General features: G+C 39.6%; 1 protein-coding gene across 11 annotated transcripts; it reads right to left on the bottom strand.

The window, feature by feature from the left end:
* Positions 1-9,090: 9,090 nt before the first annotated feature.
* On the bottom strand, positions 9,091-90,739 carry NETO1 (neuropilin and tolloid like 1). Of its 11 annotated transcripts, none has more exons than XR_006577470.1 (11): positions 90,410-90,739; positions 81,954-82,007; positions 79,386-79,523; positions 70,476-70,724; positions 36,433-36,474; positions 36,197-36,324; positions 28,762-28,990; positions 15,009-15,122; positions 12,043-12,601; positions 10,793-10,881; positions 9,091-9,995 (listed from the first exon to the last, which is right to left on the bottom strand). XR_006577470.1 is itself a non-coding variant. In XM_045007872.1 (11 exons), exons 1-10 carry the CDS (start codon positions 90,468-90,470, stop codon positions 10,807-10,809), a joined length of 1,611 nt encoding a protein of 536 aa, XP_044863807.1. In that variant the 5' UTR covers positions 90,471-90,739; the 3' UTR covers positions 9,092-9,995; positions 10,793-10,806. The 11 variants fall into 11 exon arrangements, 9 of the variants coding, with proteins under 9 accessions (XP_044863807.1, XP_044863804.1, XP_044863801.1 ...); XM_045007872.1 differs by having other exon boundaries at positions 9,092-9,995; positions 10,793-10,843; XM_045007869.1 differs by having other exon boundaries at positions 9,094-10,028; positions 10,793-10,867.
* Positions 90,740-144,179: the final 53,440 nt, after the last annotated feature.

Here is a 144,179-nt window from a genome sequence, read left to right on the forward strand (position 1 = left end):
TCGACCAGCAACCTTCCACATGCCACAGATCCCACTCATTCCTGGCCCTCCAGCCACAAAGGGTATGTCTACACAGCAGAGAAAAACCCACAACTGGCCCATGCCAGCCAACAAGGGCTCACAGGGCTCAGGCTGTGGGGCTGTTTCATTCTTGTGTAGATGCTCTGGAACTCTCCCACCCTGCAGGGTCCTATAGACTGATACAAAGACTGACTGCCAGCATCTGTTCTTAACTCCTCCTCTCCAAGCAAGAGGAGCCACCTCTATGATACCTTCATTTTCCCTTCCCCAATAGTCTCATGACCCAGTGATTTAAGTTTAATGGAGATGTGCTGCCTACACCTACTGTTACAGGTCAGTGCTCTGTTACCACCCCACTACCAGCCTTCTTAGCTAAGGGGCTCTTCTATCTGGAGCTGATGAAGGGTTTGTAGTTCTTAGGAATGGCATAGCTGACACAACTGATGCAGTGTTTGGAGCTACCTTAAATGGGGAATATGGCTTTACAGGAGTAGTGAGGGTTGGAAAATATTGCCACCTGAGAACTCATTTTTTTCCCAGTATTGCTTTGGGCATCCAGCACTTGGAGCAAATTTTCAGCACTGATCATCGCCCATATTTGGCTTTGAAAATTACCTTTTGGGTCTGAGCACCCAATACGTATGATGCCTCTGATTTTCAAAAGTGCTGAACAGTCACAGAGCCTATGAGCTTCAACTGGTGCTCACTCCGCACACCCAAACAAGAAAATCCCCCTTCACTTAAATGCTTCTTGAAGCCATTCTCAATTGGCATCTGCTACGCAGCTTTGCTTGACAGCTTTTAGAATTAAGTGGGACTGGGTTAGAAAAACCAAACCCAATGACAAAGGAAAATCAGCGCTGATTGTATTTAATCTCAGTTTTGTATAGCAAATGTTTTCTGAATATTATTGCATTGTAATTGGGGAAGTTTTTGTCTGAGTGGAATGTGAACAATATCCTCAGCAAATGGACTGGTAAATCCTTTTAAGTGATGGTCTTTATCCAGCAGATGAAATACATTTTGTAATGCCTAGTGTGAAATACCTGGAAACAGATGAAAGCCTTCTTTTGCATCTCTCTGTTCCAACTTCTGCAGATAGTACCAATGCAATCACTTGCAGCACTGGCTTGGGAGCACTTGAGGTTTTCAGTGAGTGGATGACAGTTTATTGCTTTCTAGTGAATGCAAATTCATATTAAGGAACCCATGTGTCCTGGAGGCATGCATAGTGAGTGACAGAATTTCAGGCTCCAATACTGGAATGTCTCTGTAAAATCCCACTGGATAATACGTTCGCTGATTGTAAACAGTATGTAACAGAACATGTGCCATGATAGAAAGCTGACAAGTTCCACAGCACTAATATATGCCACAGAATTTTTAAAGAGATTTCTACAGATTGAAGTGCATTAGCATCCACAATATTTCCAGGACATGAATGGTCTATCTGGAGATCTTTGCTCAAACTTTAGTTTTGAACACAAAATCTTATTTTTAAAAATAAAAATTATTCTCTGCCTCACAATGGCACGTGCAAAATGGCTCAGCACACTGTGCACTCAGTGCAGGGCCCAGGTGTCAGCTGCAGTGTGCATCTAGCCGTGACATGCAAGCCTACTAATTACAAGATCATTGTATGCACAGTCCATGTGTACCTGCTGAAACATGGTCAGGCCATGACCAGTGTGCCTTGCCCTCCACCAGCCCAGCTTCACAGACTATGTGTTTGGGGATGCCAAAGATAGAAAGGTGGTAGAACCAACTTTCCCACTTCTGAAATTATAATACTTATTGTGGGCATTGTGGTAACACCCAAGAGCCCCAGTGATGGCCTATGACCCTGTTGTGCTAGGCACCGTGCAAACACAGAACAAATGGATGGTCCCTGCCCTAAACCACTTACAATCTAAACTAAGTTTATAGGAATCTGTTTGCTATATAGGTGTAAGGGAGCTGATTCTGTGAGGTGCTGAGAACACGTTAGAATGCTCAGCACCTTTCAGAAGGTGTTGTCCATCTCACAGGATTGGGTTTAACAAATCTAACTAGAGGGATTAGAAGCCAACTCACCATCTGGGCCCAAAATTTCTCCCAATTCAATAGGAGTTTTGAAATGATTTCAACAGGCTCAGAAGCAGTTCCTTTGTGTGAACATATTGTAGAGTATCAGAGGGGTAGCCATGTTAGTCTGGATATTGCAGAGTGTGTTCATTACTTACCACACTTTAGTTTTTTTCTTGTTCCAAGCCAATACATTGCCTTTCTTCTTCATTCTTCTCTTAGGCTGTGCTACTCTCTCTTCCTGCTCCGTTCCTGTAGCCTGGAATGATGGGGTTGTTTTCACACAGGAGAAATACATCTACAGAATAAGGCTGGCAGGTTGAAACGTCAGTATTTGTAGCTGTGTTGCTAAGATTGTGAATGCTCTGGCTGGGCCATTTTCCATATTAAGAAGGAGCTTATTAATATATTAATATTCAACATGAAGGTTTATACCTTCCAGCCACATCCAGCATTTGTCACTGTCAGAGGCAGGGCACAAACTAGGTGGGTTAATTAACCCACCTAATTAACTATTTGCCATTTTGGCCACTGTAATATGAGGTACTGTGTATTCTTAAAAGTAAATAAAAATTCTATGAGGTGACTTTAAAGATGTTAAACTGTGTCTACATTAGATAGTAGGAGGTGTTCCAACTGGGTTAGCTATTTCAAGATACCCAATTTGATTTTTAATATCTTAGGAAGACCAGGCCTGATCAGGTCTGATTCTCCATTACCCTAGTATCCATTGTGCAGTCACCCACACATGTGCAAATTGGCTTTGAGTTACTAGTGAATGGAAGTGGGTCTGGTCCTGAAGATGCCAAGCACTTTCTGAGGGCCTTCAACTCCACTGATATCAGTGGGAGTTTAGGGTGCTGAGAAGCTCATTGCATTAGGACAGAAGAGCTTGATCTTGTGCCTGCTGAAGTCAGCTGAAGTCAATGGAAAGTCTCCTGTTGACTTCAGTGGGCACTGGATTCTTTTTTAATAAGCAACAGCTTAAGTTGGGTACTTCAATTTAGGGGAAATAAGTGGGGATATTAATCTTTGCATTTTGTCATTATGGTCTTTTACATTTTATTAGTGTCCACCTGCTAGTGAATGCTATAGTTAACGCTGCTAAAAAATTTCTGGTATGACCCTCTGTTTTCAATTGCTCATAAAAGTTTTTTAAAACATATTTGAAGGCTGAAATTTAACATGCTTTTTTCTCAACTGGAAAGTGTTGGCAGGGCAGGTTCCACTGAATGGTGACTACACAAAGTCCATCTGGCCATTTTTGAGAGACTGAAAGACTATGGATCTCCCAAATTCATTAAAAAAAATTCCTAGACATTCCTGCTCACTACTCCCTCAAGTCACTCCAAACAGTCAAATATTTAAAACTTGAAATAAGATTTATAAGAAGCGCCTGTTGAGGTTTCTGTCAATTTTTTCATCAAAGCTGATTAGATAAAAATGTTGTAAGTAACTGAAAAATTATTTGGCATTTTCACAGTTCTATTCTATTCTGCATAGGTTCCATACTATCTAAGGCCAGATCCACATACAGACTTATATTGATATAACTATGTCACTGAAAGGTGTGAAAAATGCACACCCCTGAGCAATGTAGTTACACTGTCCTAACCCCCAGGATAGACAGCACTATGTTGGCAAGAGCACTTCTCCTATCGGTGTAGAAGCATCTTCACTTAAGTGCTACAGCGGAACAGCTGCATCAGTACAGCTGCACTGATTCAGCATTTTAAGTGTAGACCTGCCCTGAGTAGCACCATAACAAAACATTTTAATTTCCCTCCTGAGCCTAAGGGACATAGGCTGCTAGAATAATTTGCAAAAAGGATATTTATCTTATAGAAATATACACAGCAGAAGTCTTCCTTAAAATAAAATACAATTTAAAAGTGATGGCTGAACACAGGGAACAAAATCACAATTTTTAATTTTAGCACCTATCATTTTAAGGTCTCCACAATTATTGCTTCATTCTGCTATGTGATGAAATTTCTTCACTTCCATCTTTCTCAACTGTCAAGATGCATCCATTGTAGGGCTTGTCTCTAGTAGAGTTGTTTTTAAGCTGATTGCCAATTAACTCAAATTAACTAATAGTTGTATTTGCTAGTCTGGATACTGCAACATCTCTAAAGCTAATAAGACTATTTCTGTGAGTAAAACATGGACTGCTTATAGAATCAGGGCCTAGACCAATGTTGTACATACCTATATGAAAGCAATCAGATTAGGCTTTGGGTACAAATCTATCGTGCAGACAAGTCTTCAATATATGAATTGTTTCATTACTGCCTAGATGCCAAATATCCCAAGAAATATCAGATAAAACACACCACCAGTGTGTTCCATTGAGTTTTTAGTGGAACATTAGAACAAAGGAACGGAAAAACAAAAATGCGGGAGAGCAAGTAATAATGTCTCCCTTGGCATGTGAAACACACAATGCAGTGTTCTTAGCCCTAAGAGTAAAGAAATTAAATTAATCCAATCAGCCAAGGAGAACTTCATTTGAGCTCAAATACATAAACAGTAAGGGTAACCTCTTGTTCTGTGTAGCATCCCATTTCATTTTTAAGTGTGTGTGTGTGTGTGTGTGTGTGTGTGTAAGTAAATGTAGGACTGCATACTTTCCTCAATCCACAGCAGAACTCCCTCTAATGTCTATAGGATATTTAAACAAAGATCCAGGGTACAATATGGCTTTTATGCACTAACTAAAACTTTCCATTGTTATCAATATTTGTCCAGTATCTTACTGCTGCATTCAGCATCACTCAATGAGAAAATATGCTCACCTTAAGATTACTACTACCTCTGGTATTGGTCTCTTCCTTCCCCATTCTCAGGGGACTAGCTAAGCCGGGGCTATGCCAGTACACCACTGAATGGCGAGAGTAGCTCAGTGATACCTTCTGTGACCGTTCAAAGTCCTTCAGTATGGAGCAAGGAAATGAAAAGAACAATGATGTTTCCTCACTCCCCAATATAAAACTATATTCTGCACCGCACAAAGAGAAGCAAAACAAAGTCATTAACTTGTTTAATTTCTTTATGTCCAAACTCAGACATTCTTTTCATTATAAATATCATTGAACTCAAAGCCACAGGATCCAGAGGCCAGAGCTGGGTTTTTGTGGTACTCTTGTGCCAGGGTGTGTCATGGTTTGGAAGTGTTTTGGAAGTTTTTTTTATGTACAAGTTCAGCTGTTAGATTTGTTCTTCATTTACACAGTAGAATTTAGGGGCTGGAGGAAAAATTGGGAGGAACAGACAGGGTGCAGTTTTTTACCCAGATTCTTGTGTTAAGGAAACAAAAAGTTTCCCCTGCAACAATAATGGCAGCAACAATACTGCTGCTTTACATTCACATCACAAAAGTAAATCTAAACATTGATTTATAGCAGAGGAAGCTTCCCCCGCCCCCACAAACAGTATGCACTGTCCCTTGGATGGGAGCTTAATAGGTCTGACAAACAATATATTTGAGCAAGTGTTGCAGACATGGACATTGCCAGACTGCATGGTAGTGTTGACACATCTTCAATTCCATCTGAGCCTTGAGCTGTCTGTGCACACACAGACCAGGTCTTTTAACTCAGCTGAGTGATTTTCCTAGTAACTTAAGTGTAGCATAGACAGCATACATAGTTGTGATGTCCCAGTCTCTGGAGCAGAACAGGTTCTTGGGTGGTTTAAACCCTGAAATGATTAACTTCTGGTGCAAGGGAGGACTACTGGGTGAGGCTGGCAGTTAGGGCTCTTCCCCAAAACTGGAGTCTGAGGACTCCTTTCCCGCTCTCTTTTGCCCAGATTTGGGCAAGCTGGCTTTCCTCTGCAGCTGCTGGTTCCAGTTTGTTGGTGATGATTGCTGGGACATGAGAGGGAAGAGAGTTGGCTTCGCTATGACTTTGGTAGCTGAGGTTTTGAGGGCCAGCTAACTAAGTGGGTTCACTCCTAATGAAGCTGAGTGCTTCATGTTAACTGGGCTCCTCTTGCTGAGAAGCAAAATGGTGGGGTTTCCTCCCCTTTTCCTACCCCTGCAGAGAGACCTGGGGGGAGAGGCTGCATCTCTCCTGCTGCTGTTAGAAGCTGACTCCCTTGCTTCCCCCTCTCCCCTCCCAAGCACTGTGCTGATTTGGGCTAGCTGCCCCTGTTTGGATGTTCTTTACCTCGTGTAGGCTATTCTGGGTGTTAGGCTGATTGTTTAGGCATGTCCATCAGGCTCCTATCCCAGCAGCAACTTCTTCCTTTCTCTGCTTCAACTCCCACTCAGACCCTGGGTCTCAATCACACAGGCTAGTTAGTTTCAGCTTCCCCAACCACTGACCCAGTGCCTCTGATATGGGAACCGCTTTTCTCAAGAATCTCCAATGGAAAGTGGGTTAACAAATGGGTTTACATTTATTATTATATATTGGGGTTGCCTCTATGGGCCCCAGTTATGAATTGGTAGATGCAGTAACACCTGTAATTAAAAAGACACAATCTGTGCCTCAAAGAACTTACTGTCTTAGAATATAATAGAGAAACAAGAGGTGGAAACAGAAACAGGGCAAAATTAGCCATAATATTGTGATGTTTAGTACAATAAACAGCAGTCACAGGATCTCGATTCCCTAGTCATTCTCAATTGCTCTGTAGGCTTCCCATTAGAGGTGAGTTTTAAGAAAGGGTGTGGAGGAGGTTAAGGTGGTTGCTTTACAGACTTTTATGGGGAGGTACTGCCAAGCGCAAGGTGCAGTATGGGAGAAAGCATGAAGGCACTTGTGGAAATATTGGTCTAAAGGATGATGAAGACTGGCATCACGGGCCGAATGAAGATAAAGCCAGGGCAACAGCTTGATAATGAATTGCAGTTTATACACATGGTAAGGTGAAGCAGTAGAATTTTGAAGTGACTCGAGAGGGTCAAAATTGCATTTGCTGAGTCAAGAAAGGAGGAGGTAGCGGTAGTCAAGATGCAAGATGGGAAAGTCATGAAGGCCTGGATAGCAAGGGAAGAAAGAGTGGGCATGAGAGCAATGCTGAAGGAGACAAGGTAATGGTCAGAAAGGGAATTCTATAGCAGGAGTGGAGAGCGGGCCAGAGAGCTTATCGCAGTTTGTAGGTTGTATGAGGAGGTGAGGGTGAGGAGATAGGCTTAGGGGTCAGATGGGAAACTTCTTTGTACAAAGCTCGGAATTGCACAATGTTATAAGAGCCATGATAACTCAGAAAACTCTTTATTTTTGCTACCTTAACTGGAATGTTCTTGGGTGTCAACAGGGACCTACGATGTAAAGAGGGACAGAGGCCAAGCAAACACAAAACTAAGGCCTGATCCTCGTTTGCAAGACAATGATTCTGCAAAGCACAACAAAAGCAGATCTATACACTATTCTGAAATGTTCAGTATTTTGTTTTGTTTCCTTCATGCTGTAGGGTTAGACAGCATCTTAACACAGTCACTGGTGTGTTAACCAACTTATTACAGGAAGTGAGTGACACTTACATGTCTTCCCAACACCCTCCAGTAGTTACCCAGCCTATCCTCCCTTCATTGTTACTCTGCATGTTCCCCATATCTCTACCTTTCTTCCCTCTACATTTCCTTTTCTCCAGCAACTCTCACTCCTACCCCATTTCTGTTCCACCCACTAAAATAGTCAGCACTGAAATAATTATTTTTGACATTTAACACATCACTGTTAGGCTTTAGAGATAACACCCCAAGGATATTCATGGAGGATGGGATAGTCACACTTGTCAGAGCAATTGTTTAAGTTATCTGAAGAATCAGGGAATCAGATGGAATCCATTTATACCTTGCTCCTATTTGGATGGCTTACATTGCAACCATGAGTCCTAGAAACTTGCTTCTTTCATAGTGACTTATTTTATTTTAATGAAAGCTGAGATTCTGTGGACTTGGAACATGTTGTTTGGGCCAGGGAAATACACTGAAAGGAGTGATTGGTTGACACTATCACCTAAAAGGAAAAGGAAGTACAAAGCACTACAGCCAACAAAACCAAAACCAAAACACCCCTCAATACTATTGTAATTCCACTTGGTTCAAAAAACCCACCATGAGAAATAAGCAAGTTGGGCTGAAATCTTGTCTATATTAGAAAAATTGCACTGAGTTAACTAAATTGATTTAATTAAACTAGTGCAAACCTAAAATGTAAACACACACAAATCACTTTAACCCTTGCTTATATCAGTATAACTTACATCAGTAAACTACAGAGTTAAGTAAACTGATTTACCCAGAAGTTAAATCAGCTTAAGTGCATCTACATTAGGGTTTTACACCACTTTAACTAGATCAGTTTGAAATCAATTTAGTCAAACAGATGAAAATTTATTGATATAATTCAGCCCTCAGTCTAGTTCTGAGAGGACAAGCTTCAAGTTCATAAATATCTCCAATGCCACACTTAGCACCCCTTGTAAGTATTAGCAGAGAAGCATAGGCAAATCTTTCACTGCTGTTTGTGTTATACTTGTATTGTGGATGTTCTATATACAGCTGGTTGAAATGTTGTAGACAGAAGTTTCTGTCAAAAATAGGCAGTTTTGTCAAACATCAAAGGTTTTTGTGGGAATATACTGATTTTGATGAAACTTTTGAAGGGAAAAAAGTGAAACTTTGTTTTGGCAATGTCAAAATGTTTCATTAAATTTGTACTTTTAAATAATATGAAAATATTTCAATATACTATATCATATTTATATATTATATTTAATATTCCATGTATATAATATAACCTTTTAATATATTATAACGAGTGAAATGTTGGAGGGCAGAGGTGATTCTAAAGTATTTGTTTGGTTTGAATTTTACTTCCTGAAAGCTGAATATTGATTATAACCTTGTAGAAACAGGTTGGTAAATTTCTGTGTAAAATTGTTTTGCTTCAGTAAATGAAAACATTATCTTAAAACTCAAGGTAAGAAATTATTATACATTGTTTTATGTATCTTTATATAAAAAGTTACAAGTAGCAAGCATATGACACAAAGAAATGGAACAGTAACAACAGTAATTGTGAATGCATGCTTTTTACAATGTATCTAATAAAAGGGATTTTTTTGCCAACTCAAATATTCAGTAACATACATGCAGATTATTTTCTCAGTGGTCAAATTCAGTCATTTTGCTAGATGCATATCCAACAAACATTTCTATTGAACTGATTATGAATGGCTAAATACCTGATTTCAATAAACTGTTCCTGAAATTGGGTATCTTACTTCATAACCAAATTGAAAAAGAGGAAAAAAAGAAAAAGAAAAATGACTAATAATGATGATAATTAGAGTCTTATTGCCATCTAGTAATTTTACTCAATACAGTTTGCTGAACTTTATCATGATATGAGAAAAGGTGGTCAGAGAGTCCATAAAACCTCTAGCTGGTGTTTCCATGGTCCATAGTTTCACATTTCATTGTAGCATGTTCAAAATCGCTCAGGAGCGCACTATTCTCAAGCAGTCTATATAATGAAAACAATGTACATATAACAAAAGTTCAATTTATAATAATCTTCTTTCACATATTACACAATAGACAAGCTGATAAAGACATAAAATGTATTAACTGAAATAATACTAACATAAAAAATAAAACTAGGATAGTTTCAGCCAGGAACTAATTTCTTCTTCAAGTTTCCAGTAAATCTCAAAATGTATTTAAAAACTAAGGAGCACTTTGTGGCCAGCAACCAAATTACAAAAGAAACATGTTATTGTGCAATGGAAATATCTTGCTGAGGAAGTAAGCAACGTCTATAACTCTTAGGTTTGGATAAAGGCAGTGGAATGAAATTTAGAAATGTATCCACTTTTTTTCCAGACAGTTGAAATAATTCACTATAGATTTTTCTTTTCACAGTCCCCATGTTTGTGTAAATATTTCTTCTCTGAAAACAAAACACAGTTAAAATGTTTTCTCCCTATAAAGGAAAATATAGGTAGACAAATATATTTATCTATGTAAAAAACATTAAAGCATTTACACTTTCTCCCTACAAAATAGATATATACACTTATAAACATCTGTACAATAATTGTATATATAACATATGTGTATAGCCTATGATCTAGCTGTAACATTTATTCAAATAAATAGTGGTGGTAATAAATTAATTTCAAATGAACAGCCTAGTAAATGACAAGTAAAATGATTTGTAAATGGTAAATATTAAAATGACACTACTGACTCCCCAAACTAACAAAACTCTGCCTCACCGCACTTGACTCTGTTAAATTATTCAAATGAATTGACAACAGGTAGCTTCATATCTTCATAACTAAAATAAACTAGGCTGCCAGATTTTACATACTTTATCACATGATAGGACTTTTAAAATGTAATTTTAATAAATGAAACATGAAACACCACATCCATGCAAAGCATCTGTCTTTATAATGTGCTTAAACTGCAGATCATATTTAGCAGTGGGATGTTACAAAGCTATCAAGTATAAGAATTTTAATAGATGTAATGTTTAGTTTATATCGTTAAAGCAGTCATCTGCAATTTTAAATTCTCTCTCTCTCTCTCTCTATATATATATATATTCAAAACTGACTCTCTAGAGACAAAGATTTTAGCTTGCTAGCATATATCTTAAAAACTATCAAACTTTTTCAAATAAAACAATATATAATGGCATGCAACAGATGGTGCACGTGGCATTCATGTATGTTTACTTACCTTGAATTTGTCTTTTAGACCCTAGTTGTGTTGTACTCAGACTCATGTTTGCTTAGAGACCCAATGAGGCAGAACCTGGAATGTTATGGCTATTTCATTCAACATAATAATGTTTGCATAGAAAAAAAGAAATATATGCATATATACACTTAATAAAAAGTATATATCTTGATAATTTGATCAATTTGTACCAATAGCATCAAGCCATTTACACTGGCATGCAACTAGATTAAAATAACTGATGAGTTTTTAAGAGATTTAGATAGCTTAAATGTACACGCGCAAACACACACACACACACACACACACACAAACCATGTAGGGCATATAAAACACAAAAGCACAACAATAATGTATGCAAGGCAAAACACAAATACATATAAAAAGTTTCTGAGTACTCTTTTCCAAATAAGTCATTCATAAGTGTTTCTGTTTTCCTTTTTCTTTACTTGTAAACTTTTAATCATTCTTATTTACAGGCATTCAAGATGCAATACACAGTAAAAATAGCTTCTGTATTTAAATAATGCCAGACTTTGCTTTTTTTCATTGATTAGAAAGACTCTTCTCAACAACATTTTTATATGTAAATATATAAGAATATTCTATAAGCACTGAAATGTCTCATTTTAAGTGAGAGAAAGAGATATTAATATGACAAGCAGTGATCTCATGGTTAATAACAGAACAAGTTTTGTAATATTTTGAAAATATTGTCATTCAATTTGTAGAAAACAGTGTTTCATAAGGAAGTGGGTTTCCTTCTCTCTGAAGAATGTTTTGCATTGGTCTGTCATGCACCAAAATAGGTCAATACTCCCCTTTTTTACTCATTTGGACTTTACTCTTGTCATGGATTATGGACAGTACTCAAGGCCACCTCTTAGCTATAAGGAAACCACATGCATGTAGTTCTTTCAAAAAATTAGATTTTATCAAAAAATTCTTTGGTTTAGTAAACATTGTACCCACTCTTAGTTGAGAGGTTGTGTGTGTGTGTGTGTGTGTGTGTGTGTGTGTGACAGAGAGAGAGAGAGAGAGAGAGAGAGAGAGAGAGAGAGAGAGAGAAAGAAAGAAAGAGAACAGGGGTGAGTGGGAGGGGAGGTGAAAAAGAGAGAGAAAGACAGGAGAAAATATAATGGCCTAACCTACAAATAAAAAGAAACATAAAAAATGAGGAAAACGGGACTATTTTAGGGGCAATTAAGTCCTTATGCAATAGTCTTCATCAAAAATCTATTGATACTGACCGCTGGACAGATTTATCATGCCTTGACAGCCTGTGACTTGTAGTTGGTACCTCTTCAATTTCATCTATCTCAGACGCATCTGCAGCATCTTGTGAGTAGCTATGCTTCATGACAAGGATATTTCTCCTGTTCATGGGCTGGATGAGGGGCTTTACAGGCTGGGGTTGTATTTCTGTCAAGATAGGAGCATCTCTTGTGCTGAGGTTACTACGGCTGCCCTTAGTGCTAGACAGTTGTGATCCACAGTGATGGTCATGAATGCATTTTGAAGATGATCTCCGCAGTTTATGATAATTTTCAAAGTCATCTGCAACATCTGCAAGGTCAGCTGCAGCCCCTGTCCCTCTAAGAGTACATAACTCATAATGAGGAGGCTCAAACACCTCCTGGAATACTGTTTGATCAAAGTCTGTTTTCCTTTGGACAAATTTTTTACGAGGTTGTTTGATCTGTACTATAACAGAGATAATAAGGAGGATGATCACAATGCAAGAGGTCACCCCAATTATAGTCCCACTGGTATTGGTAAGTTGGTCCAAAATGTTAGCCTTTCTTTTTTCTGTGTAAAGAAGAAAAGCACAGCATTAATATCCAATTTAAAAAGAAACACCACCATCATGGTTTTGATGCTTAGCATAACGTTGTTTCTATGCTGTGTTTGAGTTTACAGAAGCAATTTTGTAAAAACAATTAAAAAGCGGTATTAATAAAAGATAGATCAATCATATACAGATACCACAACCTTTCCCCTTTGCCAAGTGATAATCAGGATGTAACCAAACTCAAAGATATGAAAGGCTAGTTTAGTTTTTAAATGCTGTCTTCAGTTTCATCCCCAAATCCCCATTGTATTCCAAAACAAATCACAAATCTGCTACACAACACTTCTGTTTTGCTTCCATCACCCCTCACTAGATATAGGAGATTGGGAAATGAGATCAATGAAAGCAGGAACAGTTTATGGGGATTTAAAAATACATACTTATTTGCATTTGGAACTCATCTGAACTCCTAATATTAATGAGCTGAGCTGATGGTATTCAAAGATTGAGCTGAATCAGGACAAAATGGAGGAGTTGTTCAAAATAAAGTTTCCAGGAAAAATCCTCTATCAGCCATTATTTATTTTATTTCCTAGAACCAGTTTAATGAGTATAATCCTGCAGAACACCACTGGGCTCAACTCAAAAGGTTGATCCTACACACTACCTGTACCTTACTATGGGCTGCCAAGTGCCAATCTCTCCCTGCCTGCTAAAATACCTGTCCCAGCATTAAAAAGGTTCAGTGGACTCTCAGAAAGAGAATTTCATTTCATCTCCCATTTCTATGTATTTCTCTGTGGTTTGCTTCCTAATTTACAGGTCCCTGGGTGGGCTGATGATGGAGTTCAATGGGAGTTGAAAGAGTTCAGCACCTCTCAGTACAGGAACTTTAGGTACATGACTTTCAGTGGGAAATTGTGAATAAGGTTTAACTTTTAATTCGGCCTCATTTCTACTGTCATACTAATGCATAACAGATTGGTGTTACTTCAAAATCAAAGGCATTCACAACAAATCGGTAACACCCACTGCTTGGCCTGCAGGCACCTTATCTTGTGGCCTTTGTGGTATTTAATGTGATGGTTCACTCCCCATTGGTCTGCTACTGTAGATTGGTTCCAGGGTCTTCCCAACCAAGTGAAGAAGACCTGGCAGCTGCACCAGATTCAAAAAACAGAAGCACCACAATCAGCCTATTTGTTTGCTGGAGCCAGCATATCTACTTCTCTAGTAAGAAATATAATGGGGAATAAATAAAAACATGCCTTAGTGGTAACGGTACTGCTTCAGCATGACACTTAGACAATGGGAGATGAGATTCATTCTAGAAATTAAAGGGAGGAGTGGGTCTCCCCCACTTTTTTTAATTTATGAAGAAAAAAGAAAAGCTTTTCCTCAACTGTAAGCCTAGCTTCTGCAAGGAATATTACTCCTTTTAAGTGCCTCATTGTGTTCATTGCCGGTATGAGTTCATTTACATTTTATTTTCTTTCCCTGCTTGTCAGAGGATTTTACAGACTTCAGTGCACTTATAAGCTGACTGTTAAGCCACCCTCATTTTTTCCCCCTTGATTGGTTCCTAAATTTGGCTTATCCCATGTTTCCAAGATCAAATCTGCAGTGACAGAATAAGCAAATGGTGTCCACAGCCTCAAAGGAGAGTTAGTTAAATAATTTTTTCTGAAGAAAACAAATGCTGAATTTTTCAAAAGTAAAGGGAATCTGACATAGGCCACCTGGAAACCAATGCCACCACCTGATCAGGAGTGCCAATATCTCTCCATGACACAGACATCCTGCCTGCTTTCCTGCATCTATTCTTTAGATTTCAACTTGACTGTGAGATTATACATGGATTTGGCTGCTTGATACAGAATTACTCCTTTTGTGCCTGGGGTTTCAGTGCTGCTGTTATTAGCAACAGGCATCACAACTGGAAAAACTGATTTCCAACATCAGAAGGGATGCTTTTTCTCTACTTCCCCTGCCATCCACATTGATGTCAAAGTAGCTAGTGATAGCCTAACCCTTTCTTTCTCCTCCTAGCCCACTTCATAAAAGAACAAACACACTTTTATGCCCCACCTCCTGCCCCACTACTGTAAAGGTATCTATGACATGGACTCCAAAGTTGAACAACAGACTAAACCTCACATATACATGAGAGACAGCCAATAGGTCACAACCTATACAACTAAGTTAAAAGCAAAGCAAAATGGCAACATTTTATCCGGGTTCACCAGTGTTTTCATCACTTTTCTTTTCTTGGTTGCCTGCTGTATACTACCCCCTATTTGCCCTTGCTTGAAGCCTTAACCCATAGGTCTGGCACATAGGTTAATAAGTCACTGAGTATAATCATGCTGTTCCCTACATAGTTAAATATCTTGACAATTCCAGCTCTATATACCTATAAATTACCTTTACAGTGGTTCTCATCCCAAGGATACACACAGTTCTGGAGTCCATTGCAGACCAATGTATTATTAATACACATATTACTATGGCAAAAAAACGAGTTGGCTTCACAGGGGGCTAAAAACAAAAAGAAGGAAAACCAATATTAAGCAGTAAATCACTCACCTTTCAATACTAAGAACACCTAGGAATGACGTAATCTTAAACAGCAATTAACTATATGACAGAGGTTCCTCAGAAGCAGTAATTCTTTATTATACTAGTTGCACCACTCAACTCTCAAATCGCTCACAGCACACTAATCTGGGGCACAGGATTTCTCTCCTGTTTAAGATGGATGGGACTACTGCCCAATTTTTTTTTATTCTAAGAAATATTTCAGTTTAGAATGTGTAGAAACTCAGTTCTAGATAAAATATTGGTGTCAGTGAATTAAGAGATTGATCTACCTATGTACTTAGACTCATATTACCAGCATCTGAACATAGCCATTCCACAGGAGATAAAATACTCTAAATGATAAGAAAGGAGAACTACAATGCAAATTTGTCCTTCTGCTAACACATGTACAAAGATTATAAAGCACTATGAGCCAGGGATAGTGCATAGTTCCCCTAAGGTGCATAGGCTGGTGGAATCAAGGCAATAATACTACTAAAGCCTCAGGATGAAAGTTCTTCTGAAGGCCATATATTATCAGTCTGCACATGCAAAATCAGTGCCATCAACAGGAATTGGTCATGCTTATAAATGAACTATGCTGTTCAACTGCTGAAAGTCCTCATGTATTAGGCTGGTAAGAATTCTCCTTCACAATGCTTTAAAAGGGTAAAATTAAAATATTTAATGCTACATATATAAAGTGTCATTTCAGTAACATTCCTTTTATTAAAAGAAGAAATTCAAAGGACTTTTTTAGCATTTTTAATGGCAACTGTTTAGTTATATCAGAGTAAAACCAATATAAACACATTGGTTTAAGCAAATGTTTGTGCTCATATAACACTGAAAGCATTTGCTTAAAAAAACTGAAAGTTGTTAAATGTTCTAATCACGTTGATTAATCTGAAAGGATTGTGGTGGTCACAAAAATGACTTTAGAAGCCAACTGTTGTTCTCATGAGAGCATGTGTCCTATGCTTTTTTTAAGTAGGACTTACGGTCGCACACATGCTTGGCATTGAGACAGATGTATTTTAGAGCAGTTGCAGATTAACAAACTAAGAACAGTACAAAGGATTTATACTGTGGAATTTCATGACTTCCTATGTCACATAAAAAGAAATCCACTTTTTAAAAAGTGCCTAACTGCAGATTTCCATAATTGACTGTAACGGCTTCTTCAGAGCTGTTACAGTCCGTTAAGCAAATAATAAATGTTATCAAAACTTGTACATTTCCCAAAAAATACAGTCACCCAATAGAACATAACAGATATAATCTGTATTTTCAATTTTAGCACATACACCAAAAGCCACTTAATTAGCCAAGCAGATTATGACGACTCCAATAGAGCAGGTATGCTCCTTCCGCTAAATAATATGCCTTTTAAAAAAGCATAAATATGTATCTGTCTGATCATAAACATGTATTTCTGTGATAGTACCTTAATGTTCTTAAAAGGTCTTTTCATGTTTACTCTCATACTTTCCACACTCCCCACCTGTTTTCATCATCGTGTTGCTCTTAAAAAACGCCAACCCTATAAATTGGTAGAGTAAAATGTACAATACTTGTCAAAGTACAGCTGGGTGAAAACTTGCCCTGTTTGGCTTACATGGACTCCAGGGGTTGGGATTTCTATTCTTCTGTTTGAATCTTTGAAGGTTCCACACCCACGACCATTTGAGTTTGGAATTTAAACACCGCATTTCAAAACCAAAGTTCAGCTAAGCTGAAATGGCTGGATTTCACCTGGCTTCCACAGAAAACCAACAGACCAGAGCAGCTTTGCTAAAATCTCAGCCCAGTTTGTTCAAAAGGCTGGGAAAAACTTCCCCAACCTTGCCATGGCCCCAGACTGCAGTCTCTCTCTCTCTCTGCTGCTACTGTTGTGTGGAGCCACTTGGTGGTGAGGGCTGGTGGAGACACCATGTTATGTCGAACAGTTGCCTCCATCTGAGATATTATTGCATTTGTACATTATAGCAATAGTCAGAGATCCCAATCAAAATAAGAAGCCCTATTGTACTGGGAGCTATACACTATATATCCACAAACACAGCCCCTGATTCTAAGAGCTTATGTTCCAAGGAAAAAAATTCACACAGCCAGTCATGCTGAGCAGCCAGTCATGCTGAGGTATGTGGATATATGGCAAGGAGGAAGTAGAACACAGGGGAAGGAGACCAAAAAAGAGTAGATTGGGAGAGAAGAAAACAGGAAGGGAAAGGAGAGACAGTAAGAAGTTTGAAACAACAACTTAGAATAATCAAAACCTGTGGTGAGAAAAGAACAGCCAAGCTAGTCTCAGAGCATGGAGAGAAAGGCATTCTGCCCCTGAGGGTTTAGAGACACTTAGATGCCTATGTCTTGTTCTGGCCTTAGTAAAATCCTAGCTGTTGTGGTCCTAAGCACCAGAGAAGAGACTAATGATGGAAAATCAACTCCAATAAGGGGAATTTGAGGAGCGGTTTGAAGGAAGAATAGGATATCACAATGCACAGAAATAGAGGCAGATCCAAGTGTGAGACTGGAGTGGGGGATAAAGAGTGCAAGGAGGAGATAAAAGCAGCATTAAGGAGAGAGAGGGGAGCATGGGGTACCCCAGAAAAAAAGCTAGGCAGAAGTGACAGCTGAGATGTAGGCAGGGCTGGGAAGACAAGAATTTTATATAGAATTAAACAGGAAATCATTGAACAAATTCAAGGATGGGAGACAATATAGTGAGAGAAGCAGCAGAAGACAATTTCTAGCAGCAGAATTTTAAATAAACTGGAGTGAAAAGAGGTGAGAAACATGGAGGCTAGAAATTAATAGGTTACAGTTGTCAAGGGAGAGACAAGACAAGCCACCATATAAGTGTGGTTTAGAGAAGTGGCAGCAGATTTTAGAAAAAGAAGCAGAGCCTGGACATGTGCGGGGAAGGATAGTGAGGGATCAGAGGACATCAGCATTGGAAACTTGTGACAGGGAGGGTGGAGGAATTCTCAATTTTGAGAAAGATGGTAGAAGACAGTTTTAGAGGAAAGAAAAGTTCACTTTTTAATATATTTAAGGTTGAGATAGTGGGGCACTCGGACATTTAGGGTACTTCATTGGAGATATGGAAGTGGATGAGATCACCAAGGGAAAAAGTGGAAAAGAAATAGACTATGGACAGAATCCTGAGGGACATCAACTGAAATGAGGATGGAAGAAATGAGGAACCACTAAAGCAGTAGTAGGACAAAGTTTCAGAACAGGGGTTAGTCTATGGTGTTGAAGGTAGCAGACAGATCTAGGAGGAGTATGTAGAAGAGACCTTTAAACTAGACAGGAAGGACATCATTAGTGATGCCCCTACTGAGGGCAGTTTCAGAAAAGCGGCAAGGGTGAGAAACAGGTTAGAGGTTTTCAAGGTGAGGTTGGGACTTTAGTGTATTAAGAATCGATATGTTAAGAAGCTTAAAAGTGAAATGGAGGAGGAGCTGAGCAAGGTTTTTTTAAAGGCAAAGGAAACAAGAACAAATAAAGGAAAAGAGAAAGGAGTAAGAGGTTGAGAATAAAAGAAAGAAAAGCTGAGTGATAGAACTATGGAGAAAGGAGGAAGCAGGTGGAGGATAGGTCATGGCATTAAATGTACAGAGAAGGTGGACAGCCTCAGAGCCAGTCTGGGTGAAGATGAACACAGTAATAGCAATCAGAAATCCAGATGTTTAAAATAGTCAGCTCCTCAATATGATGCCCTGAACCTTGGGAAAGGTGTAAAACAGTCAATTAACCTTTGGGATTTTTTGATTAGTGGTTCTTCTGGGACCAAAGGATGAGATCTAGCAGCAACATTGAAGGCTTCTCAGTCCCCAGTACACAGGGGAATTTGCTCCAGAGTGACTTCTGTATTTTGAAGAGACAGAGCAGTGAGACGCAGCAGAGGAGTTTCTGAGCCTCACTACTCCAGAACGTGGGCATCTCAGTCACTCCAGAAAGTAACAGAGAGGACTAGGGATGACTGGGTCTGATATGGCATCCCCTGAATATAATGAAGAGATTTAGCTGGTCATTAGGGTCCCCTGAAGAAGATGGCATGGAAGACAAAATGAAGATGGCATCAGGTAGAGTGGGATGGTTGAGGTGAGGGTTTGGTGAGATGCCTGAAAGTTTCAGAAAGTGACGATGAAAAAGATCAGAGTTCAGGTTGTGTGTCACTAATGTTAGGGGAGATTTTAAATTTGGGGGTAGAGTTCTATTGCTCACAAAATTTAGCTTTTTATATCACTAGCTACAGCTAAGTGCAATGTGAGAAAACATAGCATACGCTTCTCCACACAACTCTGCAAATGCTCCTGCAAAATGCTTGCTATTCCATATGGAGCCTCTCACAGCAGACTTCCAAGTTAGGTGTGATTTCATTAGTTCCCAAATGAAACTTGAATAGTAGACTGACATACCCACACTCATTTTTCCCCTGCATCCCAGAGCAGACTTAGATAAAGATCCCAGAAGGAGATTAGACTAGAAATTCGTAATGTACACTCATTCAGCACAATGACCAAATTATAACACAACCCATCATATTAGCTAACTTGCTCTATTTTTCTTTTACAACTTTAAAACTTTACAATTTTAACTCAAAACATAAGAAAATTCTAGTTTTAAATAGTCCATATCAAACTAATGCACCAGTTAAAGGCAGTTTTAAAACCATCTAATACTTTTCCCAACTGCCATTTGAATTGCTGCCCAGTCATTAAAGCATTATTTCACTGCAGTGCTACAGTATATGCCATGTTACAAATACAGAGAATCTCTGCTTTCTGCTTGATTCACATTCTCTCAGCTATTTAAAATGTTGGACACAAGATGGTGCACTAGCACCAGAGGATCTAAAACCACGTTCAATGCTCAGAATATGAAGTAAATGGATGACCTCGCAGAAAGAAGAAAAAAAATAAACTGTTTCTTCTTACAGCACTTATTAGGGACAATGACTAAAACCCCAATATATAAAAGGTACAAAATGGCCTCTCCCCTGAAGGCCTAGTGTTTGGAGGGCACTGATCTGCAAAGTTGGACTCCCAAGTTCAAATCTCTGCTCCAAATCAGGCACAACCTCCTTCTGTTTTGTAATGGAGCCTAAGTCCCTTTGTGAATCTTCTCTGATGTTTTCCCCAAAACACTATTCAGTAAATTTGTGTCAAATTCTTAAATGACTTTGGTCAACATCAAACTACACTTTTCAGCAAATAAACCAATCATCCAAAATTTTTTGCACAGCCCTAATTGAGAGTCATTCCATATGCCCAATTTATATAATAGAAGACAAATGAAAGCAGTATTTTTTATTTGTTCAAAATCTAATTTGCTTCTTTTACCTATAGATAAGGTAAAGTAAAGCTAACAGTCCTCTCAGCAAGAAATGTTTTATACATAATTCAAGCAACTATGATTCAGGAATAGCCCAAACCTCTGCTACAACCCCCAAAAGACTGTATGATACACACACATTTATATGCAGTATATTTGATTTCTGTGTATAATGTGAGTGAAATACTATTATCTACCTTCACCAAATTTCTGTAAGCTTACATGGCTATTCTAAAAAACAGTGTCAAAATACAGCAGTGTCAAAATATTTGTATAAGGTCAAATCCTGACCTGTCATTGAACAAGTGAGGCCAGAGCTTCACAACCCAGCTGAGCTCAGTTACCATGGAATGGGTAGTGAATTCTCAAGGCATGCCCTCTTCAGGAACAGCAATGAAGCAGCTCTTCCCCATCCTCCCCCTGCCAGCTCTCTTCTCCTAGGATATTTCTTCACTGCACAGTTAACCCAGACTTTTGCCTGTGTTCTAGCCCAAACCTCCCTCCTAACCATCCACACAGAAAAACCTCTGACTCAGGTTTGGAGGTGCTTTAATACTGGTCCAGCTGGGGGTATGGCTTAGAATCTGTGCTCTGCTTTACACTCAGGCTGGAACCCCCCACTTGGTGGTGAGGATGCAGGCTAAATCACTCAAGAGCCAACTGTCCTCCAGTGCCTTTACATAATTCTCCTGAAGGACAGTTCTCTTGCAACTGATAGTTGACTGGAAAAGAATCAAAGAGTCTTAACACAAAGAACCATAGGATATTCCCTGAGACACAGCTGAATGTAGAAATAGTGAGGACACAGCAATAATGGTAGGGTTTTGCAATGGGGATGCCCATACACAGGTGTTCAGACCAAGGTGTTGATCACCAGGATGATCTCTGCAGTGAAGATGAAACCCCAGAAGCTGAGCTAGTGACTCTATCCCCATTGCAGTGGGGTGTTGGGAAGTGAGTTCACATGTCACACAATCCCCCTGAGCATTAAATAAGTCACAGCACTGTGCGCAAGATATTTACATTTAACCAACAGCTCAATTGGGACTGTTTATTCCCCACTCCTCCTTACTGAAGAAGAAGGACTTTCTTTTTACAAGATCATGAGAAGCAAAATCTTTCAGGTACTCTTCCCACCATCCTTGAAACAGTGAGCAAAGTTTTTTTCCTTCCTACTCCAGAGAAAAAATGGTATACCTCTTCCACTTAATTTATGCCATTCAAATTGTTAAAATAGCACACACTACAATACACTTGTTGTTAATCATGAAGGTGGTATAACCTGTACTTTTCTTTCCTAACATTAATGACCGCATAGCACCTAAAAACACCCAACACCTTCATTGCCATTAGGAACTTGTCAGTAACAATATTTTACTTAATGCCAATCTGTCTCGTTTATGGCCACCCTGAAGCACATTTGGTCAGTTTACATATTATTTTATTATTGGTTTTATAGTACTCAGAGCCCCAGTCAGGGACCAGGACCCCATTGTGCTAAGTAACGTACGAACACAGGACAGAAATACTGTGTGTTCCCGAAACAGCTTACAATTTAAGTAAATGGGAATTTTGCTAAGGGTTAGCAGTAGATACACATCAGTGTTTAGGATTGTTTTTAATTTAATTTAATTTGTAACTGTTTGATTAACATTAAATAATGTGGATTATGGTCAAGAGTTTGCCACTCTTACATGATAGGTCAGGTATCAATTTTGACGGCATAAATGGGCCCCAAAAGAGTCAAAGGTGTTAACATGACTCTGTCCAACACTTTTAAACAGGAATCAGGGTTTGGTATACAAAGGCCTCAGCCTGCTTAGTGCCATGGCAAACACATGACAAATCCTTTTTACCCTTTAATAAAGATACAGAAAAAGGAGGAAAAACAGTTAAAACCATTGTAATGTAAAGTATTAACTAAGGTTTTCATTTTAACAACACCCCTTATTCCCTTTCCCTCCTGTTATGGAGAGATTTTAGAAGGAAACCCTTCTAATAGTTTTAGATGGTGTTAAAGATGGTAACTCTATTTTTTTTGCGTGGAAGGAGAGATGAAGTTACTTGAGATGGGATGGAGATGTTGTTATTCATGCTGCTGTTAAATTTCAGTCCCAGTTTTTAGAAGACAAAACAAAAACAAACACAAAGGGAAGGGAAGAGACAGTAAAATGCAGCTTTTGTGTCTAGTGTTGACCCATTTTCAACCTTACTACTGGAAAGCCAGAGGCACAGCACTCAGTCTTAAGAGCCACTCCAGGGCCTGGGAAACTTGTACCTGCATCAGGCTATGTAGAGCATTGCTTTTAGCTACCTCTGTTTCTTTACAGACTTCCAGAAAAGTTGCAAAATATACAATCTTGGCTGGCTAAGCCAGACTCTTATTAGACAGAAGGCAAAAGGTGAGAGATAGGAAAGAAGAAATTAGGTAAGGAAGGAAAAGGACACATGGAGGTGGGGGAGCAACAAAGTCTCACATCCCAGATGCTGTTTGGGATTTAGCAAGAGCTAGTGGTGTCATCTGGGCCACTTTCTCTGACTCACTCTGGTCAGAACATCCCTCAGGATTAGGCTGAGGAAAGTCCAACATTGTTACAGTGAACCTTGGGGTCCCAGGAGATCGCAGAAGTGGCAGCCATGATGGCGAAGCTCAATCTTTCCCCTTGTTTCAGTCAGCAATTGTTGCATTAGCTTCCACCAAAGTTTCTTCCAAAGTCTCCTTTTTGGAGAATCACAAAAGGGAGTGATGAGTGGAATAGGTCATCTTCCCTTTATTTTGTCCACCAGTTAGGCCTATTTTCTAACACACCAATTTTGGTTCATTGACTTCCAGTCCCATATTTGTCTGGTTTATCAGGCATGATCTTAACATAGTCCTTGAATTATATCAGTAGGCCTTTTTGTTCAGACTAATTCAGTCTGTCTCCCTTTTACACCTTTTCCCACCAACGTTTATTGTTATAAGGTATTGTGACACTTTATAAATCCACTTTCCCAGAGCTGGCTCACAAGTTGGATAGGCCAATTATCACTACAGCCATTTTTTATTCCATTAATAGTCCCATGAAAACCAATAGAACTACATGCAGCATACTACTTAATGTGGGTTATTGAAAGCAGAATCATGTCCTGAGTTAGGAAATGGAAAACCCTAAGAGGACAAACTCTGCCCTAAGTTGTATGCATGCAATCTGACTGAAGCCAATGGTGTTGCAAGAGTGTAAATCTGGGCAGAATATGGCCCATCAGACTTCAAAATTGTCCTCATTTTGGTTCATTGACTTCCAGTCCCATATTATCCTCAGATACATCCCTGACTCTCTCATTCAAGTCAACTGGGAAGACAGAATTGAACTTATTGTATATTAAGGTATATGTTTAATAGCCTAACTAGTAACCCAAAATACTGCACTCTTGTGAATGTAGCCTCATGGGGTAAGAGAGTGAAACCTCATTGAAGTCAAGGGGGTTGCATCAATGTAACTGTCAGCAGAACCTGGACTCTCATCTCTCACTTCCTGTGTACTCCCACAGTGCAGAGTCAATACTTCAGCATCCATATTTGATTTGATTTGATTTGATCTTTGGGTTAGTTTTAGAAATTGGGCTGGAAACGAGAAGGTTTCAGTTTTTGAAGTTTTTCTCTTTTGCACCATGCCTGAGAAAAACTGTCTTTCCATTTTCTCCAGCTGATGGATGTAATGAATATTTTATTTTTCACCCTCTGCATAACTCAAAAATAGGTGAACAGATTTCACTCAAATTTCTTAAAATGCTCCAAATGTGGAAAATTTCAGCTTGGAAGAAAAGATTTTTTCAGAAATGTAGGAGTTTCTGAAGAATAATATCTGTGCAGCCTCAACTACCATACACACACACACAAACATGTGGTTCAGAAATGTACTGCATATCTACATACACATTTATTGTAATACACACACACGCATATGTACTATTTATATTCATACACACAGAGTCTATGTCTAGATCATGAAATTTGATTTCTTTTTTCAGAGGAATGTGATGTTATGGCCTAGCTCCTGGGGTTTGGTTGTTTTGCAGAGTGTAGCTCGAGATCGTGCATACAAAGGTGGCTTAATTTATCCCAAATCCTGGTATAGCTCTGTGAAGCCGGGTCAGTCATCCTGCTTGGTATTAGGGCAGCCTAAGAGATCCTCTCACTTATGCTAGCTACAAAATGTCCATAAAGGGCCAAACATCAGTTGAGGATCAGTCTGGCTAAGGGTGTCCCAAACATTCCCTCTTTCTCCTACTATGCTAGTGGGAAGGAGTGAGAGTAGCATGAGTTTTGTCTATTTACCACTAAGTTCTTCAGCACAGAGATTTTTTCTTACTATGTACATGTACAGTGCTTAACACATGCTTGGTTATGAACTAACAAACAATAAATAATAGAGTCTCTACACTGTCTTTATCCCATTGGAGGACTGCCTTTACACTAGGCAATCCTTTTTGGGCAGGCTAGTTTGGCCGGAAGGATGGATTTGGCTGGTAGCACTGCACTAGTAAATCTGGTCCAATATTCCACTATCAGAATATGTTTGAGTTTAGAGAAGGAAACTAGGAAGAATTGTAGAGACTCCTTTAAGACAGCCAAGCATAATAGGACTTCTAAAAGGCTCAGTGCAATCCTTTTTTAAACTGAGGATAGTGATAAAGGGAGGTGAAAGAATGATATTTTCTGATGGAGGTTGGATGAAGGCGATTCCCTTATTGGCAAGCATGTCCAGTGCACTCAGGATTACAGATAGAGGGATGGAGTACTAATAAATAGCTGTCAGAAGTGATAGAATGAGCATCTTGTCTGTTGTGCATACAGAGAGATTTTCTCTTATCCATATATCCAAGTTCTGAGAGTCTGCTTTTAGGTTAAAGTATAGGTGTGGCTATTCAGAAGCAAAGCTCACTGAAGGGGCCGTAGCTGTCTGTAGAAAGTATGTCTGTCATTAATCAGGCTGCAGATCACTGTCAGAGTTAAGGTAGGTGAAGTGAACAGCCAGTAAGTGGGGAAGGAAACACCTATAATATTTATGAGGATGGTTCAGGGAAGAATAATTTTTCAAGTCTCAACTGAACATGCAAACAAACATCTTTTTTTTGTCATCCTTTCATTATGCTCCTGTTATTCCAATTTTAAATATACATTTAAATATACAGTTAAAGTATGCTGCAGTCACTGACTATCACATTTAGGAATTATTAAGTACTATTGGGGCCTGGTAAAAGGGCATTTTAAAATGAAGTCATATTTTGAAAGAACACAAAATGGGATTGGACCATGGCCAGATGAACTGAACAGCTTAATTGGACAAAACTCAATATTTGATACAGCTGATGATTCTACTCACTGAATACTGAGTTCATACTGACATGTTAAGAGTCTGCTACTATTTTCAGTCATATTAGAATCAGTCACTCAGTTCTGTTGGCACGATCAAATTAGACTCACTTTGTATGATACTGTTGCCCTTACTTCAGACACTAGTGTCCAATTGTGGGGGGAGGGATAGTTTAGTGGATTGAGCATTGGCCAGCTAAACCCAGGGTTGTGAGTTCAATCCTTGAGGGGGCCACTTAGGGATCTGGGATAAAATCGGTACTTGGTCCTGCAAGTGAAGGCAGGGGGTTGGACTCAATGACCTTGCAAGGTCCCTTCCAGTTCTATGAAATAAGTATATCTCCATATATAAGATACCACTGTCATTCCTCTGCAGAGCAATAGCAAATGTTCAGGGTCTTGCAGAACAGCTTCCTACTGGAGGAGAAACCAGTGATGCAGAGTTTGTGTATATTCTAAAGCATAAACTTGTTTTACACCAGTCCTGGAACACAGGTACTTAAACAGCATGCAGGCAAAGCCTTTCTTCAGATTTCTCTACCTAGAATTAATGCCCAGTTCCCAGAGAGCTACTGTGCCTAAAGAATTGATTCTAATGAGAAACTGAGGCAGAAAGCAAATTCTCCTGCTACTTGCAAACCATCAGGACCACCATGACACAAAGCCTTGCATAACAAAAAGTAATACCATCACAGTAGGTGTTCCAAAACGTGAACATTGCACATTAAGAAATGGAACTTGAAAGGCTTTGTGTCACAGTGCCACTTGGTGACCCCTATCATAAAATGTAAGAACATTTTACTTTGCCACTCTTTCACCATTTTACTTTGTCTATGCACATGTGAAATAAATAATAATAATGTGAAACCCTTACTAAACTGAGATCAATAAGCAAGACTCATGGCACAGTGAAATGCCACCTGCCCTGCTAAGGAATTGCCTTTTTTTCCCTTCCTTCTTGGCTCTGAATGAATAGAACAGCTATTTCTCAGTTACTCTCACAGTGGTGACATAGGTCTCCCCTCCTACCCTTGTGGCTTCTCTTTCCCTGATCTTTATGTTGCTGAATTATGTGTGCCTACGAAAGCTGCAAATCTCATCCTCTGTGTGTGGATGATCTCATCATTTCCATGTGCTGCTAAAAGATTTAGACTTTTCATCCCCACATGTTGTGTCTTATAGTTGGCATATCAGATATCTGCTTTAACTTTGAACTCAGACACACAACAATCGTCTATGTACGTAATCATCTCTGGACAACTGATGTGGTACATGTATCTGATGGCAGAATTTAGCCTTTAATGTGTGCTAAGATTTTAACATGTCAGTGACAGTTTAGAGGAAATTGACCAGTTAATACGACATGGAAAGATTTTCAACTGTCCTTCCAGTATATGGTTTAACACCTGATGATGTTTATTATAAAGTGGCTACTAACCAGCTTTTTTTTGGGGGGGGGGAGCAAGGGGAGGAGGCTGAACAATGTTTACAGAACTGTTTCCAGGTTTCATGGAATACAAATTTTAAAAAATGGTTTTCCATAGCTATGATTGAATTTCAAAGCCTTGTAAACGTATACTTGCTCAAATCTTGGTCATAAGTTGATGATCCTATGCATTACTCTTTGGTTCTTTAGAAGCAGTGAATCCTCAATGCCTATTTCTCTGTTTCTAAGGTAACAGAGAAAGATTTTTTTTTCTTTTTTCCAATGAATCAGACCTTGAATATTCAAGACTTCTCCAGCCAGGGAAACAAAGCAAAAAGCGGCATAATCTCAACAGAGGATTCTCTCTATATTTTAGACACAGACTTGATTTATAGACTAGAGAAACGCAAACTACCCTTAAGGGTGCAATGTGAGAGAACTGTGACAAACACAGTTGCAGGTCAGTAGAGCGTCAGGAATTTTTAATCAGAGTCAAATTAAGGAACTACAAAGGCTCACTGCTACCGTCTCATTGCTTCATCATAGGGTACATACAGAATGCAGATGAAGAATGTATTTGATGGGATTATGCACACATTCTAGTCACTGATGGCATTCTGGTAAACCAAATATTTTTATTTGTGGAACTCTGGCTATCTGGCTACAATTCGTGTTACCTACCCCTTCCTCCCCAGGACACTTATTACTTACTTCACTGTACTGTACATCAGATGCGAGATGAAGAGCACTAAAGATTATATTTTTAAATACAACATTAATCATAATTTATAAATAAATAAAAACATATAGTCTTTTCCTCTTACTCTGAGTGCAAGAATTGTTGCTGTTTTTATTCTACAAATTAAACAACAAGAAGCTGCCAAAAATGAATATTATTCAAATTTAAGTTTTTGTATCTTTTATAAACCATAACTTCATGTAAAGTTTCTGGATAACTTCTATGGTTACTAAAACATTAAATCAGAGGATTTAAACCATCATCCCTTACTTAACAGGAGATGCTGTACCTGCTTATTAATATATACACATCATCTAGTGATAAAATAATCATATTGCAGTTCTCCAGTGCCCTTCATCTTAATATCTCAAAGCGCTTTGTAAACAGTCAGTGATTAGGCCTCACAGAAACCTGTTCAGTTTGATCAGCCTCACCTTAAATAAATGGAAACTGAGGTAGACAGAGGTTAAGAGACTTGCCCGAGGTCTTAGAACAATTGAGTGTTAGAACTGATATCCAGATGTTTTGCTTCCCAGTCCTGTAGTCTAACCACTGTCTCACAAACTATCACACAGTGTAACATATGAAATAAAAATCTGGTTTGCAATTTTAATAGCTTATTAAGGAAGTTCTTTCAGTTCTTACTCTGTATAAAGAAAGTGTCATTAACAGTTTATGAGACTTGTATCATTTGACATATTGAAACATAGAATGCTTAGAGTCTTACGTTCTTGGAAAGATGTGAAGAGCATCTGGAATCGGCTGTTTCGACTGCCTTCGTCTGCCCACATGCGGATTACCCCAAGACCTGTACGCAGCATCACATCATTAGCAACAGTGCTACAAAATTTAGCTTTTAAATCCTCCACCGAGCTACTTCCGTCATAGACAGCCACAAAATTCCTTTTGCATTCATTTGAATTCTGCATTTCATAGTCCAAGAATCGTAAATAGATCTACAAAAGAACAACAACAACAACAACAAAAGAACCATATAAACCAAAATAGGAACAAGAACAATTAAACAGCATTTCTCCCTGTGATGAAAAATAGACACTTGAACTGTAATCAGATCACAATCTTTTTGCTATTAGAGGTGACAAAACACAGGCCACTTTTATTGTTTTTGCATTAATACAATAACTGAGTACTGTTTATTCTTCATCACATTTTGCCTTGTTCTAAAGTCTAGTCCAGAGAAGGTCCAAATGTTTCTTTTCTTCCATATTCTGAGACCCAATTTAAACTCCTAAATGTATCTCTTTTAGGAGAAACAAGTGTGTCTTCTAATCATCCGGCCTGATGACAGGTCAGAAACTTCTTCCTGTACTGACACAATATTGCTCAATTACTCATCCAACCAGAAGAATAATAAGGCAAATACTTGCAGCTCCCTCCAGAGAGTCAATGTGTGTCATCCTTGTGACATGGCTAAGCTCCACTGACTCAGGAAGTGAGAATCTAGAAACCATTCAGAACCCAAACATTAATCTTTTTCATGTTTCCTTAAGCAGTCTGGCCAACATCTCGGTCTTTTTCAACAAAGCCCCGATCATTACGTCAACAGGGATGAAACCGACAGTGTTTCAGAGAAATTAATCTAAAACCCCATGAGGCTTTAATAAAAAAGGAACATCTTTTTCTAGAATTTTAAGCCATTTTATCAAATATAACTAAAATAATCATCCTGGCTAAAGAATCCAGTACATTTGTTTATTAATTTTAAGAAAAACTTATTCTCAATTAAATTCTATTTGACCTCCAATAGAGGAAGCCATATTATTGATGAGAGAGCTGTTCCTAATAAATTAAAGCAAAATCAAACATACCAATATTACAGAAAGTAAATCAGAGGTTAGGCAGGCACATGATATACAACTAGACCATACAGAATAACCAGCACACCTTAGGAAAATATTGAAGAAAGGTAGATTACAGCAGAAATAGTTAAAAAATATATACATGTATTTGAACCCAATGATTGAATGTATCCCAAAGCTGCATCTTTACTTTGAAACAAACAAAAAAACCCTCTAGCTGAAGTAGCAATCAGCATTACTTCTCTCTCCAATGAACTAGCTGCACAAAAAATCTCAACTTCAAATAGTTCTTCCCATGAAAAGACAGAAGGGGAGGAGCATGATCTCCCTAGTTTTGTGGCTTCAAGAAAGTATATAAGCACAACTCCTCCCATACAATATGGAGGAATCTAGATGTCACAGCACTCATGTTTCAAAACTCCTATTGCTTAGAATGAATGGGCACTATTTAACAGCCTCCCACTTCACAATGTATATTTCTAAATCACCTATTAATTTTTTAGATACAGTATTGGAATCCATGGGTACTTTTTATGCCTGACAAGTAGTCTCTCTTTAGAGAATGCTGTTCTTAATAGGATTTGTGATAATCAAGCCAGAGCATGAAAATAGGGTTGCTTGATTTCATTATATTCATCTAGTCCTTATTTTAATAATATTGTACATTCTTTTTTATGTTTCATCCCTGGTTTTAAAGATGATTTACAAACATTAATTGAGCACCACAACAATCTTGTGAATGTTAATATTCCCATTTTACAAATGAGGAAACCAGGGCACAGAGCAGGTAAGTGACCAAAGTAACAGCGTATCAGTACCAGAACTACAATCCAGAAATCCTGACCTTCAATCCCATTCTCTAGCTACTAGCTCAAGCTCTTTCCCAGCAGCTGTACTGGAGTGGTCATACACTGATGAGCATGAATGAGATGGTTCTGTTACAACCAAATTGCTCTAATGTAATTTTTTTCTCATGAACAGTTTAGCTGGATTTTATAAGAAACCACAGGTTGATCAGACGGAAGTTGTGTTGTTCTATAAAAATGGAACACTTTGCTTTAATCCATAAACTCTTCTGTCAGCAAAATATTATTTCATTGAGTTCTATCTACAGTACTGTCCTTTGCATGTAACACACAGTTAATAGTTGAAGTTGACAGAAGAATTATTACATTGCTCTTTTTCGTGTGTTGTCCAACTTTCTTCACCGCACTGACCTCTTTTAAGGCACATTGTCTGGAGACCACCTCCGCTACCACTCATGAGTATATATAATTCATCCCTGGGGCAACTATAGCAATTACTTACCTGGCAAAGTAGCAATTAGGAGATATTTATGTAAAATTAGTGTATTTTTAAAAAGTGAATCCATGTTTTGCTTTTCTTTCACCTCCCTTAATATTTGTTCTGTTCCTCTCTATTTCCCTGGCTCCCTTCTCCTGCATGTGAATTCTGCCCAAACACCTCTTCCTCTTCTCCCTCTGGTCCTCAACTTCTTCATTCTCCTCCTACTTCCTCCCTCTCCCCAACTCCCCCAGATGCTCCTCTGTTGCTGACAGCTGGTTTCTCTAGTCCCATAGGGGATTCCAGTCCTCAGAGTAGCTCCTAATTCCTCTCCTCCATTTCTTAAATAGCATTTGCCTCTGGTACAGACTACTTTGTATGCAGTAGTCACAAGCTCCAGGCTTCTCTTTGCTAGGAAGACTCGGCATAACTGTAGGAGGAGCTGGAAACAAGCAAGTGAGTCTCCAACAAGCACCCAGCCAGATTGCTACAGGCCACCAGCAAATGACTGTGAATCCTGGGCAACTATTTTTCTTTTAAAGGGCCAGATTGTGAGTGATTCCTTCCGCCTCCTTGCATGGTTGTGAAGGGCTTCGCAACAATAGCACCCCATACGCTCTGGGAAGTATATGCCCTTGCCAAAGCAAGACTCTGGAAAAAAAGGGGTGGGTGGGATAGACAGGGTCATAACACTTCTGTACTGATGGCTCGTATACTGTGGAGAACAATCTGTCACATTCTACTGAATAGAACAGATTGCTCACCTCCTGTGCGCAAGGAGAAGCACAACATAAATTGAAGCACAATCCTCACCAGTGCTTGTCCTGCACTGGCGTAGTTCTGCATAACCTCCTGCTCAGATTGGAGACGTAAATGTTTATCTTACTTCCCTATGCTCCTCCACCTTAGATGGGCACTATGGCTACAAGTTATTGTAAAGGAGCTCTGACAGGGAACCCCCGAGTGCCTTCACCACATCATTGCAATTAATAACTATATTTGTACCCCAACTGCACTCTCCACCAGGAAAGAGCATTTGAAAGTAGGGATGAATCTTTCACACCAACTACTCTCCCATTCCAAAAAAACCACACAAATATATTATTGTAAAAGCTAAATAATCACAGTAAGGCTAGTTTAGGGGTAACAGTCTTCATTCCCAACAAAATAAATCAGGGGCAATTTTCATAACTTTTACATACTACCATTCTCACAATATGTTGTAACACTCAGTGCAATTTCTTCATCCATTCACTATAGGCATTCGCTTCACATGTTCCTCTTTATTTCTGCAGGCTTCTGTTTTAAAGACCTCCAGTGGCCTACCACCCTTTAGCCGTGTAGCCTGTTTCTGAAAGTAGGTTAATATGGCAGCAGACAAGGAACAAAAAGCATGATAATGTGGATTTTCACCTCCCTGGTGTTTGCAAACAAGCCAACAATGTGAACTTCATAAATGAAATATATTTGTTTCCTAGTCCCAATTCTGTTTTCAGTCACAGGACTTCAGCTCTGGCATTACCGGTGTATCTGAGAGCACAGTTTGGCATAGTAAATATAGATTTGTTAGAAATCAACATTGATGCGTTGGATTTAAATAATTAGCTTAAAACTGTATGTTATCTGTGCAAAAGAAAGAGCAGCTCCAAAAACAAAATGCAGATTTGTACATTAAAGCCAAGGAGGGCCTGATCCTGCGAGTTTCCATGTACTCTCAATGATCATCACAGGAGTGGAGTGCATTCAGAACTTCACATGAGGAAACCAAGGCTTGATCCAAAGCTTATTGAAATCAATCAGTGCCGTTCAGTTGACTTCAGTTGGGTTTGGATCAGTGCCACAATGCTTCACAAAATCAAAGATCTAAATTATTCAGTGCATGACTAAAAATTGAATCCCGATTAAAAAGACTCTGACAACTTGGTATTTGGTCAGCTAAAAAAAAAAAGAGCTAAAAGTAATCTCAGGTACTATACCTGCTCCATCATGCCTCTGCCAATTTGTGTAGTTTTATGACTATATATTCCTATATTTCTCTAACCTGATGTGTGAAACACCCAAACAAATAGTGGAAGCTGACTAGCAAACTGAATATGCTGGAAGAATTCACAATGCTCATGATCAAAAACCTCAGTCAGCAGCAAGATTTTTACTGAACTTTGGGTTAGGCTTAAAGTGATCCAACTGAAAATGAGAATTTTTTTCTTATTTTTCTAATCTCATTAATTCTGATTTTAAGTGCCAGTACATAAGAAACTTTCACACAAAAGTTAATGGAGTCCTTTAAAATAAATGTAAGGCCTGTTCTAGCCTCCATTCAGGTCTTTGAGAGTTTTGCCACTGATTTCAATGTGGAATAATTGGGTTGCTAATATTTTAAGCAAACACTTGCACATGACCATATTTAGCATTATGAGGTCTTTTCTTACTTAACTACACAATATGCTATAAAGTAGAAACATAACCACTGTATCTTCTTTTTCCACATTTGTGTCAGAAAATTTCAATGAAACCCTTTTCTTCAAACCACCAATCCCATGTTACATTGGAGGGTGGGGAGAAATGTACCAGCACAGTTTTAGAGTATTAGTTTTTACAGAGCTTTGAGATGTCACTGTAAATGCCAATGCCATTAGCAACAAAAATGATAAAGCTTCACTGTAGCTGTGGCATATATAATTTATATCCCCTGATCGCATTACGGTTTAAATAATTGTCTTGTCACCTTTAAGTTTGTATTTTTATCATCATAATGAAAAAAGAAATGCTGGCTAAATTCTACTATTTTTTAATTTAGCTTTGAAAGTAACAGAAAGCCCTGACTGAATATACTAAAGGAAAAGAGAGATTGTAAACTATGAATAATATATAACTTCAGTAAAAAAGTCAGATTATAATCTCTTCATTGTGAATCACTTTTGATGAGTTATTTTTTAATCATTCACCAAAGGTTTGGTGTGACAATGTGATTGATTAGGCAGGTTAGGAAAAGCTTCAAACCACTTCCCAGAATAACTTGCTTAATACTTGTGTGCAGAAAATCAGTTCTTTATAAGGTACCAAAACAAAGCACATAATAAAGAAAGGATTTGTTCAACTGCCAAGAATAATGTATGTGAAAGGAAAGCTCCTTTCAGTCTAAATCTGACTTCAAAATCCTGTGCACTTGTCTCTCTGCTGCAGCTAATTCCCCTGGTGCCTAGGTGGGCCTATGCCACCCTCCTGTGCAGCTCCTGGAATAGGACCATATCAAGGATGAGGAGGGGTGAGTGGCTGGAGCACTTTGCATTCTGGCTATTCTGAACTGTGGAACAGAACAAAAGCATCGGTGCAAAGCTGCTATAAATCAGAGCAGCACTGGGAGCTGCCCTAACTTATTCTGAGGGTTATGCCAGCTCCAGAAGCAGCCCAGAATTAGGGAAGCACAAATGGTTTTTTGATGATACACCTATCAATAATTAATTTTGCAGTATGGTGCAATAATTGTTTTCAGTCTACGCATTCAATATCAGTCATAGCTCTCTATTCTAGCAGAGAATGGGAATCTCATCTATTTAGTGGAAAACCTGTATTTATATTGCAATTATATGACAATAACCTAATAAATAGGATATAAAGTGGGTATTTGCAATAATCCTGTTCCATCCTTTGCCACACAACTATTCCACATTTCCTCCAAACTTTCATTGAATAGAGAAATGCTGCCACAAATCTGTCATCTAATTTTATGTAACTCTCAGGCAACTTTTCATTTTGGGTACTGAATGCCAAATGTTATAACAGATAGGTACATTCTGTTCATTCTGCTCTGTAATAACACACAAAATGATTTATCTCCCAGCTTTCCAAAGTTGGTGTGCGCACACACTCTAGTTTGCAAAGCCTGGACTTTGAGGCAGTTCTGCTGAGGGGTAGTGCCCTCACATCACTGGTAAAAGACATTTTTTGAACATCAACTGCTGCGCTGTTTAGAAGACGTGTGAAAATAGGTGATGAGCACAAAGTTATTCCACTCCAGAAGAGAGGAGAAATGGTGTGCTATCCATTTATAATTAATCCAAGTGTTCACCGATGAGTAAGCTACAAAAATAATGTAATGGTGGCTGAAAGATAAAACCAAAAAAAAAAGTTGTTTCCAGTTAAACTCTAACTGAAATTTTTATTACTATTTTGTTTCACTTTAACTATTTTGGGTTTTTTTCCCTTTTTTAAAATAAAACGAGCTAAATTTCAAAATGAAACATTGGCTTGAAACTAAAAGTCAAGATGTTTCATTTCAAAAACATCAAAATGAAACATCTTGACTTTGAAAAAAGTAATCAAAACTATTAGCTGAATTCAATCTAAATTTCTGAATATTTTTTATTGATCTCAAACTAGGTGAATCAACTATTTATCTGAAAAAAATTGCCCAGCGCTACTGAGTTGGCCTTGGACAAATGAGACACTATAATAAAACCAAAGAAGGGAGCCATTGGATTAAGGGGAAACATCCTTTTGCTATATTCTTTTTGAGAAACAATGACAAAAACATTGACAACTATGGAGGAAAAATAAGAATGGAGAGTCTATTCATCAGTGGCTCACTCTCAGAAGTATAGGGCTCAGACTAAAGATATATGAATTTACCATGGCTCTGTTTTCACTAATTTCCAGAACGACAAACAGAAGATGATACTATTGGATTTGGCAATGTTTTTTAAACATTACATATACTGGACACATGATCTTAGTGTCAACATAAAGACGGGGTGTAAAATATGGAAAATAAAGGGATACACCACCTCACAGTTAACGAGAGCTCCTGATTCTTTAAAGCTCAGAGGAAAGACGTGTGGGAGAAAATTACCCATTATGCTGCCCACATTGTTATTTATAGCAAATGAAGGTTACTGTGACAGTGAGGTGACAAATTACCTTCCAATGCTGAAGGAAAATAACAGTTTAAAAGTTCAACACTGAAAAATTGCTAAGCAAGACCCGTATGTACAAAGAAACATACACTATATTTGTATTCTTAAATTAAGTGCCAAATAAGTGAGTAGATGCAGGACTGACCTTGGATCGTGGTGGTGCTCGGATGTACCATTTACAGTCAACTGCCTCCGTATCAGAAGCTTTTCCTTCCTTCACAATTTGCACAGATTCCACAATTCCTTCAGGTCCTCCCATCTCAAACTCACAAACTGAATAACAAAATACCACAAAAATGAAACCTGAACAGCAAGCAAAAAATATTTTCTACAGCAGAAGACAAAGGCCTTTAAGTTTTATGAAATATCTAGCATACCAACCTGGCAATGGTTTCAAAACTCCCAGGTCCTTAAAGTCCGGATCTTAAAAATTTAGAAAGGAGAAAATCAGTCTCGTTCAATATTTTGGTTATAACATTTAGTTGAGTTTCGTTAGAATATTACAAGCAATTGTGGGAAAATATCTCTACACTTATTTCCCAGAAACTTTTAAAGACCACAGCAACAATTGATCATGCAAAACATGTTGCCATTTTACTATTTAGCTTTTTTTTATTTTCCATTATGAAAATCTGCTATGGTCATAATTTTCTTTGTCTCCCTCCCTAATTCTTATCACTGAACACAAGAAATGTTTTCAGGATACACCAGTGGGCAAGAGCACCAGACAGCCATCCCTTTGGTGTTTTGATGCAGCAATCTAATGCAAGTGGTTATCCTTCCAGACATTGCACACCAGATCCCCTTGCCTACTTCACAAACCCTTGCACAGCATGGTTACCATAGCTAAAGGAACTCACACTGCAATTTATGATATCTGAATGATCTGCGACCCCAATTGATAGTGCACTAGTTGAGCCACTGTCTTTGCCAAAAATCAGCCCTGTGGCTGTTAATAAATAAATACAAGTTTGCCACGGGATACATTGAGTGAACAAAGTTAATTAATATAATGCCGCTTGCTGTTTTAGTGCATACACACACACACAACTATCTTTAATCTCTGAGAAACTTTGTACCCTATTTATAGCCAAGAGCATGACTTACGTGAAACGAGATTGGTCACAGCTCTGTGCCCTACTAGACAAGTGTCCACATTATACAAATCAGCATTTCACAAAATTTGGCAAAGTCTGAAGACACTGGTCAAGAGAAGCCCAAAACTGAAATGTGAAAGGGACTAAAATATTTCAAGAGAGGATGATCTCTTGAGATTAGATTAGTCATTGTTCAGGAATCACAGTGTATCACATCATCATTCTCCTTGACATGCATATTTCAGCTTCCAATAGGCTGTCTCTTTATCTTCATGAGAAAGAAAACAAGAAAAAAAAGGTGCTGGTCTTGATATTTTTGTCAAAATTCATAAGATTTGTTCTCCCCAGATTGGTGACAAATACTTATGACACACACTTTGTCACAACTTCTCCTGGACTTTTTAGAATTCTGAGCCACCTTTTGCCCAGACTTCATTGGAATAGTTCAAGATATAAGCCATGATAGAGTTTGGTCCAGTGAATCTCTGTATTCAATAGATTTTATTTTAATTGTCTCAGAATTAGATCACTGTATCAAAAGCTTAAAAGCATGAAAAATTTTCTTCAGAAACATGGAAATGCTGCACAATTTCTGCAATGCCATCTCAACCAGGGCTAGTCAATACAAGCAGAAGAACAAGAAAGAATGTTCAGTTTATTGGATCAGTTACGATATATTGGCTTTAAAAATTAAATGTGTAAAATCACCTTGTGACACCATGTGTCTATACACTTTATTGTGTGTTTATGTTCTTTGCAATGATCTTTTGTTGTTTCAGAATATAGGTCTTAGTTAAATGCCCATAAACTAAAGGGACTGCAGATATATCTGAGCAGACAATCAGCATTGTTAAGAAGACATTTTAAAAAACAATCCTACATTTAATTAAATATACCAGTTAATGAATTTAGATACCAATACCTATAGCTGAAAGCAAGACATTTATATAACTGGAATCTATTTAATTTAACTACAAACTCAAATTAACATCCAAACCACCGAGTCCTACGTACAATGCAGCCATTCAGTTTTCTCTAACAGCTGGTTTTAAATCTTCATGGGCTGGATTTTCAGGTTTGCTGAGGCAACTTTAAGGCCACTTTGTGTTGCTTATGTGGTGCACTATGCCAGGAGAAGGGCAGTAGAGAATTCTTCCTGTATCAGTTAACTCTTGAGTGGTAGAGGTGGCTCTGTCACCTCCTGTTCCAGATGCCCCCTCACAATGTAAGGAGGGAGAGGAGCATGATGTAGGTGGGAGAGAGCCTGGGAAAGATTAACTCTGCTGCACAAATCCTTGTAGGCATAAGTTATGGCTGCCCCTATGCACACACATCTCGCTTAAAGGCTGAGAGGCTCTGAATCACGGAGCCACAACAACTTCCCCATGGCGCCTATCTCGGATGGAGTGGAGGCTCAGGCCCAAGCGGTTTTATTCATTTTAATCTACAAGTGGGGGGTTATTTGGAAAATTCATAATAAGATTTAAATAAGTTGGGGCTGTACAAGTGCCTCATCGACTTCTTATCTTCAGTTAGCAACAGGGAGCTCCTTCATACCCACACATACACCCTCCTTGGGGGTTGCCACAGCTGCTCCCAGAAGGAGGGTCATTCTGGTCATATGTTATGTGTGCTGAGGATAGGGGGCAGGCCCTTCAAGGCCTCTCTTGCCCCCTCCCCAGAGTCTGACAGTTCCATACACTTTTACAGAGGTGGCAAGAGGCAGAAATGTGGCAAGTGGTGATAGTTTCCTAAGGATAAAGTATTGAATGAAGGAATAGAAAATATACTCTGACGGACTAGGAAACAAAGGTTTCAATCTGTAAGCCCTTGACAGAAGCAGAATTGGAAGAATTCTTGTACTTTGAATAAAGATCTAGTGAAGATTTCCAAGCTGGAAGCAGGGGCAGCTCTAGGTATTTTGCCGCCCCAAGCACGGCAGGCAGGCTGCCTTCGGCGGCTTGCCTGCAGGAGGTCCCCTGTCCCGCAGATTTGGCGGCATGCCTGCGGGAGGTCCGCTGAAGCCGCGGGACCAGCAAACCCTCCACAGGCAAGCCGCCGAAGGCAACCTGCCTGCCGCCCTCGCGGTGACCGGCAGAGCGCCCCCCGTGGCTTGCCGCCTCAGGCACGCGCTTGGCGTGCTGGTGCCTGGAGCTGCCCCTGGCATTTTTTCTTTTTTTTTTTCCAAATTGAACTTCTAAACTGGAACAGAATAGCACAGATCTAAATGTATCAGGATAAAGTGGGACACTTCTGTAGTTTCTTGATGTAAAACTCACTCCACATGCTATTTCACTAGATGACCTTCTCTTGTGTAACTTGTTCTTTCTTTCATGTGGCTTGTAGATTTTAAGGCCAGAAAGAACCATAATGATCATCTAGTCTGATCTGCTGCATAACACAGGCCCAGTAATTTCACCCAGTAATTCTTGTATCAAGTCCAATCAGAGCCAGAGTACGGGCTCACTTGTTCCAACAGGATTTTAATTAACTCATATGGAAGTTCTTTGGGCTTGATTTTCAGAGATGCTGGAAACCTGTAGCTCCCATTGACATCTACTGGAGATGTGGCTACTCAGGACTTTTGAAAACCTGTTCTTCTGAAACATTTCTGTAGCAAAATAATGAGGTTTGATTTTGAGATTAAAGAAAAACTAAGGTGCCCAAGTGCTACTCCACATAGGTTCCATAAAATATAAATATTGGATACACAAATACATAATAAATAAATAAAGCAACAACCTAGAATAGAAGTTATACATTATAGATGAGGCTGAAATTTGAACCATGTTCAAACAGTTTGTTATTTGAATAACAGATAGCAAGTAGATTTATTGTTTGTTTTTGAAATAATATAACACTAAATGGTTTATTTTAGAGGCTGCTGTTTATGATTTAATAAAACAGATGGTGCTTGTTTTATTATTAGTTCTGCTCAGTCAGAGTAATGCAGAGCAGAACCTTTGTTAAGTTATTTATATACTGAGTGGCCAAATCTTCTGATTGGTGACAAACCTCCTGTTGCTTGCAGCTGGAGGAAACAATGGGAAAATCCAAGAGGATCTACAAGGGAGCAAAACAAGATAGAATAGAGGACTCTTTAAGGTAAATTGGAGCGCATCAGAAAGTCTCTGGAGGGAATCTCTAGAAGGGGCAGATGCCTTGCAATCTCTATAAAGATAGTATGGAGAAAAGCATGAAGAATCTCCATGGGAGGGTGCAGGAATGCATTTAAGTCTATAAATGGAAAGTTTTGTCGCATATTGGGTTTGCTTTAAAAAAAAGATCATATTGAGTATTTACAGGAGCAGCAAAGGTCTCTGAAAGGAATGAGAGATGTCAAGGCACCTTCAAAGTGGATGGTGTTGCAGCCCATTTCACAATTAATGGAATTCCTAAAAATCAAATACATACAATACTCACTGAGGAGCAGAAGTACAGCTGCAGCTTCTTATGAGAGAGTAAAGGAGTACTTTGAGATGTTTACAGTGGGTTGCAGGAGAACAAGAAAGGTGCGGGAGTTCATTGGGATCCATAAAGAGAGGGTGGGGGTTATCTATGACGTTTGTAAAAAATGGATGACAACTCTTACATAAGAGGTGTATGAGAGCACTGCGGATCTCAATAGGAGATGGGAGGAGAACATTAAAGGTGTTTCCACAGGCAAGAGCTTATCAGGGATCACTATAGTGGGCATGTCAGTTAACTCTTCAAAAAATTAAATCAACATCATTTTTTCCAGACAGTTTAAGCAAACTGTAGCCTCCACACACATGCACACCCCATAGCCCATTGAAGGTCACTGCAGTCTGGCCAATAACTAAACTGCCTAGTTACTGTTTTGGTCAGACAACTTATGAAGTAATCCCTGATTCGCCTTTTCTTACTCATAACAAAATACATCTAGGGCCAAATCCCATGCAGTGCTGAGCATTTTCAACTCCTGCTAACTTCAGTGGATGCCAAGCACCCACAGCACTTCGCAAGAGTGTTATAAATTAGCAACTTCACACAGATTCAAACTTCACATACTTATATCAAGAAAACATGATGGACAATGCTGTTATTTACTTATTATTTAAACATATATGTAGCAAATTCTGCAACAAAAAATGTACAATTACTATACTGTCATAATATGTAAGCAAAACAAACTCTCCAAAACATGTTCAATATAATTCTGCACTAACTCAACATTCTGGAAAAAGTAGTACAAAATATGCCCAGTATAACTTTCCAATGGACACACAACACAAATTCCATAATGCCTACTGTAGATGTTTCTCCATTGTGCTGAACTAAAATCAAAGTTTCACATAACACACACCACCACAAAGGAGACATCACTCATGACAACAAGCAGCATAACACCAGATTCCATGTTGCATACAAATTTGAAAAAAATATATATTTCACATTACAACACAGATTTCAGACTTTCCAAATTCAAAAACAAACATTTGGTATATATTCTGGAATTTGTGTAACTGCATGCTTTATGTTAATGTATGATGTATTTGGAGCATGTGTTGGGAGAAAGTAGAAACTATTTTGCAACTGCATTGTGGAATCTATCTTGCTTTTATTTCTACGTTCTTTCCAATAAGAAAACACCACATCTGGCTTCTTAAATGCTTGGAAACTATGAAATTTAAATACAACGAGGGGTAAGCAATGAGCTAGGTCAATGGCTTGGAATTTAAATGGTGTGGTCATACATCAGAATGTGTTGCTCAGACATCTTATGAAATACCTGGTTCACCATCTCTTATTTGTAAAACTCTAGGGACAAGTGTCTTTCACTCCCATTGACTTCAGTGTGAACAGTTTGATTCTGTTCAGGTAGTGACTAATGCCCTTCTGATAATCAGGGTATAGAAGACAGTTTCTGATGTGGTTGGGGAGAAGGGTGGTAAAACACAGATGAATGGTCTGGTTAATATGAAATTGAGAAGCTACTTTAGGTAGAAACTCAGGGTATGGTCATAATGAGACCTTTTCCTTGAAGAACATTGTAAAGCCCCTGGTTGTCCAATCTTCTAGGCTGAAGTGATGGCTATGAAGAAAGCTGTTTTCATAAACAGATGTAGCATTTCACACACATCTAATGGCTCAAATGGATGTTTCATAAGGCAACTAAGAATAAGATTCAAATCCCATATTGGAATAGGTTCTCTAATCTGTGGGAAAAGATTATCAATCCTCAGAGGAATCTTGATATTGGTAAAAATGGAAAAGCCTTCAACAAGAGCAGGAAAGCCACCAAGTGAACCTGATAGCAGATGTAATTTATTATTATTATTATTATTATTATTATTATTTAATTTCAGCAGATAGTTTATGATGGTGGGAAGAGAAGAATGAACAGGAGAAATTTGTCAACTGGTACACCAAAGTTGATATCTCATTCTCTTTGGAAGATGATATGGTCTCAGACACTTTGTTGTTTGCCACCATCTCTTGCACCTCTATTGAATAGGAAGTGTCAATCATCAATGTACAGAAGTTCCAGATTACGGTGAAGTGTCTGACTGGCATGCTGAGACAACCAAATGGCAAATGACTGGAAGTGTCATTGGTGGATGAGAAACAATTCAAACGAGGTAGGGATATAAATTTGTCTCAACCAAATGTGTGCAATTAAAATGACCTTGGCCTTGTACAGCTTGATCTTGTTCGGTACTTTCAAGAGGAATGGAATTGGTGGATATATGTAAAGAAGACCATTTGTCCAATGAAACTCCGAACAAATCTATCTGGTGTGCTGGTGTCAAAGCGGACTTTTCAAGATGGAGTCAAAGGTCTAAACTGTGGAACAGAGACCTTATAATTTGTATTGACAATAGGACTTCTTGGCAAGATTGACTCCTAAGTAGCCAATTGTTGAGATAAGAAAAGATGATTATCCCTAGTTGACCTAGAGGGCAGCAACAACTGCCAGGATCTTTGAGAACACCTTTGCGGCAGAGGAGAGGCCAAAAGGGAGCACATGGTACTAGAATGGTCATGGTCAACTATAAAATGAAGAAACTTTATGAGAGGAGTGAATCACAACATGAAAATATGCATCCTGAAGTTTGAGAGTTGCAGAAAGGGAAATATAGCTGCAAGAGTCACCATCCTGAATTTCTGTTGTTCCACATAATTGTTTAGATGACTAAGATCTAACATTGGTCTCCATTCCCCATTCTTTTTTGGGGAACAGAAAGTACTTGGAACAGAAACCCTTCCCCCTGTACTGGGCTGGAACTGGTTCTATGGCTCTTAAGTGTAGAGAGGCACTTCCTGTGTCAGCAACTGATCATGAAACGGGTTACTGAAAAGGGACAGGAAAGAGGGGTGGTGTCAGGGAGAGATGGAGGTGAAATGGATGGAATAACCAGATGTTATGAGTGCCAAACCCCATTTATCAGATGTTATTCTCTCACATGCAGGTTGGAAATAGGGAAAATGGTATCCAAAGAGAGGGAAGGAAAGTGGAATGATGCAGCAGTAGATTCCTGGAGAGTGGATGGTTTGGACTCTTGACCAAGCCAACAAAACTAACATTTAGATAATATGGATGGCTGAGATGAAGTAGTCGTGACAGAAGCTGACTTCCTTTTTTTGAATATTGTGGTCTTTTGGATGCAGGGGCGGCTCCAGGCACCAGCACACCAAGCGCGTGCCTGTGGCGGCAAGCCATAACGGGTGCTCTGCCAGTCGCCGTGAGGGCAGCAGGCAGGTTGCCTTTGGCAGCATGCCTGTGGAAGGTCCTCTGGTCCCGCGGCTTCGGCAGTTCTCCCGCAGGCGTGCCGCCGAATCCGTGGGACCAGGGACCTAGAGCCACCCTTGCTTGGATGGTTCAGTTGGTTTATAGAAACTAGAGAAATGAGCTAGGTGAGATCTCTATGCTGTTTGAGACTTGCTAAATTCCTTTATTTGCAGGTGTATAAATCCTGAGGCATCTAGGCATGAGCATCAAATCCTTCAAGATATGAAGACAGTGGTCTATAGAATCCCAAAACAACTTGTGATCATCAGAAAGATCAGAAAGCCAGGATGCTTGCTGCATCATGGTCATAGTGGAAGTGGACTAGGCTGCAGTATTGGCTTTATCTAAGGGGTAGACATTGTGTTATGCATCCGCTTCTACAACCAGAGAATTTGGGGTCAGGTGTTAAAAAAAAAAATCTCAGAGTCCTTCACCAGAATATAATGTTTTTTGTCAGCACATTTACAAGTACGAGGTGCCATAACCGGATGGTTTTAGCAGGGTCTCGTAAAGCTTCATTTACAGGAAGGGTCACACGTGCAGAAGCTGAAGTATGTAAAATATCAGGAGCTAATGATGACAGTCCTGGACCTCCTCCAGAGGAATCTGAAGCATATCACTGATGCCCTTCATCAGCTCCTGGAATTGTCTAAAGGCTACGGAAGGTGATCGAGGCATTACAGCTTCATCTGACAGTGATGAAAAAAATATCTGTGTGAGGAGTTGCTTCCTTTTCAGCTCTTTTCACCTACTCCTTAAAGTGCTCCTCAACTGGTTCTGGTAGGTGAGGTGGGAGTGAAGTCTGAGGAGAATGGGTCTGCCTATGCTCCCTGCGAAAATGACTGGGGTCCCTTAGAAACTGCTGACACTACATGGCCTGAAAGTCCCAATAAGGCTACTGGGGGGCCCACACGGAAAAGGAGATGGCATCCACTGCTGGTCATACTATATAGACAGAAAATGAGGTTGTCTTCCTTCCGTTTTCTGAGAATACGTATGAGAATGATTTCCCACAGCATAGACAACAGATCCCTGAACCAAAATCTGTGAGTCAGAGGAGTCTTCAACATATTCCAGGGGAGGTGATCACTATTCACCCTGGATGGTTGAAGTTGCTTTAACATGCTTTCAGTTGTTCCTTAAAATCTTCTGAATTTGTCATCAGTTTTACAGGCAGTATTTTCTTTGTATCCTCAAATGCCAAGTGACAACCACATGAAATATCTTAAAATAATCCTACTATTTTATATTGAATTGTGCAAGCTCTGTGATTTTTACACAGGAGTATTATGATATTTCCATTGGACAGTGTAGAACAGATTAAATTTTTGGAAATAATTTTAAGAATAATCTCACAATGCGCATTTGTACGCAAGATCTGCTCTCTAAATTCCATGATAGACAAGTACATGTAACTACTGGAATTTGCTACCAGCTGCTTGATATAAGCTGGAATACTTACTGCTGTTCAGTTTTTCAATCAGGGCAAAATTAAATGCTTATTTTTAGCAACAAACATCACCATTTCAATCTAAATTCCAACTGTTATTGGTGGGGGATGTTTTAATGGGAATTTGTTCTTATGGTTCTTTCCAGTTGTAAAGTCATACTTCAATTCCAAGAAATATCCCTGCATGTTAGTTTATGGTACCAGGAAATCTTCAAAAGAAAGAATGTTGTGCTTTTACTAAGAATTCATCCTAGAGTACTGATGGAATTACCTGAAGCAATCTCAGAACCATTGGCAGTTGACTTTGAGAACTCATGGGGGACAGGTGAGGTCCCAGAGGACTCGAGAATGGCAAATATAGTACCTATCTTTAAAATGGGGAACAAAGAGCATCTGGGGAATTATAGAACAGTCAGCCTACATTGATACTTGGAAAGATACTGGAACAAATTATTAAAAACAGACAAACAATTTGTGAGCACCTTGAGGATAATAGAGTTATATGACATGCATCCGACGAAGTGGGTATTCACCCACGAAAGCTCATGCTCCAATACGTCTGTTAGTCTCTAGGTGCCACAGGACTCTTTGCTGCTTTTACAGAGTTATAAGGAATAGCCAGTATGGAATTGTCAAGAACAATTCATGCCAAACTAACTTAACTTTCTTCTTTGACAAGGTTACTGGCCTAGTGGATGCAGGGAAGCAGCAGACATGATATACCTTGATTTTAGTAAGGCTTTTGACACAGTCCTACATTACATTTTCATAAGCAAACTAGGGAAATGTGATCTAGATGAAATCGCTATAAGGTGTGTGCAAAACTGATTGAAAAACTGTACTCAGAAAAGTAATTACCAATGGTTTGTGGTCAAACTGGGAGGGCATATCTACTGGGGTCCCACAGGGGTCAATCCTGGGTCCAGTACTTATCAATATTTTCATTAACAATTTGGATAATGAAGCAACAAGCATGCGAATAAAATTTGCACACAACAGCAATCTAGGAGTGGCTGCAAGCATTTTGGAAGACTGAGGGTGAGAACTCAAAACAATCTTCACAAATTAGAGCATTGGTCTGAATTCAACAAAATGAAATTCAATAAAGACAAGTGCAAAGTACTACACTTAGGAAGGCAAAATCAAATGCACAATCACAAAATGGGGAATAACTACTACTAGTAGTATTTAAGAATTGTTGCTTAAAAGGAACTGGGGATTACAGTGGATCATAAATTAAATGAGTCAACAATGTGATGCAGTTGCAAAAAAGGCAAATATTCTGGGGTACATTAACAGCAGAGTCTTATGTAAGACACAGGATGCAAGAGGCCCATTCTACTCACCACTGGTGAGGCTTTAGCTGGAGTATTGTGGTCCAATTCTGGGTGCCACAATTTAGGAAAGTTGTGGACTAATTAGAGAGAGTCAAGAGAAGAGCAACAAAAATGATAAAAGGTTTAGAAAACCTGGCCAAAGAGGAAAGGATTTAAAAAAAAAGGGGGAGGGGGCATGTTTAGTCTTGAGAAAAGAAGACTGAGGAGGGAAGACCTGGTAACAGTCTTCAAATATGTTAAGGGCTTCTATAAAGAGGACTGAGATCATCTGTTCTCCACGTCCACTGATGGTAGGACAAGAAGTAATGGGCTTAATCTGTAGCAAGAGAGATTTAGGTTAGCTATTAGGAAAAACATTCTACCTTTTGAGTAGTTAAGAATTGGAATGGGCTTCCAAGGGAGGTTGTGGAATCTCCATCACTGGAGGTTTTTAAGGAAGAGGTTGGACAAACACTTGTCAGGAATAGTCTCTGTTTACCAGGGCCAGCCTCAGCAGAAGGGGCTGTACTTGATGACATCGAGATCTCTCCCAGCCCAACATTTCTGTGATTCTCTTCAGTAGAAAGCCTGGGAAACTTCTACAATCATTACAACTGGTAATAACCATAAGCTGGTGTTTAATGTTTGTTTTCTGTGTACCATGTCTAAGACACCATTGTATGCTGGCCTAGTGGATGTAACTTGCTAAAGGAAAGAGACACACTCTCAGCACTTTCACATGGATATCTTAATTTTCTCTTACTTTTTGGGGTGTTTGTAGTGTCATTGAAGAGAGAGTAAAAAGATTCTCTTTGTTTATGGGAAGCATAACAAATGAATGCTGCAAAGTCCTGTGACAATTAAAATGATTTTTATGTTATGTGACAAATTAAGCTTCATTAACAGAAACACAGCCCATTACTTGTGAATGACAAATATGACTTATTTTAAAAAGACTGAAGCAATGCGTTTATATATTTATTTAATCATATTTCTTATGAAATTGTCAAAATAGCTCCAACTTTCAATTTAAAAAGAAGCTTTTAAACTTTCAAAATAAAATTGTTGGCCTCAGTTTGATTTCCTTGTCTCACCTTTCTTGATCTTGACCCACTTTCATCATCAAAAACTGAATTGCATTGTGCCCTGACATACATCTTGTACAACTCCACTGACTTCAATGGGATTGTACAGACTGCGTCAGGCAGCATTCAGTCATATACATATAGGATGTTGGGTTTTTTTTATTCTTGGTCCTTTGATATTGATGTTTCTAAATGAAAAATTTAAATGGTATGAAAAAAATATTTCCTGTAGCCAACTCCTCAGCTCTGTTTATTTGACCATAAGGGTGCATAAGCCCAAAAGCCACCTAATGCAGCTATATATTAGGCTAACCTGCTCGGCCCATTGAATCAATTCCATGGGGACCAAGGGAAGAGTGGATTGCAGCGGCAGTAAGATTATGCCCTAAGGCTCTTGAGGGAAAGAGAGAGGGACCAAATCTGGGGTCCCCAACATTAAATCAAGACCAAACATATTACCTGGGTGGGGATCCCTTGGGAGATGTACATATTTAATAATTATAATAACTTGTATTACCATAATGCTCAGAGGCCCCACTCAGGGATCAGATCCTCTAATGCTACCCACTATGCAAACACATGGAAAGTTGGCCCCATGCCCAAAAATTTGGGGCCATGTCCCCTTTCATCCTCTGATCTACTGATCGGTGTTATCTGTCAGCCTTAACAAGCCCAAGACTCTGTTCTCCTTCAAAGATCTGTACATCTACACTACAGCAGAACAGCTACATAGATGCTTCCTCCACAGACAGAAGAGAGCTTTCCATGAACATAAGGAGGTGTAGGGAGATAAAAGGAAGAATTCTTCCATTTACCTAGCTGTGTCTACAGTGGGGATTGGTCATCCTATGTTACGCAGGGTCTGAACATTTTTCACAGTCCTGAGCAAAGTAGCAAGTCACCTAAAGTTTTAGGTGTAGATCAGGCCTGAGCCAGTAGATCACTCTTGGGACCATACAGCCCATTTTGTTTCCCTGACTGGCAATCAATAGAGGAGCAAGCCACACATACGTGAATACTGGGGAGGCACTGAACATACTGAGTGTCTCCTCAAGATAATACCCCACTTGTCAGGTGTCCTGGAATAATGGACTCTGAATCTGGCCTGGAAGAGAATTGGACAACCTGAAAGGCCTTATACAGCCACATCTGAATGTCATTAACCCTTCAGGATGGAAAACATTATAGAGTATGGCTGAGCTATGTATCTTCAGCCGTTCTAATATCACAAAACCAACAGGGCTCAGGATTTAGCTCATTCACTTTTTAGGGACAAACTCTAGGCTTCCCTAAGAAAAGTGGCATGGTTGGGGTGGGAATAGTGGGGTTCATTAATGCCTACATATCCAGCACAGTCATCCTACAGTACAGAGATAGATGGCACAGGGTAGGCTGCCATAGCCAGCTGCTAGGCATTGCTTCTTTAAGATGGATCAGTTTACCCAGGAGTTCTGCTAAAGTCTAGCATATACTGCTGGTAGCAGTACATAGGTCAATTGGACTGACAGCTGGGCAGTTGCCTTAGCCTCTAGATCGAATTCACATTGACACACTTTGGCACATGAGCTACATCTGGCCTCATAGCAAATTACTGAGGTAGTTTAGTGGATCCTGCCTGGTTACCCTATTGGAAGGAAAAGGCTCTCTCCCAGTTGTGCTTTACAGGGAAGGATTTAGACTTTGGAAAACATTAACGAGAACCTATAAACAGCACAAACCCTAAATTCATCACAATGTTCTTAAGTCCTTTGCAGGACTACATATGAACATAATTAACCCATTTTAACAGTTTAGAATAGCCAATTATATTTACGAATATCTGGGTGGGTTCAAATAGCACTGCCTAATCTGGCACTGACCTCGTAACGAGACCCAATCCCAGAAGGGACAAACTGAGGTGCCACTGTGATGTTTCCTGGTCATGCTCCAGTGCCATGTCATATGGAATAAGAGCAGCTTCATGCCAACTACAAGCTCTGTGGTAAAAATGGAGCCTCAAGGTGAATCGAGAGTTTCCACCTAGCTTCTCAGCTTGAGTTGGGCACCTCACAGTTTTCCTCCCATACTTTAACAGGAACACTCATGCACTATTCCCCCAAGTCTCTACAAATGCAGACACCAGCTTTGAATGTCCCCTTATTTTCACCCTAACTTCTCACCTAGGAGGCATAGCAGAGCAGCTCACAATTTGATCTGAAGTGAAGGGTCCAATTGAATAGCACTGCAAGGGATCCCAAATGTGTATGAACCACCCCATTTACAATCTTTGCATTAAAGGTATGTATATTTGTCTCATCTTATGGCAGTACAATATACAGCATAGTGGATTAAAATAGACATTTTGCTCCTGAAAGTAAGACCAAGAGAGGTGGTGAAGACTCTATAACTCCTGCAGACCTTTGGACTCAAAGGCACTCTAAGAAATATTCATAAGCAAGAAAATACTTGTTAATTATTTCAGTGTGTAACGATGTTGGATTTTAAAAGGTTACAGTATATACTGCACAGCAGAACGCTCTTATAACAAAGTTATTTCATACTCCCAAAAACCAGCATCATAGGCCGTGCAGGTTTACTCTCCATCAGGAATAGAAATCTGCCCATGCACAGCACTGACGAGTTCTGGATTGTCATTCTACTTCACTGAGATGTAAATTCTCTCCTCCCAGGAGACAAATCGTTATTCAACTCTATGAGTTCATCTCTAGTTCTCAACACATGTGCCCCTTGCAGGTTGTGGGAGGAAGGTTTAGCCAGCTCATACAGTGAGCTACAAGTGCAGCTTTAAAAGCTGTGGACTGAAGAATTTGCAGAGGAAAAAAAGCCCATCCTCATAGACTCCAGAAACATCTGCAGGGAAACCTAGATCCTCTGCACTTCTGTTCCTGCTGTCCTCTGGCAGTCCAGCTTTCTCAGAAGCCATGGCAAGGCTCTCATTGGCTCTCCCTCCTGTCGTTGGTCACTACACATTTTACTACTGTATAAATTTCTGCTTTAAATCATTTGGTGATTGAGAGGGCCCTGCAGCAGCAGTTCTCTAGCATATCTCTCCAAAGCTTACAAAACCCCAGCAAGAGAAGGAGAGCACGGAAGGATTTCCATAAACTATAAAGGGAGAGATCTGACAGGAATTTTTTTTTTGACAAAATGCTGTTTCATCAAAAAGTGCCAATTTGTCAAAACAAACTCTTTGCAAGAAAGGGTCCCGTTCAACAAATTGTCTGACTCCAAAAAAATATTGAAAGTTTACAAATTCATGTAGACATTTTCTAAATGAAAAGTTGTGGTATTTTGGTTAAGAATTACTATTTATATTGGAATATAACTTAATTTACATGATCAATAAGTTAAAAAGAAAAAAGATCATAATCAAAAGAAAATATTTCATTATTATCAAAATGAAACAGCTCACCTCAGAGATGGCCACATTGTGAGATGAGACATTGGACAGGTGGGCCATGGCTCTGAGGTGGCACAGCACATTTTCTCTCTCAGATGCTTGGCTGGCTGGGTCTTGCTCACGTGAGCAAGGTCTCCCGGATCACCATATGTGGGGCTGGGAAGGAATTCCCCCCCCCCAGTTCAGACTGGCAGTGACCTTGAGGCTTCTTCACCTTCCTCTGCTGTGTGAGAGTGAAGGTCACTTACCAGTAGGGTGACCAGATGTCCCAATTTTATAGGGACAGTCCCAATTTTGGGGTCTTTTTCTTATATAGGCTCCTATTACCCCCCGCCCTCGTCCCGATTTTTGACACTTGCTGTCTGGTCGCCCTACTTGCCAGGATTATCTGGGTATATCTAATGTAAGCATTTGCCTGCCTTTGCAGGAGGCCTTGAGCATTGATGCACCTTGGTCCCTCCTATTCTCTGCCTGTGGCACATAATAATCTAGTCTCCTGAGGGCTGAAATATTTTGGCATAATTTCAGTTGTTGGGTTTAATATGTGGCTGTTTGGTGGTGCTGGTGGCCTGTGACATACAAAAGATCAGACGATATGATCTGAGAGTCCCTTCTGGCCTTAAACTCTATGACTCTATTTTGGTTGAACCAAATTGTTTGTGTGTTTTGTTTCTGTTTGTCAGTTCAATTTTTTTTTTTTTTGAGATTTTGACTTTTCCTCAAGTTCAGGATGGGAATGTTTTCTGAAATCTCAAAAATTCTCATAGACTTGGAACACCAATCCCTTCCCTTTCCCAGCCCTACATCTGAGGCATTTTTACTCCTTTCTACTCTCATTAGCTTCTTTCTGTGCTCAGTGCAATAGAGGAGCAATTGGCACTGGGAATATTTTTACCTCATTCAAGCTTATGGCAACAAGCTATTTCTCTTTAACTCTATCTTCCAGTAGATTGTAGCAAAGAATCCTGTGGCACCTTATAGACTAACAGACGTTTTGCAGCATGAGCTTTCGTGGGTGAATACCCACTTCTTCAGATTGCATCTGAAGAAGTGGGTATTCACCCACGAAAGCTCATGCTGCAAAACGTCTGTTAGTCTATAAGGTGCCACAGGATTCTTTGCTGCTTTTACAGATCCAGACTAACACGTCTGCCCCTCTGATACTTGACACCAGTAGATTGTGTAATTCATCTTAAATCTGCTCAAATACTTCTTACGAACTTTACTTTTTAGAATACAAAACAAAATACAACATCCAAGCAGATTAATGCTACTTGGGGAGGGTAGCATTAATCCCTCCTTCCCAATAATTATGATCTTAAAAAATGTGATTTTTTTCATCAGAATTTTGTAAAACATAATATTGGAGATACAGAACACCTTAAGTCCAAAGCAGACTGTAAAGAGTTACAAAGAGGTCTCACAAAACTGCGTGATTGGGCAACAAAATGGCAGATGAAATTCAATGTTGAAAAATGCAAAGTAATGCACACTGAAAAACATAATCCCAATTATACAAATAAAATAGGGTCTAACTTAGTGGTTACCATTCAAGAAAGAGATCTTGGAGTCATTGTGGATAGTTCTATGAAAACATCCATTCAATGTGCAGCTGCAGTCAGAAAAGCTAACAGAATGTTGGGAATCATTAAGAAAGGGATAGATAATAAGATAGAAAACATCATATTGCCTCTATATAAATTCATGGTACACCCTCATGTTGAATACTGCACTCAGATCTGGCTGCCCCATCTAAAAAAAGATATATTGGAATTGGAAAAGGTACAGAAAAGGGCAATAAAAATGATTAGGGGAATGAAGAAACAGCTTCCATATGAGGAGAGATTAAAAAGACTCAGACTTTTCAGCTTGGAAAAGAGATGATTAAGGGAGAATATGATAAAGGTCTATAAAATCATGACAGTGTGAAGGAAGTAAATAAGGAAGTTTTATTTACTCCTTCTCAGAACACAAGAACTAGGGGTCACCAAATGAAATTAATAGGCAACAGGTTTAAAAACAAATAAAAGGAAGTATTTCTTCACACAACACCCAGTCAACCTGTGGAACTCTTTGCCAGAGGATGTTGTGAAAGCCAAAATTATAACAGTGTTAAAAAAAGAACTAGGTATTGTTCATGGAGGATAGGGCCATCAATGGCTATTAGGGATTGTGTCCCTAGTCTCTCTTTGCTGGAAGCTGGGAATGGGCGACAGGTGATGGATCACTTGATAATTGCCCTGTTCTGTTCATTCCCTCTGAAGCACCTGACATTGGCAAATGTTGGAAGACAGGATACTGCACTAGATGGACCTTTGTTCTGACTCAGTATGGCTGTTCTTATGATCAGATAGCCAGGATTTTATGAGTTGATTGTACTTATGCTCATTTTGGCCACTTGTAAATCCATGGGAATAGTCTGGAGAGAACTCATAATTATTTTAGAATGGATGATCTATCTACAAGGTCAGTGTTTTTACCCCTATTTTACAGATGGGGATACTGGGGCCAGGGGAGGGCTGCGACTTGCCCAAAGAAAGAGTTCCATTTGCAAACACCATAAAATGGCAATAGTGGGACAATGCCATTTTTTCCAAATGGCAATATTCCTAATTTTTGTGTTCTCTTCATCAAATATTATATAGACCTTAACTGGCTGAACAGAAAAAAAGGATATATTTAGTAAAGTTGGTAGTGTTTACAAGGAAACTGAGGAAGGAAATCCATTTTCATTTTCAGCATCAGGTCAAACATCCTAGTCCACCAGTGCACTCAGGAGTTTTAAGTGTAGGTCAGCAGCTTATCCAGTGGGAAGGCAATAAATTAAATTTCACTCAACCAGATCAGGATTTTGGCTGCCAAACAACAGGATTTTTTCCTAGCTTGATCTAAAAGACTCATTTAAAACTACAGTAATAATTTCACTTTTAAATAAAACATTTAATTTAAAAGCACTTCACAAACTCTTGATCCATACATAAAACATCATTGTGATACATCCACCAAGCACACAGCAAGCTATGTTAATGCTAAATATTGTTATTATTATGGTGTTAGAACCTACGAATCCAGAGATTCTAAATAGTCAACCCTGGTATTTAAACAACTAAGCCAACCTCAACCCAGTACACATTTCATATACATTATAATTACAATGTCTTATTTCAAAACTACTTTATACTGAAGTTTATGGCCAGTAGCAGTAACAATTTGCCTAATCCCTATAATGAAATCTATATATGACTTCTAGAACAAAAACTTTTCCAGAAAATTGTCCTCTATTCCCTATTTTTTAAATGTTCATGTATCGGACAGAAAACAACTACAGTAAAGAAAGAGGGAGGGAGGGGGGATAGCCAACTAGTAATAGTATCATACAATCTTTTATTAACCCACATACTGCAACCAGCAGATCTGATAACATTGCCTCTGGAGCTTCAACTACTAGATAACATCTGGCAAATGATGTTTGTAAGTCCTGTTACACAACATCTTCTGGCTTTTCAGTGTCATCTAGGGGACTGATATGTGACTAGAATAACACACATTTTACACTGCCTGCTTTTGTCATGTTAGTAAGGATTTTTAATAATAGATGTGCCAGGGTGATTTTTTTTTTAATATAAGTTCTTTAAGATTCCTTAGAAGTACAATTTTTATAATTTTGTCCAGAAATTCAAAATTGTTAATGCAAGGCCATACTAGGTATTAGAGTTAGTCTTTCACTATCAATGTATTCACATAATCTTGCTAAATCTTTAACGTGTAATGACTTCTGAAGCAGTCTTTTTAAAATGCCGGTCAGGAACATTTTGTAAATTGCTTATATCTTTGGCATTTTTATAGGAATTTCATTCCCTTAGGATGGCTTTCCGAGTTGTTTGGTAGTGTCGTGGAAAAATTGACCACACCGTTGATTTTGGGTCAGACACACTGAGGCACCTTTATTAAAATTCCGATATGCATAAAGGGAAGGTCAACATGGCCCCACACAAAGAAGGTGGGGGTAGCTGCCTTGCCTTTAACAGACTTTCACCAAGCTTATAAAGGCCAAAACCACAAAGCATAATTACACATCACACACATTACACGTTACCAACTCCTTATTTGGCATACTTTCTTACTTTTAGCGAGCCTGTCACCATCTAGGGCTTTTCCTGCTATTGTCCCAAATGTGGTTTTCGTTGGTAGTCTGCCTGCCTGTAAGACCCCTGCTTGCGGTTACTTCTGCAAAAGCTCTAGCTAGACTCTGCGTATTACAGCTGGGCACCTTAGGGCCGCTTGGTTCCTCTTTTTGCTTTACTTCCTGGTGCCCTTTATACAGACAAACACATTTTGCAGAAGTATTAAACTCATTGCTTATATATAGGGCAAGGGGTTAAGGCCTACAAATTACGCCAAGCAGCAACGGGGGGTTAAGGTACGCTTAAAATTCTGGGCCTATAAGCGGGGTGGGGGGGGATATTTTCCCTATCAGTAGCAAGAACTCTTATTAACCTAAACATTGCAATATTTCTGCTAGTCTAGTACATATTTTAGCTTGTACACTACATCTCGCTGAAGCTTAATTCTCACCAACAAATGAATTCCAGCACAAATATGCAAGACACTCCTTCCCTTTGAATAGCAGACCATGATCATGAAAACAGTGCAAATTTCACATAATTAAATCCAGTCATCAGAGCCTGACACTCTTGATTTAAAGAGTAGCAAAAATATTTGTTGTATTGATCATGCTATGCATTTTTAACATTAAATGGCTCTCTAAGTATCTAATGCTGTTGACAGTTATATTACAGGTTTTATTTGCATACCACTGGAATATTCTGAATGAAAGGTTCTGTATTAATAGCTATAGCAATGTATTATACAAATACAATTGTCAATTCACTTTTCAGTCAGATTGGAAGGACCACTCATACAACAATTGATGAGAAGTAAGCACATAAAATGGGTTTGTAGATGAACAGTTAATTCATTCATCCATCCCTTTCGGGCTCTGTGTTCTTTTTGTTTTTAAAGAAAAGCTTTCCTGTGAGCCAAATTCAAAGCTGGCATAAATGGGAACCATTCCATTATTGCCAAGGGGGTTGCACCGACCACACAAGAAATGAACATGTCGTTGTGAGTGTTATACTTTGTCACAATGATTCATGAAACCTTATGAAACTCACGATTGTATTAACATATTAATTATATTTCAACAATAAAAGATACAGGACCAAATTCAACTTGACTGAAAGTAGGTCCAACTCAGTTGCTGTCAATGGACTTGCACTTACTTATATCAGAGAAGAATTTGACCAACCTGCCTGTCTGGAAATCCGCACAAGGCACTTCGCAATCAGTGAATTTGCAGTGCTCCAGCAATGTTTTTTTTACACCATGATTTTAATTAGAAGAACTAGCTACAGAAAAGCTGGAGGAAGGCTTTAAGAGGGCATGAGGAAATCTGCATGCCTGATCTAATAATCACTAGTCCCAGTTTTGATGCTAGCTTTAAATACCTGGGTGTATTTTTGGCCTTTAAAAACTTAAATTTCTACTCTGAATTTTTGTTTAAAATTTAGAATGTGTAATAATTAGTATGTAATACAGGGATTTGTTTTGTAACCAAAAGGTTCAAATGAAACAAACAAACAAAAAACCAAAGCGTACACAACCATAGAAGCATAAAAGATGTAGATGAAAAATAATTGGAGAAAGGAAGTCTTCCTAGATGTCTGTACAATGCTGAGCACAGGAACTATGCTTAGTATGTAGTAAATTATGAATAAATAAATGATAGATAATAGGTCATCTAGGCCATTCCCTTCTAAATGAAGGGTTGTTCCTTGCAGTTCAATATACTCAGGTCCTTTATCCATTCCAGTTTTAAATATCTCAATTGGCAATGCAATGTTATTCCAAGAAATACCATAGCAAGGGAAAGAATATAAAAGTCTACAGCAAAGCTTATTTTATATTCAGTTCACAAAATTCCAGCAGACGGGCAAATAAATAAATACAAATTGTTGCTGTAACGAGTATCACTTAATTTTACAAACACTGTAATAAAAGCTGATGTACTAACTGTGCTTAGGATTAAAAAAAAACTAAAACAAATAAACAACTAAGCCTAGCAGTGAATTTAGCTATAAAAACAGTTGCTGTAAATGCCACCTATTCGTATGTAGAGAGCAGAGACAATTCTGAGATCTTTTCAAAGGCTAGGATTTCTAGAAGAAGGATAGCATGTGAAGACAGACAAATCAGTAACTCTGGTGATTCATCCACCAAGAAAATTCAGTTTTCCCTCTTATACACAGAATGAACTCAACATGAGAATATGGAAAAGCTGGGGATTGAATGATTAAGTGGAACAAGATTGTGTTAATGTATGGTTGTGAATGAAAAGGCAAATATAGTATGGATATGTATCAATCAATGTGATCTGAATGAAGCCATAAAACAAATTATCTGATGGAAACTGAGAACTTGGCTACCATTTCTTGAACAGAGACAAATTTTTTTTTTCAGAATTTGGGCCTTAATTTAGTCATTTGTCCTATTCAGCAAATCATAGAATCATAGAACATCAGGGTTGGAAGGGACCTCAGGTGGTCATCTAGTCCAACCCCCTGCTCAAAGCAAGACCAATACCCAAATAAATCATCCCAAGCCTGACCTTAAAAAAACATCTAAGGAAGGAGATTCCACCAGCATGTTAAAAAGATCTTCAGATATTTACAGGAACAAAAAATGATCCAACAAAATTAATTTCAAAGACACCTAGAGCCAATAAATACTGAAAAACAATCAAACAGGGGGAATGACATTGCCTGGCATTAGGAAGACATACTATGAAAGGATGGCAGACTCTAGGACACTGTACTGAGGTGATGTCTGTAGTGTCATCCTGATATTTGGTACTTGAACCTTGCATGAAAATGCAGTGAAATACTGCTGTCATATTAACAGGTAGATCTTGCTAGCTACACCAGGATTTGAGGGAGCTGTGTCTGGATAATGGGAACTAGGGTCGGGGGAGGGGAGGGACGAATTCTTAAAACTTAATTGAACTTAGTTTGGGGCCACAAACGCTGAAACAGTCATCACAAACGTATGTTTGTTTAATGGCACCATAGCAGGACAAACTTAAGGCTGTTTGGATGCCTTAACTATACATTTCCATACTCAACATACACAGCACTGGTGAGACTTCATCTGGAATACTGTGGGCAATTACCATCTCCCACATTAAGAAAGATAAATTCAAACTAGAACAGGTGCAGAGAAGGGCTACTAGGATGATCAGAGGAAGGGAGAGCCTACCTTTCAAGAGGTGATTTAAGGAGCTTGGCTTGTTTAGCCTCACCAAAGGCTGAGGGGAGATATGATTGCTCCCTATAAATACAAAAGATTAATCAATACCAGGGAGGGAGACAAACTGTTTAAGGGCCAAAGTTGGCACTAGAACAAACAGATATAAACTTGCCCTCAATAAGTTTAGGTTTGAAAATTAGACAAAGGTTCCTAACCACCAGAGGAGTGAAGTTCTGAAACAGACTTCCAAAGAGAGTAATGACATCAACAAAATCTAACTTGTTTCAAGATGGATCTTGATTTATGGAGGGCATGGTAGGATGATTTCCTAAAATGGCATATGGTCCATTTGCACCTATTATTAGCAAGTATCTCCAACTGCCAAAGACAGGACACTAGATGATGAGGACTCGGTTACTACAGAGAATTCTTTCCCAGTCATCTAATTGGTTAGTCTCCATATTTGGGGTCAGGAAGGAATTTTACCCCAGGGTCAGATTGGCAGAAAGCCTGGAGGTTTTCACCTTCCTCTACAGCATGGGGTACAGGTTGCATGCTGGTTTGAATTAGAGTAAATGGTGGATTCTCTGTAACTTGAAGTCTTTAAATCAAGATTTGAAGACTTCAGAAACTCAGCCAGAGGTTATGGGTCTATTACAGGAGTGGGTGGGTGAGGTTCTGCGGCCTGTGAGGTGCAGGAGGTCAGTCTAGATGCTCATGATGGTCCCTTCTGGCCTTAAAGTCTATGAGCCTACATTTGGCTCTCTTTTGAGTTTAACTTAAAAGCTTTGAATTTTCTTGATTAGTAATACTTGTGTTTGGGAAATAACATCCCTGTATCTTTTTTTACCCTCAAGTTACTGAGATGTACTCCCAACCTTAACCCCCTGCTGTTAATATATATTAAGTTTGAGTATGTCTCAATAACTTATAGTTGGATATATTTATAGAGAGAAAAGGCTTGGCAAGAGGAAGGATAAACCGTACCTCCACCCTCACAGAGGAGTTATGTGATTAAATATATTAAAGATTGCGAGGTGCTCATATACTATGGTAATGGGTAGATATAAGAAAGAGCGAAAATATATATATATATATATATCGAAATCTCCTACCAGCCATTTAAAAGTTTGTTTAAAAATGGTTTGGGGCAAATCCTGGTGCTACCGAAGTCCATGTAAAAGTTTCTGTGGATATGATTTGGGTCTTTGTCTTTAGTACCATGGGAACTCAAATGTAGTACTGATGTTGAAAGAATTACATTTAGTGGATACTTCAACAGGTTGATAGGCAGAGCCACACTAATATCATTAGTGAGATTGAGGAATAGGGTATTCATGTGATGAGGCACATACCTATTACTGCTTCCAAATTTAGTTGCATTTCATATTGAAACAGAGCCCATTTTGCAGAAAGATTTTTGCAAGGATCCCCAAAAGAGCTAAGTCACATTGACAGTAACTGAGCCAACATAGGCAATTTAATGAATAAATTAGTGAGGGCAATATTTTGATAACAGGAGAAAGCTGAACAAAAATGCTCACTAGCAGTTATCTAAATATTGAAAAATGTAAGCAGAGGACAAGAGATGCCCTGGGATGAGCACTCACATAACTATATGTAACTGTTTTCTTAAATCACGCACACTGTAGGGTCATTAAACCCCAGAGAAAGTGTATCAAAGTTTAGAAGACAAATCTGAATTTGACAAACATTATTAATTGATTACTACACTAAATTCATGGACATTTCAACACTATCAAACTACTAGCAGTGGCTATTGCCTTTATATAAGTCACTATGAACAGAATGTAGAAAATCAGAAATTTTGACTGCTGGCAAAAGCCTCCCAATTCTCAGGTGTGGAGTTTTAGCATTTTTTTAAGTCTTACCACAGTTTGCACACCTCACATCCTTCTCAAAATAACAATGGAGTAATAGGAACACCAGAATAGCCTATTCAAAGTGAAACATTTGTCAAAGAAGTGCTCCACTTAGGAAGGAACAATCAGTTTCACATATACAGAATAGGAAGAGACTGTCTAGGAAGGAGTATGGCAGAAAGGGATCTAGGGGTTATAGTGGACCACAAGCTAAATATGAGTCAGTGTGATGCTGTTGCAACAAAAGCAAACATGACTCTGGGATGCATTAACAGTTGTGTTGTGAGCAAGACATGAGAAGTCATTCTTCCGCTCTACTCTGTGCTGGTTAGGCCTCAACTGGAGTATCACGTCCAGTTCTGGGCACCATATTTCAAGAAAGATGTGGAGAAATTGAAGAGGGTCCAGAGAAGAGCAACAAGAATGATTAAAGAATGACTAAAGGTCTAGAGAATATGACCTATGAAGGAAAGCTGAAAGAACTGGGTTTGTTTAGTTTGGAAAAGAGAAGACTGAGAGGGGACATGATAGCAGTTATCAGGTATCTAAAAGGGTGTCATAAGGAGGGGGGAGAAAACTAAGGATAGAACAAGAAGCAATGGACTTAAACTGCAGCAAGGGAGGTTTAGGTTGGACATTAGGAAATGTTCCTAACTGTCAGGGTGGTTAAACACTGGAATAAATTGCCTAGGGAGGTTGTGGAATCTCCATCTCTTGGAGATATTTAAGAGTAGGTTAGATAAATGTCTATCAGGGATGGTCTAGACAGTATTTGGTCCTGCCATGAGGGCAGGGGTCTGGACTCAATGACCTCTCGAGGTCCCTTCCAGTCCTAGAATCTATGAAAAAAGCTAAACATGTCAGTAAGGAACCATAGCTATCCTTGCTGGATCTTAAAAATTGTCATGGTTTCAGGGTAATCACACCTGTATTTTGATAAAATGTTCCACCAAGGGCACCCACTTTAGGCTTCTGGCTCCCAGATATCTCTTCTCTTGGACAGAGAAACACGTCTTAGTCCCTTCTGACTGGGGACTTTAAGGCTGCATGGCTCCCCACCTTACACTGTGATACCCCAGCAAGCCAGATTGCCAAAAGAGGCCAGCACCTGTGCTTTGTTTTTTCTTTGAGGGCTAAGACCAATTCTAAGTTACCACACAGCTCTTTCTAAGGAAGGGCATTAATTTCTAAGACAAAGAATTACAGAGAAAATAAAAACCCTACATGTATACTAAAAATCTCACTAGAGGTCACCTCAACTCCAACCTGGTAGGTTTTAGTCCTTCGTAACCCTCATAACTGCATTCTCTATGGTTACAAGATACATCCCTCCTAAATCCAAAACCAGAACTTAGAATGGTCAGATCAGCCATTTCTTTACACTGCTTGGGTCTTTGATCTTGGCCTTCTGTAACAGGTAATCAACAGACAATGAACCTCTCCTCTGGGCATGGTTTCAAAAGTCTGGATACTTGCATAACCGGAGTTGGGGAAGTTGCATTAACCTCTCCCTAGGGATTCCCCAGAAAAATCCACTTAACAATTATTGTTCCAAAAGTCCATACTTGTCTGGCACATTTTCTGTATGGTCTTTTGAATTCCTAGGTCCCACATCTATCACATCTTCCACTTTGAAGGGTTACATACAATCCTGACACAATCATACTTAAACTTAATTCAAAAAGATCTTTGTAGCATATTGCCGGCGATTACCGGGTATGTGTCTGTCACATACATCAACAGAGGAACAGATGCTAATGGAAACATGAACAAAGTCTTTATGTCCCACAAGACCTCAGCTACTCAGACCTAAGCAAATACCAGATTTACAAATATAACTGGAAGAAAGACAAGGAGATAGAAAAAAAAACTTTTGGCAGGCATACAAAACCACTGTCTTCTAAATGGACAGCCTGACAACCAGTCCATAAGAAAATTGAGTGCAACAGCTTAAAATGAGCAAGAGATATTACCCTTCTTTGCTCCTGCAGAAGGGCCACAATCCTATGTGTAGAAAATAGACTGTCGGAAGTACAAGGGCAATTGGTAAGCCTTACTTGCAGTCTTTGCGGCATCTGGGATATCTGTTGATACAGGACATCATAGTGAAAACTCAACTTCTTAAAGAAGACATAAGTGGAGGAGGAAAAAGAACTGCCTGAGTTCCAGCAGAATCATTGCAGACATCCACATCACCAAGTGTAGATTTATCATACACCACAGCAGTGCCAGGATGAAACTACAACATAATCATCCTGGAGTAGTTCAGGTAAGGGCTATTAGAAAAAAGAAAAACTTGCCAGATATGGGAGTGATGTGAACTGTAACTGCCTAAGTGACTTTGAAAAGTATTCAGAATCTATTAACCAAATATACATTAGGTTAAAAGTATTGTCTTAGAAGAAATAAAGTAACTTTTAAAAAGGGGAAGGGGAAATGTCCGGAATGATAACTAATTACTAGAGTGGGGGTGACTATGCTAATACATGTTAAGCCTCTGAAAATACTCATTAAGAACCAGGTGTTTTCAGAAGCCTGAAAAAACACACCGGCCAGGCTTCCCATGCAGTTGATGCTAAACCATTCTTAATTGCTTATTAAACATTAGGGGCAAAATGAGAGTCAATGAGAAGACATAGCACAGGAGACACAAGGTGTTAAAACAGAGATGGGCAATGCACAACATTAAGTTGTGTGTCCAGACTTACAAATCAAACTTACCACAAGCTCCTGAGCTGTTCAAATCTGGGGTTTAGGTTCAGGCCCACCTCTAGCTTGAAACTGTATTTAGCTATTATGCATATTACTGACATTCATGCAGCAGGATGCAAGTGATGCCACTTCCTCCCCCTGTATCTCTCTCTCACACACAGAAAAATGAGGGAAGCAGTTATGTGGTGAACAGTATTATGATATTTTGAAACAGTAACAGAACACTGCTGTACCCACACGGCTCATTCTAGAAATTGGATGTTTTTCAAGATGATACCAGATGCATTTTCAGATGTATTTCTGAGTTCATTCAAGCGTCATTCTCTTTTGAAGTGTCAGACTGCTGATCTGAGGAATGGGGATACTTACAAAGGAATAGTAACACCTAGCAACATGGTAGTATGGTTCCATATATTAGGCCAAACTCTACTCTACTCCCTAACTCTGGGAAAAGTCAGGCATCAAGAATCTTAACAAAAAATGGTCATACTGAATTAGACCAATGGTACATTTAGTCCACTATCCTGTCTTCCAACAGTGGCAGATGCCAGATGCTTCATAGGGAATGATTAGAACAAGGCAATTACTGAGTCATCCATCCCTTCATGTCCAGTCCCAGTATCCAGGAATCAGAGGCTTAGAGGCATCCAGAGGATAGGGTTACACCCCTGACTGTCATGGCTAATAGCCATTGATAGCATTATCCCCCCCATGAACTAATAGAATTAATTTTTGAACCCAATTATACTTATTACCTTTCTCTGTACCTTTTCCAGTTCTAATACATCCTTTTTTGGGTAGGGCAACCAGAACTGCATACTGTGTTCAAGGTGCGGGTGTACCATGCACTTATTTAGAGGCATTATGATATTTTTTATCTTACTATCTATCCTTTTCCTAATGGTTCCTTACATCGTTAGGTTTTTTTTGACTACCACTGCACATTGAGTGGATATTTTCAGAAAACTATCCACAATGATACCAAGATCTTTCTTGAGTGGTGATACAAAATGATGGTGTCTAAATTAGCTATGTATAGTTGGTATTATGTTTTCTAATGTGCATTACTTTGCATTTATCAACACTGAATTTCACTTGCTATTTTGTTGCCTATTCACCCAGTTTTCTGAGATTCCTTTGCAACTCTTTGCTGTAAGCTTTGTACTTAACAACCTTGAGTAATTTTGTATTGTCTGCAGATTGACACTGCACTGCCTTCCCCCTTTTCCAGATCATTTATGAATATATTGAATTGCCCCGATCTCAGTACGGATCCTTGGGGAACTCCCGCTATTTACCTCTCTCCATTGTAAAAACTTGACAATTTACTCCTAGCCTTTGTTTCCTGTCTTATACCCAGTTACTGATCCATGAGAGGACCTTCCCTATCTGATTTAGGTATTTCTAAAACACCTACCATACTAGTGTTTGAGCTCAACAGTGGCTTCCATGCCCATGTTTTTATTTGTAAACCCAGCTCAAATCAGTGAGAATTTATAGTTCTTCCAGACCTTTACACTTTCAGGAACACCACTCAACCACTGCTGGGACTTGCTGTATTGAGAGGCCCTTTACACAAGGAGAAGGGAGGCTTCTTCTGCGTGCTTTTGTCTGCTGCCATGAGGCTGTGTAAGGGCCACTCAGGATCAGGCCTGTATCTATACACATCATCTACATTTAGCGGTGATCTAGGACCTGATTCTGCAGTTGCTCCCCATATGGGCCAACACTACAGAACACAGTGAATAGTATGTGATTCAGCCACAACTTTGAGAAAAGTCTCTGCAGGTGAATCATGATTTTTATTACAACATGCAAATACAAAATGCCTTATTCATCAAAATGAAATTCACTCCCTTGCGGAAAGCCATCACAAGGTCTATGAATCTCTTAATCTCTCTAAACAGGGTTTAAATAGCACTGAAGTAGTATATTGTCCTTCTGCAAATGTATAACCTGAAAACGCTATTTATAACCATTTAAATTTCTGTGCATTAGAGCACTGTAAACCCTTCCAAAATTAGATTTAAACAAAATTCATTCATTCCCCCACCCCCATGAGAACTAAGTTTGTGGTCCCTGACATTCAAAAAAAAAATTTGGTGTCCCACTTAACCCATTTTCCACATTTTCATACTCATTGTGAACCTTTGGGTAATGGACAGTCATCCAGGTTCAAAAGGCTTTGTGGTGGTTCTTTGTTTTTCCAGAAACTGAATTAGAATTTAGTGGCAGTCAGGATTTCCCTTTAAGGGCTGGACCCAGCTTAGCTGAACAGATACATTAGGGGGAGCTGTGAGCAGTTCTGAGACAGCCACCTAAGCAATACACATACTCAAAGTTGCTGAGCTGAAGCTATAATAAACTATATGTTGTGATCTTCCTAAAATCCTGACTGAGTTGCCTTATGAAAAACCCACAAACTCCACAGTGGCCATATTGAAAAATATCCTGGTTGTTTTAGGGTCAGAAAGGAAAAAGAGGCATATCTAAAATGTGGAGAGAGAAAACTAAAAATAAAAAGCCAAAAGAAATATATACATACACAAACTTGAAAATCAGTGTGGAGGAAGACTACATAGAGTAACTACCTAAGGTGGCTTAGAAGATGCCGGTACCAATGATGGTGACAGGTGGTGGTGAGAATCCTGCCCCTGGCTGCACACAAGGGTGAAATTCTACTGAAGATTGAGTTTTGCCATTGACTTCAATGGGACCAGGATTTCATCCAAGGTACAGAGTGAGGTCTGGTGTCTAAGACTACTTTGCTGTAACTTGACATTTGCTGGAGCTTGTCTTAGCACTGTAGTCACTGCCACAATGTATTTAGCCTTGGCCTAGAGAACAGTGTGAGAACCATAATTCCATACTGGGGTGGGATGGGGGTAGGTGGCGGAGAGGGGCTGGGCGAGAAACTGCGGAGATGCTGGAAGGTTAGGTTGGTGAAATTAACTATATTATAGTGTCAGGAAGGCTGACACTATAGAGGGTTTGTCTATACTAGGAAATTGCATTGTGTTATAACAGGTGTTAGCTAACTAATTGTTCATTGTAGACAACGATAGGTCAGTTAACATCATGCTATTAATGTGTTTTAATGTAATAAGGTTTTCTAAACAAGATGAGCCCAAAGAGGTGCATGTGTGCACACCTGGTGTGAAGCCACAGCAACTCCAAGGTCGGGCTGGAGAATGGGCCTGTGTGATGTAGCCAAACACAGAGAGAATTTCAGAAAAGTACACTGTAAGGAAGGAGGAGGAAACGGCTCTGACAGTACAACGGAAGCCATAGATGAGAGGAATCAGTGATTGTCTGACCATGTTAAAATACCGCCCTTTAGGAAATCAGAGGGTACAGGGTATAGTCTGTACAGAGTGACCCTCCCTTGCATATGCACAAGTTGAGACACCTTTCCAGCCAACATGGTTTAAGATCAAAGTGTGCAGACAACAGCAGCTTCAAAATGCTCAGGGCCCTAAAAATGGAGTACAACATTTATCATTCAGTTTTCATGAAAATTTTGCAAACAACAAAAAAAATATTAAAAAAAAAAGAGTGGACACACTGGTTTGTGAATTAGGAAGAACGCCACAGATTCACAGAGCTCCATGTAGGCCTAAACTAAAGCAGCTAGAGAATTAAAAAATAAAATTGAAAGTGTGGGTAATGAGTACATTTATTTAAAAAATATACCTTACGTGTCTCAAAATGCTTCAACATTTGTATAACCATCTTGCATTCTGTAATCTCAAGTATTTAGTCATAAAACATTTAACAGAAAAGCAGTGTAATTTTTTTTTCAGCCCAAATATCTGAAATTTCAAAAGTAAAAAACAAAGAAATAAACTAGGAGTTTGTACATATGACTTCATTAATCCACATTTTGCTTTACTACTGTTCCTTAGAAAAGATTTATTTGCAAAATGTAGTAATTTGAAATAGTTCTCCCGGTTATTAGTGAGAAATAGACAGGCAGGTCTGTGTGTACCATCATATTTGTAGTGTGTTTATTTCTGAGTTTATTCATGCTGAAAAAGTTTTACATTATACTTGTAATTTCAGAGTACTAATTAGAAGAAAATAGCTACAGTTCCATTTAAATAGTATGACAATGGTATCATTTGTCACAAGATGCCAGACCACCCTCTCCCATCCCCCCCCCCAAAAAAAAGTTGTTAATGAATAAAATCCACAAGAGACTTCTGAAGTTTGCACTGGAACCTTTACATTAAATAGATACAGCAGAGTGTGTGCAAAAATTTAGGTTTCCAAATACCTCCTGGGCAGCTCTCTCTCTTGAATCAAAGAAGTTGGAGACAGAAAAGGTCCAATACTAATAAATTATTAATCCATTCCTCCACCAGGATTGTTCTATATCATTTCCTTTCTAGTACTTCATCCAACCTAGATTTAAAATATCTCAACTAATGGGGCTTCTATAATTTCCCCAGACTAACAGATTTTACCATTAGGAAGTTTGTATGTCCTGATATTCAGCCTTATTTCTCTTTTCTTAACTTAATCCCTTTTGGCGTGGTTATACATCCTTTAGATAACCTAAACAATTCCTCTCCCTCCTCATGCACACAACTTTCAAGTAATTATAAACAGTTGTGTTTTCTGTTTAGTCATTATTTAGCCAAGTTATACACATTTCTTTCTTTCAATCTTTCTTTATAAATCAGTCCCTCCATTATAATCACCTTTGGTTTAGTTCTCTAAATGCCTCTCAAATTTGTCTGCATTGTTTTGGTACTGAGATGCCCAGCGCTGAATGCAGCATTCTAGAGGCAATCCAGACACAAAGAGGAAATTTACTCTCCCATTATCACGTGAAACCTCTGCACTGAAATCTCTGATTGCATCTACTGCATTTGCCACCAAACCACAATGCAAGCTGCAATCTAATTTGCTGTCCATTATAACCCCTACATCTCTTTATGTATCAATGTTTTCCAAGTGTCTCTCTGTTTAAATCTGTTTTCTGCTGATTTGTGTGCAAGCCTTGTTGTCAGTTTTCCCTTGACCCTTACTTTGTTAAAAAAAATTAAAAAAAAGAGTGAGTATCAGAGACAGTTATGGCACAGGATGAGTATAATTTCAGTGACATTAAAGGCTCAGGTGTGCAATTTACAGAGGCACATGAGCCTCCCTTTGCTCCTCTTTCACACTCCCCTGGGGATTGTCAGTCTTTATGGCCGGGCTGCCAATTACCTTCCCCTATGCTCCACCCCCACATTCAGGTTGCAGATCTTGAGAAATCCAGCCCTGATCCCTCACACACAAACATCGGAAGTGGGGAAGAGGAGAAAATCACCTTTCATGGAAGCCAGCCCTGTTGCAGAGTATTATCCCACCCTTATCACCTCTCCAAGTTAGTAATAGAGGACCTATGATCCTCATCCCTACTTCTCTTGTGTTGCTGATGAGCTTCTCTCTGCTTCCCCTCCTCAATCCCAGTCCTCCAGCTAAAAACATGAGGTAGACCTAATATATATATATAAAATTCAGAGATGTAACTTTGTCTTTATCTAAGAAGACATGAGTGGGAACCCCTACATCCACTCTAAGTTATAACTGACTATGGATCTAACTATCTCTGACCTTCACAATACACAAATCAAAGGTAAGGAAGACGACAACACTACTCTGAATTGCGTCCAGATGAATTATGCTTTTATTTATGGCCTGTATACCTAGACTCGCTTATTTTTTCCAAGTGCTCATATAGGAGGCTATCAAAAAAGAGCTATTCCACCTGAAGTCTGGAGTAATTTATGCTGCTACAGCAATTTACTGGCATTGATTTTTACTCAGAAAAAAACTCACATCAGTGGAAGAGGAATGAGGAATAGAACATGGCACCTGAAATTGTTTGTGTTTTTTTCAGTTGGGAAGTTTTTAGATGGAATAAGTTGTGGATTGTGCTAACACCATCCCTTTCAACCAAAGCACCATAGGTCCTTTTGAAATATGAGGGATATGGAGATCTAGTATTAAGTACTTTTTCTGAGGCAGGGAGGTGAGGGAATATGGTAAAAGCCCACACCGCCTCTGTTACTGACAGATCACAGCTAATCCAATTTTTAGAGATAAGCACATGTGGCTCTTCAGTAAAATTTTACCCAAGGAATATTGTTCTGTCCATTCACAATTGTTTATAGAAAAACAAATGGCTATATATGCCCACCAGCTTACTGAAGAATTTCCCACAGACATCAATAAGTAGTCCTGCTATTGTGTATGTGAAATGCATGTCCTATAGGTACACTTTCCCCGTCAAGAGACAATATCCTTCAGCTTAATATCTAGTTGAAACCCAGTTGTTAATTTTATGTTATCTCTTGTACTTGTTTCAGATAAATAAAGCTGTGTAGAGCCCTTTGAGGTTAACTCCTGCTTGCTTTAGTTACACACAGGTAGTCCTATTAACTTCTGTGGTACCACTGGAATAAGGAAGCAAGCAGGATTTGTGTCTGACTGATTTTTGCTCATGTTCTAAAAGAATATTGCTGCACCCAATACAATTTAACTGAATCATTGGTTACATAATTGACATAATTATTTATATAATTTTGTCAAAGTACAACCTCTCTGATCAAGATATATTAAAATATGAGTCATTGCTCCATATGTCATAGACCCTATAGAATGCCATGAAATCCTAAAGACTGCAGTGTGGTGCTACTGAAGCCAAAAAATAAAATAAATAACTTTTTTTATTGTAATGATCTGAGGCAACATTTAACTGGAAGTATGACTAGAAATCTTGATTTTACTTTAATAAATTAAACAGACAAATTGACAAAGAAAGTGTAATTGTACAACTGCAAATGAGATTTGGAAACAACTTTCACTGGAACAGTTAGCTGAACACTTTATGCTTTGGATTTAAACTTCCTTTTGGAATGCGTGCAGCAGTTTTCCAGTTATCTCCCCTTATAAGCAGAGGTATAGGGTTGTCCCTCTCTAATAAAGCTGAGTGAAAAAGCAGTGATGTAATTTTCTGACAATTCCTTTTTTTATTAAAATACTTTTTAATTACTGATCACTTTGAAGGAAAAACTACTCAGCGTAATGTTCAAATATAAACCGTATACTTCTTCATAAAGGATTTTAAATGATTCCCTATAATAGAATTCTGTTGAAAATGTGTTTTACAATTACACAAGTTCTTCAGATCAAGATGTCCAGCTAGCATAAAAAAGTACTGAAAAATAAATGTTGTGAAAAAAGCTGTGTGTGTTGTGCAAAATGGATAAACCAACTGGGCATCAGGAGTTTAAATAAAAAAATATATTTTCTTTGAAATAAAAATATATTCCCATTAAAAATATTGAAGTGTGTCACAATTCTACATTACCACCAAAGCAAGCTGTAAAAATCAAACCTTTTGCCAAAAGTGTAACACTTTGTACTCACCAGGTGTGAAATTATATCGAGCAGAAAAACCCATAGATTCCAGCTCACCATCAGCAAAAAATTTAATCCACAGGAATCTGCCACTAGATTTTATCATAGGTGGATTTTGCTGTCCACAGAAACGTCCAATGATTGGGGAAAAGCCAAAAGGTCCATCTCGCACTTCAATGTGATCAAATTTACACTCCCAAGAAGGCTCTACAGAATATTTTTCATCAAAGTGTAGCTCAATACATTGTCTAGGGGCAGCTAGAGGGGGAAAGAAAACAAAATTTGTGCAGTTAAAAAATTGCTAATATTTTTTACTTTCAGAATTTTGATAAATTTACACATTCTAGTTTTTCTATATACTATTACCTTTTATTCTAAATCAATGGTTCTAGTCAGTATCTGAAAATTATGACATCTTCAGGAGCCTAACTAAATTTCACTACATTAACTTACATGCCTATTCTTTTCCTATGAAAAAGCATTTCCAACACTATTTCTTAAGTAAGCTAAGAAAACCATCTATGTCGAAAAGCAAAATATGACTTGGCAATAGTTGTTTCACAGAGAAGTTCTGAAGGAATCCAATTAATGAGTGAAAATCTCTCTTCAGACATCTTAAGGAAGATCTACTTTTTTTCCAGTACTTATGAAGATGAGGAATTCCTTTTCCAGAACTAGAGTATAACACTAAAGACAAATTCTGTCCCCAGATGCACTGAAGTCAATGAGAGGCCTGTGTATAAATCCTACAACAAAATTTGGCCTTAAATAATTTTACCATCTTATTTGATATATAAAATACATTAAAAACAGGGAAACATCATTTATGAAGGCACCCAAAAAGCAAGCAAAATTAGTTACTTTAACTAAAGATCAAACAATATGCTACTGGAAACCTTGAAGATACTTTCAAATGGTCACTTAATAAAAGGATTGACTATTAAAGAAATACTAAATTCATAGCTTTTTATGGCCAGTATGGATCGTTTTGATCATCTAATCTGACCTCCTGTATACAAAGACAAGAGAATTTCACCCGGTAATATGCACACGAAATCCAATAGATTGTGGTTGAACTACAGCATCTCTTTTAGAAAGACTTTTTAAAATCAAAGATTGCAAGTAATGGAGAATCCATCTAGTTGAGTTTTCCGGATTGTTAATTACTCTCACAGTTAAAAAATGTGTGTCTTATTTTCAATTTGAATTTCTCCAGCTTTGATTTCCAACTACTGGATCTGACTATGCCTCTGTTAGATTAGAGAACCCTCTACTATTAGACATTTTCTGAGACAATTTTATTACATTCCTCTTATTGGGTCATGTCCTGAATTCTACACATAGATAAAACTCTCATTGAAGTCAAAAGGATATTTGCAGGAATAACCATGCTTTTCACAATCAGAACTTTAAAGCCAAATTCTGGGTCTAGTGCATAATTTAAGTATGGGAACTAAATACAGACAGTATTCTGATCCTGGTGTATCTCTCACCCCTTTATCCATGGGAAGGGTTCATGGTAGAGTGACAAGAAAATGTTAGAAAACAGTTGGGCAAACAAAACCTAAAAAACACACAACTTTTTTGTCATTTAAAAAAAGAGAGCTTTTGAGAAAGACTTCAGAAAGCAGACTAATTGCAATATACTAAATTACTGCATACTAAGGAACAATAGAACTGGTACAATATTCAATAAGAATCACTTGTGATTTGAGACACTATTCTATTCATAAAGGAGAGGCACAACGATAGGAAAAAATATAGCACAAATGTATGAGAACTTAATTATATGAGAATCTGAGAAAAAAGTTTGTATGCAGATTAGAGTTATTTAAGGAGAAATTCTTTATGGTGAAATATACTGACTTTTAAATTTTTCATCTAAATATGTGCTTCACGTTTACTGTGAAATTATTTAAAAGTTAAAAAAACGTATCTACCCTCAAATTTGACATTTAGAGTCAGGAAACTATTAATTATAGATACACACACACACTTTTTTCATCCTGTTACCCCTGTGCAGTAAACAACAGGAGCAGACCTAGATCTTTACATAGAAATGAACCGCATTCACAGTTCCTGGGAATGAAAATAATCTGTGAATATAACAAAGACTATAAAACTGAAACAAAATCATGTTTTAATCTACAGTTTGTAAAGAATGTTTTATTAATCTACTATCAATAAGGTTCAAAGAAAGATCTTTTCAATTACAGTGATGAACAGAATAACTTGAAAATATCATTGATTAATTTTGTTTAAACTTTTTTGTTAACTAACTGTTATGCTAGAGCATCTGAGAGGAATCAGCACCTTGAAAAACTGGGACCATATTTTACATGTTAATGTTGGATTTAAGGAGATATTTAGAGACCAACTCTCAATTCTTTTATGGACTGCTGGATCAGGCCCTGGCATTTTTAAGTTGACGGTATGCTTTTACATCACAATAAAAATGGTCGCTGATGACTTGAACAACATCTTTTATCCATGTTATTCATATGTAATTCTATCACACTTCTCGCAATTTATTTCAAAAACTGACAATGAATTGTTAGTTCAGGTAGGGCCAGATTCTGACACCTTTATTCATGTTGCACAGAGCTTTCTGCATGCATAGCCACATTTCCTTAATCGGCACTGCCACTGAAGACAAGGATCTGGCTCTATGTGGGCCCTTTGCTTTTGCTTCTGGGAGCATGACATTAATTTCATGTATTGTTTGTTTTTAATTAAACTGCCTATGTTAGAAAACCCTCTTTCTCCATCACGCCAATACATCCTACGAGAAATCTTGCCAGTGATGATTCATAGTTAAACAAATGCTTGACCAAACATTGCTTGATTTCCAAGGATTATTAAACGCATTGTGAGAAACACTGCAGGGAGGATTCTGACTTACACCAAGACCTTTTGATATCGCTTTGTCATTGATAAGTAAATTACACTGCCAGAGTGGTGTAAAAGGTAAACGAGAATCAAACCTGCAATCCTGACTCCTTTAAAACTCCCGTTGGCATTAGTGAGAGCTCTGCTTGACTAAGGAGTGCAAAATGTAGTTTATTCTGTACAACAGCATTCTGAATCTTAGATCAATATTGGTTTTAGGATTTGAATATTGCTACTGTTTATTTTCCTCTCCTTATATTTATTTTTAAGCCAAGTCGAGAGTAGAGGTTGCACAGGGCCCCATTGCCTCCTGGGGTGTTCAGGGAGGGATTGTGCTTGCCCTGAGTCTCTTGTGTACAGAACATGCACCAGCTGATCTAAAGATGGAACATCTACTACTCTTATTATGCCCAGCCTATGAGATAGCCCAGTACAGAGGAGGACAGAGCTTTCGCCCTCACCTTCTCTATTTGGGATGCAGCACTTTGTGGTCCCCAAACTGTAAGGACTGTGATTATCCCTAATTATTTCAGGGGGTATGCCAAGTTAGGAAAGGGTCTCAGGCCCTACTCCATTCTCCTGTCCTGCCATGCATAGGTCAAGAACAATTTGGCCCTTAACTGTTTCAGATCATATTATATTTTGCTTTTAAATGCATCACTTTTTTTGGATACTGTGCTTAGAGTTAAAGATCAAAGTTTCAGGCTGACTACATCCCATCTGAGCAACAAAGTAATCCAATGTTCCTGAAAATAGCTATAGATGATTGAAAAAGCCACAGCTCAAATAATTACTTCTGGTTAAATACTGAAGGGCAAAACACAAGAGTATGATTTCTACAAAACTTCCTCTTTGCTTATAGCAAGCTGGTTTTCTAGGAAGCCCTTCCTGTGCCCTAGCTTACTGCACAGTAACACTGTTCTGCTCTCAAGCAGGCCCACCACAACTATTAGACGATACTTTCCTTCACAATGTACAGGAAAATGTACTAGTTACTGGGAGGGTCAATCTTGGAATCCTCACTCATGATTAAAGTCCATTGATGGCCATAGGAATTTTGCTTATAGTTAGTTTAGGCAAAAGATGTGAGTAAAAACACTGCTGGTGTCTCATCAAATCTTAAAAATCTTCTTTATTAAGCTTCTAATTATCTTTCTTCTGAGACTTTTAATACCATGGAAAGACTGCTTAATGCTTGCATGTCTTGTCATCTCTTTAATTTAATTAGCTTACACAAGTGCTGTCTTTAGATTTTACATTTGCTGGGGAAAAAAAAGACATTGGTTGCTAACTAGTTCTAACAGTTGGAGCAAAACACACACAATCAAGGTTTTAATTCTGAGCAGCCTGTAAGTCTATGTAAGTGACAGCTAAAGCTAAGAAAAAAAATCTGTTTCATTTAGCAGATTGTCTGGAATGATCTAAACAGCTACCCCTCAGAAATGTGAATTGCTGCAGGACTAATGGATTTGCTTAATCCTTGGTATCTCCAGTTGTTCAGATCCTTTTCTTCTTTTGGAAAATAAATTATGAAAACATGAAACTCCATGAAATATACTATGTAAATGCACTTATATTGTTACTCAAGCAGACTGTTTTTTAGTATAATGAAATATGACAGCCCTACATGATTTATATATAGAGAAAGAGTATACAAGAAAGTTAATGATCTTTGGAAAAGCATGGATGGCCTTCAACTGATCTACCATTAGTTTTCTATTGATAATAAATGAAGCATGCAGGAAATATTAACGCCAAAATATATATATAGGAAGATTTAATTGACAACTCTTCTCAAGTTAATAAAAAAGGTCCCAGGCACTCCCTCCTTATATTTATAACTACACATTTAATTAGAGAATAATTATTGAAGTGATCTAAATATGCAAGTAATATTCTACACTTCTAGCACAAAAGTTGAAATATATTGTATAAGGTTTGGCTGGGTCATTCTCAGAATATATTTGACACAAGTCAAAGATTTAGTTCTTGAAGATGCACCATGTGCACAATTCCTGTTGAAATCAATGGGACAAATTCATTGCTGGCAAAAGCAAGTGCAGTTACTGGAGTTATTCCTGAATATGCCAGTAGTGAATTTTGTCCAACAGGTGTTGTGCATGTGTGATGCATGTGCAGGATCTGTCCCAATATGAAATTAAGAAGCACATTGAACTTTCTTTGTCCACTAAAGAAGGCAAGACCACACCCATATTAATAGATTTTATGGCCAAATGGGACTGGTCTGATCGTCTAGTCTGACCTCCATAACAGGTAATAGAACCTCATGCAGGAATTCCTGCATTGAGCCCATAATCTCTTTTAGAAAACATCCAATCTTTAAATCAAGTTTTCTAGCTATGGAGAAACCACCACATCCCTAGTTGTTCCAATGGTTAATTACCCTGACTCTTAAAATAATTACATCATATTTCTAGTCTAAATGTGTGTAGTTTCAGCTTCTAACTGTTGGATGTTGTTATGTCTTTGAAGGCTAGATTAAAGAACTGTCTGCTAATAGAATCCCCTCCTCCCCATTTAGGTACTATTGGCACCTATTGTGGAAACCTATTATTTATCAAAGCAATTTTAAAATGCTAAAAGAATGGCATACATTTAAGAAGAGCTACAGTATTTTGAAACTCTTTTATAGCAAAATGAAATACCATTTCAGTACAACAGGACAAATTCTGAAACTCTTACTCAGTCCCATTAAAGTCAGTGGAAATTTTGCCTCAGTGGAGACTTCAGGATTTGTGCTATTGTTTTTATTGCCCTATTATATTTTTATGTATTATTTATTATATTAAATCAGAATTGAAAGAATACATTTAAATATATTATTCTGTGAAACTCATTGTCACAAGTTACATAAGATAGGATAACAATGTATAAGGCATATAAGGGCTTTGAAAACAAGGGCATAAACCATCCACAGAGATAATGATTAGCTTGAACCTTCCCCTATGTGCACTTTATTCCTTACTATTCATTATAGGGATTCTAGCACTGTTGTCTGAAGTTTCTGATAGTTGCTGCTGTTGAAGACAAGATACCAAATTAGATGGATCTCGTATAGGAATTCTACATTACTACATCCTATTTATAAGCTTTAGAGAGATTTCCACAGACTAGACAGTGTCATCTGCATGATGTGGGTTAAACAGCATTACCAAGTTTACCAGCCATTCATTCCTTTAAAACAAACATTCCCCTTATACGCAGTGTTTTTGTAACCATACTGGTCCCAGGATATTAGAGAGACAAAATTAAAAGATATTACCTCACTCACACCTTTTCTCTAATGTGTACTGTATGTAACTTTAAATGTTATTATCCATATCAATGTCTAATCTTTGTTTTGAAAACCCTCAACCTCAATATCTTGTAATAAGGAGTTCCACTGCGTAATATGATATTTAAAAGTATTCTTTCAGTTTCATTGACGATCATACTTATGTCTTGTAGAAAGAATAAAAAAGGAACACACAATTTACTTTTTCTGTGCCATTATTTTATAGAGTGCTATCCTGTCCCCATTTGTCTCTTCTGTAAGCAATTACAATTTTTTTCAGTTTCTCTTATTACGGAAATCTTACTGCTCCTGTAGTCACTGTGGTGCCCACCATTTGACCTGTTGTTGTCCTGCCTCTATTTATTTTAAAGAGGAAGAGAGAGCGAGACCAGGATTGACCATAGCATTGAAGGGGAGAGCTTACTATCATAGTCCATAATATCATCATAAGGCTTCAGCAATTTCCCCCGCCCCATCTCGTTCCATGTGCATCCTAATATTCAGGTTTTTGTTTGTTTGTTTAAAAACAAACAAACAGACAGCAGTTATGCATTAAGCAGAGAACTTAAGTGTGCTGTATGCAAGGACACTTAGGTTTGTGCTTTGTTTTGTTAGGTAGCTACAGCTAATTTAGAACCCAGTAATGTATACGAGTTCAAATTATTCCTTACACTGTACAGTGCACTGTATCTGTCAATATAGAACTTCATCTACATCTTGCAACATATTTGCCTATCTTAGTTACATGCTTCTCAAATTCCACACAGACTTCTGCAGTTTTGACTGTCCTAAATCATTTTACATAAACTGCATATTTTGTCTCAGCACTGTCCACTCCCATTTTCCAGATCATTTCTGAATATATTCAGATAATAATGGCCGATCCTTTGAGTACCCCATTATTCAGAGAAAAGATAGTCTTGGGGTAAGGCACCAGACTAGAGCTTTGTTCTCACCTCTTCCACAAGCTTCCTCTGTAACTGAGAAATGGCACTGTGCCTCCATTCATCTCCAGTCCAATGGGGATGAGAAACCTCAAAAGGATGTTGTGAGGATGCATACATTAATGTATGCAAGAAACTCAGATTCTAGGATCATAAGTATCACAGTAATGGAAAGAAGTGAAATAACCTTTTACATATTCAAAACTGACCTACTCTTGTGTTTTTCTCTTAGCCAATTTCTAATCCATGACAGAATTTAACCTGTTACTTCATGACTGCTTAGTTTCCTTAACAGATTCTTGAGTAGGAAGAATTCTAGTTGATTGGAGAAGCCCAGTTTTCCTTTATAGAAGTCATGCTTGTTTGTCCCCATATCATATTCATCTTGGCATTTTATAATTCTCTCTAATTCTTGTTTTAATCAATTTGCTTGGTAAAAGTAAAGCTCAGTAGTCTAGCATGCCCAAGATCCTCTCTACCACCTGGTTTAAGAAGAGTTCTGTGAAAGCTTGTCTCTTGCACCAACAGGAGCTGGGCCAATAAAAGATATTACCTCCCGCACCTTGTCTCACTTATTTTTCAAAAATAAAAAGATTGATACAACATTTGCTGCCCTTCAGTCTTCTGGGATGGCAGCAGATGTTTATAAGATAGCATACTATTAGCAACACTGGGCCAAACTTTTAAAAGTATGGAGGTGCCTAAATATGCAGACAGGTGCCTAACCCATTGAAATCAATGGTATCCTAGGTGGTTTTGAAAATCCCATTAGACACCTATCTGCATCTAAGTACATTTACATATCTGGCCCTCAGTTACGTCATTCTTATCTAATGTTTCTATCTATCTAGATAGTCATAGGACCATCATCACTGTAGCATCTTGATTGCCTTCCCAACTCTTAAATGAATTGTATCTGGTCCTTATGACTTCTCAGTCTCTTCCTGCACCTACCTGTAAACTAACAGTACCTGAATCTTTATTACCTTCCCCAGACCTCATCTTTTCAAGTATCTCCTCAATGTCCATCAATCTTTACTGCAAAGGAACGAAATCATGTAGCTTGTGTGTAATGTAATGTCCTTAATTGCTTTCTTTGAAACTTCCTGCTTCTAATGTACTTACATAATTTCTTAGTTGTTTTGATACCTTTGGCTATTCATTCTTCTAAATCCCATGTTACCCGCCATAGCATATAGTCCTTTTTATTGGAATCACTTTACTTTTATTATTAATTCTTTTTTAATTACAGGCACCTGTTTGGGTTGAATAAGCTCCTTTCACACACATTCTTTTTTGTTCGGCTGCATTGGGTTGGTTTTGAATCTTGCCTTCTTGCTTCCCTTTGTATGCATACCTTCTATGATTCAGTTATTGTATGTTTAAGAAGCTGCCATGATGAGTCACAGGATTTTAATCTCTTTTTATTCTAGGGTCTTTTAATGTTATGGTACTGATTTTAGATAGAGTCAGTTCCCCAAGTGAGTTTACATAATTACACTGTAGTCATTATTCACTAGTGAGTTATCATGGATAACCGTGTGTTGCTTCAGATTTAGTCAAGACCCCACTTGTGTGCACTACAAGTACCTTTCCCACAAAGCAATCATTTAAGATGTCAAGGAATTGCTTCTCTAAATCTTGTCTCCCATTTGGCCAAACTATCAAAACATATATTTTCCAATGTTCAGAATTATCATACACAAATTCCCAGGACACATATGAGATGAAAGACATTATTTGTGAAAAACCCAGTTAATCTCAGAAGAATGGGAGTCACTTGCTGGTCACCTTCTATAATGTAGATGCACTCTCTGTCAGGAGGATACTTGTTGGGGTAATTGGGAGACGTGAAGATGCCTCCTTCTGCATATTTTGTCCAAGTTCCACACTGCACTGGTTTCTGCCCTTCTGAAGTGGTTTGCTTTTCTTTAAAATGAGGGGGGGGGGAAGAGGGGAAAAATCACATCACACAAAATATTTAGTACACTTATAACTACTTAAGATAATAAGTTCCTATTAAGGACCTAAACCTGCTTACATTGAAGCCAATGGGAGTTTGACCATTGACTTCAGTGGGAACAGGTTTGGGTTTCAGGGCTTGAATGGATAGTCCTTACTAGGCTGTCAAACAATTAAAAAAATTAATCGTGATTAATTGCATTGTTAAACAATAATAGAATACTATTTATGTACATATTTCAGATGTTTTCCACATTTTCAAATATATTGATTTCAATTACAAACACATAATACAAAGTATATTTATTATAAATATTTGCATTGTAAAAACAAAAGAAATAGTATTTTTCAATTCATGTAATATCTTGATCATGAAAGTTGAACTTGCTAATGTAGAATTATGTACAAGAAATAAGTGCATTCAAAAATAAAAACTTTAGAGCCAACAAGTCCACTCAGGCCTACTTCTGATTCAGCCAGTCACTCAGACAAACAAGTTTGGTTACATTTGCAGGAGATAATGCTGCGTGCTTCTTATTTACGCTGTCTCCTGAAAATGAGAACAGACGTTCACATGGCAATGTTGTAGCCAGCGTTGCAAGATATTTACAAGCCAGATGCACTAAAGATTCATATGTCCCTTCATACTTCAGCCACCATTCCAGAGGACATGTCCATGCTGATGATGGGTTCTGCTTGATAACTATCCAAAGCAGTGCAGACCAATGCATGTTCATTTTCATCAGCTCAGTCAGACACCACCGGCAGAAGGTTGATTTTCTTTTTTGGTGGTTTGGGTTTTGTAGTTTCTACAATGGAGTGGTGCTCTTTTAAGACTTATGAAAGCATGCTCCACACCTCGTCTTGATCAGATTTTGGAAGACACTTCAGATTCTTAGATCTTTAGAAATCTCATATTGATACCTTCTTTGCGTTTTGTCAAATCTGCAGTGAGTGTTCTTAAAATGAATATATGCTGAGTCATCATCCGAGACTGCTATAACATTAAATATATGGTATAAGTAGGTAAAACACAGAGCAGGAGACATACAATTCTCCCTCAAGGAGTTCAGTCACAAATTTAATTAACACATTTTTTTAACAAGCATCAGCATGGAAGCATGTCCTCTGGAAGGGTGGCTAAAGCATGAAGAGGCATACAAAAGTTTACCATATCTGGCACGTAAATACCTTGCAATGCCTGCTATAAAAGTGCCATGCAAACATCTGTTCTCATTTTCAGGTGAGATTGTAAACAAGAAGTGTGCCGAATTATCTCCTGCAAACGTAAACAAACTTGTTTATCTGAGCAATTGGCTAAACAAGAAGTAGGTCTGAGTGGATTGTAGGCTCTAAAGTTTTACATATTTTTGCTTTTGCAGTAAAAAAAAGATCTATGTTTGTAAATTGCACTTTCACGATGAAGAGATTGTACTATAGTATTTGTATGAGGTGAATTGAAAAATACTATTTCTTTTGTTTATCATTTTTACAGTGCAAATATTTGTAATGAACATAATATAAAGTGGCACCTTAAAGACTAACAGATGTATTTGGGCATAAGCTTTTGTGGGTAAAAAAAAACATTTCTTCAGATGCATGGAGTGAAAATTACAGATACAGGCATAAATATACTGGCACATGAAGAGAAGTGAGTTACCTTACAAGTGGAGAACCAGTACTGACAAGGCCAATTCAGTCAGGATGGATGTGGTCCACTACCAATACTTGATGAGGGGGTGTCAATACCAAGAGGGGGGAAATTGCTTGTGTAGTGGGCCAGCCACTCCCAATCCCTAGTCAAGCCCAAATTAATAGTGTTAAACTTGAAAATGAATTGTAGCTCTGCAGTTTCTGTTTGAAGTCTGTTTTTGAAGTTTTTGTTGTTGTTGTTGAAGGATGACTACTTTTAAATCTATTATTGAGTGTCCAGAGAGATTGAAGTATTCTCCTACTTGCTTTTGTAGGTTACTATTCCTGATGTCTGATTTGTATCCATTTATTGGACTCCTTGTTGTTTTTGTGGATACAGACTAACATGGCTACCCCTCTGATAATATAAAGTGAGTACTTTGTATTCAGTGTTCTAACTGAAATCAATATATTTGAAAAATGTAGAAAAACATTTTTAATTGTGATTCTTTTTTTGAATTAATTGTGTGAGTTAACTATGATTAATCGACAACGCTAGTCCTTACTCAGAATAACCTCTCATAGCATTAGATGACCCAGTGCCTGATTTTGCAATCTGCAAATTTATAAAATATTTTTTTATTTGAATTGTCATCAGTTCACTTTATTGATGCAAAAAATGCATATGAGTACACTATGAAATATTTAAATATCTAAACAGGTGTCCAGAAATTGAGACTATACCCCATAAATAACATAACTTACCTGTTCCTTTTTTTGTTGCCCCAGACAGATGTAGGATGATTAGACTTGCTACAACTGAAAGAAAAAAATATATTAGGTACAACATGAGGTTAGTGCCTGCAATTAAAGCAACTGTAACAATCTCTCTCAAGATAATACAAATTAAAGATATCCACAGTACAAAAACAGACTGTTTTGTGGTGGCATTACAATATTTAAATTACAAATAGACATTTTTAAAATAAGTATAAAAGCGTATTTATCCTGATAAAAAAGTGTCTAGGTAAAGATTAAATATCTTTAGTTTAAAAGACATTTCCAAACATTTGGGTTCCCCCTTCTTCCCCCAACCCCTCTTTTCAATCTTAAAATAAGACACTGGACTGCCAATATTTATTTTTTTGGTATGTTCATGATTTGAGATCAATAAAAAGGCAAGTGACTGCTACGAACACAGTGAGAAGAAAGACTGCTATAATGGGTTGGTGGCACAAGTCTCATTTCAAATCTGCTTTGTTGTGGCATAAAGACAGGTTTGGCCTTATGGTGGACAACACTGATGATTGCCCAGGGAACCGTGGTCAAGAGGTAAGGAATGGGGCAGGCCTGGGGTGTGAGGCCACGGAAGGGAGCTCAAGGCAATGGGGAGGTATCAGGGACTGGGGATGCCAAAAGACCAGGTCTCCCAGGTGCCATTTTCCCTAAGGCCAGTCATGCATCAAGAACTTTTGAAAACTAATGTGGTTGTGCAAGAAGGAGAAATCTTTTTTTCCACACCATGACCAAAAGCATCTACAAAGTCCCACTTACAGGAACTGTTCTGAGTGTGTGTGTTTGTGCATGAATGGGGGAGGGGGGAATGGTAGATGTGGTTTATTTGAACTTTCTTTCAGAGGCAATGGTTTCTTGCTGTGAGAATTTGCAACTTCTTTTGCAGAAAAAAGTAGCTGAATCTGGACCGAAATATCTGCATCCATAGTGGCGGATCAAATCTGGTAAAAACCAACTAAGTCTTTCTTTGCTTCAGTTCAAGCTGCTGATGCTTCCTGAGTTTCTGGAAGTTGCAGACTAGGAGTTAAATCCATGGCACTTTAGACTAGAGAAGACTAGTAAGAAGATACTGGGGCCATTATCAGAAACACTTTCTCTCTTCAGAAAAGCAAGGGGACAGTTTCTTTAAAGGTGATTGTTAGACCTTTGTTCAAGAAATCATCTCTTGATATTGACAGTTTCTACAGTTATCACCTTGTCTTGGATCATGTGTGTGTGTGTGGCGGGGGGAAGTCATGGCTCTACAGCAGAGTAGAGAACAACTTCCACCCTAGTCCATTTGGTATTCATAGAATCATAGAAGACTAGGGTTGGAAGAGACCTCAGGAGGTCATCTAGTCCAACCCCCTGCTCAAAGCAGGACCAACCCCAACTAAATCATTGCAGCCAGGGCTTTGTTGAGCCAGGCCTTAAACACCTCTAAGGATAGAGATTCCACCACTTCCCTAGGTAGCCCATTCCAGTGCTTCCCCACTCTCCTAGTGAAATAGTTTTTCCTACAATCCAACCTAGACCTCCCCAACTGCAACTTGAGCCCACTGCTCCTTGTTCTGTCATCTGCCACCACTGAGAACAGCCTAGCTCAGGGATTGGCAACCTTTGGCACGCTGCTCACCAAGGTAAGCATCCTGGAGGGCCGGGCCAGTTTGTTTACCTACCGTGTCCATAGGTTCGTCTGATCGCGGCTGCCACTGGCCACGGTTCACTGTCCCAGGCCAATGAGGGCTGCGGGAAGCGGTGCAGGCTGAGGGTTGTGCTGGCCGCTGCTTCCCGCCGCCCCCATCAGCCTGGAGCAGCGAATCGCAGCCAGTGGGAGCCACAAATTGGCCAAACCTGTGGACACAGCAGGTAAACAAATGGGCCCTTACCCTGGCAGACCATGTGCCAACGGTTACCAATCCCTGGCCTAGCTCCATCCTCCTTGGAACCCCCTTCAGATAGCTGTTCTCTTCTGCAGACTAAATAAGCCCAGTTCCCTCACCCTTTCCTCATAAATCACGTGTCCCAGCCCCCTAATCATTTCTGTTGCCCTCTTCTGGACTGTCTCCAATTTGTCCACATCCCTTCTGTAGTGGGGGTCCTCAAAACTGGACACAGTACTCCAGATGTGGCCTCACCAGTGCCGAATAGAGGGGAATAATCATTTCCCTCTATCTGATGGTAATGCTCCTACTAATGCAGCCCAATAAGCCGTTAGCCTTATTGGCAACATATCCAGCCTCTCATCCACTGTAACCCCTAGGTCCTTTTCTGCAGAACTGCTGCCTAGCCACTTGCTCCCTAGTCTGTAGCAGTGCATGGAATTCTTCCATCCTAAGTGCAGAACTCTGCACTTCTCCTTGTTGAACCTCATCAGATTTCTTTTGGCCCAATCCTCCAATTTGTCTAGGACACTGGAGTGTAGGGACAGGGTCCAGAGTGAATCTAATTCTTCCCCCAGCTTCGTGTTATCTGCAAACTTGCTGAGGGTGCAATTCATCCCATCATCTAGATCATTAATGAAGATGTTGAATGAAACTGGCCCCAGGACAGACTCCTGGGCACTCCGCTTGATACTGGCTGCCAACTAGACATCTAGCCGTTGATCACTACCCACAGAGCCCGAAGATCTAGCAAGTTTTCTATCCATGTTATAGTCCATTTATCCAATCCATACTTTAACTTACTGGCAAGAATACTGTGGGAGACCATATCAAAAGCTTTGCTAAAGTCAAGATATATCATGTCCACCGCTTTCCTCATACCCACAGAAACAGTTATCTCATCATAGAAGGCAATCAGGTTGGTAAGGCATGACTTGCCCTTGGTGAATCCATGTTGACTGTTCCTCATCACATTCCTCTCCTCCAAGTGCTTCAAAATGGATTCTTTGAGGACCTGTTCTATGATTTTTCCAGGGACTGAAGTGAGGCTGACCCATCTGTAGTTCCCCGGATTCTCCTTCTTCCCTTTTTTTCATCCTGCGCATCATACAAAGACTGCACAGGTTTGTCTCCTGGTTATTAATGAAGATTGAGTATCCATCCTGATTATCTTAGCTCTATCAGCTGCCATTGATACTGCTGACCATGAGAATGTTCTTATATATTCACGGATCACAGTAAACCTAAATAAGGTTGGTTTTGAATAGCTCCCTTCCTTTTTGCCCTGAAAACACTGGGAAATTGCCATCTACATCAATAACCCTTTCAAACACTTTTCTGTTGTGTCACTTTTTGTGCTCAAATGTAAATGAAACCATTAGGACAGTTGGAGAGAAAGTACAGTCTATGGTGCTTTCAGTATCTTGACGACACCTAAATCTGTATTTCTAGGTGTTCTGATCTGAGCCTTGCAGAGGTTTGTGGTAAAGTTTATGGTCTCAAACAAAGAAAGACTGAAGTGATGAAAAAAACAATGCACTGGGAGCATATCCACCATTACTTATCCAGTACAGCTGTCTTGTTGGACTTGCAGCTGCTACTGGGTATTCAGGTAGAAGTTGAAAATGGTGTAAAGCATTCTTAATTTAGCAAGAAAATTGCAGCTTTTCAGATATGGATCTCTCCAGTCATCCACAGCCTTACTGCAACATGTTGTACATGAGACTACATGTTCAAACATCTCAGAATGTGAAGCTAGCGTGAAATACAGCTGCTCATTCACTAAAGCTGTGTTCCATGCAGAAAGCACATTGCAATTGTGCCTATGATCTCCATTGGTTGCCAGCTAATTTATGGAGAGTGTAAGATGTTGGTTTAGACTTACAATATAAAGCTAACTGCAGAGGCTCTTTCTTTCTTCATGAATCCATGGCAATTGCAATCTGAGGTTCTCAAGCTAATAGATCCGTGGATAAAATGGGAGGAATCTGTTAGCAAGGCATTGATGTGAGGGGACCCAACTCCTTAATATTTCCCTCCCTCTATCTGCCAGAACCCAGATTTGGTGAACTCCAGGTCATGCTACAGGGTGTCCCTGTTTCCCCTGGCTTTCCTGGAGCGAAGACCACATATTGCCTGAGGGTGAGGGTTGAATGGCATGTTTGTAAATGTCTTTTGTGCTGGCACAGTTTATAAGTTATTTATTTATTACTGTTTTAATTCTAAGTGTATATATTTTGAGATTCTGGATCTGTGCATTTTCTAAATGTGAATAAAATAGCATTTGAAAGACCTATGCTCTGCAAAGAGAAAGGGAATCATTGATGAGTCAATGGAGAGGGAGTATGCTCTTCCACCCAACCCCCCAATCTAGTAAATCTTTGCTTTTTAATTCACTTACCTACATTGCTCCAAAATGGAGAGCATGGAGAGCTGTACTTACAACTTGGCATGATGGTATTGACAATAAATGGTAAAAAATAAACTTGGAATAAAATATAACAAACAAACAAGAAAATCTTAAGGAGACTGCTTAATCCTGATATACTGTATCCAACACAGCTGTACTGTTGAAATGAAATACTTGTTCCCTTTACTTTTAGTAGAGTAATTTGGATTAGGGGCTTTAAAGCCAACATCACAAAAAATACTTAGATTGCCACAAAACCCACTTCTTTCTTCCGTACTTAAAGAATTATTGAAACCTACCCCTTAAAACTTCAAGGCAAAGTCTCAAAAATATATTTCTGTCAAGCAGATGAATGATAACCAGTGGAGAAATTTCTCAGGGTGAATATGCTTCTCTGCCAGTAGGTTAAATTCACTGGATTACAAACACAATATTTTGCAATAAACTGATTCCTTCCCCTTTTCCTCCCTTCTTATTCCAGGACAAATACAAATCTTTCCCATATTTAAAAAACAAAACAAACAAAAAGCCAAAAGAAGAGCCTGATCCTGCAATCTTTACTCAGGCAAAACTGCTAGTCAGGGAGTTTTGTTGGCAGGAAGACAACAATATCAGCAATCATGTAGGTATGGGGATTTTTTAAAATCAGGATCCCACCTAATTTCTTGTTGATCTCCGCTCCTCCCCCATTCCTCATCATCTAGTCTAACTGTAATTAGGCTTATTAGTGATCCTCTGATTATGGACATGTGCATGTTTCCATTACACATCCATATTTGAAGAGGTTTAGCATTTGGCCACAACAGTTGCTGGAGAATGTAACTTGACATGCAAGGTCTAACCCAGGAAAGAATTTTGAAAACAAGTTATAAAAAAATATTATTGCTATTTTACAAATTACCCGTATCTTTAAAGGATATTGATTCAGAGTACTGCTCCAGGCGCTTCAGTTTAAACCACCAACCCTTCACACCTTCTCTTTTCTTGGGGGGGGGGGGGAGAAAATGACAATTTCCGGACCACCCATAGTCATACTGTGCAATAGGCCCCATTGATATTTTCACACAAGAACTTGTGTTTCAAATGGCCTCGGTACTGAGGCTTATTTGTTTTACACAGGTCCTGTTTAGCGAGTACATCTCCTCGCGCTCCTTACTAGTCCTGTTTGGACAGGTTATTATTACGGAATGCGGACCATTGTCAGTGCGCAACTCACAACATTCACGTAACGATGCTCTACAAGAGTAACATGCTCTACTGCTAAAGCTTAGCAGATTTTGGATGGGGAACGCTGCAGCGTTAGAATAGATTCATAACCAAGAACAAGTCACCAGGGCTTTTGATTCCTTCCCATTGATGATTCCCAAAGCAATACAGAATACATACTAGCATCAGGAATAGACCGCCCCAACACTGAAAATCGCATTTAAGGGTCTGATGGGGAAAAAAAGTAAACTCCGAGTTGTGAGTCAAACTCTAATCCACCACATTGTGTTTAATTATTTTGATTACCGTAGGCCAAACGTAGATCTTTGACACACCGGCGATAATCCGGAGTAATGCCACTGAAATCAGTGGCGCTATTCTGGATTAACATCGATGTGATTTAGGAGGAGAGCAGAATTTAGTTCCGTGTTTGAAGATCCCTCGGGTTTGTCATTTGAGGGTTCAAACCCAAGCCTCAGAGTTAACTCTGGTTAGAATCCCACACGCCAGGAGACCTGAATCAAGAATGAAATAGTGACGGATGGTATATCCTGCAATACCTATCAGTCCCTACAGCACCCTGTAGCGGCTAGTTTTGTACCCCCACTGGTTACTTTGAAAGCTACTATCTCTCTATATAATTACAGGTATACTCAGTCCTCCCTACTATCACCACAAACTCAATAAACGAGTGCATGTGTCACTGCGAACGCCAGGCTATATCTACGTCTTTCTTGCACCTCTTTCAATTATACTGCAGTGCATTGAGAGGGGGGAGAAAGTTTAAACCCACGCCTTGAAGCTGTGAGCCTCCCAATCGTCCTACGAGGTCTCCTCCACCTGTTCTGTTGGAAGAAGGAAAAATAGTTGCCCCGCGAAGCAGAGCAGCTTCAGGGAAGATACTTACTGTGAAACAAACTGCGCCCATGGATCATGTCTGTTCCTTACACAAGGGGCTTCGATCTCCACTAATTCCATTTAGATACGGGAGGACTTCCAGTGGTGGGGAGAGGATGGAGTAGGAAAACTGAAGCCCACACACAGCGAAGGGTAGCAGCAGCAAGAGCCCTTCCTCTCTCTCCTCCTCGCCTCCAAACAATCACCGCCGTCTCAACCCCATCACACCAGAGCGATCATCATCATCACCACCACCCTCATCTTTGAATCATATCAAAAGCAGCAGCCGCTGAGTACGACAGGGAGTCTGCATAACTGGCGGCGACGGGCCAGAGAGAGAGAGAGAGAGAGAGACCGGAGGACAAGCACCTGGCAAAGAGCACATCAAAAGGGGCCAGGAAAGAGGCAGGGGCAAATGAGTAGGGGGTTCGCTCGCACAACCCCCCACCCCTAATCACCAGTTTCATACAAAACCAAAAGCCGGTCGAAGCATTTCCTGTAGGATTTCAAGCCCAACGTTTCCCAGACCTTTGGGTTCTTTTGATGCATGGAAGGAAGGATTAATGGGTCCGTCATCAGCTCCCTGGGCTTGCTCCTCTGAAGGGGTGGGAGGAGGGAGCCCAAAGGGGAGGGGGCAGGAAGATTTACCAAACAGGAGATTTAGTCATATTTGTGGGCAATGCAAGCCTTATTAGAGAAGAAATCCTTTAAAATCGAACAAATCCATTTTTGCAAAACCCTCTCTCTGCGTGTTGCATAGTATCAGGCAGCAGCAGCAGCAGCAAGCGGCTGAAAGCACATTGTAGCGGCTCAAATCCTCCCGGAGATGGATGGATGGAGAGATAGAGAGATGGATGTACGTAGAGAGATCCCCTCGCTCCTACAGTCCAGGGCGAAGAGCAGAAGAAAATCCCGGAGATGCTTCCATTCATTCCACGGCTGGGGGGAGGAGGATGGTGTAGATCCTTGAAGGGGGGGGGAAGGGGATCCTCCTTCACTTTATGTCCTAAAGAAAATGTTCATTGTTCCCCACCCCACCAACTGCATCTGTCAAAAGGAAACAAGACACGTTCCCTCTCTCAGCTGAGACTTCCCCCATTTACACACAGGCAGCAATAAAAGTTTAGCTGTTAATCCTTCGGCTGCAGATACGATCGCCTCTTCCAATCAACCCACAGCCAGGCAGGGAAATCTTTCAGCCACACTCTTCCCTCTCCCTTAGCGCCCTCCCCAGCCAGCTCTCAGCCCAAACACAGGTGGCAGAGGAATACTGGGGGAAAGGAGGGAGAGAAGGAGAAAATCTAGAGGAGACGAAGACGACTAAGGAAGGCGGAAAGAAAGAAATGAAAACGCAAGGGAAGAGGGGGAAAGGAACTGCAGTCTCCTCCCCCGCTCCTGGTCCTGCCAGCAGCGGGAAGCTCCCACCGCAGCAGCCCTGGGCTAAGTCCGCAACACCAGCTCCTTCTACACAGGGACCTCCAGTCTGAACCCCGTGCCTCCTCCCTGGCACCCTCAAGACACCCGCGCAGGAGGAAATGGAGGAGGGAACAAAGGGGGAGGCGCGGGGGGCAATGGAAGAGAGAAAGAACAGCTGTGTTTGCCAGAAGCGAGAAAGGATGGGGTGTTCCCACCTCTGGTCCTGTTACTCCCACGCCTGCTGCACCGACCCCCCAGCACCTGCTGCTGCTGCTGCAGCGAAGCTGAGGCACGGAAAGAGAGCGTGTATCGCCTCCTCCTTTCTCCCTCTGGGCTTGAGGTGAGGAAGAGGGAGATGAGCAGACTGCTGGAGAGAGAAGGTCCTGACCACAGTATAGCCAGGATCAGACAGAAAAACCCAACCCTCTTTTCCAGGCTGCTAAAAGAAAAGAAATAGACCGAATGCAAAAAGCAAAAGCCCCTGATTTCCCTACCTCACGCTCATTCCATCTGCAAAGAGAAAAGTGTTCACCCCCTGCCTTGAGGGAAAGCAGATAGAGAGACAATAACTAAACAGACTGAGATTCGGCTTTGGAGTGGAGTGGGGAGAGAGGTCATTCATTAATATTAATTAAATGTAAACGTCGTTATGTCTCCAACCGATGCAAATTTGCTTTTGCTTCTAAAATGCCCCATGAAGAATGATTTTGCACTTCTGTTTTGCGAGTAGCCTTGCAGAGGAACGTGGGTGGCTATTTCGCCGAATCAGTTGCCTCCCAGTTTTTCTGGGGAGGCTTTAATGCAACCTCTGTAGTGTAATGACTAATGCGTGATCGTGCAGAGTTAATTGTCCTTAAATCGCCGCACACGTTGCAGGGTAAATAGATTATTGGGTGCTGATGCGTGATATACTGACTTGGGTCCTTTTACAAAAAATACGTATCTTTTAGTAAAACAGGTCTCTCTGTTACCTTTAGGACACCATTGAACCGCATAGTTGTTAAGCCCAAAAGGTGGATGACAAGAAACTTGATTGTACAGCAAACCAGCCTGGATTTATCAAAGATCCTCTTTCATATTTCTAATTGTCCCGTGGATCCTCTGCTGTGTAATCTGGAGCCAGGAAAGTATCTGCCATAGAGAGTTAAATATGCAGTCTGTCAGCTCCAGCTCCATACACAAGAAGAGTATGAAATAATCTTGCCCGATGGGATTCGCACATCAATCCGTCCATTTTGCCAGACTTTATGTATTTTAAAATCCTGCTGGGTGAGGAGGACACGGCAGCAAACTACTTGTATTAAGGAATATAGAGGAAACAAGACTGGCAAGGAGACTGTTCGCCTGATACTCACTAGGTTTTTCTGTTACTCATCTTACTAGAGGCAAAAAGCAAGACGGCAGTTGTTACTCTTAATAAATTGGTTACACTCGCACTCTGCTCGCTCTCCCTCCTCAATCAAAAAGAACCTCATCTGCGGTGTATCTGAGAGTCAGCTGAGGATCAACTTCCATCATGCAGATGTGCAGAGTCTTGCTTTCTTAGACAAGCAACATGTAGAGCAATTGAAAGGGGGGGGGCTTGGAAACACACTGTAATAAGGTGGTTTATAAGCAGATTGGCCACATCTCCTGCAGGGCAATGCAGACATCCATATGGCTAAGTTTCAAGCTATAATTACTTACAAAAGGTTAAGGTACAAGTAGACACAAAACAGCTGATTTTGCTGTTCTGGGAAAATGTGCTGTGTCACATTTTACAACGCTAAGCTTCCCTATTCTCCTTCTTGCTAGATGCATTCTTTATGTTGCCACACAGGTGTTGGTTGCTTTAAAACTCCCTTGGCTTCTTGATCTGTGCAACTGTTTAATTTGAGAGTACCATCACAGTAGTATGGTTTATATAGCACCTGGTTTGGATGCTGTGAAGTGTGAGAAAAAAGTAACAGGTCTCTGCCCCCAAGGAGCTCTTAGGGGGAAGGCACAGAACAAATACAGAATGGCATGTGTTCATTTTAGCCAGAACACTGTTCAGAATAGCTGGGTTTTGGAAATTAACAGCAATGAAGTGACAGTCACAATATCCCTCAGCTACTATGAATCATAGAATATCAGGGTTGGAAGGGACTTCAGGAGGTCATTTAGTCCAATCCCCTGCTCAAAGTAGGACCAATCCCCAACTAAATCAATGGACTATGGATATGGACTATCTTATGGTAGTATTTTTATTTCAGGAAATGTGCGATTAGGTTAGATGTTAAAATAAAATAAGTAGTATGTTTCTACAAATAAGTTTAGAAAAATTGAAGCTATTAGAAGAAAAAATATACATGGAAGTGTCATAATTAGAAGCTAGCCACAAATCAGTTTCTGCTGGAGTAGATTCTTTTTAGATAGCCTTGGAAGATATAAACCTCAAGCCACTACAGTAATCTTCACCTTTTAATTTCCTCTCTTAGGTGGATGTATGTTTTATCTAACATTTTGCAGATTATAGCTGCAAAACCTATTATGTATATGTACATAATCAGTTTAAGGAATGTGGTAGCTTTACTGGGCCAGCATAAACCTTTCACTACACAAGCTTTTATACAGGTAAATAGTTTACATAATAAATGCCTAATGTATTTATATTGTATTATATATTTATATCAAGCCAAATGGGGTGAGCAGTGTGATAATTACTGTCAAAAAGCCTGAGTGAAGGAGCCACACATAGTGGCACTTCCCCACCCGAGTCATAGGACTGGAAGAGACCTCGAGAGGTCATCTAGTCCAGTACCCTGCACTCATGGCAGGACTACATTTTATCTAGACCATCCTTGACAGGTGTTTCTCTAACCTGTTCTTAGAAATCTCCAATGATGGAGATTTCACAACTGCCCTAGGCAATTTATTCCCAGGCTTAACTACTCTGACAGGTAGTTTTTCCTAATTTCAATCTAAACTGCCCTTGCTACAATTTAAGCCCATTGATTCTTGTCCTATCCTCAGAGGTTAATGAGAACATTTTTTTCTCCCTCCTCCTTGTAACAACCTCTTATATACTTGAAAACTAGTATCATGTCCCCTCTCAGTCTTCTCTTTTCCAGACTAAACAAGCCCAATTTTTTCAATCGTCCCTCATAGGTCATGTTTTCTAGACCTTTAATCATTTTTGTTGTTCTCCTCTGGACTTTCTCCAATTTGTCCACATCTTTCCTGAAATATGGACACAATACTCCAGTTGAGGCCTAATCAGCACGGAGTAGAGCAGAGGAATTACTTCTCGTGTCTTGCTTACAACACTCTTGCTAATACATCCCAGAATTATGTTCGCTTTTTTTGCAACAGTATTACACGGTTGATTCATATTTAGCTTCTGGTCCACTCTGAACCCTAGATCCTTTCCCATAGTACTCCTTCCTAAGCAGTCATTTTCCATTTTGTATGTGCGCACCTGATTGTTCCTTCTTAAATGAAGTACTTCACATTTGTCCTTATTGAATTCCATCCTATTTACTTCAGACCATTTCTCCAGTTGGTTCAGATCATTTTGAATTTTAATCCTATCCTCCAAAGCATTTGCAACCTCTCCCAACTTGGTATCATCCTCAAACTTTATAAGTGTCCTCTCTATACCATTATCTAAATCATTGATGAAAATATTGAACCAGACCCAGAACTGATCCCTGCTGGACTCCACTCATTATACCCTTCCAGCATGACTGTGAACCACTGATAATTACTCTGGGAATGGTTTTCCAACCAGTTTTGCAGTAGCTCCTTCTATGTTGCATTTCCCTAGTTTGTTTATGAGAAGGTCATGCGACACAGTATCAAAAGCTTTACTAAAGTCAAGATATATCATGTCTACCACTTCCCCCCCATCCACCAGGCTTGTTATCCTGTCAAAGAAAGCTATCAGGTTGGTTTGACATGATTTGTTCTTGACAAATATATGCTGACTGTTACTTATCTTATTATCTTCTAGACGTTTGCAAATTGATTGCTTAATTATTTGCTCCATTATCTTTCTGGGTACAGAAGTTAAGCTGACTGCTCTGTAATTTCCCGGGTTGTCCCTATTTCCCTTTTTATAGATGGGCAAATATATTTGCCCTTTTCCAGTCTCTCCCGTCTTCCATGACTTTTCAAAGATAATCACTAATGGCTCAGATATCGCCTCAGTCAGCTCCTTGAGTATTCTAGGATGCATTTAATCAAGCCCTGGTGACATGAAGACATCTAACTTGTCTAAGTAATTTTTAACTTGTTCTTTTCCTGTTTTAGCCTCTGATCCTACCTCATTTTCACTGACATTCACTATGTTAGATGTTCAGTCACCACCAGCCTTCTATCATTAACAGGGTAGAAAAGTTCTGCTGAATGTGGGATCAACATACAGCAGTGTTTGTTTTTGATGAAGAGTCAGTAGATTTAGATCTTCATATTCCAATTATGGGGGACCCTTTAACCATGGTAGTTAACATGTAACCAATCTTTAATAAAGAAATTTGGGTAGAAAGAAATTGTATTGTACAATGCAAGGTGAAATGTGTGTGTGTTCCTTCTGATTGTATATTACATAATTTCATAAAAACATAAAATGCTGAATCATTTATAGTATCAAGTACTATGTTACTGATAACTGCTTATCCAATGCCTTTGTAATAATGTTATGCTTAAACCTCCTGCCTCCACTTTACTGGAGTATGATAGATGAAAATTAATATTTTCAAAACATCCTCACATCATCTCTTTAAGATAGGAAAATAACTATTATTACTTCCCAAATTGAAGCACAGAGCAGTTAATCACAACCTTATGATGAGACAGGGACACAATCAATCAATAACAGAACGCATTGGTTCTTGAGTTTCAGATCTCTGGTGCCCCTAATCTGAGACATCCTTAACAAAGGCATCTTAATCTGTAAAGACTCACTTTACTAAACAGCACTAACATAAGTGTACCACATGCACACAAACCCTAATGTGCAAAAATTAGATCTAAAATTTTATTCATACTGGAATCATAGGCACCAACTTCTCCAGTGGGTCCTGGGACCCCCCCCCGCCCCTGCCCCACGCCCTCCCACCCATGCCCTGCCCCATCCCAACCCCTTCCCCAAAGTCCATGTCCCAACTCTGCCCCCTCCTTGCCCCTATTGGACTCCTTCCCCAAATCCCCGCCCCAGCCCCACCTCTTCCCTGCCTCCTTCCCTGAACGTGCCACATTCCCACTCCTCCCCCCTCCCTCCCACAGCTTGTTACACCACGAAACAGCTGTTTCATGGTGGCAAGCGCTGGGAGGGGAAGCGGGGATGCGGCATGCTCAGTGGAGGCGGCCGAGGTGAGCTGGAGATGGGTGGGGAACTTGGCTGCCGGTGGGTGCAGAGCACCCACCAATTTTTCCCTGTGGGTGCTTCAGCCCCGGAGAACCCATGGAGTCGGTGCCTATGACTGGAATTGTTCTTACCTTCTGCAATGAGGACTCTAAAACAAGCGCTGAAAATTATATTTCCATCTATTTATGAGTTACATCAGTTCAAATATGAAGATAAAAAAGCAGAACATATTGGAGGAGCTCATTTTCATATTTGCAGAACTCCAAAAGGCATATATGAAAATGAGCTCCTGCATACATTTTGCTCAAACTTTTTAAAAAAGTCACATCTGGGATGAGACCAACTGAGGAAAGTATCAAAAGCAATGTATTTAGCAAAATTATAAAGAACAAAAATGGAGGATGGAAATTGGTCTGGATTCTCTATTAAAATCTGTCCTTTTTCCGTGTTTTTTAGGAGAGGTAAAGTGTCTAGGAATTGGCCAAATTTAGTCAAAAGAGAATTCTCATGAAATAGGAGAACTCCCAGCTAGGGGTAAGTGTGCCAGCTCTGGGCCTGCTGTCCCCCACCGACTGGAGTTGGGGAATGCCAAGCAGAAATCTGGCACAGAAGAGAATATGCTTCTATAATTCACATTTAACTACAGTGTGTAGTATTTGCAGTAACTAAACAGAGTACTATTTTGTCTATCTGTCTTTGAGATGTGAATGAAAAATGTTTTCAATGGGTCTTGGTCCATTAAGGTTGATTAAGTGACTTATGGCCTAACTATATAAGTTTCAAGGACTAACACAATTTACAGAATATTGTATTTGATGCAGCATCACGTGCCCATATTTTAATAACTTACTACATACCTGATCCAACTGTGCTTACTATTGACACAGCTCATTACAGCCTTGCTTGCATTCCAGTTCCAATGGGTACATTTGTATGAAAAAATGCCAAATGTCAAGTGGTGGTCGGAACTGGAAATTTTGTTTTAAAAAATAATTTGGTGTAACTAGAGACAAAGGATTTACAGTAAAATTACCTGTTCTGTCCTATACCTTAGGGCAAAACTTACTATTCACTTAAGGATACAGTAGAACCTCAGAGTTATGAACACTTTGGGAATGGAGGTTGTTTGTACTCAAATCCTGCTTTTAACCATCTTAATTTAAACGAAACAAGCACAGAAACAGATTCCTTACCTTATCAATTTTTAAAAAACTTTCCCTTTATTTTTTAGTCGTTTACATTTAACACAATACAGTATTTTCTCCCCCTCTCCTGTTTTGTCTTTGCTGCCTGATTTGCAAACTTCTGGTTCCAAATGAGGTGTGTGGTTGACCGGTCAGTTCGTAATTCTGGTGTTTGTAACTGAGGTTCTACTATACATAGTTTTTTCCACTGTTGCTTACTACACAATTTCTTTAGCCTTTGACAAAAAACCCACCTCTTTTTATTAGGATAAACTACACTGATATAACTAACTCATATTACATAATCCTAAAAGCAGTTAATTGGAAAATTCAACTAATTTTTATTTCATCAGTTTTCTGGGGGGAATATCTTAATTACATTTTCCAGGGGATTGTTAATAGGATTGTATTTAAATTTTAGAACAAATACTTTCCCTTCACTCTAGGGAGAAAAAGTAGGTCCTTTTTATTACTTTAGATAGAGTAGACTGTTCATAGTATCATATGGTAGATAGAGGACTGTGGAAATCCTGTGGCCCTGCTAAAAACTTCAACCTTCAGACACAGTAAATGGGACAGTGATAGACCAAACACCCCACTGATTCTTGGATTCAAATTAGTTATTGGTAGGTGCCCTGAAAAACACTAATTTCTACACATATTGCTATAGGCACTAGTTTGTACTCTTCACCCTAGGGAAAAAGAAGTTTGAATGGTGCATGTTATTTAATTGTTTTTCTGCACCTAGAATTGCACCATTATGTGACAAAGTTAATGTAACTGGATGGTGTACCAGTAAGTATGTTGAAGCAATTGTCAATGAGGAAGAGTTCTATTTGTGTGTTGAACTGGTTGTGTATCTTTGGTTAGTTTTTCAGCTGGTATATATCAATACGGTTCCACTGAGGTCAATGGAGATGCACTGATTTACACCAGCTAAGGTGCTGACTTCACTGCTAATTTCCAGACTAACATCTACTTTAGACTTGAGGTTTGGTTTTGTTGAGGAATGAGGCAAGGAAGAAAGAAGGAGATGAATAGAAGGGAAGAATTCAGAAAGGGATTTAGGTGCCTAAATCCAAAATTTAGATAATCAAAACTCCTGCTCAACCTCTGCCTAACCCGGTAGGCACCTAACATCCCTGGAAACCTAGGTTTTGCTGGTTAAGTCCTCTAGGCACCTATATTTCTGTTGCTGGGCATGTGCAGATCTATCTATGTCCTGACACCAGGGCACATAGTTCATGCCTAAGACCTGGAACGAGGCCTTCCCCTGCCTATCTTGCCTACAGAGCCCGATCCAGTAGGTGTGTTCTGAGCAAGCCTAATGTATTGGACTTTGCACAAAACAACGTCAAAGGAGATGGTGTCCCCCATAAATCTTTAGCCCAGTGTTTGGTGCACACACACAAGATGTGGGAAATCCAGGTTCAAATCTGCCTGATGTGGAATAAGGATTTGAACTTAGGTCACCCACCTCCCAGGTGAGTGCTCTAACCACAAGGTATTCTGGGGTGTTGAAGCTGTTCCACTTTGAATAAATGAATTAAATGGTTATTGAGGCAAAGCATGTGAGTGCCTGATGGTTAGGACCACTCACCTGGAAAGTGGGAAAATCAAGTTCAAGTCCCCATTCCAATGGCTTTCTTTATACAAAGTGGAGCAGCTTCAACAGGAGAGATTGAGACCCCTCTTGTATACCAGAATATCCCATAGCCCAGTAGTCAGGACACTCAACTGACTGGTAGGAGACCTAGGTTCAGAGTCCCTGCACCACAGCAGGCAGAGGGGGGATTTGAATTTAGGTCTTCCAAATCCCAGGTGAGTGCTCTAACCACTGGGCTAAAGGTTATCAAGAAAGGCCATAGGCACTGAATTTTTGGAAAAGGTTAACACTATGAATATCAAGTAGAGATAGGAACCTCGGACCAGCCTGGATTTAGACACCTACATTCTGCGGAGAGGTGGAGTTTAGGCCTCGCCCCTCTCCTCAGCATTTTCTTTCTATTGGCTAGCTTAGGCAGCTCTCCACTCAGCTTGCTGGGCTTCGTACAAAACATTTTTAGGTGCCCATATCTCTGCATGCATTATATCGGGAGACCTGGATGCCTAACTTGGTATCATGGATTCCACTAGGTTGCAGGGTGGCTAAACATTAGTGCTGAGTCTAAATCTCCTTTGTGAATAAAGCCCTGGGAGTCTTTCCATTGACTTCACTGGCTGTTGTCCCTGTGAGACTACTAAGGATGGTGTCACCAAATAAGGAATGCAGCACCAAGACTTCAGATTTCTACTCAAGAAAGGGAGACTCAAAAATCCACAAGAAGAGTGACCATGTGGAGTAGGGGTAGGCTCCACACAGGCTGTGTGCTGCACAGATGTCCCTTGAGCTTTCAGCGCCTAGCACTGAGGTTAACAATGGAGGTAAACCACCATGTTCATGTTTACCAAGCAAATGATAGGGTTGCTACCCAGTAAAATAGGTACACATAGGACTAGAGGGAAGCTTCACAATGTATCTCTGAACTCTTGCATTTGGTTGCAGGGGAAGGGGGAACAGATTTCATCTCCCTATCTCCACTGCACTGAAACAGTGAAAAAGCCTTTTCACACTGGCTTTACCCTGGTGAAATGAATTTCACCCTAAGTGACAGCAGTTTGTGCAAGGAACAAAATATCTAGGAAAGTTCGAAGACAAACCAGAGGCAAACCATTGACACAAAATATTGCTAATAGTTTTTCCCATTAAGAAGAGATTTTGTTTTAAGCTGTTACTGAATTGTATATGTTGAAAGGATTTTTTCAAGCACCAGCCTAGAAAGCAAGCTTCTTAATTAAAGCAGATGTTTGCATTGTTCTGCATACATGAGGCTTTTAGGAAACTGATATCAAACAGTGCTCTGAATAAGGTAAACCAACATAAGTTATATTTTCCAGAAATAAAATGTTTGACAATTTTGTTGTGGTTGCAATCTCTCCAAGATTAACTATACATATAATTCTTTTATGAATATTGTTTACATGAATGAGTAGTTACATGATGAAACCTTTTCATAATGTTTTATTTAAAATACTTGCTTTGATATACAGCTGCTATAATCTGTCTCTGTACGACAGCAAATTTGGTTATAAAATCTCCTTTTGTAGCACATATTTTCTGTAAAATGCAAACTGCTTGGTCTATGGAGGGATAATCAGCTGTATTTCAAGTCCTTGTTGGAGCAAAATTTATTAACATTAGGTCACTAATGTTAGAAATCAAAGCTAATTTTATCTTTTGAACAACCTTTCACTCAAAGCTCACATATGCAAATTCCACAGAGGTTTTCATCTTTAAGATGAATAGGACATATTTGTACATGACAATTATAGTTCAGCTTACTCAGTGTATTCTGCATCAGCTTTCTAAAAATGAACAGCCTCCTGTTCAGATATTCAGTTGCAAAACTGCCAAACACTGTTAGTAAAACAGAGATGCAATTCAAGAAGTAATTAATTCTAAGGCTCAGAGTAAACTGCTATTTTAATTAAAAGAACACTAAATACTAAAGTCCTGCTGCTCTCTACTTACAGCCCGAGAAAACCCATTTGAGGACTAGTCTATGTTTCTTTTTTAAAAAATAAAAAATAAAAATAAAAAATGTCCCAGAACCTCATGTTGAATACTTCTGGCTTGTAAACTAAATTCAAAGAAAAATTCTAAGGATAGAAGAGAAAATAAGTGTAGGGCAGGGACCGGAATATCTTATCACTGAATTTAATGGGAGTTGAGAGGATCAGGCACAATGTTTCTTAATTATGCTATGGGACTTCTCTCATTAATCTCCTTCCAACTCACTATGAGCAAATCAACTGGTATATAGCCCTTCCCTTCAGGCCATTCACTCTACAGGAGGAATTAGTCCCCAATTGTGAAATTCTACTAATTGCTTTTTTACAAGTTCACAGAGAGGGTAAAACATAGGACAGGTCTTCCCTAGAAGCACTGAGTTAAAATGATCTCCATCCTGTTTAAATTAAAACTGCTTCAGGTTACTCAAAGTATAAGTTACACAGCAGTAACGGCGTCTGCATCCAAAGGAGTCTGAATGTGAGGGGGGGGATAAGTTTCTCCGATTGACTAGGGGGCTCCATCTTATCCCAGTTATTTATGCCTAAGTCACCTCTCAGTCAGACTACAGCAATACAGTATACCTGGATAGGAAGCCTTCAGTGCGTAGAAAATGCCAACTGGTGCAGAACACTGCAGCACATCCCCTCAGCAACACAGGCAAACATGAATGCATCAGACCTGTTCTCTGCTCTCTACACAGGTTTCCCCTAGAATCTCAAATCAAATTCAAGGTCTCTGTCTCTATCTTCCAAGTTCTCAATGGCCCAGGCCCAGAAAATCTAAACAAATGACAAACTCTGGATGAAGACAGTGGTTGATAATTTTACCTCTCTACTACAATGGGACATTCTACAATATGAGTAAAGCTCATCTGTATAGGAGACAGATATATCTTGGGGGTCAGTCAGAACAGTGGAGTGAACTGCCACAGGAACTAAGCACCACCACGAATCTCACCATCTGCTGCTCCAAGTGGAAGCTGCATTTGTGACCTGCCTTCTCAAACAGAGCAACAAGTGTGCACATATATATTATACAAATATTCTAAAACAAAAATCTCCACTGCACACACCAGAGAGGAGGTGAGAACAAACACACGACAGGTGTTAGTCCATTGCTTGATGTACTACTCACTGGAAAGCATTGTGGGTACATGTACACATGGCTGACCAGGTCAGCTGACTTGGGCTAGTGTGGCTTCGGCAGCCAGGCTGTAAAATTATTGTGTAGACATTGGGTCTCATTCTGGATCCTGAACTCATGGACCCCACAAGAGGGGCAGATCCCAGATACTGGGGTCCAGCTTGAGCACAAACCTCCACACTGCATTTTTAACTCTGCAGCCTGAGTCAGCTGACCCAACCAGCTGCAGCTGTGCCCCGGGAGTTTTATTCTAGACATACCCTCAGATACTATGGTGATCAGCACAGTATAAAAATCTGTATAGGATATACATAAACCTATGTTAACAGATCTTTAAGGTTGCAAAGTCAAGCATTCAAAATTTAGGAAATGCCAGATGTAAAGTTACCTCTGAAACTGTAATTTGCCCCCTTTGTGTGAATGTGTTATGATACAGTCTTTAATTACATAATCATCCCCCCGCCCAACACAGGAAAAATGCATAGTGGGAAAACAAATTTCAACATGTGGCATCATATTGGCACCCACATGCTTCATCAGCAGGGTTGGAATGTTTAGATCCACTGTAAAGGCCTCTAACATTTGTGCTAACACAGTAATTCATGGCAGTAATAGGTTGTAATCCTCTCTGTGGGCCAGCACTAGAGGGGCATGGTAGACTTTTCTAGTGAATTTCAGAGATATTTGTTGACAGCAGAGTTGGTCAGACTTGGGGGTCTTGGGCTCCATTCCAGGCTATGGAGGAGAACATGCAGACTCTTCTGCCCATTCCTCCCAAGCTTGACACTTTCAGTCCTGTCTGTTCCAACAGGTCCCTGTCCTAGTCCTGTCTCTACTAGCTTCTCACCCCAGTCCCATTCTCCTCAGGCTTCTTCTCCCAGTCCCAGGTTTTTTTTGCCCAGCCAAATCCTAGTCTGAACTTCTCCAGATGCCCAGACCCTCCTATTCCTAGCCCTAGACTTCTCTCTCCTCTCTAGTCTTCCTCCCAAGTTACTGCCAGTTCCCTCCCACACTCATTCTCCAGTTGCCCATCTTCCTCACATTCTCTGCCCCCACTGACTCCTAGTCCCTGTCTCCCTCCATGGCCTTCTCATCCAATCTCAGTGTCCTCACCTCCCTTAGCAACCCATCCCAGTCTCTTCACCCAGTCAGTCCCAGTTCTCCCCCTGCACATTGGCTCCTTGTTAAGTCTGCCAGTCCCAGTCTTCCCCAGCTCATCATTTTATCTCTGGCTCCTACAGCTGGTCTCCTTGCCTCGCCAGTCCTAGTTCTCTATCCCTTGGACTCCTCATCCCAATTTTCTCGCTTGGCCCTCCCTTGCAAGTCTCTGTCTGGCTGCTGTTCCTTTGTATTTGAATCAAATGGCTGCCTCCTCCATGCTTCTAGATGCCAGCAGCGGAGTCACGGAGAGCACAAACAGTGACAAACTCTTTGCTTTCAGTTCTGTACCTAGACCCACCTGCAGCTCAACTCTAGTCCTGGCTGACTGACACCAGGAAGGGCAGAGAAACATTAAATATCTATCTATCTATCTATCATTTGTTTTTAAAAGAAGGTCAAAAAAAGCTTCAAGGCCAGTTTGGTTATAAATTCAAGGTGAGATTTTAGCCGAACTCTTCATTTATCTAACTGATGCCCTTCCCTATTTAAAATAGTGTTGTTCATTTCAACTGTTTATTGTCTCTCAATACAGCCTTGTAAAAAGCTCCCCAAAGGCTATATTAAAAAGAGGGGAAAAATGAAATTAACTTTAATGGTCTGACTTGAACATACAAATGGAAGGAAATTCTATTAATTCAGAAGTTTTGCTGTTAATTGTTTCTCTTCTGCACTACATGTTTACAGGTGTGTCTGTGATTCAGTAAATGCATGATCCAGTGATCTTACAGTACCTGACACACTGCTATCTAGACACAATAAAAGTGAGTTAAAGATGGATTAAGACTGAGGGTACGTCTACACTACGGGATTATTCCGAATTTACATAAACCGGTTTAACAAAACAGATTGTATAAAATCGAGTGTGCGCGGCCACACTAAACACATTAAATCGGTGGTGTGCGTCCACGGTCCGAGGCTAGCATCGATTTCTGGAGCATTGCACTGTGGGTAGCTATTCCGTAGCTATCCCATAGTTCCCGCAGCCTCCCCCGCCCCTTGGAATTTCCGGGTTGAGATCCCAGTGCCTGATGCGGCAAAATCATTGTCGCGGGTGGTTCTGGGTAAATGTCGTCAGTCACTCCTTCCGCTGGGAAAGCAACGGCAGACAAGCATTCCGTGCCTTTTTTCCCTGGATTGCCCTGGCAGATGCCATAGCATGGCAATCATGGAGCCTGTTTAGCCTTTTGTGACTGTCACCATATGTGTACTAGATGCCGCTCACAGAGGCGATTCAGCAGCGCTACACAGCAGCATGCTTTTGCTTTTGCATGATAGCAGAGATGGTTACCAGCCATATTGTACCATCTACCATACCATAAATTGGTAATAAGATGATCGTGGCTACCAGTCCTTTTGCACTGCTCCATCTGTTGCTGTCATAAGTGCCCCTGGCTGCTCTTAGCCAGGGGCGCAAAAGCCAAAATTGGGAATGACTCCCTGAGTCAATCCCTCCTTTTTGGTATCTAAAAATAGAATCAGTCCTGCCTAGAATATGGGCAAGTGTACTAGAGAACCACTGTATCATAGAACCAGAGAGCACAGCTGCTCTGTGTCAGATCCTGCAGAAATTATGAGCTGTATGCTATTCACAGGGGGTGCTCCTGCAACAACCCCACCTGTTGATTCCGTTCTTCCCTCAGCCTTCCTGGGCTACCGTAGCATTGTCCCCCCACTTGTGTGATGAAGTAATAAAGAATGCAGGAATAAGACACAGTGACTTGTTAGTGAGATATGAGTGGAAGGCAGCCTCCAGCTGCTATGATAGTCCAGACAGGACAGTAAGGAGTGTGGAGGAGAGGAGCCCAGCATCCCTCTGCTAGTCCAGGGGCAATTGAATCTTTTCTTTACACATGAAGGGTGGGGGCTGATGGAGCTCAGCCCCCTGTTGCTATGATGACGATGGTTATCAGCCATACTGTACCATCTACCAGGAAAAATTAGGACCAGGCGCCCTTGATTGACCTTACTGATGCTAGTCAGCATGGTTACCAGTCCTTTTGCACTGCCCCATGTGCCAATAGCCTGATGATGAGGACGGATACCAGCCATATTGCACCATCAGCCATCCATAGCGTGGGGGGAGCAAGGATGTTGGTGTTGAGTGCTGCACCATCGCGTCTATCTGCAGCATTCAGTAAAGATAGGGTGACATGTAAAAGAGTCAAGAGAGGATTGTTTTCCCTTTCACTTCTGGGGGTGGGTGGGGGGGGTGCGTAAATTGCCTAGCTATGCCCTGACCCACCGCGGACACTGTTTTTGACCCTAGAAGCATTTGGAGCTCAGCCAAGAATGCAAATGCTTTTCAAAGGCTGCAGGAACTGTGGGATAGCTTGAGTCCTCCAGTCCATGAGCGTCCATTTGATTCTTTGGCTTTCCGTTACGCTTGTCACGCAGCAGTGCGCTGAGTCCCTGCTATGGCATCTGTCTGGAGATTTTTTAGAAATGATTTTGAATTTCGTCTTCTGTAACGGAGCGCTGATAGAACAGATTTGCCTGCCCTTACAGCGATCACATCCGCATCGTCCATGCGGGAGCTCTTTCTTTATTTTGATTTTTAACTGCATCACCACACGTGCTGATCGGAGCTCCACGCTGGGCAAACAGGAAATATTCAAAAGTTCGCGGGGCTTTTCCTGTCTACCTGGCCACTGCATCCGAGTTCAGATTGCTGTCCAGAGCGTTCAGTGGTGCACTGTGGGATACCGCCCGGAGGCCAATACCATCGATCTGCGGCCACACTAACCCCAATCCGATATGGTAATACCGATATTAGCGCTACTCCTCTCGTTAGGGAGGAGTACAGAAACCGGTTTAAAGAGCCCTTTATACCGATATAAAGGGCCTCTTAGTGTGGACGGGTGTGGCGTTAAATCGGTTTTACGCTCCTAAAACCGGTTTAAACGCCTAGTGTAGACCAGGCTTGAGACTGTTAATTCTATTCTGTCAACCCATATCCTAGTCTGAATTTGCTTTCTTTACTTGATTTAGCACAGACTTGTAATTACTACTTGTGTTTTTTCACTCGTGTTAACTTATTGGTTGTATGGAGGAATAACTTTTCAACTACTATTTTAGTTTGGGATATTGCAGTTTAGACAGGACACTGCTTTTTATTTGTATGAATGAACAAATAAAGTGACAGTAGGATAAAATTGAAATCACAATAGGGATGTTAATGGGTTTTTATTATTTCATACAGATGTAGTAAATGAAAGGGAGTGTTTGCTTCTCAGTGAAAGTGACATTATCAAGAACTGTGTTAGCAAGATTTGGCTGCACTCCAGAGTAAGTAGAGCTTTTCTCCAGAGTGCCTATGACAACTGTGCATACATAATTCTTATACAATGAAAAGGAGACCTTTTCTCGAATGGCTCATCTAACTATCTAATCTATCCTACCTAAAGTACAGTATGGTATAACCACCGCCCAATTAGAAGAGTTCTTATTGTTTACAGCTAAAACAAGCATGCTTAAAACAGTGTATGTGCACCTTTGTTGACACTGAATAATTAATCATCTGAACTGTGGTGCTATAAACATAAAAAAATAGTAAATTCGAAGCATTTTTGAATGATACGTGGTGGGTGGAGTACTTCAGCAGGTTCCAAAACTTGAGTGTTTCAGGGTTTCTAAAAACCAAAATGACAATGTTGGCTGGAGGAGGAAAAAGTGCTTGGGGTGAAATTTTGAATAGCTCTGAATGGATAGACATCACACAATGTACCAGAAATGGTGAAAGCATTTTTTTAGCCTTGATCTAACATTAGAATGCTTCAAAGACATCATAAAAGGAAAGCTTGAATGAGGCTGAATAATCATTTTCTCATCAGTTTGTCTTGTGCTTCTCTGTATATAAGCAGAGAAGCACAAGATGGCCATAATACTTAAAGTTGCAGAATCCTGACATGCATCATAAAAGACCCCAAACTGAGGAAACTGCATGCCAAGATGGACTTGCTGAGCCATCAACTTATCCACCTGCTGAAATGCAGCTTAAAGAAGCAATATTCAGATCTTCCACACAGCTGTACTAGTCAGTTGATTGCATGGTTATCAGACTCCACAAGGAGATTAAATTATTATTTGAAGACCTGATGACTAAAACTAGGACTTGGATCATAGAATCTTTTCCCCTGGCTGTGCATACTGAGGGTACGAGGCGGAAAAATACATTGGGGGAGAGCCATTCTGATAGCATAGTGATGGTAATAATTTTATACTAACTAAAACAAGCCTGCTCCTCTGACCTTGAGGTAATAACTGGCGACTAATTAGTCTTCTTTGCTTTGCATCTACAGTCCACCATACTAGGGCAGGTGTTTCATTGCAGTTTGTCTCTGTATTCTATAGTGGTTTGAAAAATGAGAAGATAAGACATATGTATAATATATATGGCCAAATGCTGATGTGGGAAAAAAGGAACCTTACTTTGTCAGATGCAGTAGCATGATGTTGGAGGTACTAAATCAGAGTATTCTAGGGTATAACAAAATAGTGTGCAAAAAAAATAGACTATTCTCTGCAGAATACCCTCAAGCAAAATATAGTATCATTCCTACAGGAATAAAAAAAAGCACAAAGCCTCTCCAGGAGTAATCAAAGAGACAGGCAAGAGTTCATTTACCAATTTCAGCAGCTCACATTAGCCATGGAATCTCTCACCTAGGATTGAGTGATATAGGTGGTAAGAATAAAAGCTCCCTAGAAATAGTGGAATATTGACAAAGAAAGTAGGAAAAACAGTTACCACCAAAACGTCTGAGGATATATAAAAATTGCCAGTGATGCATTAACTCTGAAGGTGGAAAACGTATTTTCTTGACCAACTCGACTAATAATGGAATGGATATCAGGACTTTGGTCTGTTAGGACTTACAATAAGGAACCACTTTATTTTCCAATATCTCATGAATCATCAAGGTTAAAAGTCAATGCCTCTGGAAAGATGTCATAGAATCTTATCTCTAGTTCTAAGGGTCTGCCAGTAAAGCAGACCTCAGGGTCAGGTTCCAGGTTACAAGCAACTTTCAAAAAATAAATTTATTCTGAATTGGACTAAAACCAAACCCTGAATACAGTGTCACTCTATAGCCTGGTGGATAGGGTGCTGGGAGTTCAGTTGGTGCCTGATTCAGAGCAGAATTTTTCATCCCAGAAAACTCTCTATCAGGCAGAGCAGAAACACTGAAAGTGGGTTTTCCACAGCCCACGTCAGTACCTTAGTCACCCAGGTATGGAGAGCATACCTTTCTCTTATGCTCCCTTCTCCTACCTCAAAAAACCCTTCCCAGCAAAAGTTTTATGGAAACTGTTACATCGCCATTAAACATTTTGGCTTTGACAAAGCAGCATTTACTAAAATTTCATCTGACCGAAAATGTTCCAGCCAGCTCTGTGAGATAATTTGTAAAACTCAGAGGTCATGATTCATAGAATTATAGAATCTCGGGGTTGGAAGGGACCTCAGGAGGTCATCTAGTCCAATCCCCCTACTCAAAGCAGGGCCAACCCCCATCTAAATCCCAAATATACTGCTGTGTTCCTTGAGCTGCATGAAACATTCTTCAACTGACTGTATTGCACAATCTAGCAACTAGTTAAATAATTCAACTTTGAATTGTTGTTTGGGGTCTCCTGTGGGATTATCCCGTGCCTCATAATCAAAGTCAAGAATCATAGAATATCAGGGTTGGAAGGGATCTCAGGAGGTTATCTAGTCCAATCCCCTGCTCAAAGAAGGACCAATCCCCAAATAAATCATCCCAGCCAGGGCTTTGTCAAGCCTGACCTTAAAAACCTCTAAGGAAGGAGATTCCACAACCTCCCTAGGTAACCCATTCCAGTGCTTCACCACCCTACTAGTGAAAAAGTTTTTCCTAATATCCAACCTAAACCTCCCCCACTGCAACTTGAGACCGTTACTCCTTGTTCTGTCATCTGGTACCACTGAGAACAGTCTAGATCCATCCTCTTTGGAACCCCCTTTCAGGTAGTTGAAAGCAGCTATCAAATCCCCCCTCATTCGTCTCTTCTGCAGACTAAACAATCCCAGTTCCTCAGCCTCTCCTCATAAGTCATGTGTTCAAGACCCCTAATCATGTTTGTTGCCCTCCGCTGGACTCTTTCCAATTTGTCCACATCCTTCTTGTAGTGTGGGACCCAAAACTGGACACAATACTCCAGATGAGGCCTCACCAATGTCGAATAGAGGGAAATGAACACGTCCCTTGATCTGCTGGCAATGCACCTACTTATACAGCCTAAAATGCTGTTAGCCTTCTTGGCAACAAGGGCACACTGTCGACTCATATCCAGCTTCTCGTCCACTGTAACCCCCAGGGCCTTTTCTGCAGAACTGCTGCCTAGCCATTCGGTCCCTCATCTGTAGCAGTGCATGGGATTCTTCCATCTTAAGTGCAGGACTCTGCTCTTGTCCTTATTGAACCTCATCAGATTTCTTTTGGCCCAATCATCCAATTTTTCTAGGTCCCACTGTATCTTATCCCTACCCTCCAGCGTATCTACCAGTCCTCCCAGTTTAGTGTCATCTGCAAACTTGCTGAGGGTGCAGTCCACGCCATCCTCCAGATCATTAATGAAGATATTGAACAAAACCGGCCCCAGGACTGACCCTTGGGGCACTCAGCTTGATACCGGCGGCCATCTAGACATGGAGCCATTGATCACTATCTGTTGAGCCCGATGATCTAGCCAGCTTTCTATCCACCTTATAGTCCATTCATCCAGCCCATACTTCTTTAACTTGTTGGCAAGAATACTGTGGGAGATCGTATCAAAAGCATTGCTAAGGTCAAGAAATAACACGTTCACTGCTTTACCCTCATCCACAGAGCCAGTTATCTCGTCATAGAAGGCAATTAGGTTAGTCAGGTATGACTTGCCCTTGGTTAATCCATGCTAATTGTTCTTGATCACTTTCCTCTCCTCTAAGTGCTTCAGAATTGATTCCTTGAGGACCTACTCCATGATTTTTCCAAGGACTGAGGTGAGGCTGACTGGCCTGTAGTTCCCCGGATTCTCCTTCTTCCCCTTTTTAAAGATGTCATTCTGTCATTCTGATTACTTTCTTGCCTTTCCTCTCAAACTCGATCCTATTCTATCAATTTTTGTGGCTATTCTCTGAAGAACTGTAAAGGTTACAACCCATACTGCAAGTTAAGCTATCTGTAAACTTTAGTTGCTATACTCATTTTGGATAAATCTCTGTGTAAATTTAGGCTGCAGAATAAACTAAGGGGACCATTCAGTGTTTGCCTTATGGATAATTGCAATCTGAAGGGGAAAGCAACATTAAACTAATGCAGAGGAAAAGTGTTATATCCCATTAAGGAAACTCAACTGTAAAAATTATTTGAAACTCCACGAGGAGAGAGATTTTTACCCAACAGGTTTCATTTGAAAAATCCAATGTACCAAATCCTTGCCCTAGCAGCACCCTTGATGTGGTGATCTCAGTATGAAGTAAACGCAATACTTTTGCTGAACAAAAATAGACTTATCTGCACTAAGAATGCCTTTTAAAAAGTGTTGTAGCCTCACCCTCTTGATTTTTTACTCCATGCATACTGTAAGCATCTAAGTTATCCTTCAAACTTACTTTTAACATCGTGGTGTAGACATTACAACTTACAGCACTGCTATTTCTAAGTTAGGATGACTATTGTTCCTGAAAACCAGAATAGTCCTGATTGGTTTTACAACAGCAAGTATTGTGACTTTGTATTTACAGCTCCCTGTGGAATGGCCACATGAATGAGTCACTGACCATCTGAAATGGTGAGACAGCCAGCAGATTATCTATGCATATATGCCCCTTATAGATAAGCCAGGCATATTCTATGCCAACACCCATCTGTGATGGGTTCCCACCCTGAGGTGCCACTGAGTCCCCTGACCCAGCAGCCTGGGCTCCCTTTCACACTGTACTGCTGTGACACACTACAAAGTCCTCCAGCCTGCACTTTCACCAACATACACACGGGTAGGGGCACATCAAGCTGCAGTTCCAAGCAGGCTCTCTGACCAGGACCTGCATTGGAAGGCTACTCCCAGCTCCTCAGGCACACACCCCATCTGAGTATAAACTCAAAGTTATCCAGTCTTGCGCTACACATGAAACTGTACAGTGTAAGCTCATAAAATTCACCCCCTCCCTCAATGTGGAGAGGAATATGCAACAGTCTTTTGCCCCCGAGTTATGATTCCCACACACTTCACTCCAATTCTCTGGTTTAGATAAAGCAAAAACAAGTTTATTAACTGCAAAAAAGATTGGTATCACTTATCACTTAAAATTTAAGAGATCAAAGCAGATTACCTAGCAAATAAATAAAAAGTAAACTAAGCTTAATATACTAAATAGATTGGATATGAATAGCAGAGCAGATTCTCACCCTAAGAGATGATACAAGCAGGCTGAAGATTCTTAAGGGGCAAACTGCATTGTAAGCTTGGAATCCCCAGATGTTTCATTCACAGGCTAAAAATCCCTTTAGCTTGGATCCAGCACTTCCACCTGTTCAGTCTTTGTTCCTCATGTGTTTCCAGGAGTCTTATTGTGTGGGGAGCGAAGAACACCAGATGTCACTCCCTGCCTTATATAGCTTTTGCATACGACAGGAACCCTTTGCTCCCAAAGCTTGGTTCCCAGATCAGTCTGTGGAAAAATACTGACATCCCAAGATGGAGTCTAAAGACATGTGGGCTCATCACATGTCCTTGTAGAGTCACAGCAGCCATTACTCGGAGGCTGCCTGTAGCATTCTCAGGAAGGCACCCCAGGTGGGAGATAAGCTTCTCCGAAGGTCTGTTGTTCTTTCCTAATGGCCAATTGCCCTAGATAGACCCTTCCCCACCCACTATCTAGACCGAAAGTATCTTGTCTAGTGGGCATTACCCAGGTATAACTACATTTGAAATCCAGATATATAGTCAATATTCAACAAAGAGTCCTGTGGCGCATTATAGACTAACAGATGTATTGGACAATAAGCTTTCGTGGGTGATGAGGTGTCTGATGAAGTGGGTATTCACCCACGAAAGCTTATGCTCCAATACGTCTGTTAGTCTATAAGGCACCACAGGACTCTATCACTTTCTACAGATCCAGACTAACATGGCTACCCCTCTGATATAGTCAATATTCATAACTTCAGATAAAAAAATGATATTTGCATACAAATAATCATATTCAGCAAAATCATAACTTTTCCAATGACACCTCACATGACTTATCTTGCATAAATTATAATTATGTCATAAATAATAATGTCACTGTGAAGAATATGGAGTGTAACAAGGAGTCCTGTGGCACCTTTAAGACTAACAGATGTACTGGAGCTTAAGCTTTCATGAGTGAATACCCACTTCGTCAGACGTGCAGTGTCACACCTGCATTCTCAATACACATCCTCAAGGCCTTCCAGTGAGCCTACCTGAATTGCACAAGTCCTTGAGCCAAATATCCCTTACAGAGAAAGTCAATTCCATGGTAGAAGAAGAGGGAGGGAGGTTGTCTGCCCAGGCACAAGTCTCTGATGCCCAGTATAATCATCTACTGCACACTATCACCGTCTGGTCACCTTAATCTCTTCTGTTTTCAGTCTCTCAGACTCACTGCATTTCCACTGCAGTCAACTTCAGCAGAGTTTCAGTGACTGAAACTTCAGTCACCCTGTTTCTAGCCACATTGCAATAGCTGTTTCACCATTTTGTACTGCTGAAATATGGCAAACCTACTCTAACTTCTGCTTTTTCAGCTATAAATGAATTGAAAATGTAGTGGTTTTGTCAGCTAAATGCCCATTCTGGCCGAAAAGTTAATGGGAAAAATTTGTATTGACTTTAGTAGGAGAGTAGGATTGGTCCCTTGGGGTATGTCTACACAGCACACTAAGTCCAGGCTCTGTGACAAGTTTGAGGCCAAGCCCCCTTTCTGTAGAGACACTAATCAGTTTGACTCGGGTCAGCAAGCACTGAGGACTAAGGTCATAGGACCCTGCTGGAGGGGAGTCAGAGCCGAAGTCCTGTTGTGACTTGGGTCCAAGCCCCGTCATTTTGCCATGTGGATGCAGCTCAAACCACAGATCTGAGTCAGAATGGCTATGTAACACAGCCTGGATGTGTAGTACAGTTGTGAGACTCAGGTCAAGGAATAATAAGCATAGGTTTAATAATGTGGTGTGGACACTCAAGCAAAGGCTTGGAAACAGAGTCCACAAGATCAGGTCCCACTGCTCTGGGCTTTAGTAGGCTCTGTAGATAGATCTTTGGTGTCTGCACTCAGCACTGTTTAGCTGAAAGCATGCTTTGTTTAGTGTAGAAATGCAGCCTTTTGGGACAAAGATTTAGCTGCTACATCAAATGTCTGCCACAATCCGATTTCAGGAACAGGATTTATCAGAGCAATCAAATATAAATCTAACCAGGAGACATACTGGCACACACTGTCACTGCTGCTGTTGATCACTTTCTTATTTCTATTTAGGCCTTTGGCAACTGGTACCAAGCTAATGTTGCTGCTTCTGTGTCCTGTATATTTGACATATACCTCAAATGACAATCTAATGGTTTATCTTTCACTGGCGTATTCATATTTACCATAGCTTTTTCCCCAGGATATTTTACTAATTAAAATGGCATATTGTTGTTCTGTCTACACTAAGACAATTTGTTTTTCTTGCATAAGTAGCCATTTTTAATATTTTTTCACGATAATATGGAACATCTGCTATTGTTTTTTTTTACCTGACACCTCATTCCTGATTCAGAATCATCCAACTCCAATTCACCTCTCACCAGAGCTATAGCAGAAGTTCATGTTATGAGTGAATTTCTCTCCTCCAAGCAGATATAAGAGAATCCAGAAAGCATTAGAAGGTTACAGACTAATAAAAAGCCCAGCCACCAAATTGCATTTTAAATGATATTACAGTGAATAGACTCTGAATTGTCCCCAAAAGTTGCATTAACTCTTATCTCTCTAGAAATCTACAGCCCTTACAATCTTTTGAGAGGCTTTCATATGCGATTCCAATCACTTTATAATTAATAAAACCAGGACAATATATTCTTCTACACAGCAGATCCCCAGAAAGTTGCTGCCTACATAATGTTTAGTAAGTGCTACACTGGATCTGGACTACAGTCTTGTATATCAAATAGCAGCATTTACAAACTGCTTCCTCAGGAGCTTGACTTCATTACAAAGTACAAAAAAGTATAATTTTCCTTTTTTGCCCCCTCTCCTTCAGCTATTTTATGGATATTTTTAATGGTGAATTATTTAGCATGTCTTAGAAATTACGGTTAGTTACATTTTATGAATAATTTCTGAATTATTCTAGCAATCTAATATAGTGGCGTACAATGGTCTTTTTATAGTTTATTGATGGCATAGATTTTCTGTACTTACCTTTTATGTAGTGAAGCTCACAGTGCAGACACTGTAACCCTACAAGTAGAACATGCAGAGGTCATCTCTAAAAAGTAAGAGAAGTTACTGAATAACTGGTGTTCTTCCAGAATGTTTTTGCTCTATATTCAAACTCCCTGCCTATCATCCCCACTTCTTCTGAGTCTCGGCTAAGAATTCCTGAATTAGTGAAAGGAGCTAAAGTGAAACTTATTTTACCTGTATGAGAGAGGTGGTGAAGAGGTGGGAGTGGTGATTGGCCCCAGTGGATCCTGCTATCTAAAAGATTCTGGAAACACAGCAGCAACCAATTCAGTGAGAGCTTAAAAGGGTATGACAGAATTGGTTTAAGGAAATTCTTGTTCCTAATGATGGTTGTTATGGATCAGATGAAAATCATGGGGTAGAGGTGAAGAGAGGTAAGTGGGGTAAGATGGTGGGACAACTAACTTCATCAGATTTTCTGAGGACTTGTCTACACAGTGCAAGAATGTGTACAATGAGGATGCGATTTCTAAAGGTGCACTAATGTGCTGCACATTAATTAGGTCGTGTAGACCCTGCTGGTGCACACTAAAAATTCCCTAATGTGCTTTAACATACTACTGTTAAGCACACTTTTAGTAAGCACCAGCAGGATCTGTGTGGGCCAAATAACCCACAACACATTAATGTTCTTTAGAAATCATGCATTACCATACTGTGTAGGCAGACCCTTAATGTCCAAAGTTGGTTTTGACAGATAAAAGCTGGCCCTGGGATTCAGTAATGTGTGCATTACTAAAACAAACTATGTTACCTGTTGCTTATGACATTTTGAATGCAGTCCTTTGGTTCAGTCAAGCTTCACCCTATGTAGGACCTTGGGATAGGACAATGCCATCCTTATGGCTACCACTGATCCTGAGGCTGTTTGGAGGTAGTTTGCTCTTTGGCACAATTTAGAATAGCCTCAGGACTTTATGCCATTTTAAAGCTAGGATTCCAAGCTTTCAGATTGTAAATGACATGGGTTCTTGCTCTAAAAGTCTGACGTAGGGGTCATTAAAACCATGTCATTTAGTGAACAACAAGAGGGCTTCCTGCAAAAAATGATTATAAGGCTCAATGTTCCAAGAAGCACCAGGGCTATAAACTTATGTACATCAGTGGAAATTGGGATATCCACCTTTCCAATGATGTATACAATTAAGTTAACGCTAATCCTTCTTACTGGGTAAAAAATATAGGTAATTTACCAGACAGATCAGGATGCTTTCAGTAAGCTAAGCATCCTGAACCAATGTGTCTGAGGTACAGTATCTTCAGACAGAGGTGGTACTTTGAAAAATGAATCAACTGGCCTTGCTTACATATGGATGACACATCACATACGGAACAGGCAAGGAGCTGAACATTCATTGAAATATAGTGCTGGTGAAGACTCAGATTTTTTTTTAAACCAATTTTTGTTCTCCCAAATAAATGTTCCTGTATATATGTTTCAGTAGAGTAAAGGTGACATCCAGTGATTGGCTAGATTGCTGGCAGATGTATATTAATTCATAGAGAATTAATAACCTAGAATATAGCCTACCCTGATTATCATGCATGTGACGGATTTCATTAATGTTCAGAACTTTTCAGCTAATCCTATAAGTCATATTGGATTTAGTAATATAACAATGATTGATTGATGAGGTTCACCAGTGGTCAACTAGGGTACGTTCAAGTCCAAATTGGGACTTGGATTCATGTCCTCTGCTGACATTGCACTTAAGTAGCAGAGAGGTATTTCTCTATTTAAAGGTACTACACTCTGGTTTAAATCAAACTGAAGCCTGGCTATACTTGGCAATAATAATGTGGTTGTCAGAGGATCCCTTGACAAACTGACCCAATGGCAGCTGATTACAAAGAAGTCATGGTAGAGGAGCAAATTGGATTTCATCCCAAAACAAAAAAGGTTCCTTTTTTCTGTCCTTCACAGTTGTGGTGCTGTGGGGGTTATGAAGAATTAGCTTCCTGTATCAGGGAAGTATTTTTGCTTTTAATTCAAGCCATGTAAAGTGCACACAGATATTACTCTGATTTGTGCAGTATAAATATTGAGGAAATAGGAATTAATAGTTCAAATTCTGCACAATGTGGAAATTGGAAATAGGGAAAGAGACAGAATTTTGGCTCCTCCAGCCTGCAAGAAATAGCCATTTTAAAAGTGCATAGTAGGCCAGCCTCAGAACTACAGAAGCCCCTGTGGTACTGTGCATTACCATACACATAGAGGTGTCATACTTGCGCATTAGTCTGTACTGGAATGCATGGAGTTCCAAGGGTCGGTTCTCCACAATACACATGAATGTAAATGCACTGCTCCCTATGCCCTGTCCCTTTACCCTCACTCTACTTCAGTGGAACCAGAAGAGTTTCACTGTGTTCATGCCCTCTGCATCTATTGAGCAGGGACTGCTCACAGTGGCAGTGCTTGCATCAGGGAGTAGCAAGACCTCACAAGGCTGTAGTTCTTCTGATGGATTATAGGTAAACAGGACCAAGAGGTCTTACTTCCCCCACAAAAGCACAACCACTCCCTCCCACCTCACAGGAGAGCTGACTGGAACAAGATGGGAATGAGCATGGATTAATCTCTGAGGGTAGCACAATGGCTCCACAAGGTATTGGGCTCTGGCTAGATGCAACATTTGAGCACTAAGATGATCAGAAGAAAATATCATTGGTTAGTCTGTCAGAGATCCCTCCATGAATGCAGGGCAGATATGCCCCATACCCAGTGGGCCAGTTTACCTGTGTTATATTCATTGCTTTGTTATTCTACTTTATTATATTTAGTAGTAATGCAAGGAACCTACAGGCTTTTGTCCTGTAAGATTTGGCTTTAGTAGATAGTGTGTCTTGATGCTTATAACCTTTGGTATAGATAAACTTAAGTAACTCATAAATTATAGGGAACTGAAAGATGCATGCAAGAGTGGGAGCTCCTGGAAGCGGCAGCCAGTACGTCCCTTGGCCTGCGCCGCTTACAGCAGCTCCCATTGGCCTGGAGCAGCGATCCACAGCCAGTGGGAGCCGCGATCAGCCGGACCTGTGGATGGGGCAGGTAAACACACTGACCCGGCCCGCCAGGGACTTTCCCTACACAAGCAGCGACCCCTGTTTGAGAAACCCTGTATTAGAGGGAGGCTTTTTGCAAGAAAAGGTGAGCATGACCAGGGCTGGGGTCAGTATTTTCTCCTCCAGTATGTCATTCTATAGTTAAAGGTTTAAAATGAGAATGCCTTAACTCTGGATCTGTAGTGCATGAGTGTATTGTTTCAGAGGAGCATAGATAGGTGTCTTGTGGACCATGAATTATAGGCAGATTGTTTTGTCCAGACCCCAGCCAATAGAAGAGCTAATGATCAAGTATGGCTTTGATTTGGTAGCTGAAGCAAAATGGGAATATGGACGATTCAGAGCTCTTGTGTGAGGTATTCTTGACTTTTCTCCAGTTAAGGAAGCAAGTCATTGTGGTCTGCATAAACCAGAGGCTCCTTGATGTCTTCATCCTTAGCATTATATATAGTGAATTACAATAGTCTAATCCAGAGGTGCTAAGAACCTAGGTTATTGTGGATAGATCCTTATTCAAGATAAAATGACAATTTCCTGGTAAGATGGAGAAAAAAAACATTTTTACCACTGTCACTATCTCTATATCCAGGACTGGCATGAAGCCCCCATAAGACTCTGAGGCTTCATCAGATGCTAAACAGACAAAAGTTGCCTTCAATCCTTGGAATCATAAACAGGGCTCTCAGGTAGGAGTAGAGAGGTTATTTAGCATGGGTATGATCACTAATGTAATACTGTGTCCAGTTCTGGTGTCCACAGTGAAAGAAGAATGTTGATACATTAGAGATGGTTCAGAGAAGAGCTCTGAGAATGATTAAAGGATTGGAAAACATGCCTTATAGAATATACTCAAGGAGCTCAAATCTATTTAGCTTAATAAAGAGAAGAAAGAAGGTTAAGATGTGACTTGATTACAGTGTATAAGTACCTACTTGTTCCCCATGTAGTTGAGCTCTTCAGACTGGGCAGATAAAGATATAACAAGAGCCAATAGTTGGAAGTTGAAGCTAGAAAACTTCAGACTGGAAATCAAGCATAATTTTAACACTGAGGATAATTATCGATTGGAACAGTTTACCAAAGGCCGTGATGGATTCTCAATCACTAGCCATTTTAAGCCAAGATTGCATGTTTTTTCTAAGAGATATGCTCAAATTCAAAGATGGTTTATTTTGAGAACGTTCTACGGTCTATGTTACACAAGAGGTCAAACTAGTTAATCACAGAAAAAAGTCACTTCTGTCCTTGGAATCTATGAATGGAAGGAGAGTTAAGTGTTCTGGGGACCTTAACAAAAAAGTGTCCCTCTCTTTCCACCAGCAACACATCAGTCTTCTCTTATTTCAGTTTGAGAAGCCTACCTCCTGAAGACATCGCCATGGTAGTGATAATCCAAAATACTTTATTCAGAAAACTGCTGGGGGCTACCCAATGCCTACAAACTAGCATTGTGGGCTTCTTTTTCCTAGTACACAGTTGCTCATGAGCCCACAGAGGTTCTACAGTTATAGCTACAGATTCTGAAGGATGATATCTGCCCTTAGCCTGGAAGGAACTGCAGAATTTCTCTCCTTCAGCTGCACTATTGGGCACTATCTGTATCATCTGGGAAGGTGGTGGCCCATACCAAGTGTGACTCTGAAGACTCTGCTTAGATAAGAGTAAATTGGTGCCCCTTCAGGCACACCCATTTTTAGGAATGCTTTGAATATGGGTGAAGCCACACAGCTCCCAAAACTCACCAGAAGAAGATGGAACAAAAAGGTAAGGAGAGGGAGGCCTGGGAAATGGAGATAGCTAGCTAGGAAGTCACTGTGTCATCATCAGCAACCTACATTTGCAAACATTTGCATACCTGAGCTGATGTTCCTCAACAGAATGGAAGCTAAACCCTCCCAGATTTGGGGCAGATTCTTATTTCTATGTAATTTATTCCAGTACAGTATGCACTTGGCATTACATGTAGATAAAATCCTAAAAGAAAATACTAAGCTACATGAGCATCAATACAGGAGCTCAATACTGTAAAAGTTTATCCATAGTAGTAACGATTACTTGTACCACTAAGAGTTTGCAGGACTGGAGTATTATGTACCTTTCTGTAGGCACATGAGTGTTGCAGAAGGATCCAGACACTGGAACTATTAAGTCAGTCCCCAAACAAAAAAATCCAACTTGCTAGAGACCAGAAATTCAAGAGTAGCATCCCCACCACTGTTATTTAAAATGAAAGCTCCATTACTATCCATAATAGTAGCATTTATATGCTATTCCTTAACTGTCAGCCTCTAGAGAGCAGAGCCACTGTGTATTAAGAGAAAAATATTGGATAACTACCTATAGACATATTTAAATATACACCACTTAATGAGTAGCTAGACATCAGAGATTAAAGTGTAAGAACAGACACTACTGTTCCAAATTCTTTGAATAGTATCAAGCACATGGTATTTTTTATAAGTTTTGATTTTATATATTTTTTTATTTCTAATCATTCCTGAATGATTTAAGGATGTATGAATAGTAATAAAAAGTTAACCTGAATGTTAATGTAATTTACAGTATATTCACTTACACATTCATATTGGTACAGTAAGTGTGGGAACATTATCTTACATGTAAACATTTTTAATATGAATTTTGTCTCCATAGTCATGGCATGGCTAATTTATCCTCTATTCAATAGGTTTTTTTAATTTTATTTCAGCAAAACAGTCCAAGAGAACAAAATTCTAACATTATGCTTTAGAATACTTTGATCTTTGAAAAACAATTTACCTGTTCCTTCAAATTTATTTTACCATCTGATCAGCCTATAAGTGGCTGCTTAGTGATGATCTGCTTAATGATAGTTCAAGTTTTCTGCAACTTTTGTGAGTTTATCTTCTTTGGACTTCAAACTAAAATTATTACTTCTTCAGAATGGCAGGCAAACTTTTACATCTTATTCAAAATATTCTGTTTGCAAGACAGTGTGGGTTTTGAAACTTGTGCAAAACAATGAATAAGTAATGGTTAATCAAGTTTATATTACATTTGATGCATTCATCTGTCAAAAGACTGTTTACAGTTGAGAGTTTCTTCAGTTGGAAATAAAAAGAAAAAAATAGTACAATTAGACAATGGATCAGCTTGCTTAACAAAGCAGCTATGGGGAAGTCAGTAGAGGTGTTTGAGTCAAGATTAGTTACATGTATCAGAAGGATTCTGTAGATTCTAAAGTAATTCCACATGATGCAGGATGTTGACCCTGATCACCCAAGAGGTCCTTTTTATATAAGAGACATAATGGTTACCATTAAAACTTTGATAACACCATACAGGTATTTGAGATTGCTGCAGGTTTTAAAACTGATCTCACATCCATGTGGCAAATGTTAACTTTTAAATCACCAGCCATCTAAAATGAGAAATCCTATTCTATATGATTGGTATTAAAGATGAGCTGGCAAAAGAAATTTGAATCCATAGATCTGAACTTTGGTGGTGTTTGGTCTAGACTGAGATTTGGATTATGTTCCAAAGTTTTAGATACAATCCCCATAAAGAATTTCCCTTCTAGGATTCAGAAGAAATTATGCCCAATTACTAGTCTTGCTCCACCCTCCCATGAGCATCTTCCCTTTCCCTGGAGTTCACTTATTATAAATGGTGCTGGGTCTGGGATCACAACCCCATTGCTGTTTGGGAAGCTGTCAGGTGAGGCCACTGTCCCTCTAGGCCACTGGTTTTCTTCTTTATGTTGGTTGACTGACACCAGTAGAGCAGTGGGGAGCACTAGCTGCCAGATCTATGGATCACAAAAACCTCCTGTAGTATTAGGAGGCTCTGTCTGACCTGTCATCCTGCCTTCCTCATGGGCAGTCCAACTAAAAGGAATGCCTTTGAAGAGCCTCAAAGAGACTGGTGCCTACAGCCTACTTCCTCAGAGACAGAATTGGTTAATGGGAGCCCCACGAGGAAGGAAAAGGTGTCCAGGAGGGCAAGCAGATGGATGTAAGTCAGGGGTAGTCAATTATTTTTTGTCAAGGTCCATATTTCTTGGTCAAGGTATAGTCAAGGTCCAGATACCAGAGAAAATAATAAAAAACCCAATAATAATAATGAATAAATAAAATGATTTTGGGGTCCATTCAAAAGCATCTGGCCATCTGGATTTGTCCCATGGTCCACCTATTGACTGCCCCAGATGTAGGTTAAGCATGTAGAGAGGAAAAGGGCAAGCTTTTCATGAACTGTTTGAATAGTGACTTCCAGGGTTTAAGTTAAAACTTCAAATCCTCAAATGAACTTGGGTGGCATCTAGATCTGGACATTGTCAGGTCCACTCATCTATAATTAATATATTTTTTCATGTAAATGTTTGGAACATGTTGATGAAGTCATTATTTGTCTGTGCATCATCATGCACTTCTATGTCACCATAGAAGCAACAACATTTCAGTGGTTATTCAATGAGAATTTCACCTGAGCAAAGACTTCAAGAATTGGCCTAGGCTATTAAACAGATGGCTGACAGCATCAGTAAAGCATCAGACATGCAAGACTGGAGAGTAATAAGAAGAAATCAGTTGTATATAGCATACATTTTTGTGCCTACGAAGAGCATTTTACTAGGATGGAATTAGAAATTTAGGATTTCATTACGATAGAAGAACCCACAAACAAACAGATTTTTTTCTAATTACACTAGAAAGAAAAACAATTAATTAGGAAGGGCTTATTTTTAATGAGTAAGAACTTAATATATGGATTATGTATATAAGTGTAAATGATATTTTTAGTTATTTTAGGGTCACGCACCTATAAATATTACAAAATTCTCAACATGATAAAGGACTAAAGTTTTGATCTGATTTAATCAAGATGAGGGTGGGGAAGCATTCCCCCTTCCTCCCCCAAAAAAGTTTATTTTAGATCTGCCATGTCCATGTCCCCAGAAGATTTCCAAATACTGGACTGAAAAACTTCAAATACTATGGGTTAAACCCACAGACTTCAATATCGGGGCTAAATCTGACTGTCTAAGAAAGGGTTGCATCTGAATGAGGGGACTGGATGGCTCAGGAAATTAGCAATAGGTTATTGTTATTTTCAGTTCCGGGTCAACAGTTCCAATTCTTCCCAAGTGACTTGCAACCAAAAGATGTTACAGTGAAATAACTGTCTGGTGATGGCTGTGTTATATGGAATCAAATTCCCAAAGTGATAAATCACATCACAAAACACATCACCACCCATAGGTGCCTTCTGCATCCATTCAGCCAGAAGGTCAACAATGTAATGGAGGAGGGAGAATTAATCATCCTCTCTTCCTCTAGAGGTGGTCTCTCTAGGTCAGAATTGAGGGAAACTGGCAAGGTAGTACTGAGAAGCTTATACTGTTGCAGGCCAGCTATATAAGATTGGGAACAAACAGGAAATTTCAGCCTTCAGCTCTATTGGTCTGGCACCTTGATGAGCACCGAATTAACAAGTAATTAAAACAGCGCACCTCCTCATCCCCATCTTCCACTTTTGAAGCTCACAAATCAATGCAATGACATAGGTAAGAGCAAGTCACATCTCTCACCACAGTTCAGCAGGAAATCACAAATCACGCTTATGTAAATGTATTTTTTTTAAATGCATTTAGTTTGTTAAAAAAGTGCTGGAATGAGAACTCTGGAAATTGAGGTCATTTATCTATAGGTGAAGTATAGCACAAGCAGAATCAATCCAAGCTTCCCACACAAAAACTGGAACAGAGACTTATTCCTGGTGCATTCAAAGCTTAAGCTAAATGTTTCGCATTTTTCTAATCTCAGCCCCAAAGTAGTTTCTCTTAAAGTTTAGTTGAATTCATTCAGCTGTTTTGAGTTGTGACTAGAAAGAAAAAAATATTTCAATTTTTCCTGAGGAATTGTAACGAAAAAAATTCCCCCAAAGTCTTATGAATGGTAGATATGACACAGAGCAGACCCTGTGAGATGTTGAGAAAGCTCAAGTCCTATTGACCATAGTGGACATTGACAGTGTTCATCAAATCACAGGACAGATTACAGAATAAATCAACTGTATTCATTTCAGCATTTTTTGTAATTATATTACTGCCTTTGATACTGTGGAACTAAGCAACTCCATAGTTCTGTACTGTGGAACCCAAAACACAAAAAACCTTCATTTGTGCAACTTTAAAATCTGGTCCCTGCAATTTTTTTTTTGGGAGGGGGTGTCCATATTTCCTCTTCTTCCTTCCAACTTGGTGTGTGTGGGGGGGGAGAAGTTAAATACCAACAGTCAATTAAGGTTGTAGATTTGACAGGCACTAGCTATTACATTCAGATACATAGCTCTTACTCTCCAAACACTCGTAGTTCAGAAGTGTTTGGACATTGGGTTTTGGTTCGGCCCACTGTAGATGTAAGAGCTGCTAAATTGGATCTGGAGCCAAGTTCGGGTTCTAGATCCTCCAAATTTCAGGGATTTTGGATCCAGACCCACCTCTAATATATTGATACACAAGTTGAATTTCCCATATTACTGCAACTATGTAATTTTCCATATGTAGTTAGAATGAAAATATACAACTTAACTGTGGTGTTGCCAAGTTAGCATTGTTGTGGAACTCTTTTGCATTGATTTGCGTGTGTCCCCAGAAGTCTCACTTTAATGTTGTATTGATATAGTTTTTTGCATTTAATTCTGAATATCACTTCCTTAGTGGTGTCTGCTTCCAATTGAAGCCTAAAGGCAGACATATTTGATCTCAAAAGCTACCACTATAAATCCCATGGATCTACTTTGGATACATTATCAATTCAAGCAACTGATTTTTGTAAAGAAAGATACAAGGTATTTTAAGGTTTCAAATGCTGGAATGATAGCATTCAGAGACAGAAAGGAAAGTGGCCACGCATAAGGATTTGTTTGCTGAACTAGTAAAGAAAAATCAAATCTCTTGGTAACTAGGTCAACGAGATCAGGAATGAACTGAGATTTAAAATGTACAGGTTTTAGGAATTCCTGAAAAATCTGACAGGGGATTTGTCTGACTCTCTTAAGTGCTTGTCTGAAAATTAAGGGTCAGAAAGTGAGATGTTCAAAAGGGTCTCAGAGAATCAAGAATGCACTTTAAATCACAGTGGGTTCAGGTTCTCTTCCTTATAAACCTCAGTGTGGGTTCAAAAAAGCCTTCCAAACCTGGTCTGTGTGAAAAGCTCTACCCTTCCCATGCCCTGACTTCCCTACAGGTATTCCTAGGAACCATTTGCTCTTGTATTACAGGTATTTGGGAGCGCATGTGTGCGCGCGCACACACACACACGCACACGCACACACACACACACACACACACACACACACACACAGAGTCTGGGGCATGCGCCCAAACACCATTCTCACATTGCCTCATTTTATCTAGCAATTTTGGAGGGAACTCTCCCTAGCAGGCACTTCAGAGGGTTAGGAACCAAGTATGGGGACACTCCACACACACACACACACCAGTAGGTGGCCATCAAACCACACACAGGGGAAGGGAAGCCATGCAATCATATGTAACAGAACTCTGGAGATTATAGAATGTCAGTGTCACTCATTTTGTGTAGCCAATAGTTAGTAATCACAGCAAGCATGTTTCTCTCCCATATTACCAGTCCTTTGGAAGGCCATGTAAAGATTTAGGAAGCAGTTGTCGAAACTGGGAGACTCTTATGAGCCAGCGAGGGAAAGCAGTCTCTTGGTGCCCCTGAAAAAACTAAATATGAAGGGTTCCTGAATTTGGAAGTGCGCAAAGCAAGTATGGGGCAGCTCTGTTTGGATGGTTTGTGTGTGTGCATTTTTTTTTTTAAGATTTAGGCTTGTGTAGATCTAAACTTCCAAGGAAGGCAGCAGGGCTTGGCTCACTACCAGTCCAGATGAACAGCCGCATGGCAGTTCATGTTGCCCATTAACCCATACCCCTATTTAGGAAAGTCATCTTGAGCCATTGATTTTCTTTAGTACTCACCATTTTTCTGGTGAAAGTTTCTACTGATCCCACTACTGAACCTACTTCTTCCCATAATATTTTGGCTGTATGTGGGAATCCGAAAGTGTACAAATGTGAAATTTTAGAACAGCTGGTTCATAAGGGACCCAGAATCAAACATTTTAAATTCAATTTGGCACTATTAAGTTATAAGAAAGGTGACAGAGGTGAGATCAATGAGTTTGTCCTACTTGTGGTATATACAGAATAGCAGTGTGAGCAGCTGTGAAACCCACCTGTGCTACATACAAACTGCACGTGGAGGCATCTAGATACTATAGAGTAGGAAATCTTGGACAAGCTAGTTAAAAATTTTAATTTGTGTGTGTGTCCCTGAAGAGGCTGTCTTTTGCACTGAAGGGGCTGATATAGGAAGGAATCAAACAAACAATGATTGATCAACAGAAGTGTCTGACATTGATGAAGAATACTAGGTCTCTCCCTGGTACACGCTTGCACCTATGCTGGGTGACAAGAAGGTATATTATCATTATTATTATCAGCAGCAGCTGAAGGGGTTATTCAGTTTATTAAAAAGGCTCAAGAAGAAAAATTCCAAAGGAAAGGACTAAACCAAAAGTGAAGAAAGAGTGGGCAGGTCTGACAGGAAGTTGCCCTAGTCTCACTGTGCATTACAAACATTATTTGCAAATAAAAAGCAAAGTGGCTCAGAAGAGATGGAAATGTTGTATTTTTTGAGAATAACATTTACTTGAGTATTTGTGCTGCACGTCTAATAAAAAAGTCAGTCAGGCCAAGAAAAAACAATTGCTTTTCATGTCCAGCATTAATAATCATTAGGAGCTGCTGCATCCCAGATTGCATCATATTTCCCATTATTTGAAGGTTGTAGTAAAACACAAACACACCTGTGGCATATTAAATGAAGACTGAATAATAGCAGTATAGTACAGTTGACTACTGTATAGTTGACTACTGCATGAGTAAATTGTGTCAAACAGCTGGAATTATCCAGTCATTATGTCTGTATCTCATCTTATATAACCTGCATTAGACTTGTGAGTTTGGAAAGCTACACCGGCAGCTTGCCAACCCTCAAGAATTCATTGGTATTTCAAAGCTTCTAATGATCTTAGAAGATATCGCTGCCAAATATTTTTTTTACAAGTGACTTTGGTTTGTTGCTCTTCAAATGCATGAAAAGATTCTTTGGGGGATTTTTTAAAAATTATTTCCTACACATCAAATCACAAGTAACCAAGTTTTTTTTTTTAAAAATTGTTTATCAAACAGTGTATTGATTGGAAAGAAATTATTTCAGCCAGTCCTGAAAAGATTCTGATCCTGTACTGAAAACTCATGAGCATTTTGATCATTCTTTTAACCACCATGTCTTTGACATCATCCCAAATAATATTTTTTAGAATTTATGACTTCTGCATACGATGTCATGGAGAGACAAACACTAATACGCTATGTATCACTGTAAATGGCATTTCCTGATGGACCACCCCAGTATCGTATCAACAGTATGGGTAATGGTGTACAATTGTGACAACTCAGAGGGCAAGTGAAAGTAAGCTGCAAAACACAAGAGTTTAAACAGATTTATACTTAAGGAAAATATTACATTAATCAAATCAGGGTTCTATTTGTCTGCACCAATATTAGTTTACCATGCAACATATCAAAATTAACCGTATACAGAAAGCTCCATGGAAACGACATAGCTACAATGCTTGCTTAAGAAGATGAGAACAGAGTCTGAATATTTAAACTTATTGGATTATTTTATTTCAAGGAATCTAAAGGATGTGGAGATGCTACTGTATCAGAATCTCTCACAGATTTTCAATAACTTTCCTCCTACACCTTATGTCTGAAAGCTTTTCTAGTCCAGTAGGCTTGACAAATTGTAATGATTATATTCAAATACTAAAATGCCTCTTCAGCTCCAGTTTGAACTACTGTTTCTTATATGGCACATATCCCAATCCTGCTAAATTTAATCAATTGAGTAGTCCTTACTCCTGTGATATTACCACTGATACTGACAGAACTATTCCTACATATAAAGACTACTCAAGTGAGTAAGGATTGCAACAGTGCCGGCACCAGGCAATAGCTTAGAACCCTGAGCAGCTCAAGGGGCTCCCTATTCATTTTTTAGCGTGTGTTATGTGTATGAGGGTAAATATTCCTACTTAGGGCCCCAATGGGCTATCACTGCCTCTGGATTGCACCATCAGCCCCTTGAAGAGGTGGGGTGAGATGGGATTGCAAAGACAACATGCAATTTTTTTGGTCTTGTGATTGTATAGTATACTCTCTTCTCTATTCACAGTAAGAGTTTTGGAGCTTGGTAGGCCAGCTGTGAAGTATAGTTACCACCAAACATGATTTTGTGATAACAACCTCATAGGTTTGTATTTCAGCCTGCATTACAGTGACCTGTTCCTGCTCCCATTAAAGTTAAGCTATGATCTCCAGGGGTGAAATTTATTGATTATTCATACCCTTTAGTTAAAGTTTGTTTTAGCTCTCTTTTTCCTTAGTAATTATACAAGTTCATTTGTTTTCTAGCTAGTTCCTTTCACAATCTTGGTATCCCAAACCATTTTACAAAGTAATGGATTAAATACCAATAGAGCAGCAACTGTATATAAAAAAATAAAGCAGCCGTTATATTCTCAGCAATAGCTGGTTAATATCCAAAGACAAATCTATTTTAGCAAGAGAGACGTTGGTTAGAATCCTGATGTTATCTTGTGGCCTAATAAGGAAAAGAACAGATCCAAACATCAAACCTGATTCTCTTATGTGGTAGTAAAAAGCCATTACTCACAGGCACATCACTGGCATTTAAATTTTGTAGTTTCTTCTAAATTTCTAAAGGTAGTTTGAATTGTTTTACATTAGTTTTTCAACATTTTTATAGAGGTTAGTGAATGATTTTGGGGTTACCAATTTGAGATGATTCCATATTTCTTCATTTATTTCATATGGTTATTTCCTCCATTTATAAAATCCCTTTTGTTTCCAATTTTCTATTTTTGAGACAAATTAGGCTGCATATGCAACTCTTCATTTATATGTTCAGCTTGTATGGATTCATTGTTTGCCATCATCCATATTCTCAACATTTTAATCAATTTGGGGGGGGGTAATTATTTTTATTGTACTTGAAATTTATAAATACATTTCTCTAATTCTACCATGTTTTTTTCCAATAATAAATCAATTAATTTATCTCATTTCAAGATAGAAAGTTATACTGAAATAGTATAAATGTGCTAATATTCAAGAACTAGAACTGCACAGAAGGATTTCTTTCAATTATTAATTATTTTTGAATTTATACTTTTAACCAAGGGTGTTCATATTTCATCACAACCAGTCTTAGACTAAAAATTATGGCAGAGCCTTTTTTCATAATAAAGCAATGCAGAACATTACAGCAGTACAAAATGTTTCCTGTGTGACAAAGACACACTAAGTGGTATTATCAATTTAATAAACTGCAAGAACTGTAGCAAAAAGCATTTTTAAATGTTCTATTTATAAAAAAAAAATAGGACCTTGAATGATCCATTGTAAATTCCATTCATATCCAAAACCAGGACAGTGTGTAGAAAAAAAAATCTCTCTCAATAAATCAGAGCTCTTCAACTAAAAAAAAAATAGATTGTTCTTAGCTGCAGTCTTACTCTTATGCTTTATTATTTAAATATAATGAGTCCTTGCCATGTGTCCTGGAAATGGATTTAATACCCTCAGGGTGGAAAGCCATGAAGGTACAATGGGCCCCTATTCACTTATATTTGTAAGAAGTGGGTGCAAAGTGGGCATAAAATGCCACCCAATCAGAAGAATAAATATTTCACATACATTTACACAAGTGGGTAATGAGTACACAAGGTGCAAGGCAATAAGAAACAGGCCCCGCTGCCTATAGGAATGGAGGATAAAAGGGGAGTAAGGCATTTTTGCAACACGAGTGCCAGTACCCTGTGTCCCCGATTCTTACTAGACCTTAGATGATATGTACTAATGTAAACATTCTTAAGCTTGGGTGCCAAAAGTTAGTATCCTAGGTGTACGTTCAGGGACCTAAACACATGGCCTGAATTCCAAAAGGAACCGAGCACCAGCAGTTAGAAGTGGCCTTTGGGCTCCAGACTGTGAAAGCATTGCCCCCTTGATTTGAGAAAGCTAGCAATGTTCAAGAGAATCTGTGTTTTTACTTCATTCTTCCTTTTCCTTGCAGAGCTAATTTAAAAATAAACTGATAGAAAAAGGGGTTAGCAGTTCACCAGTTAAAAGAGCAGGTAAAAAAAAAAAGTTTCTCCCCAGATGATTTAATTTTTAGTTTTAAAATGTAGTTGATTAGAATAAGCAGCTTGACTTTTCTTCTGCAGCAGAGAGCTAGAGGGAAACGAGAAAATACAGTTATGTAAAATGAGTCAGCTAGGCTACATCTAAAAGAGCCTTACTAATCACTCTAAAATACTCAGGCTGGCCTCCTGCATAATAGTATGATGTTAGTGCACAGGAATCAATTATGTTAGCAGATGGAGGTGCAAAAGGCTTGGGCAAGACCACTTAAAATATGCTGAAGCCAGTTTTGCCTGAAGCTTGCATAGGTGCTCACCAACTTTGAAATACCAGGCCACTTATTTGTGTAATTTTAGGCATCCAGGTTTGAGAATTCAGCCTATGGGGAACTGGATAACTGGATTTGCGTTTTGGACAAAACTCTTTGGCCAGAAATGGAAAGAACATGCTCACAAGAAGACGGGATGGTGTGGCGTTGATTTGCGTTCATGGAGGGACGGATGAGGACAAGCTGGACAAAGGTGACAAAGGTGAAAAGGGCTCCACATCCATATGTGAGAACTGCAGAAAGTAAGGTTGAGAGGCCTTACAGGCATGTTCTCGGCTTGTGTTTAATAAAGCTAGTTAGTAAATATAAGTGTAAAACCAAGTCTAAAATTTGACAGAAAGCTAGTTTCCATAGCTGCAGTACATTGGCTTTCCATAAAATAGCAACAGAAGGGAAAACATGCCCACTTGCTCCCCTCTGAAGTTAATAACAAAACTACTATCAACATCAATAGGGCAGGATCTGGCCAAGTGTAGCTGTTAATGGGCTAACCTGTAAAATGTGATGCTATCGTCTTCCACAGAAGAATGAATTATTCAGAAAATAGAAAAGGAGGAAGATAAACAATGTATTAACAAATATAAAAAATAAAATAAATAAATAAAACTTCTATAAAGGTTGTTGTCCAAAATTCTGAGTCATGGAAAGTCACACTCCCCTTTAGTCACACAATGAAAAGGAAATAGTAGGTACTAGATTTTAAATACATTTCCATCTAGAAGTGCCAGCTATGGTGCCCTTGATGTAGAACAATGGCTCTCAATCTCTATTACACCCCTTTCAGAAATCTGATTTGTCTTGCATATCCCAAGTTTCATCTCAATTAAATATTTGCTTACAAAATCAGACATAAAAATACAAAAAAGTGTCACAGCACACTATTAGTGAAAAATTTCTTACTTCCTCATGTTTACCACAATTATAAATCAATTGAAATATAAATACTGTGCTTACATTTCAGTGTAAAGCATTTAGAGCACTATAAAGTCATTGTCTGTGTGAAATTTTCATTTGTGCTGACTTCGCTAGTGCTTTTTATGTAGCCTGTTGTAAAAACTAGGCAAATATCTAGATAAGTTGATGTACCCCCTGAAAGACCTCTGTGTAGTTCTCAACCAGGGATATGCATACCCTTCTTTGAGAACCACTGATCTAGACAGCAAAAGTTACATTTAGTTATCCCATAAGAAATAACAAAATCAAATTATAATGAGGAGAATGTTTAAGGTACCCATTATATTCTAATGGGCAAGTGCACACATAAAAAAAGAACTCCTCAAAAACGAGCAAGCAAGTCAACTACCATGTTTTGAGAAGCAGATACCGAAGTACACTAAAAAGGTTGTATATTTCTTCCCACACACATACTGTTTTTGTATAAAGAAAGAAAGGTTCCACTCCAAACCACAAACTGATCATAGAGCAGCTAATTGCTCAAAGTAACATCATCAGTTTTAGAAGTATTCAATTACAGAAAACGTAGGCTGACTATGGCTTTTGCAAATGCTAAGCAATTAAATTACTCTGCTCTGAATCACAAAAGTTGGCATTAATCAAAAACGTAAGCAATCAGCAAGCATATAAAAAAAAATCAATAGCATGCAAGGACCACCACCCAACATATATTTAAACACACACAACCAAGAAACCATCAAACACCAACCAAAAAAACCCCACATAACGAATGGCCAGAGAAAAAGCCATGAGGGTTTCCACAAACATAATATGTGGTGAAAAGCTACCTGTCTGTTAATCAACTGTTTTGAATAGGTATCTTAAGAACAGAAGCAGTGATATTATCCCAAGTCTACATGCTAAAGATTGGTATTCAGTCAGGTCTACAATAGCCATGCAGTGATATATAAAAGCCAGGAGAAAAAACAAATATGAGAAGCTGTTACTGTTTGTCAGCAAGTCATTTGTTTTTGCTTCAATTTTTGTTTTGTTTTTCCCCGCTGAACAGTTTTTAAGCTACAGGTCCAGTATGAGACACTTCAAAATCCAGATTGGAAATGTTCAAAGTGATTTTTGTTCCAGAAGGACAGTTACGAATACACATTCCACGACACCTGGAAATCAGAATGGGCTAGTACTAAGATCAAAAAAACTGTTTTTCTAATGTTTCAAAACTGCTTAATTGCTTAGAATAGTGGCTTTCAAACTTAGGTACATGTACCCCTAGGGATATGCAAGATCTCACAGGTAGATCACGAGAAAAATCCTGTAATGGTGGACAATGCATTTCATTTAGTAAAACGTGGCCATCTAGTCATAGGTATTTTATGACCCTATCTCAGATGAGGGTACGTGGTAAACTACATTGTTTGGAACAGGGTACACAGACTGAAAAAAACTGAAAACCACTGGCTTAAAAGTAAAAACAAAAGGAACAATACCCTCTGCCACGTCCAACAGCAGCCAGAGACGAGCTAAGTAAATCAAGCTGTTAAGAAAGTCTTAGGCCAAAATTCTTCACTCTAAGTCCATATTGCTGATCTCTTATCCACAGTGCAGATCTGTTATACACTCAGTACTCGAATGAGGGGGTTCAAAAGAAGGGGAAAATAGGAGAATTTTAAGGCAAAGTAAATTGCTTGCAGTTTGGTGGAAAGATGTATGGACAATGTAAAGAAAAATATCTACAGATCTATATGTCACAGAAAGGAGAATCCATGCCTATTATTGCTGACCTAGAAGGAGCAGGGAAAATTAATAGATAATGGAACTTGATCCTAATGCATTTTCCAATATTCATATCAAGTTTGTCAATGAAAGGACAAGTAGTTAGAGTACAGATTAAAATGGGAAGAAGAAATGGGTATTTATAGCAGTGTAGAATCTCTGGCAGATAAAATTTGAGTACCTCCTCTAAATATAAAGAAAAGTCAGCTTATGAAGAAAGAAGAGTACTTATACAGAAGGATAATATGGGCTAGAATCATAACCTGTAAAGGAGATGAACAGAAAAGAAAATATAATCTCAATATCATGGTCAGTCCTGTTTCCAAAAGGTAGATGTTCAAGTCACCAGAAAGCAGGCAAACCATTACTAAAAAACTAGAGAGATATTTACCAAAATTAAATAATTACTCTGAAAATGGCATGGTGCTCTAGAAAATACTTAGTCCTGCCATGAGTGAAGGGGACTGGACTAGATGACCTCTTGAGGTCCCTTCCAGTCCTATGATTCTATGATTGCATTTCTCTTTAACTCCCTCATGACTAGATAAATACCCTGGAATAGCCCCATAAAGAACTGAGAACTAAAATAAAAAACCAGTGACGTTAGATTAGGCCATCTTTTTAGTGTACTATTTCTGTATATTATGCTGAATTATTTTAATAGCTCTTTTATTAGGCAGTTTTCCAACTAAAAATATTTGAACTTGAAAAAAAAAATCACAGCCATACTCAGTAAGTCAACATATCCTGTTTTACTGGTGTATGTACTAGGTACCTTCAGACAGCAGTACAAGGAGTGTCCAACACAATACCATGTGACATAGAAGAGCCTGCCCTTGGTATGTGAAACATGTGGAAACTACAGTAAAATAAAATGCAAACAAATAAAATGAGACTATTTAAACAATTTTAAATTATAAACTCACAATAAGAAGTAAAGCAGAACACTAAAGAGGAATTAAAAGCAGTACATATTATTTTAAAGTATATTCCATGTCATTTAACCTGGATATGAATGGACAATAGGTGTAGGACCACATTGTGCCTTCCAGCCACATGCCACAAGGCTAAAAGCTACAGCTCCCACTTTGGGGATGATGTGAAATACAATGCTCTCCAGAGCTCTCAATTCTGGAAGTGGATAATATTTGTGAGTACATTCCTGATGACTGCAGCATAATGCATTGCTGCATGACAGACCACCTCCACTAGCCAGTGTAAGACGCAGCAAGACCATGACCCTACCTCTTAAAATGGCTTATACTCAAAAAAGGGTACACTGAGACGATCATAGGGACCATGTTTATGACCAACCCCTGAATAACGGGCACAAGGGTAGAAAGTTCTTGCATTCTCCCTTCCCTTGCACACTAGCACAAAGGACAGTCGCAATCTGGCCTTTAATGAACATGACTAAGGAACTTGCTGAATTCTCTGTGAAATTCACTATGAAGGCCTGATATACAATTGGGGTGGTAATTCCACTATACTAGTAGGCAAAATGCAGTCCCTCCCCATTGAACACCAGCCAAAGCTTTCTGCTCATGTACTGTAGAGCTTCCAAGAACCAGTCTTCTCCCTATGGAACTTTCTAAGCACCACCAATATTGGGGATGTTTAGAAGCTCTGTCACTACACCTCTGCGGAAACATTGCAGGGAGTAGCATGGAGCATGAAGCTCCACAGCAACCTTAACCACAGAAAGATTTGTAAGCTACATGGGACAGGCATGGAGCTTCAAAAGCCTGTAGCTCTTAGTTTTATAACTACAGCCCTTGAAAGACCTTAGACCTTGATAATAAAGAGGATAGGTCATTCTCTGAGCCATCTCAGATAAGTGTCCTCTAGTGTTCAGCAATTCCTTTTTAAAATATATTGTCCTTTACACAGGTGGATGATCAGCAATGTAACATTGTTTTACCCTTGTAGGAAGCTGTTGGGCATCATTAGAGGCTTTGTGATGATGATTTATTAATCCCTTTAATGATATCTGCTTAAATATGTTTTTCATAAATCATTACTATATAGAGGAGCACTGGTCACAAGCTGTTACAATTACAGTAGAGCAGTTTCCATTCTAATCAACTGGATTTCAGTCACTCCTCCTAATCTTTCAGTTTTTTCCAGGCCACCACATTTTGAGGCTAATCAAAGGACAATATTCGGTGGAAGTTTCAGCAAACATAATTCAGACATTTGAGTAATAACAGAATCATACACACACACTTTCCTCCCTATTTACTACCTCTTTACAACTAATATTGCAATCTGCTTCCATTACGAAGTGCTATTTTTATTTTTCCTAAACAGAAATAAGCTTATAAGGCTTGGAAAATTAGTACAGTATGAAAAATGCCAGTCTGTCAAAAACTAGCCAAATCACATTTAAGTTACTTGTAATTAAAACGTTAATCTGGTTATAATGTTTACTTCTGTTTAACTGTATATTTTAAAAATGGCTTGTTCCTACACATGCAAAATTTTCAATCTATTACCCTTGGAACTCATGTGCCAGTTATATTTGAAGAAAATAGATCGTAATTAGCTAAATGATTAGAGAGACAAGATGGGTGGGGTAATATCTTCTATTAGGTCAACTTCTTTTGGTGAGACTGATATGGTTTTGAGCTAGACAGAACAATTCTTCAAGTCTGGGAAAGCTACTGTCACAGCTAAATATAAGATCTTGTCTCTCTCACCAATGGAAGTTGGCCCAATAAAATATATTACCTCACCCACCTTTTCACTCTACCTTCCTGGAACTGACATGGATACAAAATGTGAATAAGCTAAGTTAACAGTTTTGTTGTGGAGAGTTTAGGGCCCAATCCTGTTCCCATTGGTTTTAGTTGGCTTTTGTTATCACTTTTAAAGGGAGCAGGATCAGGAACTATACTGTGTTCTCAGACCCAAATCATGCTAGGATGGAGTAACATTGAAAGAACATGGGTAAAATTTTCCAGAGCATAATTCCCATTGATTTTCAATGGAATTTAGGCTCCTAAGTCATTTGGGTGCTTTGAAAAATTTACTCACATCAATAACTTAACAGTAAAAATTACAAGGACACTGTATTTATCCCAAAAATCAAGCATTACAAACTCAGGAAATTTAGAGTTCAGCTTAAACTTAAAGAAAATTCAGCATGAGAAGGTAAGAAATGTACATTTATGGCACCCAATGTAAAATACCTGCCCTGCAATGCACACAGTTCTTCTTATTCCATTTAAGTGTTTGTGGTCCCAGATTAAATGAATGTTTAGCGATATTAGGATTTGGTGCTCTTTTTGTGGAGGGGAGGAGGAGAGGGTTTGCCTTGTGATCTCAACTACAGGGTAACTCCATCAACATTTCTGAAAAAAAACACTTTGCCTTTTGTTGGCTGGTTACTTCTTACAAAGAACGTAGTGCTCTGTTAGCTAAGGACAGTTCTCTAACACAAATGGATAGACCTGGGACAAAATTTTCAAACATGGCTCGCCTCGAGTTCAGTATCTAAATCCATATCAAGGCACCTGAATAAGTATCCTGATTTTCAGTGGTGCCAACTTCTGGTCTCAATCTACTAGCTTTTTACATACATAGAGATAGAGGATTCTTGTAACAGAGCTGAGCACCCATGTCTCCCATTGGCTTCACTGTTGTCACTTAGCAACCTTAAATGGTTTTGATAAGTAGTATTTTTCTTTTGGATAGAAAAATCTGATTTAAGGAAAAAAAAAAAACTAGCCCTACACAAAATGACTGAGGATTGAAAGTTGAAAACTGGCAAGGAAACAGCCCACATTGAAATGTGCCTTTTAGAGTAAGTCTGGGTACTTCTAACAGAACCATGAGAATTAGAAAAAAAAATCACATGATGTGCATGGCTAGTACGTTGTACATGTTTTATTATTAAGATAATAAAAGCTATACCTAAATACAGCTACATTTTTGCATGTGTGGCCCTGGTCAAGTCAAGCTTATCTGTGCACTGCATCACTCCAAACTAGTCAGGATTTATTTCAAGAAGCTACATGGAAACATAGCATCTGGTAACAGGGATTCTCTCCCAGTGTAATGAGCATTTGTGGCCTTCACCTGTGAGCCAAAACAGGCAATCAACTCCTGGATCTAATACTTACTTGTTAGGAGATATGAGACAAGTTATTTACCTTCCTTGTTTCTTTCTCTTTGAGATTAACATATATTTATAGCACCAGCAGGTTATGGGGATTAATCTGAAATGTTTGCACAATACGTAATTACAATTTGCCCCGGTAGCATGGAAAAGAAGAGTGCAGTACTATGGAGAACAAACATCTGCCCCCTATATCCTAGGTCCCTTGAGAGGTAGGACATCTCAAGATATTCAAGGAAATAAAGAAACCAGTAAAAAAAATGTTTGCAATTATTTTCTGTTAAGAGAAACACTGATTTAAGAGAAAAATTGTAGGCAAGGTACACACAATCTCTGCTGAGGAGTATGGCTTGGCATCTAAGCATCATTTACTATGGCTAGAACACTCAGTACAAATCTAGGCAGAAGTTAGCTTGCATCATTATCCTCTAGGAAGATATATTTAGTCATGGTGTTGATTTTTCAGTTCAGGCCTTAAAGGAAATTAAATTAGTAGCTCTGGAAACTAAATAGCACATGACACATTTTCTGTGTGTGCAGGTGTGTGGGACACCAAATAGAATGTCCATTCTCACCAGAATTGCACAAAGCCCATTCATCAACTGCCCGCTGCCCTAGACTAAGAAGTTGCTGCATTTCCATGCTCTCTGTATGCAATATCTGATGTGATTTTTGATGAAAGGTGTAACTGTATTTAAATTAAAACTATTTTTACAATATGTTAATACACAAGACAAGCAGTGTTATTAGGACATCTCCTAAGGAACTCAGTTAGCATCCTGTAATATTTTTGTCATTGTTCTACAAGGCATTCAGATCCTCTGGGTATCTATGGTTTTATTATTAGAGCCAAGCAAATTTATTTTTTGGTTCACTGGCAGCTGGAAATGGTTTTTGTTTGTTTGTTTTGTTTTAAATAATTTGGGGTGAATCTGAAATAAAAAAGTTGGTGACTCAAAAAGGCAACAAATAAATAACAAATAAAATAATTTGGGGTCAGACTTAATGTTTTGTTCAACCTGAAACAAAACATTTGGTTTCAAGTGTTGTTGCAGCCATGTTGATCCCAGAATATTAGAGCGATAATGTGGGTGAAGTAATATCTTTTATTGGACCAGTTTCTCTTGGTGAGACTGACAAGCTTTCGAGCTTACACAGAGGTGCTGTTCTGAAGAAAAGACCTATGAGTAAACTTGAAAGCCTGTCTCTCTACCAATAGAAGTTGGTCCAATAAAAGATATTTCCTCACCCAGCTTGTGTCTCTCATTTTTGTTTTTAGGCATTTTAGACTCTTTTTTTTTAAATAATAGCAAAGGAAATTTAGAAATGAAGGTTTGCAAGGGGACCGAGGCACCATTCACAGAAGCTAGGAGGAGGAGATATTCCCCTTGGGTTAGAGAATTCACCAGGATGTGGGAAAGCTGGGTTCAAGTCCCTGTTCTGGAAAAGGGACCTGAACCTAGGTCTCCCCGCTCTGAGGTGAGTTTCATACCCACCAAGCTGTGGAGGTGAGCCTCTCAAGTTCCCCACTGAAGCAGTTTCACTTCTATAGAAATACTTAGTCATTACAGCAAGGATATGAGCCTGGGTTCCCCCCGGGTGCCCTAACCATCAGGCCGTAACTTTGTCTGTCTCAATAACTATTCAAGTATTTTTACAACATGGAACAGCTTTAACAGAAGAGACAAATTGACTCACCCCAGCATACCCTATAACACTCATTTGGAAGAGTGGAGACTTGGTTTCAAGTCCCTTCTCCAGAGTAGGAATTTGAACCTGGGTCTTCCACATCCTGGATGAGTGCTCTAGCCATTGAGGGGCAGGACACTACCACCATTCTGTAAATAGTGCTTAAGTTCTAGCCTGAAAGACTTGATTTTGGAAATGTCAAAATGAATCATTTAGACATTTTTTAATTTTTTTGTTCCTTTTCCGAACAAATCAATTCACCAAAAATAGATACAAATTTGCAAAAGATTTTGGTCAATCTAAATGATTGGCAAAAAAAATAGTTTCAGCTGACAAATTTTGCCCAGCTCTATTTATTAAGTGATGAGGAAACGGAGCAGACTTTGGTACTGATTGTGCCAAGCAGTATATTTGCTCCTCAACATTGATGGTCATACCATGTTCCTGACCTATGAACACAAGACCTATGAATGTGTGACAGACTGAGGGCATAATCAACTCTAAGAAATTCCAGACAAAGCTGGGTTGTTGGTTTCTTGAAGATCGACTCAAAAAAACTCTAATAGTTTCTTAGAATGCAAACGCAATACAACTCAACCAGAAAGAAGAGCTAGTAATTTTCCTTAAAAACAAAAGGAGAAACTATCATTTTTCCTGACAGTTAACAAATATAGTTTATGCCCAAGCTCTGAAGAACAGCTCAGACAGTTATAGGTTGCCTAATTCCTTTTCAGGTATAATTCCTTACTCAGCAGGTAAATTTATCACCCAGGATTTTTCATGAACAGCAATAAATTCTGACTGAGTATCTAGTGTCTACTCCAGCTGTGCCTCAGGGATCCAAACCTGAAACATAATTTTGAGGTTGTTTTGTACAGTTCTTGGAATTTTGGACTTCAGACTCTGCAGATGAAAGAACAGAAGAAATCTTCAGAGCTCACAGCAAGTGAAATGCAGAACATGAAAAACCAAAGAATTATATAAAAAATTATATATAAAAAAAGAGAGAGAGTGCCATAATTATTCATGATATTACAACAATAACAAATACTCTCCCTGACAGGCCAGGTCTTTCCAGCTGCTGCGTATCATTAAACACTAATTGACATCAGTGAAAGATGAAGGCATTCAGCACCTTGAAGCTTTGAGTACTAAACTAGATTATACAGAGATTTTAAAAACGTGAAGCAGAAATGGAGAGAAAAGAATGTGACAAATGTTGCATGACTTGGATAGTTTAGGGAAGGCACACTTCTCATCTTACATTATTCCTCTCCCCACCACCATCTCCTCAGTTTATTCATATTTACTATGGGCCTGGTTCGGTATGCCTTCTTTAAAGTAAGTTGCGCTTACTCATGCAAATAATTCCAATGAGGTCAATAGAATGATTCATGCAAGTAAGTGCCCCTAAGCTAAGGACTCCTATTACATAGACAAATGGAGAGGACAACAAAATAGAAATGAAGTGAGGGTACAGGGGGAGGGTAGAACTTGTGAGATTAGCATAGGTGGGGTGATAAAAGGGGAGGTAGAGTGAGCTAGGCTTTGTCTATACTACACAGTTTTATTAGCAAAAGGCAATAACTTTACTGCTTTACTGACAAAATAAAACCACCTAGAAGAGGTGTAGAGCAATGCTTCTCAAAGCCGGTCCACCACTTGTGCAGGGAAAGCCCCTGGCGGTCCAGGCTGATTTGTTTACCTGCCAGGTTCGCAGGTTTGGCTGATGGCGGCTCCCACTGGCCGTGGTTCACTGCTCCAGGCCAATGGGGGCTGCAGGAAGGGCACCCAGCATGTCCCTCAGCCCGCACCGCTTCCCGCAGCCCCCATTGGCCTGGAGCAGCAAACCGCAGCCAGTGGGAGCCACCATTGGCCGAACCTGCGGACACGGCAGGTAAACAAACTGGCCCGGCCCGCCAGGGTTTTTCCTGACCAAGCGGCAGCCAGACTTTGAGAAGCACAGGTGTAGAGCTTTTTGCAGTAAAGTTAGATTGACAATTTGTTAATGTTGCCATAACTAGCCTCCAAGACATATCCCATTATGCCCACCATGACTGCTCTGCTCACTGTTTTGAACTCCATTGCCCTGCATCCATCTACACAGGTATGTACCTCTCCCCTTTTGAAGCCCCAGGAAGTTTTGAAACTGCTCAGCATGGAGAGCTCACATAGTTATTGCCTGGCTGAGGATGCCAGCTTCTGGCAGCAAATACACTCCTGCCTCAACTACAGGGGAGCGGGTGGAACTCCCTGGTGTGTGGGGAAAGGGGGCTGTGGGAGAACTCTGAGGGAATCACAGAATCAAAACATTAATGTGGAATCCTGATCTCCCCAGCACTAGGACCGCAGTGGGAGGCAGGAAGATCAGGCTGCAGCTAGGGATGGGGCAGGGGTAGGAAGAGATTCGTGCAGGGCAGAGCCAGAGAGTGAGGTAGGGGCTGATGTTGGGTTGTCCCCCTTCCCCTGTTGGTGTACCGTTCTCCGCTGAGCTTGGGGGACATCAACTGTCTGTACACCAGCTTCTGCCTCAGGATTGGTTGCCTTGTGTTCAAAACACACAGCACAATACTGAACAGCAGTGCAGGATCCATGTTTTCTTAACAGAGATGGCTGGGTTGCAGGTTATCAGGCCAGTTGAAAAGTGGCTGGCAATCTAGTAGGATGCCCATGGAATGATGAAATTGAGAAACCATCATGTGATGCTGTAACTGCCCCCATGAGGCATTGAAAATCATTCCTAAAGCACCCTGCAGCCAGTTGCACAGTGGGATAGCTATCCCCCGTGAACTGCTCTCTGTGGTTATGCTCCTTGTGCTGATGGTGCACAGTGTGGACATACAACAGTGATTTAATAACGGCAGTGGCTGTATGTCGGCATACTTTGTGTCAACAAAACTCTGTAGGATAGACAAGACGTTAGCGCAAGGGTGAGAAAGAGAGGGCAGGATGGAGAGAAAAAATGCAGATAACACTGAATAGGAGAGCAGAGAGACTGTGAAAGCCAGACATACTGGACAGGCAGTGAATCTGTACAGGCTTTGTTTTATTCTCTCCATGATTTATATTGGAAATAGAGTATAATTAATGCTAATAATGAACAAAGACTTATATAACCATGAATTTTTAGAAGCAGAGCTCTCTGTAACTTTCATAGCCCAATATGGGATACAGCGGGTGACAGAGACCCAAAATGAGGTTCACAAACACATACACCCAAGAACCTTAAACTGCTAAGGGATTAATTCCCTTACAGTTCAACTACCTTTTTCTAGAATTGCAGTTATACGAGCCTTTATTTTTGGCATAAAAAAACCCCCCAAAAGACTTCACACTTGCAGAAAAATCAGGAACCAAACTGTTCAAAGAAGAAATAACCCTGAAGGGATTGAGCAAACATAACATAGAAACAGTGTGCTAAATCTTTGTGAGGAATGCTTGACATTACTGGGGGAGGCAAGCTCCTTGTCCTGCTTCTTCCACCCACAGCTCTGCCTACACTCCACCCCTGCTCTGCCCCAGGCCCCGCCCCCAACCCACCGCTGACTTGCCACTCACCTCTTCACCCCATCCCCGAAGTCCCCCCTTCTGCTCACCTCCTCCCATGCCCACCTGCTGCTCACCTCCTCACCTTCCCGCCAGACTCTTCCCCACCCGCCACAAGACCCCCCCACACACACCTGCTGTGCAGCTGGCTTGCCACTTGCCTCCTCATCCTGCTGCTGCCTCTCTCCCCCTTTCCCCTGCGACACCCTCTCCTCTTTTTGACCTAAAAGCACTAATAACATTCCCCCAGCAGGTATAGTTCAATTGCCAGATACATTCTCCTCTGTCTGGCAGGGAGTTTGGTGTATGCTGTGTAGAGAGAAATGAAAAGCCAGGCTACCTGCACCAAACTGAAGCCTAATCTCTCCTTTTGAAAAAGTGCTGGTCATTGACAGCCTGCATTAAGGCAGTAATTTAATAACTTTCTTACACAGAATTTCCAGCCAGACTCCTTTATTTAAACTGGGTTTGAATAAAACAACTAGATCAAAAAATAAACTCACTGGCTAGGTCAGCTCCTCCTTGAGCCAGGTTAGCAGTTCTGCTGTGTACAGAGAATACGGGTATGTCTTCACTGCAGCGCTTTAACGTGGCTGTGTAGTCGCGGCAGAGTGCTGGGAGAGAGCTGAAGGGAAACAAAAAAACAAAAAAAACCCCACCCCCACGAGGGGAGTAGCTCCCAGCGCTGGTGTACTGTCTACACCGGTGCTTTACAGCGCTGAAACTTACAGGGTTCAGGGGGGTGTTTTTTCACACCTGAGCAAGAAAGTTGCAGTGCTGTAAAGTGGCAGTGTAGACAAGTTTCATTTGGAAACTGTTTTTAATACATTTTCCTACAGTATAAAAGCCAGCTGAATGTGGGCAAAGGCTTCCTGGGCATTGACAAATGCCTGTTAAATGGCTTCTTTATCACTTTAATGGCTCTTTAACAGTTTCAGTGATCTCTGCTACTAGGTCTCTGGAAGGCTTTTTCACTTGTGTAAAGTTACTCAGGGATCCCCTCCGCTCATCTACAGACACACACACACACACCACCCCGCGGGGAGGGGAGGGTGAGGAGAGACATGGCCAGCAGCTGCAGGGACCTCCAAAGGGGGTGGGGTGGAGGAGAGAAGAGGAGGAAGACTCACCCCAGGCAGCAGCAAGCCATGGGAGCCTCGGGGAAGGGTCAGAGCAGGCGGGGAAGAGGCCCGAGGGTGTGGACGGGGGGCGGGGGGGGGCACCAGAGCCCAGGTGTCGGGCGGCAAGAACAGCTGCACTAGGGAAGGCAAAGCCTCCTCTTGCCTATTATACCCACCGCCCATGGCCTTTAAGGTAAAAAGACTGATGAACCACAAGTGGCAAGACACGTGATACCCAAGATAGCTAACCAAGATATGAGAAACCTCTTCTGACATGAACACCAGACTAGGGGAAAGAGTTTGTCCTCTTTAGAAAGGAAAACAGTTTCCTTACTGAAAAATATATATATATCTAAGGCAGTCAGTCATTTTCAGTTTTCCCCTTTCCATACTGGGACTACACCCCAATACTCTTCCCTGCTTCTGGGACTCCTCCCTGCCCCCATTTAGCAATATGGGAAGGGCAGCATAGTCACAGCCCTACCATGTTGAAAACTCTGATCCAACTGATAACCCCTGATCTAAGGTGTACAGCTAGATGTTGTGTACAACTGTTCTAAAATAATTCTCTGTTGCTATTCTTAATACATCTTGATTTGTTTTGGAATTTTTGCAGAGGTTTTAGTTAAACCACTTAGGTCTCATCTTTACACTGGTGAAGGGAAGCCTGAAGAGTGGTAATACTGGTTACAAAATACTATGCACTTTATCTACAGAGCACAATTATAACTTGGAAGTTAGTGGTAATGGGGGAAAAAAACCTGTTTTCCCAGTACTTCCCAGTTTATTCCTTTAAATGGTAAACATCCTTTATCTTCTCCCTTCCTGAGTTGTTTTCAGATAACTTGTTCATTTTGTTTTTCCTTGGGGAGAGGAAGGAGATATACTTTGTTACTCTTATTTCATGACTCATGATTCCTTTTTGTAAATTGTAGCCTGTATTTTAATGAATGAAATCAGAAATATCGAAGCCAAAACCAAGTCATGTGATTTATGGGAAAAGCATAAGTTGTTTGAGCGATATAGCCAGAGGACAGCCAATAAAATACCGTACTAGCATTTCTTTTTAATATATTGAATGAAGAATGTCCCTCCCAGAAACTAGTCAAAGAATTGTTGGCAGCCTTACACACATATCCTATTGTAGAACAAAAGCTATACTGCAGCTAACATACTGTGTTGGTGAAGAAATACATCTTGCCCTTTTGTGTCAGATCTTTTCAGAGCCCTCAGCTCAGATTCATTTCATATTTGTCTCATGAGAACTTATACTGTGACCAGACATCAAAATGTGACAGACTATTATCGCAACCCTATACATAGTTATGGCTCTGTATGGCCAATTGTCGGTCCACGGCCATCTTGTTCTGCTAAAAGGACAAGGCAGCCTCCATCTTGGACCAGGTTCTTGTTCCACAGGAGAGGGCAGAGACCTAATTCTGCCCAGCAACACCGTGGTGTCGTGTGCAACCCTGAGGTGCGGTGTGCAACATTCTAGTGCTGTGTGCATTTTCCCGCTCTTTTTGGCCTGGTCATCTAGGGGTCAGGCTAGTGCCTTGTGCAGAGATGCCAGTGTGCCATGTGCAGATCCTGTTGGCGTGGGGGGCAACAGTTCAGAGCCTGGAGGGTGTAGGAGC

Source organism: Mauremys mutica, chromosome 2, assembly GCF_020497125.1.
Source record: "Mauremys mutica isolate MM-2020 ecotype Southern chromosome 2, ASM2049712v1, whole genome shotgun sequence".
NCBI lineage: Eukaryota > Metazoa > Chordata > Testudines > Geoemydidae > Mauremys > Mauremys mutica.

Coding starts and splice junctions, on each gene's coding strand:
- NETO1 (XM_045007865.1), bottom strand. CDS start 90,470: ATGGGGCATTTTAGAAGCAAAAGCAAATTTGCATCGGTTGGAGACATA. Junction 36,325..36,432: donor AGTTTTGAAACCATTGCCAG/GTTGGTATGCTA, acceptor TTTGTTATTCAG/TTTGTGAGTTTGAGATGGGA. Junction 15,123..28,761: donor CTTCACATCTTTCCAAGAAC/GTAAGACTCTAA, acceptor TTTTGTTTTTAG/CCCCCTGTGAAGCCAACTCG.